The sequence below is a fragment of the Amblyomma americanum genome, chromosome 1, assembly GCF_052857255.1.
Source record: "Amblyomma americanum isolate KBUSLIRL-KWMA chromosome 1, ASM5285725v1, whole genome shotgun sequence".
Taxonomy (NCBI): domain Eukaryota; kingdom Metazoa; phylum Arthropoda; class Arachnida; order Ixodida; family Ixodidae; genus Amblyomma; species Amblyomma americanum.
In genome coordinates, this window is record NC_135497.1 from 415,963,183 (window position 1) to 416,107,361 (window position 144,179).

Sequence of the window (144,179 nt, forward strand, 5' to 3'; positions counted from 1 at the left end):
TGTTGCTGCTGCTGCTTGTTGCGGCTACTGCTGCTTGCTGCTGCTGCTGCTGCTGCTGCTGCTTGCTGCTGCTGCTGCTGCTGCTGCTGCTGCTGCTGCTGCTGCTGCTGCTGCTGCTGCTGCTGATGCTGCTGCTGCTGCTGCTGCTGCTGCTGCTGCTGCTGCTGCTGCTGCTGCTGCTGCTGCTGCTGCTGCTGCTGCTGCTGCTGCTGCTGCTGCTGCTGCTGCTGCTGCTGCTGCTGCTGCTGCTGCTGCTGCTGCTGCTGCTGCTGCTGCTGCTGCTGCTGCTGCTGCTGCTGCTGCTGCTGCTGCTTGCTGCTTCTGCTGCTGTTTGCTGCTGCTGCTGCTGCTGCTGCTGCTGCTGCTGCTGCTGCTGCTGCTGCTGCTGCTGCTGCTGCTGCTGCTGCTGCTGCTGCTGCTGCTGCTGCTGCTTGCTGCTGCTGCTGCTGCTGCTGCTGCTGCTGCTGCTGCTGCTGCTGCTGCTGCTGCTGCTGCTGCTGCTGCTGCTGCTGCTGCTGCTCCTGCTGCTGCTGCTGCTGCTGCTGCTGCTGCTTGCTGCTGCTGCTGCTGCTGCTGCTGCTTGCTGCTGCTGCTGCTGCTGCTGCTGCTGCTGCTGCTGCTGCTGCTGCTGCTGCTGCTGCTGCTGCTGCTGCTGCTGCTGCTGCTGCTGCTGCTGCTGCTGCTGCTGCTGCTGCTGCTGCTGCTGCTGCTGCTGCTGCTGCTGCTGCTGCTGCTGCTGCTGCTGCTGCTGCTGCTGCTGCTGCTGCTGCTGCTGCTGCTGCTGCTGCTGCTGCTGCTGCTGCTGCTGCTGCTGCTGCTGCTGCTTGCTGCTGCTGCTGCTGCTACTTGCTGCTGCTGCTTGTTGCTGCTGCTTGCTGCTTGCACGCGCACGTGCGTGTTTGCGTGTGAGTGTCCCTGCGTGCTTTTGTGATTTGACATCAAAGTGTCAATTTCAGAACGCAGCGGTTCGAACTCGACCGTAGCGGCTGCGTTTTTATGGAGGCAAAACGCTAAGGCGCCCGTGTGCTGTGCGATCTCAGTGCACGTTAATGATCCCCAGATGGTCGTCAATGGGCTCAGTGCCTTTAAAGGGAAAGTAAAGTGGAGCATAAACTCATTCTACATTGATAGGCTAGCATTGTGTGATTCCATGTATCGGACTTAAAAAATACAAACATCCCCCATGCACCTTGGTTTCAATGACTGTTGGCTTCCGTCATAAGTTTGTCAAACAAGCCCCTCATTACCCTTCCCTTGTTTGCTAATACCTTAACGAGGGTCTAGGCTCTGGCAGTCTTGATGCCATAGGTAGCATAAGAGGGTTCTCGCAGTGCTTCCGCCCTCGCCGTTATAGGGCGGTCCACGTCACACTCGCGGTAATACAGGGGGTACCACGTCCACCGCTATAGACGAGGGTGGCTATGGTGAACAGACTCAACGTTCGTTTACACGCGAACGATAAATACCCACGAGAGCAGCAGATTAGACAGCCGTCGCCGAAGCTTAGTTAGTATAGCACCGGACGCGAAATTAGGAGGTCGTGATGTCGTATCCCACCTTCAGCACGGTTGTTTTTTCTGCGTCTTTATAATTAATTTCTTTTAAGTAACTGATTAATTGAAATATTATTCTCCCATCGTTCAGCACTGAAAATTAAAAAAACGAGCATTCCCCTCTGCACCTTGGTTTTGGTTTCTGCTGGCTTCCTTTCAAACGAGCCCCTCATTTTCCATTCCTTGTTCGCTAATAGCTTAACGAGGATCCCAGTTTTGGCAGTCTTGATGCCATATGAAGATTAAGAGGGTTCTTGCACAGCTTCCACTTTCGCCGCGAGATGGCGTTCCAACTCATACTGGGAGTTGCACAAAAGATCCTCAGAGGATTTGTGAACACGGTGCGTCGACAGTGGTACGTCGGACAGCGGAGCGCTGCACGTGCCAGCCCAGCGTTGCGCGTGTGCTCGTGCGAAGGGTGTGTGCGAGGCGACGGCGACAAAGAGCGTGGCGAGCTAGAAGAGCGGAGAGCTGACGTGTCAGAAAACGGAGGTGTGAAGGGAGACAGCGCAGCGGAGGTCGTGTCATTCAAGCGTGGAGGTGGCCGCCGTCAAACGTTGCGACCATGCTACCGTCACCTCTCTTGGATCACCGACGCAAGCTTCCTGCGTCCTTTGCAGGCATGGAGGTGGCAACCGATGGACTGAGGGTCCGTGCTGCCGAAAGACACTCTTGGATAGCCTGATTTAAGCCTCCGGTGTTTCGTGACGCCGTCGACGAGGCCTGGTTACGGTTTTCCTGCCGGTACCAAGTTCTTCGGGCGGATTGACTTGAGACCACCGGCGTCTTCCTGCAGTTTTCTCCGCCCTAACACCACCTGGCCCTCTTTCGCCGCTTCCGTTGACGCAACGCCAGTGACGCATCGCACTACATCCAACCAGCGCTCCCTCCTGTCTACAAGGAGTCCCCGCTTCACCTGAGATGCTCAGTACCAGGTGAACTCATTCCTTTTATTCTGTAGTGTTGTGAGCGTGTTGAGTGTGTGTTTTTCTTGTTTTCGTGTCTGTTTCTTATTGGACTGTTTTCCTTTAAAGTGTAAATACGGCTTCGTTTTGTTTTGTTTGATCTCATTGTTCTCTTGTTTGATCCTGCACGCGATAGTGTTCCCCTTCGGAGAGTCGAGGACACCCTACCGATTCGCGACAATTGGCGTCCGCGTAACAGGACGAAGCCATTTTATTCTCTTTCGTGAGGATCCGTAAAAAGAAGCAATGACAACACTAAAGAATTTGGTTGACTTAGGTGAACGCATGGGGTTGATAGACGCCGAGCGGCTTACGTGGCTGGCTGCCGAGCAAGAGAGGGAACGCGCACCACGTGCTGCTGAACGCGAGCACGCCAAGGCGCCAGCAGAGGCTGAAGAGCGTAAAGCGCAAGCTGAATGCGAGCATGCAAAGCCGCTGAAGAGCGCAGATTGCAGCTCCAATTAAGGCTGACAGAAGCTGGTGGGGGTAATCAAGAACCCGCACCGGGGCCCTCTGTAGCGGTTAGCCCACACAAGTTGATCCCGCCTTTCGACGATCGCAGGGATGTTTAAGATGCATACCTCAAACGTTTTGAGCGTATCGCAGAGGGGCACAGATGGAAGAAAAAAAAATGGGCTACAGCGCTGACTATTTCTGTCACTGGGGAAGCTCTTTGTGTGTTCGGTCGTCTGTCCCCGGCAGAATAAATAGATTATGATACGGCAATACTAGCCCTGCTCCAACATTTTTGGCCTACAGCAGAAATTTGTCGCGAAAGGTTTCGAGAAAGTAAGCCGCTAGTTAAAGAAACAGGCAAGCAATACGCGCACGCTTGCTCAGTCTTTTCGATCGATGGGTCGAGATGTCGGGAACGGCCACAGCGTACCATGATTTACGTGACTTGGTGATAGCCGACCAGTTCTTGAGGAGCTGTCATAGTCGTCTGGCTATTTTTCTTCGAGAAGGAGAGTATAAGACGCTGGACAAAACGACTGAGGCAGAAGACAACTTTCTGGAGGCCCAGCGGCAAAAAAAACTTGTCTTCGTTCAAAGAATAATCCGAGGTGGGCATTCCGAGAGAGAAGAATGTACCATCAAGTAGACAGTCAGGAAGGTGCCTCATTTGTAACCGACCGGGATATAAGGCTGCCGACTGTCGCTCTAAGCCAAAACAACTTTATTGCGTTTATTGCTGGAAAACAGGGCATGATGTTAATTCCTGCTCTAGAAAGCACGAAAACCAGAACCAGTCGTCCTGTTGTGTTCAGCCAGAGAGCGTTGCGCCTGATACTGTGTCCACAACAACAGGCTGGCTTGAACCCGCTGAGGATAAAGTTGTAGTCAGACTTGTCCGGAAAAAGGCTACAGACGCGCAACGCATGCCTGTAATAGAGGGAGAGTTGCGTGTCCTGCCCGTACGTGTTCTATGGGACACAGGGAGCGATACGGTGGTTGTACGGAGAGCCCTACTTCCTGACTCAGCTCTCACCGGCTCGACATCTACGGTGTTCCTTCTTGATGGCAGTAGTCTGGAAGTTTTCGAGGCAGAAGTCTATCTCGCTTCTCCTTATTTCAATGGCGCGGCCCTGGTAAAGTGCATGGAGACACCATTGTACGATGTCATAATTGGAAATATACCAGAGGCCCGTGAGCCGTCAAATTCAGTTATTAGTTGGAAAAAAGTGGAGGGCGTTGCTAAATTATGTTTTGGCAATGACGAGGTTGCCAGTGAAAATGGTGGGGGTGAGGGTCCAATAGTGGTGTTGGCTGGAAAGAAAGTTTCCGGACGAAGGATGGAAAGTTCTGTTTTAAGTGGTGGTCCTATGTGGTTCACCAAGGAAATGCTAGAAACAGAGCAAAGAGACGATGAATCATTGAAGGCGTGTTGGGTGAAAGTAGGAAAGATGTTACATGGCAAGCACGGCACTTCGCCCTCTTATTATGTCAAAAGGGGTTGCTGTATCGCCGCTATCGTCTCCCCTCCTGCAGAGAAGTTCGACAGGTAGCAGATCCAACGTCTTGCCGATCACAGGTGTTAAGGCTTGCCAACGATAGCCCGTTGGCGGGGCATCAGGGCATTAAGAAGACTACAGATCGAGTTCTGGAAAAATTCTACTGGCCGGGAGTGCAGGAGGAGATTAAGAGGTACGTCAGGTCGTGCGACTCCTGTCAAAGGACGTGCCCGAAATGCAAAGTAGGGAAAGCTCCGTAGGGACGCATGCCTCTTATCGACACTCAGTTTGATAGGGACGCTGTCAATATTGTCTGCCCGCTGTCGCCCACATCGGTGAAAGTGAATAGATATATTCTCACTCTTGTCAATTTTGCCACGTGGTCTCCCAACGCCGTGGCTCTGCCAAAGATAGAATCAGCGACCGTGGCCGAGGCTTTGGTGGAGATGTTTTCACGAGTCGGTTTTCCGAGAGTGATCCTTTGTTACCAGGGCTCCTGTCTCACTTCCGAAATGATAAGAGAGCTCAATGACCTCTCGGCAGTGAAACATCTCAGCAGGACCCCTTACCATCCAATGTGCAGTGGGATGGTGGAGAAATTTAACGCCACGCTAAAGCTGATGCTGCGGAAGTTCTGTCAGGAGCAGCCCAAAACTTGGGGTTACTATATCTTCTGCTTCTGTTCGCATACAGAGCGGTGCCGCAGGCGAGTCCGAGGTTTTCTCTGTTTGAGTTGATATTTGGACGACATGGGCGAGGACAGTTCGCAGTCCTCAGAGAGCTCTGGACAAGGTTTGGTTTGGTTTATGGGGGTTTAACGTCCCGAAGCGACTCAAGCTATGAGAGACGCCGTAGTGAAGGGCTCCGGGAATTTAGACCACCTGGGGTTCTTTAACGTGCACTGACATCGCACAGCATACGGGCCTCTAGAATATCGCCTTCATCGAAATTCAACCACTGCGGCCTTCTGGATAAGGGAAGAGCTGGGAGAAGCCAGGAAGACGACATATGGTTACGTTCTCGATCTCAGAGAACATCTCGAGCAATATGTGAGGGCGGCACATCAAAATCTGTTGCGTGCCCAACGGTCTCAGAAGAGATACTATGACAGGAACAGCAAGAACTGGCAGTTAACGGTTGGAGATCGTGACCGCATTCTTTTGCCGAGTAGCCACAATAAACTCCTGATGCACTGGAAAGGTCCATGCGTGGTTGTTGGCAAAAAAAACGACGTGGATTATTGGATCGACTTGGCCGCATTAAGAAGCGATTCCACTTGAATATGCTCGAGCGGTACGAAGAGCGTGCGTCCGAAGAGACCGTGCAGGCGTCTTTCGCCGTAATCGAACAAGGTGACTCAGAAGAACAACTGCCTACCCTTAGCATGGACCACGGTAAAGGAATCGAAGCCGTGCAGATCTCCACCAAGCTCGATGAGGAAAAACAGCAGGAGATTCTGGGTCTACTTGACACGTATGCAGATATCTTTTTCGAGAAGACTAATCTAGTGGAGTGTCAACTCAGGCTCTGGACTTCTGAAGTTGTGAATACCCCGCAATACCCGTTGCCTTTTGCTATGAAGGACGTGGTCGGAAAGGAGATAGAAGAAATGAGGAAATTAGGGGTCATTGAATGCTCAATATCTTCATACAACTTCCCCCCCCCCTTGTTCTGATTTAAAAAAAAAGACAACACCTAACGGACTTGCATCAACTTTCGAAGCATCAATGATGTTCTCGTGTCTGATGCAAAGCCGATTCTAAGAACAGATGTAATATTTACCGAGGTTGCAACCAAGGTGTACTTTTCAAAATTTGGCCTTGCTAAAGGCTACTGGAAAGTACCCTTGGAGGAAGCCTCGAAACCGAAAATAGCGTTCTGTACCCAATCCGGGCACTATCAGTTTCTCTATATACCCTTCGGCATTAAGACAGCATCGGCTATCTTTACGCGCCTGATGCGTATTTTATTACAGGGCATAGACAATGTCGTGCATTACATCGACGATGTTCTCGTAGCGACCTCTTCCTGGGAAGAACATATTTGGACTTTAAACAGGCTATATAGCAGGGTGCGCGAGGCCGGCCTCTCGATCAAGCCGCAGAAGAGTGAAATCGGAGCCACTAACATCTATTTTCTTGGACACAAGTTTGAAAAAGGGACCATCTGACCATTGGAAACGATGGTGAAAAAGATTGTCAACGGACCGCTTCCAAAGACGAAGAAGCAAGTGCGTTCCTTTTGAGTGCTTGCCGGATACTACCGCGATTTCATCCCTGGCTACGTCGACAAAGTCCAACCGCTCGTGGATGACACGCATAAATTAATTCAACCTTGTCCCTTTCACACCACAGCGGCAAGCCGCTTTTGACGAGCTCAAGAACGCACTAAACTCCAGGCCCGTATTAGAAGCTCCAATTCTCAGTAAGCAGTTCGTGCTTCGCACAGATTCTTCCGAGGTCAGCATAGGCGCCGTTCTCCTGCAGGAGCAGGATGGAATCCTCCACCCGGTATCATATGCCAATCGAGAGTTGTTACTTCGCGAATGTCGCTACTCAGCGATTGAACGCGACTGTTTGGCTATAGTCTAGGCTGTTGAGAAATTGCACCTATTATAGTACGGGATGTTCTTCATCATTCAGACTGACAAACAACCCTTTCAATATATATATATATATATATATATATATATATATATATATATATATATATATATATATATATATATATATATATATATATATATATATATATATATATATATATATATGCAGTATAGAAAGATAAATGTATTTGGTTGCTAGAGGAAAAATTCAAAGTTGAAAACGCTTCATTTAGCAATTGATTTATTTTGACTCGACGTTTCGGACAGAGCCTGTCTTTTCTCAAGACTATATATATATATATATATATATATATATATATATATATATATATATATATATATAAAGTGGTTATGGCGTTCGGCTGCCTGTCCGAAAGATGAGGGTTCGATCCCGGCCGCAGCGGTCGAATTTCGAGATGGAGGCGAAGTTCTAGAGGCCCGTGTGCTGTGCGGTGTCATTGCACGTAAAAGAACCCCAGGTGGTCGAAATTTCCGGAGCCCTTCAATACGGCGTCCCTGATAGCCTGAGTTGCTTTGGGACGTAAAACCCCCTAAACCATAACCCATAAACAAGAGAAGGAAAATGAGGCGCTCGGTAATATATGTAAAAGAAGCCAACACCCTCACAAGCACAGGGGATTTTTTTTTAATTTGTAATGTTGATCAATGGAAATTAATAATGAATATTTTGTGGCTTAAGGATAATTTGTTAAAAAATAAAAAAACATATGCCGCCGGTGGGAACCGAACCCAGGAATACGAATTAGGTCAAATGCGATTCATGTGCACTAGCAGTTCGGTTTTCCCTTCGGTTCCGTCATTCAGATACACCGTTCACAAATGACAGCTTCTGGGAGACCGATAATGGGTTAATATCCTGACATGCGGAATTGGCCATTCTCTACATTCATAGATCCCTTGGTGACTTCCTCCCATTACTGGCGCAATCTTTACGCGATCAAATAATCAGTAATAATTTCCATTGATCAACACCACAATTTAAACAAAATTGCAGTAACACTGGATCTGAACACCGGAAACGAAGTGAAAACCGAACTTCTAGCGCACTTAATTTGCAATTGGCCTAAATACGCAAATCGACCATAAATTTTTCTTTAGGCGTGCTGAAGAGATCTGGGAGAAGCCTTTGTCCTGCATAAGACATAGTCAGGTCTATGACTATAATGATGATGCAATATGATTGATGTAAGCTGAGGCAGAAGATGCCGTGATACACATTTAGTCTGGATGGCCTTTTTAAATGTTGCTAACATTTTACTACAGAAGTGCATTAGCCTGCACCATACACCTTCAAGTGTGGCAAAAATTCTGGCGGTTTCGTCTTTACCCATTCCTTCGGCGCTTGTTGCGGTTCCCTCCCGGAGGTCGAGGCAGCTTTTGTCTGCTCCCCCGTGGCGGCGCATGAACCCGACAGAAAGCGCTAGACGTTATGCTCTCCGCGATTTTTTTTTTTGCCGTCTCCACTCGAAGTGTCCATAATCGCGTGCTTTCATGCTCAGTGAACAGAGATTTGACAGTTGAGCTGCGACTGCTTAGCAGTGTATTTAAAATACCCAAGAGCAAGCCTTTTGGGCAGCCATGAGTAAAGCAGCGCTTAAAACATTGAACTGGATAATTAATCAAAATGACCAGAATGGAATAGAGCGTAAACTGCGAGGCAATCTCATCATTCTTCCGAATTTTTTTTTCAGCTGCTCTACCCTCTTTCTCGGCGCCGTTTTCTCTGCGTCGCGGGGTCCGAGACGATATCGATTAGAACCAGGGGGACGCCTCAGGGAGCGTCCATTCTGCACTGCTCTTCAAAGTTGCCCTCATGCGCCTGCAGGAACAACTTAATGCCATAAGGGGAATCCGCCACACCCTCTACGCGGATGACAAAACCATATGGGCAACGGAGGGAAACTTGGGACAGAAGGAGGACGCCCTCCAAGAAGCTGCCACTACGGTTCAAAAGTATGCAGAAGAATGCGGACTGCGCTGTTCCCCGGAGAAGTCGGAGCTCCTCGTCCTGCGCGGAAAGCAGGATACTGCACCGCTGGAAATCTCGGTCCATGATACACCTATTCCCTAGGTGGAAACCATAAGGATTTTGGGGCTGCTTATTAACAACAAGGGTGTGAACGCAGCAGCGATCACCAGCTCCGAACGGTGTGCTCGCAAGTCATCCGTACGATATCTCGCATCACAACCAAGAAGAACGTATACAAGAACAGGATACCCTTATTCTAATACAGGCCTTTATCATCTGCAGGACAGAGTACGGAGCCCCGTACCTTCGCATGAGGAAGACTGATCTAAACCACCTGGACATTATCATTCGAAAGGCTTATAGAATGTCGCTCAGGCTACCCATGAAAGCATCTGCGGAGCGTCTTTTACAATTGGGCACACAATACGGTTGATGAATTGAATAGCGCCCATTTTACATGCCAGGTAATGCGACTGGCCACAACTAAGACAGACCGCAGGGTCTTAGAAGATTTAAACATTAGTGTTCCGCAATGAGTGTCTGGGAGACAAGATATGCCTAAAGAGTGGAACAGCAAATTCCTTACGCCTCCGCTTCACAAAAACATGCACCCGGAGCATCAACATGCTAGACGAGTGGCGAGGAGCAAGAAGATGAACGAATGCTATTCAAGTGAAGAAGGAGCCTCCTTCGTGGAAGCCGCGTCACCTGTAGAGGGGATATCAACAATCTCAGTGGTGCACCAAATGCAGGACGTGGACGTGCTTTCATTTCGTTACCCGGATACACAAGCTATGGAGGAAGTATCGATAGCCCTAGCCGCAACGCACTCTGTATCGAGATACATAGTTACAGACTCCCAGGCGGCTTATAGAAACTATATGCGTGGCAGAATCACGCCACTAGCCTACAACAATCTGAGTCAATGTAGGACTTCAGCTCCACGGAAGGAGCTAATATGGGCACCAGGTCACCAGGGAGTTAAGGGAAAGCAGCGCGCAGACGCATCGGCCCGAGCTTTTCTTCCCAGGAATAATTCTACGTACTCCGCAATACGTATAATTCTACAATTCAGGCTCCCCCTGACCTTTAACAACATATGTGATATTACAGCATTAGCGCCTTGAAAGGCAGACACTCCCTAGGCTCGCTAACGGTCTTAGTAAATCAAAAGAATGTCACCTTCGAAGGCTACAAACTATGTCGTTTAATAATCAAGCTACGCTTCACGCAATTGAGCCCGAGTCCTTTTCGGCGCAGTGCAAATTTTGTGGCCAGAAGGCAAACTTATACCGTATGATTGTAAGGAAAACAGTATTGTAAGGAAAACAGCAGTATTGACATGATAAATCAGCCGACGTGATAGGGCTGGAAGGCGGCCCTCTCTAGCTCGGACCTCGAGGAACAATGAACCCTCGTCGCCAGAGCACGGGCAGCGGCTTTTACCAAAAGCGTCCCGAACTTCGGACCCGATCAGCCTTCCCTTAATCTAAGTCATTGCGGCTTTAAATAAACGTTTTCGTCATCATCATCTGCGTCGCTCCACTTTCCCTCTCATACCACCGTGTGGCGTCCCGCTGCAACTTGCTGCAGTTCCCACATCCCAGGAGCCTGCGCGCTGCGCCTTTCCGTCTTACCGCTTTATGCGTAGGCACTCCATATGCTATCTTCCTTTCCCCCGCCACAGTGCGCCATTGATTGTGGTGTTCCGCTGCTGATCACGAAAAAGGTAGAATCAAATCCTGCAAGTGATTAAAGGGACGCAAAATAAAAAACGCGCTTGCTGTGCATTGCTAGCGCACATCAATGACCCCGAGGTGGTCAAAATTAATTCCGAGAGCACTGCTACCGTGGTTCTTTCTCTCTTCCTTCTTTCGCTTTCGCGTTCCTTGCTTCCCTCATTGCGCTGTTGGGGTTGCCAGTGTACCCGGGTTCGAACCCGGCAGAGGCGGTCGCGTTTCGATGGAGGCGAAACACAAAGCACCCATTTGCTGTGCGATGTCAGTTCACATTAAAGATGCCCACGTAGTCGAAATTATTGCGGAGCCTTCCACTACAGCACCTCTTTCTCTTTCTTTCTTACCTACCTTCACCAACCTCCAGGTGAGGTTGAGGTGTCAACTGAGAACTGAGACAATTATAGCGCCTTTTCCTTTCCTCAAAACCACTATTTTGAGGTGTCCAGCAAGAGTGAGAAAGCTATTGTTAATTTTAAATCCTCACAAGTATTTTTGCTTTCCTATGCCGTGCTTTTAGTAGTGTTTTACCATGTCCTATCATATTACGCTCCTTCCCGGTTGTATTATGAAGACAGGAGAGCGCTGCAAATCCGAGGATTTTGCCATTAACAGCCATCGTTTTAAAAAGAATGAGCACAGGCTAGTGAACGAAAAGTACGCCATTCTAATATCGGCCGCTAAACAATGGCGTTCAATCCAAGACTTGGAGAAGTAAACGTCGCGGAATCTTGCGCAATATGCCACTGACACTGCAGTGCTGCACCAGTTTGCTTCAGTGAAGCGATGACCGGCAGATTTTTTTTTTCACTGTACTACGCGTTGCCCTCCAGACACAAAGCCGGATTACCTGCGGAGCCAGAAGCGTTAGGCCACTCACAAGTTGGGCAGTGGCTTAAAATACCAATGGGCTAAGTTCTCACCCCTCTAAGCACACTAAGGGCTGTTGTTGTAGTTGTTGCCTAAGGTGAAATGGCTCGATGATCAGAGAGCCTGCCACAATACTAGAACACTTTTCCTTCTTAAGGCTCGTCGCGGTTTATTCACACCTCGAGAATGCCCAATATCAAGGCCAACCAGATAACTTTAGCAGGGCGAGCGTCGCTCGTGTGATAAAAAATCTGAACCCGCGCCTAGACACACCGTGTGGGCGCCGGTTCACCAGGGACTCCTTGGTAATGAAGCTGCAAATGCGGCGGCCCGAGCACTTATCCTCCGGGCAACAACCTCCGCGTCCACCCCAACCGATAAGCCTAGCCGACCGCTTCTGCGGTTTCGAGAAATCGTCGACCATTACAAAAACAGGAATCGCCAGTTCTCTCCACCGGGAAAAGGGCTGTCGAAGGGAGACAAACGCATTCTGCGACAGCTACAGACGAACACCTACTGGTGTCCCGCCATGGCTGCTCGATATGACCGCAAAAGGGAAACCTTTGTGCGCACACTGTGACGAGCTGTGTTCTCCATCCCACACGGTGCAGGCCTGTCAACACAGTCCCCACTTCTATCCCCCCCCCCGTTTGGCGCCGAGATCTTGCGGCATCCCGGACTAGGGACGCGTACCAAGAAGAGTCGGCATTCACTAACTGCGCCGGCTCATCCTCTCTACTTCCCTAATAAAGGTTTGCTATATATCTCTCTCTAGTGTTATCTTAAGTAGATGAGGGAATGGTTGCGTTGATTAGTTGATGGTGGTTAATGGAGGCACTACCTTATTTTTTTCGCCACTTAGTGGGAGTACAGTGCTGATATTTTTTTCCTAATTAATCGAAAATTACCAACTCGCTGAGTAATTTTTTTCACTGCCACGTAATCTTTCAGTCTCAGCATTTTTTAATCCGACAAGACCTCCAGTTTTCTAAACTTGGGGTCAGTCAGTCAGTCAGAAAAACTTTATTTCCCACCGATATATGAGACACGCCTACCTTCCCAGCTCAGGTACGCAGACCCGGGAGGGAGTAGGGGGCTCCGCGACTAGAGGCCTGTGTGGTGAACCTCTTGGTTCTTCGAGGCCTCGGTCGCCAGGCGGATGGCTTCGAGTTGGTCTTCGAGTTTTGAGCTTCGAAGGAGAGACTCCCAAGCTTCCTCATTAGGAATGTTTACGGCAGCCCCAGGTGAGTAGGGGCATTGCCAGATTATGTGGTTTAGTGTCCCTCTCTGGTCGCATTGTTTACATCTGTCGTGTTCTCTTGCGTCTATGTTAAGGAGGTATAGCCAGTGTGGGTTCGGATAGTTGCCCGCCTGGAGTCTTCTCAGACACCTGGCTTGTTCGTTGTCCAGTTGTGTGTGCGGTGTGACGTAGGATCTTCTACCCAGTTTATGGTAGTCGCAAAAGTCTCTGAAGGTGGTCAGCCGCTCCTCGTGTACTGGGTCGTCGAGCCGCTCTGCGCTCGCCCGGTAGTAGAAGTGTCGAGCGAGCGCGTGTGCGGCTTCATTCCCCGGTGCCGATTCGTGGCCACGAGTCCAAATAATTCTGACCTTACGGGAAATCTCCCTGGATTCAAGTATTTTCTTCGTTTCTGCCGCCACCCTTCCTTTGGCGAGGTTCCAGATGGCCGTCTTGCTGTCACTAATTATGGTGTTGGCTTGCGTCCCGACACACGCGAGTGCAATAGCCACTTCCTCTGCGATATCAGCATTTCTTGTTTTGATCGATGCGGTAATTAACGGGATGCCTGCCCCATCTACCACCGCGGCGACCGCGGCCCCAGATTTTCTGGTGGCTGCGTCCGTGTATGCCACTTTCCGGTGGTTTCGAGTCCATTTCTCTAGCTATGGCCTTGGCTCTGCTTTCCCTTCTTTCCTTGTGGTGAATTGGGTTCATGTTTTTTGGCATCGGCGGGATGTAGATGTTGTCTCTGTACCCGTTGTCGAGACTAATTTTCGGGGTGGTGCCCCTGTCGTGTTGAAGCCCCACCCATCTCAGTATTTGCCGCCCGGTGTCAGACAGACTGAGCCGCTCTATCTGTGTGGTTCGTGTGGCTTCCGCCAACTCGTCTACTGTGTTGTGCATTCCAATGGCCAGTAATCTTGTAGTCGAGGTTGATTGAGGGAGACTGAGTGCGTTCTTGATACTCCTGCTTATTACGGATGCTTCGATCTTTTCTTTTTCCTTCGCATTTAGGTGCAGGTAGGGGATGACATAGCAGATACTGCTGGTGATGAAAGCCTGCATTATTCTGGCTAAGTTCCCTTCCTTCAGACCTCTGTTTTTGAGAGAGATTCTTCTGATGAGCCCTGTTACTTGCGCTACGGATCCTTGCATTTTGTTTATCATGGTCGTGTTCCTCCCGTCGGCCTGGATGATGAGTCCGAGGACCCTGATCTGGCTGACTGCTGGGATCCTTAGGCCTTCCACTGTAACTTCGATGTCGGGTTTCTGTCTGCTCTTGGTGTAAATCAATAGCTCAGATTTTTGAGGAGAGCAACTGAGGTCGATTTTCGCCGCGTAATCGACCACAGCGGCCGCCGCTAGTTGGAGATTCTCTTGAATTTCTCCGTCTGATCCTCGGTTGGTCCAGATATTAATGTCGTCGGCGTAGAGGCTGACATTGATGTTTGGGATGGTGCCAAGTCTTTGCGGGAGTTTGATCATCGCAATATTGAAGAGCGGGGGGGACAAGACGGATCCTTTAGGTGTGCCCTTCCCAGCTATCTTTATACTCGATGATTTTGCTTCCAAGAATGTCAGGGTGACCCTTCTCTCCGAGAGGAAGCTGCTGACGTAGGCGAAGGTTTTAGCTCCAACGTCCATGTCTCCGAGGTTTTCAAGAATGGCCGCGTGGTGAGCGTTGTCGAAGGCTTTCCGGAGGTCAAGCCCCAGAATAGCCTTCGTGTCACCTGAGTGCCACTGATCGACGATTTCATGCCTCAGTCGCAGCATTACGTCTTGCGTGCTGAGGTGTTTCCTGAAGCCGACCATTTCGTGCGGCCAGAACCCTTTGGACTCCATGTAGTTATAAAGCCTCGATTGTATCACCTTCTTCATGAGCTTTACAACGCAGGAGGTGAGAGATATGGGGCTCAGGTTTTCGAGCTTGTACGGTTTACCAGGCTTGGGGATGAACATGAAATCCGCTGTTCTCCATGGCAACGGGAGTTTTCCTTGTTCCCAGACTAGTTGCATGTAGTCCGTGAGTTTAGTGATCGAACTGTCGTCTAGATTTCTGAGAATCCTATTGGTTATACCATCTGGTCCTGGAGCCGTGTTGCGTTTTAGGCTGAGAATTTTCGCTCTCACCTCCGCCTTCGTTATAGGCCTGTCCAGTTCCGGATTGCTAGCTCCAATTTAGGGTGGGAGGTCCTGGTCCACACTGTCGCCAATGTATGTCCTTCTGAGTTCCTCGAAAAACTCTTCTTCGGAGCCTTCGAAGATATGTTTGATCTTTCGCTGAGTTACTTTTGCCTGCGTTTTAATCTGCTCCGGGCACAGCAAGTGCCTAAGTATGTTCCACGTTTTGGGGAGGCTCATCTGTTTCTCCATGTCGTCACATCTCTGGAGCCAATTCTGTTCGCATACTTTGAAAGCCTGCTTCTCCATTTCCTTGTTGTGTCTGTGTAGTCGCCTCCTAAGGTTCCTGTTCCATCTCTGTCCTTTCAGACTCTTTTCTATGCTCTTCTTGGCTTCTCACATATGTATTAGGCGCGAGTCCATCGGGGCAGGGGCATCTTCGTCCTCGATCGTTCGCGTATTATTCTTGACTCTCGTTCGTATTTCTTTGGTCCATTTCTCGATGTCTTGGATCGCGTTTTCTGGTTGTGACTGGGTTCCTTCGTTCCTGAATTTATCCCAATCAGTGATTCGCTGTGACCATTTCCTGTTCGATCCGAGTGTTTTGGCGAGGGAGAGGATGTGACTGAGTACGTAATGATCGCTGCCCATGTTACATCCGGTATTCCCCCACATAAACTCTTTTAAGTTTCTTGTGAACGTGAGGTCCGGCGATGCGTCCTTAGTGACACTGTTGCCGTCCCTGGTTGGGGAATTGGGGTCTGTGTGGAGAGTGAGATTGAGGTCGTGTGCAACCTCCCACAGCCTTCTGCCCTTAGCGTCTAGTTTGTCGTATCCCCAGTCTTGATGCTTGGCGTTAAAATCTCCCATAATAATTAGTGGGCACGTGCCAGCGGCTTGAATCGCTCTATTAAAGAGCGGCTTGAAGCGGTCCCTGTAGTTCATTGGTGGGCTGTATACGTTAAGCATAAAGATGCTGGGGGCGTATTTGTTACCAGTGACGATTTCCACCAGTACCTATTCTATGTCTTGGAAGGATGCGTCGTGCCATATGGCCGTGATGTCCTTTCGAATTAGTGTAACTACCCTGGTGTCATCCCCTCTGTTGCTTCTATAGGCCTTGAAGTGCCTCTGTTTTGGCCATTCTATATTTGTTTCTTGAAGTGCAATGGCTAAAGGAACCTCGCCAAGTAAAGAAATGTTGTTTTCTAGCAGCGCTCTTTTTTGTCTGTAACTCCTGCAGTTCCATTGTAAAATGGTTGTGGGGGTGCGAGTGCTTATCCTGAAACGTGGTGGGAGATTGTTGTTTACGTGAGTAGCCATTATGGGCCTTCCAGACGTACTGCCGCTCCCCGCCCGAGCTTTTCTTGGAGTCCCTTCATTTCGCTTGCCGTGCACTGCATTTGTGCATACATTGCTTCCATGGCCTGTCTCATTTCAGCCACGATACTTTCTAGCATGTTGTTGTTTCCTGTCATGGCGGCTTCAAATTTTACCTTCGTAACGAAGATGTCATCCATTTTTCTGCGCATTTACGCTTGCTAGGCGGGGACTGTGCCTCGTTGCTGCTCCCTGCCCCTTCTGTTAGCGGTGTTATTGTAGGTTGGGCAGTTTGTGACAGCGGTGTCTCTTTGAGCAGTGTGGCCGCGGTGTTTTTGGGGGTGTGCACTTCCTGTTTAAGTGTTTGTACTTCCTGTTTTAGTGTCATAATGACAACAATAAGTTCTTTTACTGCTTCTCTGAGCTCGTGGTTTTCTTTCTCTATCTTTTGTATGTACTGGTTAGGCTGGGAGTCTCTCCTATCGAAGCTTACTTTTTTTTCTCCGTCCGAGTCCTTCTTGAGGCCCCAGGGGTCTCCGGGCGTTCCCTTGTTCTTGTCTGGCAGGGTGGAACTGGACTGGCCCACTATCTTCTTTTCCCTGGACGCGGACCGTGATCTGGACCTGTAAGTCGAACGAGAAGGGGAGGGGAACAGAGGTGGGAAGTGGTTTGGGGATCTGCTCCTGCTCCTGGCCTTCCTCTCCTGGGATTGTGTCTTGAGAATTGGCACTAATTTAAAATCTTCTTCTTTTACCAGCATTTACTCTGCAAGCTTCCTTTCCCAGAAATTCTTCTTTACCAGGTACGGTGTTCGAAACATGGCCTTGCACGTCTTGTCGCCAAGGGGGTGCGCCTTGCCACACAGGGCGCATCGAGTCTCCTTGCAGCTGTGATCCTTCTAAGGGTCTTTTTCACCGCAGTTTCTGCATCTCTTGATCGAGGTGGGGTTAGGGCACACGTCCATCCGGTGTCCCAGGTCCCCGCATCGATAGCAGACTTCGTAGCGTTTCCTGTACAGGAAGCATCTCTCGTAGCAGCCGAAGAGCTTTATAGTCCTTGGGACCCGCTCCTCTTGGAAGACGAGGAGGATCGTAGTCGACTGGGGGCTAAGTCTTCTGACCGCGATGACTTTCGGGTTTATTCCCAGACTTGCGTTAAACTCGAGTTCTGCTACCAGTTCGGCGTCGGAGACGCTGAGTTGGACGTTGTGAATCACTCCTTTTCCCCTGCTCTCCGGGATTGTCATATGTGCCTTGATTTCCGTCTTCCTTCCTTCTTCCGTGGTGATGGAAGTTATTTGCTGGTATTTTTCCGCCCTTTTCTTGTCTTCAGTAGCGATTAAAAGGGTCTGCTGGGCTTCGTTGGGCGAGAGGATGTCCCTCCGAGCGTCTCCGTAGGAGATCCCAGTCTCCTTGCACACGTAGTACAGCAGCCTGGCGGCTCCGAGCCTTGTAAGGGGAGCGAGGCCCCCTTGCGGTCGCAGAATTATCCGCGTTGCGCCATCGGGGATGCGCACGTGCTGTTTTCCAAGTGATTTTTCCGCCAGCTTCTTTCCCGCGGCGCGTTTGAAATGGTTCGGCCTCTCCTGCGTGGCGGCGCCACTGACTTCCGGTTGCCGCTCCTCGCGTTGCATTCGCACAGCTTTTCCTCCTTTCTTGACCTTATAACAGCCTTCTGGCTCGTAGTCTTCTTCCGCGGAGGTTCCCCCGACATCCGCGTCCATTTCCGCTGCTTCGGACCAGCCCACCAGGGGCCCTACAGCGATTATTTTGGGCCCGAAGGCTGCCGAGCCTACTAGCCCTAATACTAGGCTGAGCGGTCCGGCGTGGTCGGAGCCTCAAAGTCCAATAAAACCCGAGCAAGTGAACCCACCTCCGAGAGTATGGTATCCTCTTGGTCGCTGAACGTTCCGATTGACGAATCCGACGAGATTTTGGGTCGTGGGCGAAAGTCAACGCGGGTGGTAGAGATTTTTGACGGAGCCCATGCGGAGCTTGTAAGATCGGCTCGACCGCTCGCAGCGCCCCCCAAAAACTTGGGGTCTTGGTTTCAGCGGGGCTTTTTTTTTTCTAAGGCGGAGAAGTGAACGACGAATGAGCGCTCGTGACTTCACTGAGGCAAAGAAGAAGAAGATAGCGTGCGCAGAATGGAAGACTTCTTGATGTGATGAGCCAGGAACTGCTCTCGGACTCTGACGTTCCACGACACAGCGAGGAAACGGTTCCTATTGCGTCGCTAGAAGGACTGCAGGTGAGCAATGGGCGTCTACAAGTTGTCAGATGGCAGGGAAAATCAAGCAGCAATATATGTAAACTGCCCATGATGTGTGGCACTGGTGGGGCTTTGTAAGTTGCTAAGCCTCTCGGCTCCAGAACAGGTTTATTGTTTCCTTGCTCCGCATCATCACGCATAAACGGTCACTTGAATTCCACTTCACCGTTTGAGGTCTGAAGGTATCGCGGTGTATGAAGTGTATTGTTTTTTTTTTTGCGTGCTACAAATTCATCTTGCCTTTAAGGCACGCGGTAACTTGGCACTTCCGCATTATTTCTAATATGATACCCTCAATCGCAGTGCACGAGTGTTTTCTTCTTTTCTTCTCTGTGAAAATGAAGCGGTTGCCAAGATTGGGCTCGTGAGTAGGCACTCCAGGACAAAAATGGACTAACCACACATCTCTTGAGGCAGTTAAATGCTCCGCAATCAAAATAATGCAGCTTTCCTTTCAATTTGTTGGTGTGCAATCCGACTTTTCATGGGCAAGTCATAAACCCATAAACCGACTAGTGCAGTGCCAATGCGATTACGGCACACATTAAATACTTAAAGTTCGAGAGCATATCTCACACTGTCCACTGAAAGGAGCATGGCCCGCGATGTCGCTGTCGCACTACAAGCAACGCCCTGCATTAACGGAGGCTCAATGCGTGCAGAAATGAGCCCCAGAGATCATTGCTTGCCATCAATGAGGTCGATAAAAGAAACCTTGTTGGGAGAATTAGTTTATCTACGTAGATTTCAGTAATTTCAGCCGAAATAATTCTCGAACAAACAAGGACCCTAGAAAAATAAGCTCGTTACTCATCTCGAACGACCAGGAAAGTTATATAACGAACACCTTACGTATTTTAAATTCATCGGTAAATATCGCAGATGCATATTTGTCAGTTTATTAGCAGCCGTAGTACGTGCAAAATGAATATTTTCAAGTGGTACATGATGGAGCGAATGCACGTCATGTGGCTTCGACTTCAAGAGAACCGAATTACATCAGAATTTTTCTGGTATATCGCTACGTGCAGCTGTCTTCGATGGCTCTCTGGACTCCGAGTAGGGGGTGCTTTCAAGTGAGCGCCTGGACCCCGTCTCTCGGTAGAGGCGAAAGGCCCGTTCTCGTGCTTGTCCACGGCATACACTTCGGGTACAGTGGCGACCAGCAGCAGTTTCTAGATGGCCGGGTCGATGTCCGGGTCACCTTTTAAGGCAAAAGCCTGTAATGGCTTATTCTCGCGGGGTCCGTCCGTCCGTGACACTCTTCAACTCGATAAAAAAAAATCTTTGCGCACGATGAAATTCTAACCACCATCCTTTTGTTCCGGAGCTGAGCGTGCTAACGACTACGCTAATTCCTGCCAACGCACATGCAGTTCTCCTTGTCTAAGACTCTGGAGAGTGTTTGTAGATAAGCGTCGAATCAGATGGATGCCTCCCAAATGCCCTCCAGTGTCTCCAGCATTTAGGATTGAAAAATAATTGTGTACTTCATTAACATCTCAACCCCACATCAGTGACGCAAGCAGCAACACCGCGCTAAAAGCTGTCGCCTCACTGCACTTCAGGTGCAACAAAGTGCCCCCTGAGTTTTTCCTCCTCATTTTAACCGGCTATGGTTTAACGCAATTGCTTAACAATGAACTGTTTTATATGTTCCCGGTATGTTTTAAACAAAAAAAGTCATGTCAATCATATGTTGAGAAAGGTTATGCTATTCATGCAGAAATCCATCCCTGTCCTCACGTTCGTACTTTCCGGGGTTTTATTTCTGAGTACTTTCTGAGTACAGTCGTTGGCGACAAACGCTTCAATATTAGCTTCGAATTAACTACTGCTGAACCTGGTTACAGAGCAAAAACTGTGGTGAATCGGGCAACTAGACGCGGCTGGGTGCCTGTAACGATTACTGCGTTCGCACACTGGATAAGCAGCGCGTTCACCCTGCCACCCTGGCAGTTAAAATAATGGTTGATCTTGACAGGTTAGCCACCCAATGATTGCTGACTGACATCACAGCAACAGTTTACATTGCGCGACATCACGCGATTGTCACGTGGCTATTCTATCGCCCTCTTCCGGCGAATCGAAGTGGTGCGACACCATGGTGGCCCACATATGGTAAGGCCTATAGCCACACTTGACCTCTGGCGCACTTGGTCAACCGGCAAAGCATGGCGAAATCGGCTTTACTAAGCGTAGTGAAGCATGTCTTATGGTATTGTATTTGGCGAGTTTCTCGAATTACGCAAGATAGTGGTAAGAGTGCTCAAATATTCTTTATTTGCATTTGCCGACGATGCGGTGCAAGGTGCAGTATACACAGTGCACTTCAGCATCAGTAGGCTTCGGCAGAGCGATGATCTGCTGAACTTTTTCTCCCGCTTCGAAATAGGTGACCCGCATGGTTGCTTCTGAGGAAAATTTTTAACTCACGATGCCGACGGCACCAACTTCGATTTTCTGCAGAACGGGAGTCGTTATTTCACGTAAGGCGCGTTCATACTTCGTAGTTAAAGCGGGGCTTTATATTTATGACGTATGACCTTTCACGTAATGATTACTCCTGTGACAAAGGAATGTGTCCGTGTCTGAGTGGCAAAGGAACCGCTGTCACATCATACCCTTAAAAGGGAAGTTAAGTTTGCCCTCAATTTGTGTGTGTATTTTTGGAAGAGGTGGATGCCTGTGGTGGTTGGAGGTATTTTGCTGACACGGGTGACCTGGGGGCCGACCTAGGGCAGGTCGTAATCTTCTGGATGTGGTAATTGTGCCACGGTCCGCATTACAAAGTACACGCTACCCACTTCGCGGCCATGCAAGGGAAGCGGAGTACGGGTTTTTCTTGGTCCCTATCTCTATTAGGTTGTTTCTGTTGCCCCTAATTAAGCTTGTGATTCTGCGCGCGTGTTGGGGAAACACTACGAAAGATCATAACCATAAGGAGCAACACCAAGATAAGTAATATACATCGCAGCGACTACTTCGTAGTGTTATCTTCAGCGCCAAGTAACGCTTGATGCTTCTATTGGTGTGCAGAATCTGTATTTTGCTCCGGTTTCGCTAGAGAAAAAAACTGCATGAAGGTGCGTTTCTGGGTGAGTCGATGAATGAACATTACGAAGGAACAGCGCGAAAGAACCGGACAGAAGAGAACTGACACACGATGGCTGACTGGCAACTAGTTGCATTTATTGCGAGAGCGCATAAATACATGCGACGAATGCTTGCGCAGAAGCTGAAAAGAAATAGAGGAAAACATCACCAAAAGCTAAGGCACCACGGCTGGTCATTCTGGAATTAAGATATGCCAACTGGTAGCGAGGTAGGCAGACTTTGCTGACACATGATGCCCCCTTGCTTGCGATAGCACAGGCTGTAAAGATTTCTCTTGTCCGTTCATCACAGTAATGCCTGAGGATGGCTCACCAATCAAAAAGTGGTACACACCTTTTGCGGGTTTTCTAGTGGAGCGTCTGGTTGCTGTTGACGGAAGTGACGTGTTGGTGCGACGAGTGCTCTCGCGGCGATAATCGCCCCGTTTGTATGTATCAAGCGCCGCACGAAAATGGCAGTTCACAAACATGCGACATTGCGGCAGCCAACAAAACCCGTTTCATGCCTCTTCCGGCACACAGCAGAGCGACAACCGGAGAAGTTCGCCTGGCTGCACCACCCCTCTAGTTAAACATAAAATGAACCCCCACCCTGCGCACAACGCGTTTTAGCTTGTGAGACAGCTGGTGAACATAAGAGACAACGGCGATGTTCCATGTGCGCCTGCCACGTCAGGACCAATCAGTGCGCACATGGTGGTGCCCCGCGGAAGCGGGCCACGCTAGCGGATCCCGAAACGCGCTATGCTATAACTCTGCCGTAGCTATGCGACTTATACCCCTTGCGTGCTATATATCGGCCTTAAACATTATTCCTGGTGGGAGAGTTTTGTATAGGCCTCCGTTTAATATGTTAATTTTTTTTAGCCAATGTCGAGACCGCTGGACCGTCATGGGGGGTGAACAGTGAAACAAAGACAGGACAAAGGCAAGACAAGCGCTTGTCTTACCTTTTTCCCACCTTTGCTGCGCTGTTCACCAAGAACAAATGCTTACCAGCTCGCCCAAATCTCAGCTTTCCTCAATGCTGGACCGTCAGCACTGGCCGTAAGCACAGGTGGCTTAGCGCTAATGGCATGATTAGAACCCGCTACTTTCAGCTTTCAAATCGGATGCATACTTATTTCCGCCTCTTTGCTTTCATCTCTGCTGCGAGAACTGCATCCTTGTAAATTCTACTGACCGAAAAGACGCAGTTTGAACGTGCTATTTTCGCAGATTTTATTGCACAATAAATGATACCAAGTTCTGGAAATTAATGCACAGCCATCTAGCATATGATTTTCCACGTTGTCCACACCATTATTTTGGCTGATAATAGCTTATTAATCCATTAGCTGTTGCTTCCCGATCAAAACGCACGACAGAATTTTTTGTCGCGCATCTGTCGCGCGACACAATTTTGTGTCGCAAGACAAGCTGTCTTGTCGTGCCTTGTGTCGTGCGACAAGCTTCGTGTCGTGGGTCCTTTCGCGCGACAAAGTTGTTTGTAGTAGGTTCTGCCGCACGACAGACATCTATCCTGCATTTTGTCGTGCGAAGAAGGTCCCTGTCGCAGCATTTGTCGCGCGACAGGTTTCTGTCGCAGGTACTGTCGCGCGACAAAGGGAGTCGTGCCGCGCGACAGAGATTGGGTGCCTCAGCAAAGTTGCCTGTCGTGGGTTCAGTCCCGCGACAGATTTCTAGCGCGCCTCTTTTCACGCGACAAAAGTACCTGTCGTGCGGCCTGTCGCGCGACACAACAGCGTGTCGTGGGATATGCCCTGCGACAGATACCTGTCGTGGTTTGTGCCGCGCGATAGGTACCTATCGTGGGATGTGTCGTATGACAGATTCCTGGTGAGGGTAATTCTTTTACTGCAGAATTCTAGAAATACTGTCGTGCTGTCGTGTGACAGCGATGGGATCAAATTGACCAAATATGCTTCAAAGCGCGTTCACTGTGGCGTGTCGCGAAGAGGATGCGAGGTGCTCTGATCTGTTGGTGACGGGCACCGAGCGAAATGAAGTGCTCATTCACTTTGGCGAATCGAGTTTTCAACTCGCTTCCCACGACCTGGCTCTCTCACCGAACGAAAATTGGCTTAGAGGAGAGGCACTGCTCGAGCACCCACTGAATTCCCTTCTCTTCCCACATGGCAGTGCGACGAAAGTATTGCTTGCTCAAGAGTATAATGCGGCTTTGAAAGCCCAGAGAGCTGTAATGCACAAGCGACGAAGCCAGCGGTGACTGCGTATCCGCACGTGCTTGCGGTGGCGGCATCTATAGCCAGCCACGACAGCGCCTGCACACCAATCGGCGTGCGCAAGTAGAATGGCGCTACTGAAAGTCAGTGCTCTCTTGGCTTCTGTGGCATTTTCAAGCAATGTAACATAATGTATCGCTACTACTACATGCGCAGAAAAGGCCAAAGACACTTATACGGATGTCGCGGAAAAGAACGTCGTTAATCGTCAGTCAGGAAAAATTACTCGCCATAATCATCTGGCTACACAAAGGCAGCATGTACTATGTACATGCACCCAGTTCTCTGTATAAATGTTCAAAGCAACCTCGATATCATTTTTCCGCGTTTCAGTTTTAAGAGCGTCAGCTCACTGCTTGCGTGTGTCAAGGACACGTCTGTCTGCAGGGAAGGTCAAATTGGCCAAGACAGTTACGACACTATATCATATAGCAACAGCGGGCGCGTAGAGCCTCAGTTGTCACAGATACCTTCGATCCGTTTTACATATGCCAGTATAGCGGCTATCGAAGTGGGACCCCGCGGAACCCGATTTGCATCAAATTTGGGGGCCGCCCGTTTGAAGCATAATGATCGAAGTTGTGTCATTTGACTTGTCATGTTCCTGAGGATAAAATAAATATTTAGATGAAGCCCAAAATATGTGTGGGATTCGCACCGACGACCTTTTCGCCCCCAAACCGTGCATTCCGGGTACTTCCAGACAGCCAAATGGCCTAATCGTTTGTCGCACAGGGTTCCGGATGCGGTCAAACAATCCGTCTTGTTGTAATGCACACGTGTATACAATTCGTTAACTGATATATAAGGAGGAAACATACCGGATATAGCGAAGGTGGCTGCAGATCGCAATAGTAGGGCAAAATCTTTGAAGTAGATGACACTGCTTGTATCATAGAAGGAATGTTTTCGAAACGAAACGCCCTCAGATGTTCGTATTTTGTCTTCTCCACGTTTGCTGAGCACACCGATCTAGCACCCCGATAGAAACACTTGAAGCTCTCGTAGCTAGCGCTCTTAAGTCCAACACTGATACAGTGTTGGCGGAGAATTTTTTAGCGGCAGTGACGTGCTGCTTATCATAAAATAGCAAAAAAATGCTTTACGACGTCGTTCATTGACCTCACTGAAAATTTCATGACGGTGACACGAAAATGTCGCTAAATATAGACAACAGCGTATGACGCCGAAGGTGAAATGCGGCGGCTGGCGAGTTTGGACCGATTTGATTCTCGGTCGAAATGAGAATAAAGTCTTGGGACTGACGTCAATCGCGCACTTTCAAGAGTTTCGCCTGCTTTGACAGTCTAGCTCCTGTGCACCCGCGCTAGGTCCTCTAAACTGCTCTGGTCCCAATGTGACTGTGTGCTATGACAATCTGAGCAAAGAGGAGGATGTCTGGGGGTGTTGATGTCCACCACAGCCATACAATTAAGCGCCATAATAAAGTACGGGCGCCCTTCTCGGGGCCGGCATGCCAGGCTGGATACCGGCCGCCAGCGTCAGAAAAATGCGACAGTAATGTTTGTTCAAGTCCATACTAAGCCGTCGGATGGAGTATCGTTGTCCAATATCGTGTCGTTGGTAGAAGCGATAACAGGAATACAAGCAAATGTCTTCCCACGGCGCCTTTAATTGCTGCTCCTCAATCGCGGCTCTCGTGGCCTCAGCTGGCTCCGCTCCTGAAGGTGTCGCGGAAACCGAGCATATCTTTGTTTTACTATGAGACGAGGTTCACAGTAAAACGATGACGAGAGCAGCACCTCAGCGCTAGCCGGTTTCGAAGTGCCCTCAACTGCTGCTTCGATGTGAAACCGGCTAGGCTTAGCGACGACTAGGGCAGCCAGGGGGTAGCGCGTAGTTCATTTCCCGGCGCGCCCGCGGGCGGCGTCTTTCCCGAAAGCTCGGCTCGCTCACTCCGGCTAGCTGACCGATTGGCTCAACAGCTTGCGACCTTCACTCGGAAGGCTGGAAAATCGAGCAGCGAGCGAATGGCGCTGCGACTGAGCGATACTTTATGCCCACGTTTGCAGTACTGGTGAACAACCTTTAACGCCCATGTACTTGGGTTATCGGCTGCGTTGCGGCGAGTCTTAGTTAAGATCGTCCGCGACGCCATCGTCACCGTCCGTGACGCACAGTACCAAAACAACTCGTATTTATCGTAACAATACGAACTCGAAAACACGGCTGCTTCGATGCGCTAGTGGGCGCTTGCTTGTTAAACTACACGCGATCAGGATGCGGCAAGTGCTAGCCGCTGTTGCATATTACCGTAGCTAAAGTGAGACGAAAGTATCGACGTAGTTTCTTAACGCAGTTGATATCAAAGCAATCCGCTTGTACTGGTCACAGATTAAGCTGTTAAGTTTCATGATCTCCGGTGAGCGTGCCAGTGTCGTGGAAATTAATGCGTCGCAGCTACTCTCCATCGTGTCAATTGCGTTCAACTTATCCACGATATTCGCCAGCTCGAGATACGGCGCTTTTCTTCGCTGTTTTTGTCGCAACTTAGTGATTTTATCTGGCATCAAACGAAATTACATTCTGTCAACAGCGTCGTCTCCTCCGTCGCCTGCTCCTTCGTCTGTTAGGGCATCCGGGTCATTTCAGGGGATCACAGGATCGCAGCTTCTACAAACGATATGCCAAAAAAGTAACTAAAAGCGCTTTATTATTCATAAATAATGCAAAAAAATAGTTTAAAAAAAATGGAAAGTCTTTGTTATGGAGATAATTGAATTATTCATGGTTTAAAAACAAACTTTTGTCGGTTGCAATTTTCCAACGACGCGAAAACGCAGCCGTCGGCGCCATTGCAGCTCAAACGACGCGTCGCGTTTTGTATTATTTGCCTCTTTGAGGCATTGCTTGGGTGCTGGTACGGCGGACACGTGTGAAGAACTCATTCAATAGGAAGGTGAGCAGGAGTGTGTTTTCGAAGCCAACGACCAGAATTACAGCCTGTCAACATTGGCAAGTTTCAACGGGTAAGCCAAGAACAAAGACAGTGCTGTGACGTCTTGTCATCTGTAAAACCGAACGAAGACTCCTGCGCGGTTTTGCTAAGCCTGGATGAATCGCATGACCGGTGAGTCCCGCTCTGCGTTTCTTTGCTAATGATCTGTATTCACACGCGCTATTTGTATGCGGCTATATAGGGATGTGAGTGGAGGCAATCTGCATGCGGTTGCCGCAGCTATAATGCGGCGCCAAAAAAGCAGGGCCTATATCCTGCATCACAAGTGTGTTCTCATTTTCTTTATGTGCGTTTAGTACTCGCGTGCCGTGGTAAATAAAAATGGCACCAGATATCACAACAGTGTTACTCTTTCGCTTGCTAGCGCTTCGACACTCTGTGCAAAAGCATGGATTTGCACTGCGTAGAAGACGATGAGTGAGAAGTGCCGCGTGGCGGAGCGCTCGCGCTAGGCCAGCTGCGATCAGACACCGCACTATTTTGCTCAGGGTTGGTACTTATCGGATTAGTGCTTGTGCCTTAATATTCGTTATACTAAATTATTCTCAGAAAATGATCGCATGTGAAAGGCTGGTGCATATTCCTCGCCTTGTCATTTGTAAACTTATCTGTGCTTCCCCAATGGAACAGGATTTTAGGCATTGTTATGTCAAAGTTAATCAATCTTGCGCCTCCTCAGCTGCAAGCGTTGATGCTTCCTCTCCTTCTGAGCACTGCGAGCTGTCGGAGATGCAACTGCACACTTATTTAGGATTCCTACCTTTTTGCTATATCCCTCGCTTTTGCGGCCCGCATTCAAGTCTTTCGCCATTGTCGATGTTTTTTTTTTGTTACTTATTTTCACTTTGTTATTTATTCTTGGTTGCGTGCCATCAGCTGGGGTGCCGGCGATTCTCCGAGCTCGGAACTCTTCCCAGGCACGGGATCCTACCCACAGACCTCCCTTCGCCGCACTCACGAGTGTTCTTTGGTATTTTTTTGTTTCTCTTGCCCTTACTTCCATTGTCAGTCGACAAATTTGTGCAGCTTTTAATTGTATGCAGATTTGTTAAATGCGCTAGCAATTTTTCTATGATGCTAAGCTGTGCTGTGAGATATCAAGCTTCTTGCTATTGAAGGCATGCTTTTTTCCATTCTATCTTCTCAATTAACCAGGGCAGACTGGTTGCAACTTTCAATTTAATACCTAGACATTGGTGCAAGGCACCATGATAGGAATTAATGAAAACCTGCACATCCTATATTCATATTGGTGTGCGGTATTTCAGCGAGCTCATCTTTCAGTGTGGTTATAACAGTCATTGTGACTCTTCTCAAAGAATGTATATGGGTGCATTACATAAAATCTGTTCATTTCTTTTGTCATGGGCTAGCTCATTGGTTCTTTATTTACTTATATTACATCTAATTTTAGTTTTTAAAGCAGTAGACAATTTCCTCTCTTGTCATTCATGACATGGCTACAGCCACTGACAGCTGTTGCTCTGGATGTATTTATTTGCAGTTGCCAGCGGCCAGCATCTATTGGGCCATGCGTGCTTCCTGCCTTCGGCTGTGTCATCCTTCCTAATCCGTTCATGGTACTTATTCTTTTTCAGTGATGCATATCTTAGCTGCCTATTTAGAAACATATTTTCAACATAGGCTTGCAGCTAGGTTTAGAAATGCATGCAAACTCTACATGCACTTCACAGCAGTACCTTAGCTTATAAATACCGGACCTGTAGACTTGTACAAAGTATAGTCACTGATGTAGCTCTTTACGCAGCTGCTTTTAACATATACGTGCGTTGACATTGCACACCTGTTGCCTGGTATGCATATGTGTCCTCGAAAACGACCTATATGTTCATTTATCTCTTTAAAAACATTGTGCTCCACAATGATGGTTTACCAGTATTTCTGATACAGAGAACAATTTGTCAGTCAGTAATGTAACATTGCACGATGACACCAATCCTTGTATGGCATAGCATCCTTGCAATGCACTGGGCAAGCTGCTGTCAGCACAGATTTATTGCTGGTTTATTGCCATAGCATATGGTTATACTGCAGTTTGTACCTCTACCTTCTTAAAGCTGCATCCTTGAAAAATTTAAAATTAGTTGAAGGAAAATTCAAGGAAATGTAACAGTAACTGTCTCACATTGTGGTGGACACTTGAACCAGGATATAAGGGAGGGATATAGAAGGGAAGTAATGAAGAGCTGCCCTAGCACCCTCATGTCAGTAAAACAAAGTGCCAATGTTGCCGTATTTCAGAGCTTTGCTCTTAAAAGCGCAGCTGACTGCTGCTCAAAGTTGAGAGCAAAAATACGTCTACTTTTCGTCATGTGCAGTCTGCGGTGATGGTGCCATTTGCAATGGTGATTGACATTGAGTCGCATGATGCGCAGTCCGTTCCTGGAGTTAGTGATTTTGTCTGTCGTGTTAATGTGCTGTTAAAATTAGTGCAGAACAATGGTTCTCCAGTTCATTTTAGGTAACTGTATCCTGTGCCACATGCTACCACCCTTTTTCCTCAAATTTCCTAATCACATTTAGCCATCTGATTGCCACCCATTCATGCATTCACCTACTCTTGGAATCCTCCCAGTGTTTTAGTAGTTCTCGGCATTACACTTGCATTGCACTTCCTCTTTTTTCGATTTAGTCAAGATATCTCTGTTCCTGTTTCTTGCATAAGCATAAGAGGCAACTCAAGTGCACCATCTGGGCTTGTGATGCAAATGCGTAGGGCCCTTTGTTTTTGGGTAAAACCTGGTTTCTCCCTACTGTTGCACCAAAAAAGATTCTTAAAGATCAGGTTCAACCCAATTTCTGTGCAAATGTGCCTGTAAGAAAGTGTGGTTTGAAGGTGCACAATGCCGAAGAACTGCTGGAGTGTAATGGATGTCACATAATTCTTCTGACAGATTTTTTAAACAATTCTGGTCATTTCCCTTTTAGTGTTTATTTTTTGTCGGTTGCTTATAATTTTTGGATAAATTGAAAACTACATGTACTGACTGGTATTTCATTCCAATAATTATACCCATTATTATGAAGCTGTGTTGGAAGGCAGGTGTGCATTTAGTATGTGTGCTTTGAATTTCAGTGATTGTTTCTGCAATTCAAAATGGAGGGCCGGTCTCTGCTGTGCAAGTTTTTTGCAATGGAGTGAAAGTAACTGGAGCAGCATTTGTTACTGTGTCACCCAGCCAAAAGTTCTCCCATTGACCACTGAGCTTCTGAATACCTATGGCTTAAAGCTCGAAGCTCTGGTGGCCTTTTACGAGGTTTTCTGCATTAACGAGTGCAACCCCAAGGGCTCAGAGCTATCAAGCATTTGAAACCATAGAGCTATACACAGTAGTGCTGGGACCGTGCAGCAAGTCAGTGTGAATTAGGTCGCGATAAACGTGGTTTACTGTAGAAAGCTAGTGTGAAAAAATAGTTGCGCTCACAGAAACCGCTGTTTTCTTCTTAATCGGTCATTGAAACAAAGCAATGCATGTAAAATTTGATATCTCGCTGATTCCTCAATTTTTTTTCCAGCTAATGACCAAGAGTTGCATGGAAGTTGTGCAAGCCACCAATTTGCGTGTGATTTGTGCCAGGGACCTGGAGCAGGCTGGGAAATTAGCGGATGGCCAGTAGTATTCACTCAGTAAAGCAAGCTTTTTCTGGAAGTACAGTTTTTGGCATGGCATTGCTTAGGGATTCATGCACTAAACTGACTACTCTACACCTGCCCATGCTTCAAGAACAATGAAGTACATGAAAAAAATTGATTGCCGAAAAAAAAACTGCTGCTTCTGTTGTGTTTTTTCAGGAAAGTATTTTCCATTTAAATGGCTCAGTGTGCTGTGAAAACCTTAAAAATTATGTGCTTGTTGTGGCTTTTTTTCAAATTTCTCCTTCCACGTCGATGTTGGCCTGATCTTGTAGCTTGTCTGCATGAGATTGGCTGCTACCTACAGTTCGCTTTTTTGTTGCTCCTTTATTGCCCGTCACATTCTTTGCGTGGCAGTGTTATGCAGTTTGGGAAGCAATCTGATCTGATTTCTGCATTGGCCTGAAGTGCAAGCTTTTGCATGTGAGGCAGGTTTATGGTGTCCATTTGTTTTCTGTAACTGCAGTTTGGCCATGAGGGTTAGTCCTTTTTTTATTTTGATGCAGTGTCATATACTTCATGCATATATTAATGAAGAAAGCACTATTTTTTGTAATAAATGAACATTCATTATATCTGGGGCCATTTTAAGTGCGCTTGACTCTAAAATGGCTGTCTTCTGGCATTCAGTATTACATCTTAAAACCAGCCGGAAGACACAACACAGGAGAAGAGATGAGCACAAGACGAGGCTGGTCTAACAACTGAAATTTTATTGAAGAAAAGCGGCAAAAGAAGACCTGCAAAGAGATTCACGCGCGCAAAACCCCAAAGCAGTGAGAGGGCAAAAAACAATCGAAAGGCACTGACATACTAGTAAACCATCAGTAGAATTTCAAAAGGTCGTTCGTTTCTTCGAGGATGGTTCACAAACCCTTCCTCTAGTGTCGTTCGGCTTGGAAGATGGACAGGAGGCGAGCTTGTAGATGATGACAGCAGAGCATATATTTACAACATACATATACAGAGAGTTAAACTGGAAAAAGCAGAACTGAATTTACAAAAGAACAAACTTTGCGCTACTTTACTCATCGACCGGGCAGGTTAAAGCCTAAGTAGCATCACGTTACATGCTAAGCATGGAGCCCCAGCTCAGACTGCACTGGACTGCATCCGTTTACATGCGCTTTTAAGCACTTGATTAACAAAGGACTAAGGGCGGTCATTTTCAGTGGGCCGCCCAAAGCATCAATTCTCCAATCAAAAATAACACGCGAGATGGGGACAACTCCTTGGGTTGGGCTTAGCCTCGAACACAGAGTCTGTTAACAATACAAACTAAGTAAACAACAAAAACGCCACCACTCTCTCTCAAGAGAGAGTATCCACAGGCTCTCCCTTCGGAGCTAATCTTTGCCTCAGGCATGCATACCGCCACCCACCATCGGTCCGCGTCGCTCGTCAGCAACAGAGGAGGGGGCGAAAGGGCCCACGATGCTGCCGTGCTGCCGCGCTACCGACGGCGGGACACAGCTAATAAGCATGAAGGGGTTCGTCTGTCGCTCGGGGAAACCAGATTAAGGGTCGCCCCTGTCTTCCCACATTCTTGGCGAGTCTTGCCTGTCCGCCATGACAGGTGTCCGTCACGGCCATCCTGGGAATGCGCTTTTGTTCACTACCGCCTGTCTTCCCACATTCTTGGCGAGTACTGCCTGTCCGCCATGACAGGTGTCCGTCACGGCCCTTCTGGGAATGCGCTTTTGTTCAAAAGGCACGGCGGGAAGCTGTGGGTGCCTTCCCGGCGATAGCCCACGTCGTAAGTGGGTGGGGGGAGGGGGGGGGGTCCGTGCGTCAAGCGACAATTTTCGTTCCCGGTATGTACTCGGGGGCTCTCGCTCATACTGGGGAGCGGTTTCCGCGTGTGCCGGCGTCCTGCTTTCTGCAAAGGTATGCAGCTGGAAAAGAGGGGCGGCCTTACACGCCACCTCTAAGAGTATAAACCGAGCTTGCTATCAGCTCGTTTATGCTTCCTAACAAAGAGGCCGCAACACTTTCACATTACAAATGTCAGCCCTCCCGGGGCAGAGTTTCTCCTGGGTACTCAAATTTTCAAGAACCAAAGCAAAGAAACAATCAATAACAAATCGAACTACAAGGCACAACATTGGTGCATGCTGCTGTACAGTTCACTGAACGGGCAGCCACATCATGCACTGCGCAGCGTCCACATTTGAAGCACACACAAAACCACATTGTTCATCACTGTTCACACGTCTGCGCACAACACTCACGGGCACCGTTCTATGTAGACGCCAGGCAGAAGTCTCTTCGTAAGTGCCCGACTTCAACACACGGCACCCTGCTCATCGAGCGTCGGTTGAGTGGGAAAATTCACGCTTCGTCCAGGCTGGCATTGTTGCGCCACTCGACCTGCCACAAAAGCTGACCGTTGGGCTCTCGCTGCAACGATATTGCCCTTAAGCTTCCATGGCGGCTTAGGAGGCGGAGATGGCACGAAGCCTATTCGATCCAGTATGGCGGTGATCCTCAAGTGATAATGATTACCACCAACAAACGCGCCGCGACTGCAGGATTTTTGTGCGGCACATTTCAACATTTGCTCCGAGACACTTTGTGTTACAAACCCTGTCGCCGAATCGGCCCACTCCTCCAGGTCATTGCGTCTCACTGTGGAATTGCTATCGCCGTGATTCGGAACAAACACCCCATTGGCGGGCAATAAGTGACCCAAGCTCTTCATGAGGACCTCATCTTGAGCACACTTGGTCTCGCTCGATTGATGAACATTTTCTGTCCCCAGTACCAGCACAAAACTAGATTTGTCGTCAAACAACTGCTGCGACTGAGTTTTTGGCCGCTCTGAAAGTGCGTTGGATCTACCGTTCGCGTTTTCGCAACATTGGTCTTTCTCCATTTCAGTCCTAGTGCCCTTCAATAGGTCAATCTTGAGCGCTGCGTTCCCTGACAGTTGTTTTTCGATCTGACTTGATAGAGCCTCTGAGGCTTGTGCTATCTGGATCTCACTGACCTCATCGTTGTTCTGGCCTAGTGCCTCTGTCACATTTTCAGGGAAGTCGATGTCAACCTCTCCAGTGCTGTGAGCATCAGGGCCTAGGTCTGCATGGTCGCTGTCCTTTAATTCGGACTTGGTGCCATCCTGCCCGCCACCCATATACCTCAGCTCAAGCTTTCTTAGTTCTTTTTCATTCTGCTCAATCTGTCGCATTCGGTCCCGGAAATTCAATTCAAGGCGACGAATAGTAACCTGCCCTCCTTCCGATAGGGTAACACCTCGGGGAGTTTTCCATTCCGGGACAAATTCATTACTGAAAGCGCTATCATGACTGAAATGTCCGTTCACGGCAGTCGACATTTCCTGCACCTTTGAATGCGTTCCTTTTTCTTCTTTCTGACTCACCGCTTCCGCCAAATATTTAGGTAGGTGGTTAGTAACCTCACCAACATTCTGAGCTTCAGGGCCTAGGTCTGCATGGTCTCTGCGCTTTCCATCGGACGCATTGCCATGCTGCCCGCCGCCCGTATAAATCAGCTCATTATTAAGCGCGCACACACTCTGAGCTTCAGAGCCTAGGTCTGCATCGTTTCTGCGCTTTCTATCAGACGCATAGCCGTGCTGCCCGCCGCCCACATAAATCAGCTCGAGCATTTCTAGCTGTTCCTAATCCTGCCTTTCTATCTGTGTCATCCGTTCCTGTAATTTCAACTCAAGGCTGCGAATAGTCATTTGTCCTGCCTCTGAGAGAACACCTCGAAGCGTTTTAAATTCTAGGCCGAATTTAGAACTGAAGGAGTTCTTAAGACAGAAATTTTTCTCCATGCTGGTCACGTGCTCCACACCTGCACCCTAAGCCTTCTGAGTAGCAACCATGCCAACCTCGACAAAACGCAAGAAATCCCACTCACCCGGCGCAGATCTTCTTATGTCTGCCGCCCAGAGCCCGTATGTTGCGTCCGCTCTACCAGCTTCGGTAGCAGCCGAGGTGGAGTCCTCCCTTGACAGCTCCTTGCTGCTCCGTGTCGGATGGCCTGTGGTTGTCACTGCGATGCCTGGCCTTGAGATGAAACGTGCCGAATCCTGTCGACTGCGCCAGTAGAATTTCAAAAGGTCGTTCGTTTCTTCGAGGATGGTTCACAAACCCTTCCTCTAGTGTCGTTCAGCTTGGAAGATGAACAGGAGGCGAGCTTGTAGATGATGACAGCAGAGCATATATTTACAACATACATATACAGAGAGTTAAACTGGAAAAAGCAGAACTGAATTTACAAAAGAACAAACTTTGCGCTACTTTACTCATCGACCGGGCAGGTTAAAGCCTAAGTAGCATCACGTTACATGCTAAGCATGGAGTCCCAGCTCAGACTGGACTGGACTGCATCCGTTTACATGCGCTTTTAAGCACTTGATTAACAAAGAACTAAGGGCGGTCATTTTCAGTGGGCCGCCCAAAGCATCAATTCTCCAATCAAAAATAACATGCGAGATGGGGACAACCCCTTGGGTTGGGCTTAGCCTCAAACCCAGAGTCTGTTAACAATACAAACTAAATAAACAACAAAAACGCCACCACTCTCTCTCAAGAGAGAGTATCCACAGGCTCTCCCTTCGAAGCTAATCCTTGCCTCAGGCATGCATACCGCCACCCACCATCGGTCCGCGTCGCTCATCAGCAACAGAGGGGGGGGGGGGCGAAAGGGCCCACGATGCTGCCGCGCTACCGACGGCGGGACACAGCTAATAAGCATGAAGGGGTTCGTCTGTCGCTCGGGGAAACCAGATTAAGGGTCGTCCCCGTCTTCCCACATTCTTGGCGAGTCTTGCCTGTCCGCCACGACAGGTGTCCGTCACGGCCATCCTGGGAATGCGCTTTTGTTCACTAGCGCCTGTCTTTCCACATTCTTGGTGAGTACTGACTGTCCGCCATGACAGGTGTCCGTCACGGCCCTTCTGGGATTTCGTTTTTGTTCACAAGGCAGGGCGGGAAGCTGTGGGTGCCTTTCCGGTGATAGCCCACGTCGTAAGGGGGTGGGGGGAGGGGGTGTCCGTGCGTCAAGCGACAATTTTCGTTCCCGGTATGTACTCGGGAGCTCTCGCTTATACTGGGGAGCGGTTTCCTCGTGTGCCGGCGTCCTGCTTTCTGCAAAGGATGCAGCTGGAAAAGAGGGGCGGCCTTACACCATCTAAAAAACTAATTTCTTACAGTGAAGGTTCACCGACGGTTTAGCCAGGCACGTTTTTAGCCTCACCGATGTAGTAAGCCTCAACTATATCAGTACAGATTTATCACTTCCATAAACCACTGATGTGCCGCGGAAATCAGGCGTGCAAAGAGAAAGGTTGTCCTCCGATTGCATTCACGAGATTGAACGTGCAGTGTCAGGTGAAAATTCGCCTCCAGTCTATACAGTGAAAGTGCTCTCAGCCAGGCGCACATTCAGATATCTGCTTGTCTGCCCATAGTAGTTTCAGCTACGAGGCAGTGGAACGTAAAAAACCCGTTTACTTTTGCAAGTGGAGGACATTTTTTATCCGCCACTGTGCATAGCGGACGATTACCCGTAGTTGTATCAAGCCTAGTTTGAACGGAGAAGCAAAGGGCTCCTACCTCACTTTTAGCTGTCAAGACAACAGCAGCATCATACTTTGGTGCAACTTTCTTCGGACGGTGCGAAATGGCGTGGAGGTAAGGTATAGAGCCCGCCTTTTTGTGCTGCTCAACTACGTCAGCATCATGCGAATGGTGTTCCGTTCCCTCGAGAGAGTAAAAACATGCTCTGACAGGTGCGCGAGATGGGCAAGTGGGAACCCAGGTGCCATTGGCTTGGAAACCTGCTCCGAGAATGCATTCTAAACACAGTGATGGCATGGCTTCCATAAAGTGGTCGTGATGCATGCGATTGTTAACCTGTCCTTCACCAGCCTCGAGTGGTTCTACTCATAGCTAAGAGGCTTCCCGATCTTGGGCTGTGGCACCAACATAAGTGGTCGTCCGCAAAGCGCAGGTCTAAGTCAAGAAGCTACAAACGGTTATGCTTAGTGAAATTCAGACGTAAAAGATGGGCTTTGACCGCATGCCTAAAGATTTCTAAAATGTCTTGTTCCAACTTATCTGAGCCCTCCTTGTGCAAAAAAATTGGGTAGCAATCAACATAACGAAATGCTACTATGCCGAGGTCTTCAAAACAGCTTTGATGCGGTATCGACTCTGGACAGAAGAATGTCGCAGAGGAACGGTGCGACCTGGGACCCTCTGCATATGCCTGATTTCTGTTGTAAATACCGCCTTGCCAACTCACAAAAGTGGAGTTCTGTGGAGTTCTAGTTTCTTGTGGACAGCAACCTGCGGAGGTGCTCTGCAGTGAGCATCGACATGTAGTGCCTGTACTATTCATTGTCACATGATAGACCTCTGAGGCATGTGCAAACTGCATCAGGGTGAACAATGAACGTGCTTTTACAGATGATTGCGTGATTTCAGTTGCTGGCTTCATGGGGCCGTTGTCCTTTTACTGCAAGTCTGCATTTGTCAGTTACCAGGGCGGTATTTACACGCAGGTCGTACCTTTGCTCAGCAGCATTTTTTGTCTAAAGTCGATAAGGCATTAGAGCCCTGTTTGGAAGACCTTGGCGTAGTAGCATTTCGTTATGTTCATGACTACCTAATTTTTCTGGACATCGAAGGCTAAGATATGTTGGCACAAGATGTTTTAGGAGTCTTTAAGGCATGCAGTCAAGGCCTGTCTTTTACATCAGAATTGTCTAAGCAGAACCGTTAGCAGTTTCTTGATGCAGACCTGCGCTTTGTGGATGACCATGTTTGTCAGGGCTACAGCTAAAGATCGGGGAAGGCTTTTTAGCTACGAGTCGGACCACTTGTTGCTGGGGAAGGATGGTCAAGAGGTGTATTTATCGCTGGTTAAGGTCAGTAAAGATGGAAACACTTGATGGGTGTGCAGTCGTGTGCATAACATCAGCTTTACATAAGTCATGCCATCACTACTGAGGACGCATTCTTGTAGCAGGTTTCCAAGCAGCTGGGTTCCCACTTGCCCATCTCAACAACCTGTCATAGTATGTTTTCACTCGCTCGAGGGTAAGGAACACATACTCGGATGATGCTGATATACCTTAACTCCACAGTATTTCACAGTCTCAAGAAATTCGCGGGAAAGCGCAATGCTGATGTTGTCTTAACAGCGAAGTGCAAGACAGGAGGCATTTGCGCCGCCATTAAAAAAAAGGCTTGATAAAACTGGGTACTTGTCCACAATGGACAGTGTCACAAAAAAAGGTTCACCACTTGCAAAAGTACTGGAGTTTATTGCGTTCCACTGCCTTATGGCTGCAACTAATATGGGCAGACAGGTAGATATCTGAATTTGCACCTGTCTGAGCACTTTCACTCTATAGGGGGAAGGCAAATTCTAATCTGGCACTGCATGCTAAATCTTGTGAATGCAAATCTGAGGATGACCTGTCTCTTTGCACGCCTAATTTCCACGACAGGTTAGTGGTTTACGGAAGGGATAAATCTGTCGGTAGATAATTGAGGCTTACTACATCAGTAAGGTTAATGACACGTGTGGCTAAGCCGTCGGTAAACCTTCACCGTAAGAAATTTGCTCTTTTAGATGATTCATTAGTATGCCAGTGACCTTTGATTGCACTTCGCCCTTTCACTGCTTTGGTTTATTGTGTGCCCGTATCTCTTCGCGGGTCTTTTGTGGCTTTCCTTCAATGATGCTGCCTTGGTGGCTCAGTGGTTATGGCGCTCGGCTGCTGTCCCAAAAGACGCAGGTTCGATCCTGGCCACGCCAGTCGAATTTCAATGGAGGCGAAATTTTAGACTCGTGTACTGTGCGTTGTCAGTGCACGCTAAAGAACCCCAGGTGGTCGAAATTTCTGGAGCCCTCCACTATGGCGTCCCTCATAGCCTGAGTTGCTTTGGGACGTTAAACCCTCACAAATCAAAACAAATAATCAAAATCTTCAATGAAATTTTTGTTAGTCCAGCCTCTTGAGCTCACGTCTTGTGTGTTCTGTCTTCTGGCTGGTTTTAAGGTGAGTCAGTACCAACTCGGCCAGTCGTAAGCCTTGTTCAGTATTACAATATTTTGAATAAAGTGAGAACTTTACTAGGCTATGTTACCAGGGATCGTGTCCGCAGCAGTTGTGGGCAACTCAGAAGAGATAGCGTCATACGATTGGTTGTGTAATTAGAAGAGGATGATGTGCGGATGCTGCGCGAAAAGAAAATTTCGTAATCGGATAAATATTTACAGCCAAAAATGTCCAAAAAGTGGCTGGGCCAGAGAAAAAGTGCCGCGAAATTTGAAAACGCTGAAAGTAGGTGGAGCTACAACGTAGCGGAATCCAATCCAATCCACGGAGCTGTGCTGACGTGTCTCGCATGGGCTCCCGCCTCGAAGCCACTTTTCGGCAGAAAGAGTCAGCCTTCGGGCTCGAATATTTTGGACGACATCCGGGCCATTGTCCAGTGCCTGCTGCAGCCGGATTTTGCCAATCTACGGACACCTAGGCATATTGCCGGCTGACTGCCGGCCTAGCCATCGAGCTCGACCTAGCTCGTCACCTCTCCGCCGGGAACTGAGCGCCCAGGGACCCGCACAGATGGAGTACGCCGTGGAAGGCGAGAAAATATCACCGTCGGAGCTCGAGGCCGGAAAATGGGAAACCATTCTTCGTTACCGCGACCGACAACGAGGCCTGAAGAATAAAGGGCCCGCATCAACCGACGACGAGCCTGCGCAGGGGCACGGCCAAGGCAAGTCTAATTCCAATTTTCCATCGCGAAAGAACGGGAAGAAGCTATTTGCACTCAGCAAGAAAGCCCTTCTCCCGCGCTTACCGACCGACGACTACAAAATCGTCTGCCGACCACAAGGTTGGAATCTGAGGGACTTTGCGCCCGGACTACTACTCTTCTGCGCCTGCGAGGTGGCCAGGCTGCCGTATGATACGGTGAAGAATGAAGACATTATCAGAGTCAATACGGCCAACAACACCTTTACGCTATGCACGCCCGATCGTCAACGGGCGACTGCATACGCCAATATTGAAAAACTGAACCTCCAAGATCAAACCTACAACGTAACGTCGTACGTGGCGGCGCCCGAAGACTCGGTAAAAGGGGTCATTTACAACGCCTACGCGGGAGACTCGCCCGAAGCGGTTCGCCAAGGCTTCGGAAACCGAAACGAAGGAATAGAAGTTGTGGATGCCCGAAGGATCGGGAAATCCAGAACAATACAAATCACCTTTTTTGGAAAGAAGCTACCCAGCCAAGTAATCTATCAGTGCGGCGTCTTTCGGGTCCACCCCTTCAGGGAGCAACATGAGGTATGCTACAACTGCAGGAGAGTAGGACACCGGGCCGATGTCTGCTACAAACCTACAACGAACCTTTGCCGCCGCTGCGGAGAAAATCACTCGCCTCCACCTGAGGGAGAACAGCCAACCTGCCAACCCGTATGCATCGTCTGCAACGGGGGCCACAACACAGGCAGCCGGAACTGCAAATTCCGGCTGATCAACAAGAACAAACAAGGAACGCCCCATGGCAACCAGACACCCAAGCAAGGGGACAACGACTCATCACTACACGGACACCAGTCTAGGCCCAGGAAGAAGGAACACGGTGCTACCGGAAAAGGAGGAAGCCACAGCCGGAACAACTCCAGCTCCTTCCCGCCCCTGGGGAACCCTGCAGGGAAAGACAAGAGGAGCTCAAGCCGCGGACGCAGCGATAGCCGCTCCAATAAAAAGGTGAGCTGGCCAGCAGAGGCCTCCCAATCTATTGACGCTCGAGAGAAGGAGTTTCAGATCCAACTACAATCCCGAGACAGAGAAATTGCCAGCCTTAAAAAAGAGTTGGCTGACATTAAACGCCTGTTACAAGCGCATCAGGTACAGAATGCCACTGCGGCTAGAATGCCACCCACCGCGTCCCAGGATTCGACCAATAATGCGATGGAAACAGACGCTATTTGCCACACTCCCTCCAACGCGTCCCAGTCTTCAGCCCATAACGCGACGGACACAGACGCCAGAATAGCAACTAAAAGACCGCATCCTACAAAAGAAGGCGAGGAATCCAAAAGAAAGGCCGAGGCTTCGGAATCCGACACCCCGCAGCCGTCGAAAGCGCCTACCAAACTCAGGGCAGACATCAATACTCTGTCAGAGAGAACTAGCGCTATATCAACAGAACAAGCTACCTTCCAAGGCCTCGTTACTACCAAATTTGCAGAGATAGATATTCGCTTTGCAACACTAGAGGGACAGGTATCCCAAATAGCCACCTGCATGCAGCAAATAATGGATAGGCTTACAACTATCGAGGCCCGCCTGCCCCCCACCGTGGATTTGTCCACGACGCCACAACCATCTATAACCCAACATGGCACCACGCCAAAAATTTGAAATTTGGCAATGGAACTGCAGAGGCTTCCGCCGCAAGCGGGCCCACTTGCAGCTCCACATCCAACAAGCACCGTCTGTTCCAACCCCAGACGTGATTGCATTGCAAGAAGCTAGCGGCAGGGCTACACTGCCAGGCTATAAAGCATATCTGCCACCTCATTATGATACTAGTAACGCAGCCGGCTCCTTCACAGCCACTCTGGTGCATAGAAATATCACCGCAATTCAACATTTTATAAATGATTCGGAAGAAGATTACACCCTACTTGAAATAGTACCAAGGCAAAAAGGAGGCTCAAATCTCTTCATCCTTAATGTATACAACCCTCCCAGAAACAAAGGCAATGGACTCCCACACTTGTTGATAAACACAGTAAAGCTGGCTGCTAGGGCTCAACTATTAATTGTGGGAGACTTCAACGCTCAACACCCAGCATGGGGATATACCAAAGCAACTCCGAAAGGGAACCTGCTCTGGCAAATCATACAGTCACTAGGGCTCACAACGCTAAACAACCCGAGCGACCACACACGCATGGGTAACAGTGTATGTGTAGACACATCTCCAGACTTATCCCTCTCTAAAAACGTCAAGGACGCAAAGTGGGTCAACACCGGGCAAAACCTTGGCAGTGATCACTTCATCCTTAGCATCACGTTCCCCACGACAAAACTTAAAAACAAAGCAAAAGAAATACGAACCACGGATTGGGACAAGTTCAGGCAACTTCGCGACAAAACAGCTCCAAAGGAGATCTCTAACCTTAGCGACTGGGTTATCGCCCTGAATGAGGATGTCAGCTCCACTAGCGTTGTGGTGCCAGTTGAGAAGGAGGAGCAGATTGCAGACTCAAAACTGTTACACCTGTGGCAGGCACAAAAAGGCCTCCAAAAACGCTGGAAGCAGCAAAAACACAACAAGCGACTACGCAAAAAGATTGCTGAAATCGAGAGGCGAATCGAGGAACATACACTTACTCTCCAAACACAACAATGGAACCAAATATGTGAAAGCGTCAATGGACAGCTCGGAAATAAGAAGACATGGCATCTTCTAAGACACCTGCTCGATCCAGAACAAACACGTCCCGTGCAACAAAGTCAACTGTACAGACTCATACATAAATATGAGGGTACAACTGAAGACCTAATCAAAGAGCTAGCAGAACGTTATCTAAACACGGATGATAGTACCACACAACCAGACTACCGGGGGACTCCTAATCCAAATTTAGACGCAGACATCACAGACGCAGAGGTCTGGTACGCAATTGGAAAACTGCGGACAACATCTGCGGCAGGACCAGACAAAGTTACAAATAAGACTCTCAGGAACTTAGACGCAACGTCGATCGCGGCGGTTACAGACCTTATGAACAAATACTGGCATGCAGGCAACATACCACCAGAGTGGAAACACGCGAAAATCACTTTTATTCCTAAAGCGGGTAAGAAACTCAGCACTGAGAATCTACGGCCAATTTCATTAACTTCATGCCTAGGCAAACTCATGGAGCATGTCATCCTCAATAGGCTCCAAAACTATGCGGAGGACATGAACCTCCTACCTGAAACAATGTTAGGATTCAGGGCCCAACTATCTACCCAGGACATTCTCTTGCAGCTTAACAAGGACATAATTGAAGCTGACGAGGGAACAGGAACGAAAGCAATATTGGGTTTAGACCTTGTTAAAGCTTTCGACAACGTCACCCACAAAGCCATCTTGACAAACTTGTCAGAAATCAACCCCGGAGAAAGGACGTACAACTACATCCGATCCTTCCTCACTAACAGAACAGCAGTGATAACGGTCGGAACAATAGAGTCTGCCCCAATCAAACTAGGAAGTAAAGGAACGCCACAGGGCTCCGTCCTGTCCCCTTTCCTTTTTAACCTCTCCCTCATCAAAATTCCCCCCAAACTGGCACAAATACCAGACCTACATCACACGTTCTATGCAGATGACATCACACTTTGGGTAACCAAAGGATGCGAAGGCTACATAGAAGACACACTCCAAGCAGCAGTGGACATCATCGAGGCATGCGCATGGGATTCTGGCCTCACTTGTTCTGAGCAAAAATCTGAACTCTTCGTGATCCGTCGTAAACAAAGCGGTAGGCGTACCACGACATCCCCCCCGCAAATAAACGTCTATGTTAATGGACGATCTGTCAAAGAGGTACAGACCATGAGAATACTGGGGTTGTATTTACAAACAAATGGAAAAAATACTGACACACTCACTAAGCTAAAACGCACGGTAGAAGCGACGGCGCGATTACTCCGCCGCATAGCTAACCGCAGACAAGGGGTGAGGGAAAGAGATTTATGCCGCCTAGTGCAGGCCTTTGCGCTGAGCAGGATACTCTATGCCACCCCTTATCTGAAATTTTCGAAAGCAGAAAAGGACAAATTGGATAGCATGATACGGCAGGCCTATAAGGCTGCGTTAGGACTCCCACTAAATGCCTCAACCGAAAGGCTTATGAGGTTAGGAATACATAACACCTACAATGAACTGAAAGAAGCCCATTTAATGGCTCAAACAGCGCGATTAGCCAATTCCAGAACTGGCAGGAGTATTCTTACCAGGCTCGGAATTAACTTTCAACCTACGAATAACGATGCTAAAGTAGACTTACCCCGCGCCTATAGGACGGCCCTACTAATCAAACCACTCCCCAAAAACATGCACCCCTTACACCATGAGGGTAGAAGACAAGCACGAGCCAAAGCCTTGTATAAGAAATACAGACAGTGTGCTACAACACTTTATGTAGATGCGGCAGAATACAAAAATACCAATGCCTTTGCAGTTGTGGTTGTGAACGAGAATGGTGACCACATCGTCTCGGCGACAATCAAAACGAAATCCTCTGAAACGGCAGAAGAGGCGGCTATAGCCCTCGCCCTAGCACATACCCAAGGGAGCATCATCCTCAGCGATTCCAAAATGGGTATCAATAATTTCGCTAAAGGGCGAATTACAAACACCTCCCTTAGAATCCTTAACGCAACCAAATTCTCACCAAATTATTCCGAATTGATATGGGTCCCAGCCCATTCGGGGAATCCGGGGAACGAGGCAGCCCACAATAAAGCCCGAGGTTTCGTCGACCGGGCAGTGGATGAGTCTGGCTCCCTGAATTTCACGAAGGACTCAATGATCACATATCATGATCTCACCAATCATTTTAAACTAGAGAGGAGAATTTTCCCCCCTCCAGACAAAAGCCTTACTAAAGAACAAGAGGTTACGTGGCGTCGTCTACAGACGAGATCGATACGCACCCCATCACTCCTCGCGCACATTTATCCAGATCTTTACAACCCAAACTGCCAACACTGTGGCCAACGTGCTACCTACGATCACATCCTGTGGGACTGCAAAATAGAGCCACCTCCGGGTGATCTAGTTACAGCCCCTTCTCTCGAGCGGTGGGAGACCGTGCTGGCTAGCTCTGACCCCAGAACGCAAGTTTTGGCGGTGGAGTGGGCTGACAAAGTCGTCGAGGGCTATGTACTCTCGACCACTTAACGCGACTTCTTGCCAAGCTCTTCCCGGCGAATAAAATGTTTTACAATCAATACAACGTAGCGCCAAGTTTGAAAAACTGGAAGTATGGACAACGCCAAAGCTTGGCGCCAAGTTTGAAAACTCGAAATGAGCAATCATGTGACCAGTGATAAGTGACCTATACGTAACCAGGAGATAGCAAAAATAATGATAAATTAGAGGCATTTAGGTAATTATTGAGAATCAAAAGGCAATGAATGAGAAGGCAATTAGACTGAGCGGGTATTCAGTGAGTGGGCAGGAACGATGCATGGAGGAAAATTTGAAAACTCGAAATCGTTGCTGGGATGAAATGAGGGGAAAGGAGTTAATTGATAACCAATCAAGTCAACGAGAAAACAACCATGGCGCCAAGTTTGAAAGGCGACCAGTGTCGAGGAGGCGTCAACGCTTTCACATTTTTTTGTGCAGGTAGCAGCGGTGATCTCTATTTTTTCTTTTTTTAAGCCAACACAAAGACCACTTTTCTTGGCTCATGGGCGATGTATCTAGGAACCTGCGGCCAGGACAACGCTGGACAGCATGCATCAGCAAGCTCGAAAAAAAAAGCACGAAACAGTAAATAAAAATTGATCATTTTCATTTCAATTCTAGTGGTTTTGTGCACGAATTACTCTGGAATGCACAAAGCTTGTGTTAATTGACAGGCGACCATTAACAAGGTGTGCATTTTTGTGCATTGGCTACTCCAGAACACAAATCCTGTGTTAACAGGTGACACAGCAACGACTGTTACACAGTGTACGAGCACTACACCAGACACAATACAGAAGACAAAGCAAACTACAGAAGACAAGACAGACTACAAAAGACAGACTATAAAAGACAAGACAGACTACAGAAGACAGGACCGACTACAAAAGACAAGACAGACTACAGAAGTCAAGACAGGCTATAAAAGACAAGACAGACTACAGAAGACAGGACCGACTACAAAAGACAAGACAGACTACAGAAGACAAGACAGACTACACAAGACATGCCCGAAATACGACAAGACTACAGAAATTTTCTGTCTTAGAATCCTGTAGTGTGTTTTGACTGGGTTCGGTAATGTAGGACCAGCCGAAACGGTTGCATGCAGCACCGCGAGTGTTGCGGGGAATCCAGTAATCTTACTCCCCCCCCCCCTTTGTGCATAGATCTGTGGGTGGCTTGGTTAACGTGTTGAAGGTGAGGAGATATTGCTTCATAAGATAAAACCTGGGGAACCTAACCATGAGCCGTAGGAAGTGCGCACGCCAAATTAATTAAATCTGCTAGTTTGTTCAGCATACATTGGTCCCTTCCCGCGCAGGGCTCTTCCCGGGTTGGACTACGCCTCTTGCATGGCCGCCGTCCACCGACTAGTGAAGAATCACATTTGAAGATGGACGCCTCAGCCTGCGGCTGCTGACTGCAGAGTCTCGTGATGCCGGCTGCCTGGAGTTGCCACCACGCGATCCCAACAGCCGCTGCCTTATTTGAAACGCGGCCAAATTCAAGCTCTAAAACGAGCTTTCGCGAAGACACTCCTGCCAGCGCGCTGCGTGAAGCCGCGATTTCGGGGCGAAGTTGCCAAGTTTTCGCCTTTGATGCCTTCTGCGCGCTTTCGAACTGTGCTACCACATGAGTAGTGCTTCAGATCTCGCGTCAAATGGTGTATTGTTTGTAGCTTGTTTCACTCAACATTTATTTCGTCTTGAAAGTTTGTGCTGTGTGTCTCACTTTTACATAAAGAAAATCAGGCGTCGTAGACGTTGTTGAATATCTTACACGTAGTGGTAGGAGCACTGAGGACCAAAGAACACTGCAATAGGGAGCGGCGATCGAATCAGAAAAAGGCCACTTTCTCAGAAAACTGACCTTTTATGAGATAGAAAAGAAAGGCCAAAAACGTAGGACATGCGTCGCCGCCACCGGTCGATTTCGCAAGGGAAGTGCGAGTGCCGACACCGATTCCCTCGCGGATCTTGGAGGCTACGCTACACCGCCGTGCACATCAAGCTTTGGCAAACCGTCCTCTTGGGTAAGGGCTTTATGAGTTTGAATCGACTGGCGTAGTTTTTAAATCCAATTTTCTCGCAGAATGCTTCTCTTTCCGCCTGACAAATGCCACTATAGCCAGGAAGAGAGAGAGAAATTTACCGAGAGCAATCATTGGATGGTGATGTCCTCAGTATTTTGTTGTGTGTGTATGCGGGCCACTTTTTGGTGGCGAGGTGTAGAAGGAAGCAGTATTCATATGCGCCACTGCCCCAGCAGGTGGCTGTTTGAAACACAGCCACCGCTGGGTCTTGAGCCAACCTGGTGGGTTTTTCCCGAGCTCTTGTAAAGTTGATTTTAGCACATATAGCTTTATCTAAGCGCCCTTGACGTGCGATACTTCATTGAGCTGTAACATTTGCGTGGGACGCAGTAAATATTCGAACCCCCAGAGGCAGAATCTTATATTTGCTATCTCATCGTTATACAGTCTTCTCTAACAAAAAGTTTTTAAAAAATTCTGCACGCACACTGTCAACAATACGCAGTCAGTCCTCTGACGGTGCTTCTATATTGGATTCGAAATAGCGCTCAACGAGACAGTTATGAACCAATCGCGACAATAACTTTTGCGCAATTTTCTGGTTTATCGAATCTCTGTTTTCGGTAAAAGAGACATATTTGCTATAATATATGGCGCTTGTCTATTAATTAATGATGCTTGCCTTTGTATTCCACTTTAGTGTGCCGTTAAAGGCAATCAGCTCATAAGAGCCCTTCACATGGCTTCGGGAGTTGAGGAATGGCGATGGCGGCATTCCGACCAGGTGTCCCCTTAACGGCTATCTCTGTAGACAATGAAGAAAAATGCAACTGTAACGAAGCATTGTGCTTCTAGGGTGCATAATAAATCAAAAGCATTTGGCGGAATCTGGAAGAGCGCCTTGGTAGCGGGTATCCAGCTTGCACTACACTGATGTATGCTCAAAATATGGCACCCAATTCAACCCGGAGGTTAAGCAGTACGACACTGGAGCACTATCGTGGACTGTCGCCTGCTATTGTATGGAGGTATTAAACGCCTTAATGCTCCTTCCGCTGGTAACGATATCATTCGACTAAGAATGCAGATGTTTAGTTTATTAGTTTATTTTATATGGGTTTAACGTTCCAAAGCGACTCAGGCTATGAGAGACGCCGTAGTGAAGGGCTCCGGAAATTTCGACCAGCTGGGGTTCGTTAACGTGCAACTGACATCGCACAGTACACGGGCCTCAAGAATTTCGCCTTCATCGAAATTCGACCGCCGCGACCGGGTTTGAACCCGCGTCTTTCGGCCCAGCAGCCGAGCGCCATAACCACTCCGCCACCGCGGCGGCAAGAATACAGATGTGGAGCTGCAATTAACGTTGTTTGAAGAACTCTCGTCCCGCAAACTTTCCGCCCTCGCCGCTAGATGTCGTTCCACGTAACGCTCGCGGTATTACAGGACGTGCTACGTCCGCCGCAACGGTCGAGTGTGGCGCTGGTGAATACTCTCAAGGTTCGCGTACACCAAATAAACATACTCACGAGAGCAGCAGATTGGACTGCCGTCGCCGTTGCTCAGTTGGTAGAGCACCGGACGCGATATTCAGAGGTCGTGGGTTCGGATCCCACCGGCGGCATGGTTGTTTTTTCTGCTTTTTAAGTAATTTTCTTTAAGCGTTAGATTAATCTAAGTATTATCACACTGGTAAGTAAAACACATACAAAAAATTAAAGATTCTCTTATGCACCTTGGTTACGGTGACTGTTCGCCCCCTTCATTTTTGTCAAACGAGCCCCTCATTTCCTTTACCTTGTCTGCTAATAGCTTAACAAGGGTCACGGTTCTGGCAGTCTTGATGCCATAGGCAGCATAAGAGGGTTTTCGCAAAGTTTCCGCCCTCGCCGTGAAGTTACGTTCCACGTCACACTCGCGGTAATACAGGACGTGCTACGTCCACCGCTATGGACGAGGGTGGCGCTGGTGAACACTCTCAAGGTTGGCTTACACCCAATGAACATAAATACCCATGAGAGCAGCAGATTGGACAGCCGTTGCCGTAGATCAGTGATTCGACTTCCGGCCGCGCTAGCGAGCAGACGTGCTTATCATGTGCTGCAACGGAGCGGTGTTAGCGGCCGTTTCTGGCCGCAGTGACAGGGCTTTTGATGAAGCTGAACAGGACTACCAAGTTATACAGCCGCAACTCCCTCAGTTCAGATAGTTTTGAATACTGTCTCTTTGCACGGGGATGTGAAGGCTCGGCGGTTCCGCGTCGAGGAGGGATGCTCTATCTGATTTTGGTGCGCTCCCCGGCGTCATCGCGCTGGGGGCGTCCCAAATGAATCATGTTTGGGCGGCAACACTCAAGACAGCTGAAGCGACAAAGCGCATGCTTGCTAAAGGGGAGCCCGTCGTCAAGGAGCGTCGGTGCCTTGTCATTACTCCGGATAACTAAGACATCAGACTTCACTGGTTACTTCACGTAGTCAGCGACGACTACGTGCGGGCTGCCTTAGCAGCTTATGGCAAGGTAACAGAAGTTACCCGAGAGAAATGGTGAGTTCGCGGCATCAGCGACCGGGCGTCGACGACAAGGCTAGGTGCCCTGAAGTTGAGGCCGGGAAGCACAATTGGCGATCTGCCGGATCAGCTACGTGCCGGAGTCAGGTTTCCTTAGTGATGGTGGCGAATCGGACTTCGTTGTGTTTACGGTGCGGCAACACGGGCCACATCAGGCGAGACTGCAAGGTGCCACGGTGCTCGCGATGCCGACGCTTTGGGCACTACGATAACCAGTGCGTCAAGGCCTACGCTTCCATCACAAGCCAACCGAAGACTGATTTGGTGGCAGAGCATGTCATGGACGCTCGAGATGCGGAAGAGACTTCCAGGAGTGCGGCAGGTGAACCAGCGCGGGCCCCAGCCAGTGTCGCTCCTGACCGCGCAGAGAAAAATCACGGTGGTAAAAACGTTCATGTGAGTGAATGCCTGTCCAGCGAAAAGGCTGTTGAGAATGACTCCGTTAGTGCTACGAAAACCATTTCGGTGCTGGACGAGCAAGAAAAAGCGCAACCTATGGATGCCACGAGCGGAGGGCCAGCAAAAAGAGTTCATGAGGAGAGGGTAGGTGCTGGAGACAGCTCCAGCGTGGGACCGCCCCCCAAAGCAGCTGTGACTCGGCGGCCAGGCTTCAAGTCCAAAGAGACAGTTCCCCCTGACCGCAATGCGGTCAACCAGGAGCCCACGTAAGAGCGGGGGCTTATTGTCCCTCAGCGTAAGCAACCAACATTTGCGTACATCATGGCAGCATCTCAAGACCCAGCACCATGGCAGGGAGTAGGGGCTTCCTGCGCGGCGGGAGCGACGGGCGACTGTCTCTGTAAAAGACGTATGATTTATGGTACTACATATCGAGTTAAGCCACATGCTGCCCTTCTGCTCTGATAAAACATGCCGGCGAATTTTGAGAAAGCCCTACGTGCAGCCACATTGAACGTATGAGGCTTCGCAAGTAGGCGTAGGCAGTACCAGGTTAACCACCTATTCATTGAAAACGACATAGACATCGCTGCCGTACAAGAAACCAAGGTCAGCAGCCAAGAGCAGACGGACCGCATGGTGCAGGCTTTCACTGCCAACTACAACATGTGCATTCCTCACGCTGTAGGAGCATCTGCAGGTTGACACAAGAGTGTGGGAATTGTGGAGGAACAAGCTTTTGTTTGTGAAAATGGCTGATTTATTGTCCTAGATTTTGGCTTTACTGAGTCTTTTTGGCGTGTAGTGCGCATTTAAACACCCAGCAAAGAATGTGATCGCAAGGTGTTTTTTGAAAATCTAGAGCCGTATCTGAAATCCGAGCGGAATATTATATTTCTTGGAGATTTTAATTGTGTTTGTAGGCCAGAGGACCGAGCCAAAGGTCGGCCAGTAAGAGATCAAAGTGTTAATGTATTGAATGTGCTAGTTGACGATTATGAGTTAATAGATGTTGGCTGTTTTTTATCCGAAAGCACTCAGGTGAAATTCACGCATTTCCAAGGTGAGAGCCATGATAGGCTTGATCGCATTTATATATCGATGGATTTGGCGCCTTTGTGTGAAAACTACTACGTTGTACCAGTATCTTTTCCTGATAATTGCCTCGTTGTCTTCAGCCTGGGTTGCAAAGTAAGGAAGTCTCAATTTAACTGGGATCTCTGGCAATTAAATGCTAAACTCTTAGAAGACGATCTTTTTGTAAACGATATAAAAGAAGTGCTGCACACTGCAGCGAATGATTTTAGTATCTTTGCAGCCAACTGAGGCGGCTTTAAAGCCAACGTAAAACTGAAAGCAATCGAGCGAGCAACTGTGCTGCAACACAAGAAAAACAAAAAGAAAAGGATTTGCAGTGCCAGCTGAAGTTACTGCTGAACATCGAAAATGCGCAGCCTGGTTTCTGTATGAAGCAGATAAAGGAAGTGGAAAGCAAACTTGAGCTTGTAAATGAAGATAAGTATAAAGGGACAGAGGTTTGAGCACGCGCTGAGCGATTGTGGCTGGGTGAGACGCCCACTAAGCGATCCCTGAGTGACGAAAAGAGTTACGCCCGAAAAAATGAAGTTTACAAAATACTGTACAAAAATTAGGAAACCACCGACCCGAATAATATAGAAGCCGCATTTGTTGATCAATGTTCAGATATACTGGGAAAGGAGCCTGCAAAGAAACAGGGTTTTGAGCTTGATTTTTTGCAACGAATGCCAAAATTAGATGACAGCGTTAAAGAAAGATACGAAGCTCCAATCAGTGTAACCGAAATAGAATCTGTGATTGACCAGCTAAGTGCAGGAAAGTCGCCTGGACCTGATGGGCTAGGCGCCGTCTTCTACAAATTTTGCAAAAGAGAGCTCAGTTCTTTTTTGCACGGAGTCTTCAAGGAGGCAGATGATACGGAACAATTGCCACCCATTTTGAAGACGGCTCATGTTGTCTTGATTCCAAAGTGTGACGACGCATTTAGGCTACTGTTGGTGGGGCCCTATCGGCCGACAAGCCTCACCAACGTCGATTATAAAGTCATTATGAAAGTGCTGGCAAGAAGCCCAGAAGGCGTTATAAAATATCTGGTAGGTCCACATCAAACCTGCGGCATTCAAGGGCGCACCATTACCAAATGTACACGTGGCAAGATGCATTCTCGAGTGCTGCGACGCTCTCGGAGGTCGAGTTGCTCTGTTGCAACTCGATCTGGCGAAAGCGTTTGATCGAGTATCCCATGACATCCTTTTTCAGCTCTTCGAATATGTCAATATTGGGAATATTATCACCAAAGGTGTCAAAATGGTGTACTCTGAGTGTGCTGTGCACCTCATTGCAAATAAGACTTAGCGAAAATATCACTGTAAAATCCTCTGAGGTAAGGCTGTCCATTGTCCCCCTTGCTTTCCGCGTTATATCTTGAACCCTTTTGATTAAGCCTGCTACATAATGAAAGGATTCGCGGTTTGCGCTTGAGGGAGCAGAAGCTAAGGTGCTTGCGTACGCGGACGATGTCGTTATCTTCTGCGATAATCGAGCCAGCGTTCAAGAAGCTGTTCAGGCGGCGGGTGATTTCTGCGATAAAACATGATGTCGCGTTAACTTGGACAAGTCAGTGGGTTTCTGGCATGGCGAGTGGGACCAACAACTTGAAGTGTTTGCCAACGTAAAATGGACAGCGCTGCCCTTGAAATATCTTGGTGTGCCCCTCCAGCACTATGTGATAGCGATCAATACTGGAAGCATGAAATGGAAAGTGCTCGGGATAAAACGCTTGCATGGAACGGTCGCAATCTTTCCATGTTCGCACGTGCAACTATTGCTAATCTTTTTCTATTCGCAAAGATATGCTAAGCTCTGCAGGTATTATTTATGTCGCATGTGAACTTACAAAAAATACATAGAGTATTTGCTGTTTTTGTGTGGCGTAGCACACGGGAACGTACGAGCAGTACCAATTTGTTCCATTCGCTTCGTAATGATGGTGTGGGTCTTGTGCACCTATATTTGAGGCATATAATGTCGCGTTTTTTTCTTTCTTTGAGACCAGAATGGTGATTTTTCGCGCGCTTTCATCCAAGTACAGGGGTAGTCAAAAAATCCCAGGCCGCGGAGCGGCTGCTCTCCGCTATCGGGGCGCTGTTATCGCACGCTTGTCTCGCCGCGCTTGTGTTTCCAGGGTATGCGCAGAGAGGGGGTGATGCCCCCCCCCCTCTCTCTCTCGCTCTCCTCGATAACGAAGCAGTGAAAAAAATAGTGCGGCGTAGACCTGCAGCGTTCGCTCTTCGCTCTCCGTATTCGGCTGTGGTGCAGCGCGTCGCGGTGCAGACGACCATTCGCATAAAGTGACGCACTATGCTGGCGGCCGTATTTAGCATGACTTCATCTGCTTTGCCTGCGCGAAGACGCAAAACCTATTCATTAACACAAGACTCGAGATGACAACCTGTCAATAACGAAGCAGTAAAAACTCTTCAGAAATACAGGCAGAGAATGCGTCTTCAAACCCTGTTCGAGTGTACTAAGCTTCCAGACAGTTGAACAAAAATACTCGAAATACTGAACGTGAAAATTAAAAGTTCACTGCTCAGAGGGCCGCAACAGAACTTAGGTGAAGATAAATGCACTATATCGTACGCCAGGAAACCGAAACGTACGAAGAAGCACACGAAGTCATACTTAATATGGCCGCCAGCATAGTGCGTCACTTTATGCGAATGGTCGTTTGCGCCGCGACGCGCTGCACCACAGCCGAATACGGAGAGCGAAGAGCGAACGCTGCAGGCGTACGCCGCACTATTTTTTTCACTGCTTCGTTATCGAGGAGACCGAGAGAGGGGGGGCATCGCCCCCTCTCTGCACATACCCTGGAAACACAAGCGCGGCGAGACAAGCGTGCGATAACAGCGCCCCGGTAGCGGAGAGGAGCCACTCCACGGCCGTTCGGAGCGGCCTGGGATTTTTTGACTACCCCTGTACATCTTCCAAATGCTCTGCCCGAGTACATCATGTCATGTTCTGTTAAAATAAGTGCAAGGGTAAAATGATTTTGGCGGGAAGTTGTTTTGTCTTTTCGCTTGTTGAAAGTGCGTTTTTCATTAGATAATTAAGTTCGGCAACAAAAAAGAAATTTTATAAAGATTTATTGGATGTCATGCTACCCATACCACTGTACCGAAAGCTAAGCTGTGCAGGCTCAGGGCAGGATGTCCTCAAGAGTGTGAAAATAATGCCAGTAAAACCCTGCTTTAAAAGCTTTTTCTTTCAACTCCATAGCAGCACAATTCCAGTCAAAACATGGCTAGATAAGAAGGGAATTTTTGTGCTATGGGCAGTAAATTGTTTCTTGTGCAAAAAGCCAGAAATGATCGAACATGCATTTATCGACTGTTGGGACCCTGTATTTCATTGGGACATCCTTAAAAGGACGTTAAAGAAATACCTGCCAATCACACCTTATGGGATCCGGTTTTTGCCTGTAGGTGACGAGGGGGGTTTATCTTATGACCTCATCACGCTACTCGGCCTGCATAGTTTATTGACTTCATGGATGGCATTTAGAAATGCTGATGTAAACGTTCGGTCAGGGACAGAAAATTTTGTAGAAAGTGTTATGTACGCGCGGGAAGCTTACCGTGCCCAACTAGAGCCACCTGAATGGCTACCCGTGTTGGATGAACTTGCTGCTCTGAAAAAGTTTTAAATTGGTGCGTTGACCCGAGCGCGGTCAGCGTGTTTTAGTGGAGTGATGTGACTGTTGTGAACACTGGCAAAACAGAAAAAAAGCGGCGGCAGCATAGGGTTCTTGTGCAGAAGCCAGCGAAGCTGATCTGTTCGCGCCGCAGCGGGTTCAAAACCCAGCTCCAGCAATTTTTATTTTATTTATTGGTTGGGCATGGTCACCCTGAAGGTCAAGCTTCACACAAACTTGGTGAGCCGGTTTCACCTCGTGAAGCAGTGCTTTCGCACTAAAACAGAGCTTCAGGTCGACGCTAGGTGAGCAGAAGATGTCGCTTCGTGATGATCACGGTGGCTCGCTCGAGCATCCGGCGTTGGACAGCCAGGTCCGTGCCGAGCACCGCGGCCTCCCACTGATAAAAAGCACGGAGTTGCAGATCTGGTTTAGGAAGATGAGCGGGGCAAGCCCTTTTACCCTTTTATTAGTCCTCTCAGAAAATGTAAAAACAACATAAAAGGGAGGGGAAGAGAGAGAGGGAGCACGGACCAGCAACGCTTTGCCATGCTTGAAGCGAATTCAAGGTAATTGAAAATGAGCTAAATGCTCACAAGAAAAAAAAAATCAATTTAAGGAGAAAACAGAGCAGTAAAAACAAAACTGAAAACTAAGGGGCATGAGATGTGGGCTCCATCGGCACGTTGACCGCAGCGGGCGCTTTCGGGGATATAGCTATACCGGGAAACAGCGGCATACTGGGCCGGCTTAGGGAGTGACAGCATTTGTTTCCTCGTTTTGTAATTTTGGCGCCTCCCCTTTCATATTTTGTAAGAAGGTCATAAATCTCTTACGAAATCTGCAATGAGAGAGAAAAAATGTGAGGAAACAACAATGACAAAGATAGCAATACAAAATTCATAATACAAATGAGCGAGACCAAACAAACAAAAATTGACAGTTGAGCTCGTCGTCGAGAGTAGATGGCAACATGAAATGCGTTGCAGGAAAGGCGTACCGCGTTCCAGGGCGTCTCATAGGTCGTGGTAGCTGCACTAAAGTCTTTAAGAGCCATCAGCCACTTAGGTGCACACTTCGATCCGTCCCCTTTGCCCCTCTCTAGGACCTTCGCCTCGGCCGAGCAGTGCGTGCTGGCACCACCTTCTCTCCTACGGCTCATGTTTCACTCTTCTCTCACGGCGCGGCTGAGACGCCCACGTAGAAGTGACATAGTTATATACAGCGCTTTCCTTTTTTGAAAAGTTTTTCGCGGCGCAGTACGAAAGAATAAAAATAAACGAAAATACGACGAAAATCAACAAGTGCAACACCAATACGAAAGTACACCATAGTTCATTAAGTTTCGAGATTGATTAATTTTCTTCTCTAGAAATAATTACCCAAAACAAATGTTCGTGCATATGTATAGCGCCATTTTTTTAGGCTAACCTGAGCTATTTATGTTAATTGCAGTGACAGCCGCTAGATGGCACGACATGTAGAAAAATACGTTGTCACAAGTCGTCTGCGCATTCTACTGTGAGTGAACGTGGAGAGATGGACGTCCGCCTCGAACAGCGTATAAGCATAAAATTCTGTGTGCAGCTTGGCAAGACAGCCACACAGACGTCTGAGCTCCTTCGTGACGCTTACGGCAACAGGACATTATCGCCGGCGCGAGTTTAGGGTGGCACAAGACGTTCGTTTCGGAGAGGACGTCGGTGGAAGACGACACAAGGCAGGGGCGCTCTTCAACCTCACGGAATGAAAACAACGTGGCTCGGATCAGGGAAATCGTACAGTCAGACACAACCATTACAGTCCGCATGCTATCAGATGCTCTAGACATTAGTATGACAAAATTCCACTAAATTTTGCATGAGAACTTGGGGGAATGAAAGCTGAATGCCAGACTTTTGCCGCACTCCCTAACACAGGACCAGAGGGACACCAGGGCATCAGTTAGCACTGTTTTTCACTCCGAGGCGGAGAAGGATGCTGCATTCGTCGGCAGCATCATTGCTGAAGATGAAACATGGTGTTCTCAATACGATCCTCAAGCAAAGAGGCAGAGCGCCGAATGGCGGTCCACAAGCTCTCCTGCGTCGAGAGAGGTGCGACGATACAAGATCAAAACAAAGACGATGCCTAATGGCGGTTCACAAGCCCTCCGGCGCCGAGAAAGGTGCGGCGACAAAAGACCAAAACAAAGACGATGCTGATAGTTTTTTTCGATGCCAGAGGTGTCATACACCACGAGTTCGTTCCAAAAGGGCAGACGGTGAATCGAGGGTTTTATATCCGCGTGCTCCAACACATGCATGATGCACTGCGACGCCGTCGCCCTGACTGTTTGCATCTGGACAATGGAACCTTCTCCAGGATAACGCTAGGGCGCACACTGCTCTCATCGTGACATTTCTCGCCAAGCACAGCATTACTGTACTTCATCATCCGCCATACTCGCCTGACCTCTCCCCATATGATTTTTTCCTGTTTCCTCGCGTGAAGAGAGCTCTAAAAGGTCGCTGGATGAGGAGCGCGGAGGCCATTCAAGACGCCACGACCACGGAGCTGACAACCCTGCCAAAAAAAAGCGTTTTCCAACTGTTTCTAAGACCTGAAGAAGTTTTGGAAGCTGTGTACAGACTGCAAGGGAGACTATTTCGATGGGATGCTGCACAAATGATTTAAATGTTAAACGCATTTTTTTTAATAGACTCAGTATCGAAACCTTGCGGACAAATGTTGTACAACGAGCAATCGCTTGGGCTACCGTGGTTGCTGCGATGCGCCTCTGTTTTCAGCCCTAGGCTGTGACGAGCTGCGAGGCCGGCTCAGGCGCAGTAACCACCGTAGTACATTATAGAGAGGCTGCTGTTGACACATGCGTTGCTCCAGTGGCAGTGCAGCATGTAGGCATCAGAGGGTGAGCTGGAAGTTTCGCCAAAGTTCGTTTAGGTTCGCTTCCATGTTCTCCCTCCGTTCTAGGCGCGGCCCGCCGACAACGGGGACTAAATCATTCAAATCATGAAACGTCAAACTCCTAAACGCAAAGCAACGGGAGGTAGACACTTGATCATAAAGCTAGTTACCGCGTCTCTAAAATGTATTGGCCTGTTGTGCACGTGTAAGCTGAAGGCAGATTATATCAGTCGTCAGTTGCCTGAATTAGAGTTGATTTTATTTGTGAGGGTTTAACGTCCCAAAGCGACTCAGGCTATGAAGGATGCCGTTGTGGAGGGCTCAGGAAATTTCAACCACCTGGGGTTCTTTAACGCGCACTGACAACGCACAGTACACGGGCCTCTAGAATTTCGCCTCCATCGAAATTCGATCGCCGCGGCCGGGATCGAACCCGCGTCTTTCGGGACAGCAGGCGAGTTCTGCGATGAATGACTTGAAGGACTCAGAGGCAGGATGGATAATGGCTTCGGCGGGAAAGATGTTGCAGTACCTTCCAGTCTGGGTGAAAAAAAAAAATATTTCAGATGCGCAAAAGTGGATGCTCGAGGTGAATGGAAGGCTTTGGGATGGTTGGTGCGAAGTGAAAGACGTTGTGCAGGGGTGATAACGAAATGACTCGGAGGTGAATGACTGAACTTGTAGAAAAGGCAAAGTCTTGCTATTTGCCTACGGGATTATAGGCTGAGGAGGTTATCTTTTGTTTTTAACGCTGCGAAGCTCGTATGACATTAGTAATCATAATATACAAATCTTTCCCCGCGGTTTTATACGGAATCAAGGGCTTTGGCATGGTTAGTTGTTGAGGGTCTTATATAAGATAGAGCATTTATGAATTTTAGAGTTTAGGGCGGACAAGAATTAAATAGGTGGACAGTTTTACTGAAGGAGGAGCCAGTCACAAGTTACCTTGTAGATAACCATGAACTCGGTTAATGTCATCGGTTACGTTGATAACATGGGTGGTACAAGAGAGATCGTGAGGCTGATACTTAAATATATATATATATATATATATATATATATATATATATATATATATATATATATATATATATATATATATATATATATATATATATATATATATATATATGTATGTATATATATATATGTGTACTGCTGCGCCCCATATGCTGAAGTTTGCTGTAGGGTATGACTGATGACGATGAAATTAGATTAGAGTTGTTTCATTAATGTTGAAAGACATCAGACAGCGCATCAATTTTCTACAGGTTTCAAGTCGCACTGCAGTTGGTAAGACTCCTACCATTAGTGATTCTCCGGTTGAGGACGCAATCGTCTGCGAACAAACAGAATGCATAAGCTGGATTATTTGAGAGATCGTTAATGTATATTAAGAATAACAGAGGCTCTAAAACAGTACTTTGCGGCACGCCTGAGGTGACAGGAAACATGGAAGATGCGTGGTTATTAGCCTATGCAAACTGTTGGCGGTTAGGGAAAACATTTACTGCCATTGAAATACCAGTAGGTTAAGGCGTGATAGTTTGAGTAGAGATGACGATGGCCAACTTTGTCGAAAACTTCAAAATTCAATAAAAGTGCGTCCACGGGTGCGTTAATATTCGTACTAGAACTTATATCGTTAGTAAATACAGTGAGTTGGGTTGAGCAGGATAAGCTTTTCAGGATTCGTGTTGACAAGGATGAAAAAAAGATGGCAGATGGGCCTGAGACGGGGCAGAAATAAAAGATCATGTGTTAGGAAATTACGTGCTTCATTAATTTAGAGCGATCACTAATGATAGAAATGGGATGGTAAATATTAGTTGACAAAGGAGGGCCTTTTTTGTGCGACTTTCCAGTCGTGAGGCTCAATATCGATCTCGAGCGATTGCTGGAAGATGTGGGAAAGAAGAATGGCTAAAATATTTGTAGTATTCCTGCGTTACTTTCGCATCAATTCTATCGACAGCAGCTGATAACGTTAGTTTCAGGGAATCAATTAACGCTATTATTAAGTTAGGTTCAAAACATATGTCTCATGAGTGGATAAGGCTTTAATCTAAATGAGAAAAGTCAGGCATGTCGCCTTCACGCTCGCTAGTAAAACTATATGACGATGCGTAATTCAGTGTTTCGGTCACATCGTTGTGTGGAATGAGGGAGCCGTGTACGTCGCAGAGTGATACCGGCGGCATCGGTTTAGTGTTTACGGCCTTCCAAAATTGTCTAAGCGTATTGTGAAGCAAGCTGGTAATGAACTGAAGCAGAATTGACATCTGAGCTGGTTGGTTTTTCATTTTCAAAAATTATATAAAGCGCACTTAGGACAACAGACAAGGGAGACCTTGTGTTGTTTGGTCTCCCTTTTCTGTTGTCCTAAGTGCGCTTTATATAATTTTTTAAGCTGGTAATGTGGATGAAAAGAAAAAGTATTTCTTAGGTCCCACTGCGAAAGAAAGTTATGTTCAGCAGCCCGGTACTTTTCCCATCTGCGAACGTCGTCAGAGGGTTTGGTGGATGAGAAGAGCCTTTTTTTTGTTAAGCAGGTTTTTTATTTTTCGGGTGGCCATAGTGATGACGAGTGCGTGGTGATATTTTCAGTGCGGATGTACGTGCGGATGAGTTCGCGCGCATTTTCATTGAACAGAGGCCAGCTTGTTTCCCCAGATTGATGCTAGAAGTTAGAAAGAAAAGAGCTACACAATATCATTAGATAGCTATTCATGCTATCCTAGTCACCTTTGTCGTAGAGTGCTATTGTCTTCGTTGATTTCTGAGGACGTGATAAGTGATTGTGATGGGCCACGTGCAGTACTGAGTGATCACTGATGCCTGATAGGCACGTAAGCGATGAAGCGTGGTCAGGTTGAGTCGTAAGCGCGAGGTCGAGAATTTTAAGCGGATGATTGACTTGCTTTGTCAGGATGCTGACGAGCTGAGATAGGCCAAATGTTAGGCACGTATTAATAAAATCACTCTCGGTGGTATGCTTACTTAATGTTGTTGCATGGCCATTCCATGAAAATGTCACGAAGAAGACGAAGCTGTCAGTGGCGCGGTACGGAGCTCCAACTCCAAAGGCTCTTCTCAGGCCCTTTGTGTGCAAAATTTCAAGACGGCCAAGCTGTGATACCGAGGTGGAAATTAAAGGCAGTTGGTACATTATGCGACTAATGACCAGTGCTTTCTGAAGTCTGACCATTGAGGAAGGGTGGTTTCCCCATTTCTCACTTGCGATTCTGCAGATTGCATTCAGACGCGAAGATAGAGACGAGACAATCGAGTCCACAGCTCGAGGCCACTATATACGCGAGTCAATAATAACGCCCAAAAAGCGCATGTGACAGAACTGAGGACTGCAAGAGTAGCCAAGGTCTATTTTCAACCGCGCATAAAGTCTTCCTATAGCTGGAAGTATAACGAAGCCGGGTTTTTCCACTGATAGAGACAATCCCTCTACTTGAGGGTAATCTTGTAACGAAAGTAGGGCCTGTCGAGCTATCGAGCCTAATCGCTTGTGCTAGAAGCCGGTAACGCAAAACAAATGTCGTCTGCATATATGGACATACGCACACGCCTACAATTCTTCCGCACTGAAACTGGGAGACTAGATATTACAACGTTAAAAAGCGTGGGGGAAAGAACACTTCCTTGAGGCACACCTCATGATACAACCCCAACCGCACTCGAAATGCACGATCACAGACAAAGAAGTGAATGAATCTTAGCAGACGGCACTGTACGCCTATATCTTGCAAACTATTCAGTATTGGGGTCTGAAGGACGCTGTCATAATCCTTTGCGACGCAAATGAAAATGGCTAGTGTAGAAAGGCCTAAAACACTCTGATGTTTAATGTTGCGTAACAAGTCCAAGACGCTATCTTGCGCGCTTAAACCTCGGCAGAAACCAGTCGTACATGTCGGCGCTGCTTCAAGGCAGCATGTGCTCTGTCAAGGCAGTGATTAGCTCTAGTTGTCACGCCCAGGTGGAGCATTCCCCTTTTACGCCTGGAGCTGTCCAGGCTGCCTACGTTAAAATACGACGGTTACAATCCTCGCTCAGCCAGAGATTGCCTCAGGATCTACGCCAAGAATAAAGGCCAACCGTAGGCGGCTGCGCGGGAGGTAGTAGATTACCCTGAGACGCGGAGCACAGAAGGCATTGACCACGGACGTTTGCAGCGGGCTAACACGATCAAAGCCATTCTCTTTACAGCCACCGGACAATAACATCCTGTTGCACTCAAACCAGCAGTCTTTGTGCAAGTTTAACTATGGGCGTGGTAGAGGTAGTTCGCTAGGAAAGCTGGGTGGGTAGGCGGCGATTCATGGCGGAAAACTCGTGCAACGAAAAGAAAACCGAGAAAAAAAAAACGGACAGACACTGGGTTGTGTCTATGTTTGCCTTCGTTTTCGTCTCGGTGTAGCCTACTGGATTCCCGCCATGAAACGTGGTAGACGTGACGTCAGTATACGGGGCCATCGAACAGCAAGATGCAGGACGGTGTAGAAACTCGCGTAAGGTCTAAGTAGCACGTTTGTCCGAGAAACCGCAGGATCTTTTTTTTTCAGCCTTATTAAGAATGAAATGCTTTTAGGTACGGTCCTCAGCAGACTGATGTAAACATCGTCCAGTTCACCAGAATTTCGATCCTAAAAAGTTCTGCAGTCAGTGTATCGCCGGGAACTAAAAATAAATGAATAAATAAATGTAAATACATAAATAAACTAATTAAATTAACAGACATTCCGTCCCCGTTTAAAAACTTCGTGATTAACGCGGCCTAGAAAACTCAGTCTGAGAGTAAAGTGTAGACAGCGTCTCGAAGCCACTATCAGTGCATTATTCAGCCAGCTTGGATCTAACGCCTACTGTGGCGCCTTGCGCAGAATTCGAGGCACCATACGACCCTTCTTTTTTTTTTTTGGTAGAGCCAAGGGCTCTTACCTTTGCCGCGTAGAGTTCAAGCGAAATATCCTTTTTTTATTTCGACATAGCTGTCAGTGCAAGCTTCGCCTGCTTAGTTTGATGCTAAATGCCAGAGGCCGCTCGAGGAAGCCTCTTTTCGCAGTCCGTATACGCTCTGCTTGTTAACCGAAACTGCGTTACGAACGCAGGAAGTTGTAATGGAAGCTGCGATGCCCACGACACTTCCTTCCTTTCGCATGGCAGGTAAACAGCAGCTCAAATGCTCCCGCCTTCGTCGCTGCATGCAGGAGGCGCACTGAGCGGCGCCTCGGTATACATTAGGGCACGCGCTTGGCTCGTTCCATTATTAGCTGGGCGTCTTCGGCGCGCATACGATTAGGGACGCGCCAGCGATCTGGCTGGGCGTTGCGATTCCACCCGAATTGTTTTCTTATTACGCGCGCAGCTTGCTGCGCGCACGCGAGTTGCTTCCAACTTGCGGCTCTTTCGGGAGGCGTGGTTTGCCCAGGCTAGCCAAGGAGAGCGGAGAAGTCGCTGGATATTGCGAGCGTGTGCTTTGCATATACTTGGCAGCACTGATAGCGAAGCAAGTAGTGCTACGCTCCAGTGCTGTTCGAAAGACTCGAGAAAGAGGGGAAAAAATACAGTGCTATTTCTCGTGGCGGTGAGATTTTTTCTCCGCTTTTCTGCGCCTGTCTGGACGGGTGTCCCAGCTTTCTTCTTCGCGCCTTTCCTTTTCATGCGTTTTTAGTGCGTTTGTTCGGAAGCGGTTGCATGCTTCCGTTAATTGTTTAGTTTCAAACTCGCATCTGCTTTATTAATATCCCGTTGTGCGCTCTTAGTCGCTAGTATAACGGAAGGTGTTTTTTTTTTCAGTTTCTCCTCGTTGGAGTTATCTTACTGTATTCGTATTCACGCTTGCACATTTTTGCAGTACTTTCTGTTTCGTACAGCCAAACAGGGCACACTGCGCAAACTTAGCCGTGGTAAAAGCGGCGTTTGGTAGCTACAGCGGCTGACAAGAAGTAGAGACATTCACCCGCGAAGTTAAGTTCAATATTCTTTGCTCGTGAGCCTATATATGTTGGTTCTGCGTGATTGAGCACTATACAAGCAAACCTGAGCACGAGTTTTGATGTAAGTTGTCGATCGCTTAGCAACTTTGCTGGCCGCTGTGGATGGTACGAATGGCGGAGGTGTCACGGTTGAGGCAGACGAGAACACCACAGAGCTCCGTTAATTTGCTGGGCGTAGCTGCGCACTTCCTGCCCAGACAGCGGCGGGAATAGTAGGCACAAAGGTGACTGACGACCAGACCAGAGGTTCCACGGAGACTGATACCTCTAGTTCCGAGAAAAGAAAAATGACATTGAGGCGTACACCATACACACTGCACCGCATTTATGCAGTGACTCAAATGTTTCTCCTTTTTGTAAGGAAATAATTGAACTGGCTCGAAAAACTAGACCTGTTTTAATGAAATAGCATTCCAAGCCCGACTGGAGAAAAAAAGCGGCGTCGTTTGCCATAAAAATCTGACTGGTCGAAGTGGTATGCCGTCACAGCTACGGCATTAGGTGACGTGACGAGAAGGCGTGACGTGCAATGATGTCACTTTAGAAGAAATGATGTCACCACACCGGAAGTGAAGTTACTTTTGGTAAAAGCATCAACAGTTTCTAACGCGATCGCAACACAGAATCTAGTTATGTGTCTCTGAATTTTCAATTTCATATACATGTGCTGCAGTGTGGCCATGATCCCTTTTGACACATTGTGTCACGAAAATGCCAGTGCGAACTTCCCAGCCCAGTATAAGTAGTTTCCCTCTGCGTCGACGGGGTGCATGGTTGGACTTCAATGAGACGATTCGCAACTGACGTGCTATCGGCGCATCCAAAGTTATCCATATTTATGGCTCTCATATGGCTTACTTTGTTCGTTATTTGTTGAAGGCATACTACAGGCCCGAGCCTGAGAATGCTCATGTTCTTCTTAGGTAGCACAGTCTGAATATTACCGAGCAACACCAATTCAGCCACACTGATGAAAATTAGGAAGTATGATGGCGATATCTTCATGGTCGTCACCCAAAGCAACTGAAGCAGGGTAACCAAAACAAACTATTGTGGTCAGAAGGTCCTTCAGTATGTGCCGAGGTTAATCGGCCTTTTTCACGAAAAAAAATATTGTAGGCGTAGTCGGTGGCTTAAGTTACTGAATGACCGATAGCAGTGTGTTCCTAAATGAATTGTTCGAGGGACATCAGAACTACACAGCAGGATAAAAGTCGTCTACATGTAATCCTGGAGGAGAGGGGGGAGGGGGGTTACTTGCATCTCTCTCTGGAGGCTCCAGCGAAGGCAGTTGGCGTAGTGCGACCGGAGCCGGCGAGGTTTCATGATGTATTTCAGGGTGCTCTTCTGAGAGGCGTCTTCAGGCGTCTTATTGCAACCGCGGGCCCTGTCCGACAACGACGAAGATATAGGCCGAGGTGCTAGGCACAGATCTCGTGCACTTGGTGTTCACGCGATCACGTACTCTGCATACACTAGGAGAATATCATCAGCCGTTGCACCAGTAGGAGCAGCTGAGGCCTCCCTGGCGATTTTTTTTTTGTCTTCAGACCCAGCCTACCACCCAGTTACGCTTTTTGTCCAAGCCGAGACTTGATGCTCGAGCCCGTGGTTACCCTTTAGTTTCTTGCCACTTGCACTTTGCTTCTGATTTGTTACAAATTCTGCTTCTTAATTTCTCGAACATCATATGCAGTAGCCCTAAACTTGTCGCCAAGCGTAGACTCCTCATGGCCTGGGTTTGATTCAGCGTGATCTCCCAGCAGCCAAAGAAACCGCAGTTAAACACGAATATGTATGAGCACTTCAACAAGTGGCAGTTGGCACGGCCGCAAAGTCAAGAAAACATCATTACTACGAAAAGATTTGCAACAGTATTTCCTCATCTGACCAAGGAATAAAAAAGGGTCGGTGAACTGCATGCTATTGTAGCTGCCCTGTCCACTGTCAAGTAGTCCTTCGATGCGCTAATTTATTCAGTCAAGCGTCTATGCCGCTAGTGGTTCGTTTTCAAATTCCGTGCTGGCCACAACACCAAAGCAGCGCTTATCTAATGAAGCTAGACGTGGTATCAGTGTCAGTCTCGTTACTGCTGGGAGCATCCCAAGAGATACCTGAACGAGGAACAGAAAATGGTCGGTGACCTACATTCTGATGTGGCAGCCCTGCCCACTCCAAGTAAGCAAGCCCTAGCGTCCGTGTAACTCTTTCAAACGGCTTTCATTTAACAAAATAACTGCCCGAAGATGCCAGAAAGCACGGATCCACACAATCAGACCACGCTGCGTGTCGAGACTGGAGGGCATCCCTCAGCAGTTGACAGTTGATCCGAACAAGGACGACAGCAGTAACCACGCCCTTTCGAGACCATTTTTTCTTGGCATCGCGAGTAAAAGTGCGTACGAAGCCCCGTCTCTGGCGAGAAACGGGCTGCTGCCGGGTTCACGGCGAGAACGCCGCTCTATTCTCTTTCATACGTCGCCACCGAAACCCGCAGCCATCCGCTCCGGCTGCGCCGAAGGCGCGCCCACTCGATGCCGGCACGAGCGTCGTAGTACCGCAGCTCGGAGGCGTAATTTCGCCCCTGGGATGCGTCCTGACGAACGGGCGCTGCAGGGGCCCCACGTGAGCGCATTTGGAGAGTTCTGCGCACCGTCGGCTCCAGCAGTAGCTGCAGCACTGAGCTCGCGTTTGCTTTTCCCCGCTCGCGGTCGGTCGCTGCTGCCCCGCAGCAAAGGAGGAAACGAGGAGCGCTGCAGCTGCTCTCCCTGCTGCTTCCGCCGCCCCGCTGTGAATTGTTTACACAGTCCTGAGGCAGACGCCCTCGTGGCCGCCAGTCGGTGGGAGATTACGTGAAACAATAATGAAACAAACAGTGGCCTTCAAAAGTGGGTGAATATCTCCCTTGAGTGCAGTGTGCTGGTAATGGCATGCGCGAGACAAACCACTATTCTTCATAAAGTTCGCACACTTAGGCCCCCTTCATAAATAAAGTTCTTCGTTTAATGGTAAGTACTTTTATTGATTTCCGCTCTTCTCATTCAATATTAAATTAAAGCGAGTGTATGACGCGTTCTTAATATTCTGTGAGCGCACATTCGAACGGCACCAACTTTTCATCGGATACATGTGAAGGTTCGTCCGCCGTTTTGTTGCTTCCTTTTTCACCCCTTCTTGCAGTAACGGTGGACAGTTTTCCTGGAAGTAGTGCGGAACGAGAAGTTTTGCTTTGGCGACGCAAAGGTGAAAAGTTCCGGGGAGGTATAAGTGGCAAGCTGTACTGCATGATTACTCAGCGGGCAACCGGATGTGCTGAAGGCCTGCATTTATGCCACTGACTGCTCCTGAGCTAACAGCTGATTTACATCTTCGAGGGAGTCACATCTACTCACTTGGTCACTTAACCGACTTCAGCACCAAAGTTTTTATTTATTTCACAATACTGCAGGCCAGAATTGGCTCAAGCAAGAGAGGCATCAAAAACACAAATCAGAACACCACACAAAAAAAACATTGTATGTGGCTCAAAAAACAAAATTTAAAAGATGTACCAAAGACGAATATCAATACAAACTAAAGATCAGTATAGGAAAGTCACTTCTTTTCTAGTGAAGCAACAACGTTTGTAGCGCCTGTTCCACGTTAGGAGAGTGAAAAATCGATTCAGGAAGCGCATGCCAATCTGCTATTGCTTGAGGGAAGAAACTGTGCTTAAACGCGTTTGTTTTTGTAAAAAGAGGCTGTAAAGAGTGCTCCTTACTATGACGGGTCCCTCGAGAAGGGGTGTGCTTGAGGAATTATTGGGGAGAAATGCTAAGTTTACCTGCGAAAAGTTTATGAAGGAAAGAAGTACGGTTTAGTTTTTGCGTGTATGAAGTAACCAGATGTTATTGCCTTGTATTGTGGAGTGAGACCTTTTGTATTTATGAAAAATGAAACGTACTGCCTTTCTTTGAGTGAGCTATAGTTGATATACGTCTTTCTTAGTGTGCGGGTCCCAAATTTTGGACGAATATTCAAGTTTGGACCTGACGAAAATTTTGTAAGCCAAGAGCTTAATATTGCTAGGACTATGTTTCAATTTTCGTCTAAAGAAACAAGGCTTCGAGAAAGCAGCTGAACAGATTTCAGAGATATGACTGACCCAGGTTAATCGGTTGTTAAGAGTGATTCCTTGATAATTATATTTTGAGACCTCTCTGATGTGACTGTTTTCAAGACAATATTGGTAATTAACATTTTTTCGTCGTAACTCGGAGAAGCACACTGTTGTCTATGTTTAAATCCATATTCCATTCTTCCCACCAGACACATATTTTGAGCAGTTTCTTGGAGCAGTTGATGGCCTTCAGTTGACAAGATTTCCTTATATACAACACAGTCATCTGCGAACAATTTTACTGACACAGACCGTGGAATGGTATCTATTAAATCATTTATATATATTAAAAAACCAACAGTCCTAACACACTACCCTTGAGAACACCGGAAGTAACAGCAAGCGACTGAGCTTTACCACTTAAATATGCTCTGACTCATTCAACAAGATACAACAGAAGACCAATTAAATGCAATTTATAAAGCAGCTCTGAATGTGGCACCTTATCGAAAGCTTTTGTTATGTCCAAAAAAAGAACATCGATCTGTCCTGAGTTATGCAGCACTCTAAACAAATCGTCAATAGTCGTATCTGAATGAGTAATGGTTGACATGCCGTTCATGAATCCGTGCTCAAAAGGTGATAGGATATTCTTTTCATTTAAAAGTCATTTATAAAGCCGGTCACAATGGGCTCTAGAAGCTTACAGTATGTAGAAATCATTGATACCGGTCGGTAATTAGTCACGAGAAACTTATCGCCCTTTATATGGATCGGTACAACACGAGCCTTCTTCCAATCCTCTGGCAACTCACTAGTTTGAAGGCCCAATGTGAAAATTTTAGCCTGATGCTCCGAGATCTGGAGCACATATCGCTTTGGAAAGTCATGTACAATATCGTCCAGACCATGACCATTGCAAATATTTATTTTACGCAGCCAAGAGCGAACTTCCTTTGTCGAAATGACAGGAACTTCTTTAGGATCGATGGATTGTTTCGGTGCACCAAAGACCATATCTGAAGGGCCCTTGGAAACACTTAGAAAGTATCCATTAAAGAATTTAGCCATTTCCTTATTACCGGTAACAAGGCTCCGATGAAACTTCGAATTTCTCTTAAGACTTTCTTTTGTTGACCAAGGCAGCGGCAAAATTTGGTCGAATATGTTCTTGTGAATGAAGGAAGAGTAACCGTAAAGTAATGACATTCTGAAGCTTAAAGTTTCTGTGTTAATTCTTGTTTTAATTTATGCAAATACTGAGAGGATGAGGAATGATGGCACCTAAGGCGTTTAAGCATCCGCTTCATATGAATATGACGACTCACCCAGGGGTTTCGACGCTTATATCTGATTTTTGCCCAGGTACAAAATTTGCTACAGAAGATAAGATGCCTTTATTGAGAGATTCCCACAAACTGTGTTCATCGTCTTCGCTAGTGCACAGCAACACAACACCCAAATAATCAATAATAGAAATGTGGACAGAACAATCAAAATCATGGACATAGGCAACAGACAAGTTTCGCGTACTCTCAACGTGATCAGCAGGCCAAGAAAAGAAACAACACATGGTGATCCGAAATACAGGTTCAACTCTCAATTCACCATTAGAAAACAATTCACTGACAAAAAACTAATCTAAGAGGGCATCTGTACGGGTGCAGTCACACACAGTTCGGTTAAGGTTAAATGCTAACATAATGTTCATAATTACATCACAAGAAACGCAGCTCCCGTAAGCTAAACTCTCACAGTCCAAACCTGGTAAATTGAAATTCCCTGTCATAATCATACCTTTTTCACTCCTGACTAGCAAGTGATCGTAAGTGATCGTATTAGCTTTCAAGAAACGCGAGTTCAGATTCTGGAGCACGGTAAACCACGCATAATAAAAAGGTCAAGCCTCAGCACGACACATTTAAAAACAGGCTTTCGTGATCAGGAATTCTGTCAAGGACAGTGACCCGCAAGAACGACTTATAAATAACTGCGACACCCTCGCCCCCTGAACCACGATTCCATCTGAAAAACTGATAGCTGGGGAACTAATCTCGTAGTTACTTATTTTATCAAGCAACCTTGTTTCTGAAAAAACAATAACGTATGGCTCATAAGAAAAGAGCAGTAGTTCAAGGGCGTCGGTTTTATTAATATTTCCAGCGTTAAGAGAGAATGCGCGTAGTTCCTGGGCTGGAGCCTGCATCCGCTATCTTTGGGAACTCTCGCCTCCCCTGATAGGCTCTGAAGTACGTATATTCGATGTGTCGTCCCACACCGAGTAGTTGTTATGAATTCGCAGTTTATGATGCATAAGGGAAACCTTCTTGTCATTGTCACATTCATTTTCTGCACTCTGTCAAAGTAACTTATGCCTTGTAACTGTTTAAGCAGAATAGTCGTTCTGGATAGACATGTCGGTCCCTTTCAGCTTTCCAACACTGTTCCAAACCTCTTGTTTCTCAAAGTAGCCTTGGAAGTATAAGTCGTGAATTCGCACCTCGGCGACCTAACCTGTGAATGCGTGCCACTGAAGAACAGGTAAGTCCAAGCTTATAGCGGAAAGTTTCGTCGAAAACCTTACGGCGCAGTATTTATTGGCTCGTTTTCTTGTTTTTAAATGCCAAAGACAATCAAACTGCTCCTGCGACCTTTATCCTTTTGATAAACTTACCTTGACTTCTGCGATTTCAATGATTCTCGGACTTCTGCTGAGCTTTCATATAGGTGGTCTATTTCCTTCGTTTTTCCGGATATTTCTGAAGTTTTTCTCACGTTCCTTGTTTGCGCGCAGGCCAAACATCGCGAGAGTTTTTTTCTTTCTGTTCAAGTCTACTGATCACATTTACCAACTAAATGACTGTAGCTTGCTGACCTTCCACAAGTTGCTGAAGAAATTCCGTGACAGAGAGATCGGAACCAGGGTTTTGCTCAACGTCTCCGCAGAGCAATAGCATCGACGCACAGCGCTGATAAGCAAATGTCAAAACCGTATGTGGGCTCGGCATATCGACAAGACACGTTTCGTCACTTCTGTACGAACAAACGCTACCAACCTGGAGAGTAAGCAGGAATCTTTGCGTTAGCGACATGACCCCCGCCGCCTCGCCGAGCGCACTGGTGAATGATCGCTGAGGACGCTTTTTTATAGCCCATGCTGATGACGTCGCTGATAAGAGAAATTCTTGATGCGGAACACAGCGCATGTCCGACAGAAAGTCTGCGTTGCGTCCAGTAAAGGGCAGTTTTCGCCAACGGAGCAACCTTTGCTGTCATCCGATCCCAAGTGTTGACATGTGCTTGAGAACGTTGACGCACCGCCTGCGGCGAACAGGGCAACCTGGACAGTAAGCAGCAATTTTTGCGTTAGCGACATCATCCCCGCTGCCTCGCCGAGCTGTTGAACTAATGTAAACTGATAATAACATAGCTTTTTCATATTTTGTTTTTCTCAGCAACGCTACGTTTCGACTATAATTTGATCATCATCACTAGACCATCTATGTTTACTGCAGGATAAAGCCCTCTCCTACTGATTTACATTTCACCCTGTTCTGCGCCAGGCGTGGCCAACCTATCCATGGAAAAATTTCTAATCTTATCTCTCTCACCGCCAGACTGTCGACCCCTCCTGTGTCTCCTTCCTGTATGTCACGCCAACTTTGCCCTTCGTGCGCCTGATATGCTGCATCCATGTTTGCCTGTAGTGCATGGCACGCATGAGCCATCTCTGTGGATAAGAATGGATCAACCATGTCTTTTATCGCTTAAAAATCTGCTTCCTCGAAAAAAGAAAAAAAACATTACAGAAGAACCGATCCAAACCTGTTCTAGCGCCGTTCATCAACCCTCCTTAAATTACGAATTGCTAACCGCCATTCAATAGTGTTTTGGGCTCACCTACACAGACTGAAATACCACTCCCTGGGAGCGGCAATGCAAGCACGAAATCAAAGCCATTTCGGAGCCGCCGCGGTGGCTCAGTGGTTATGGTGCTCGGCTGCTAACCCGAAAGACGCGGGTTCGATTTCGGCCGCGGCGGTCGAATTTCCTTGGAGGCGAAATTCTAGAGGCCCATGTGCTGTGCGATGTGAGTGCACGTTAAAGAAACCCAGGTGGTAGAAATTGTCCGGAGCCCTCCACTACGGCGTCCCTAATGACCTGAGTCGCGTTGGAACGCTAAGCCCCGTAAAACCAAAAAACCAAGCCGTTTCCAACGATGCAGCATCACTAAAGTCAGAAACTGAAAAAAATTACTGAAATTTCAAGACGACAGACAGCCGCCTTGAAATTTCAGCTAAGGTGGGTTTTAACCTTTAGGATCTGTCCTTACCATTGCTCAGTCATGAATGGTAGCTGCTTGGGACTATACGTTGCCAATGACTCCAGCTTTAGGGATTGACCGCTTTTGCCATGCTGCTGTCTCTAAAATTAGAAAAAAAGCAAACCTGAGCTCCTTTTGTTCCATATGCTCAGAAAATTCGCAGTTGAAGACATAATGGTAACGCGGATGATCAGCGCTATATGAATCGTATTGTGCTTTTGCAATTGTTACATTTTCTTTGAACGCTGCTCCAAAGCGAACACCGGGGCCAGTTGGTTGATCATTATACGAACGTATGTGCTATAAGCGACACAAGAAGACAAAGACAAGACAAAAAATACAAGAGTTATTAGTTTGCGCTTGTGTTGCATGTGTGATGTCTTCTTGTGTCGCTTATAGCGCATACGTTCGCATAGTGAGTTGCGGGACTGGATAATTTGTTTTGAATTCTTTTTACTCACTAAACAGAGTTTTTGGTCGATGCGTTAGCATTACAGCGGGTGTTTTATGGTGCGAGAAATGTGTTGTCACGGACTTGAGCATCTTGTCACGCCGGATCAAAAGATTAGCTTGCGCTAGTTGGTTCATAGCAATGCACAGATGACACTAGCGCAAATGAACGGTGAGATCTAAGACGCGGACAGTGCAAGACAGGCGCTGACTACCAACTCGTCATTGTTTTGCGAACCAGCACAAAAATTAGGGAGGCACTTAAGCTCCGCCTTTAACGGCATGACGAGATAGCGTTAATGGCTCGCTTCAGCGGTTTCTTTTCACACAGTCACTGTTCTTTGTTCCCATTCACATATTTATCACAATTTCCACAACATAGATTCTATATTGTTGTCTTTGAACTCTCCCTCGCTAGTTTACGCTCAAATTGTTACTCTAATTAGTATCTCACTAATAAGCACGTCTCTAGTTCACTCCACTAATTAATTACCACATTAACATCCTTCAAATAAAGCCAATCTCACGCACATATCCCCCTCCCCTCGTACCTGAATTAAGATAACGTGCCTGCGTGGCAGGTCGTTCGAAACGGACACGTTTCACTACGCTCTTTGCAGGAAACCGCGCAGGCACTTGGCGGAGGACTTGCAACCTCCGAAAGCGTCATGGACACCTACAAAATTGTGCTGCCTAGTCTGCCGTCCGGTAATGTAGTGCTCAACACCGTATGTTTGCATGGTGACTTAAATGGCCGTCCGTACCGAGCTGCTAACTTCTGGGATGCCCTCGCCCGTGTTATGGACCTTCGTGATATTGTTTGCATTGGACAACATCAAATGAGTCATGTTTGGATGGTGACTTGTGAGTCTAGCGTTTCAAAACAGAAGCTCGTGGACTTGTTGGATCTGCGCGTGAAAGGGATGAAGTGCATGATATTTGATCCGGAAACAAGAAACATTAGGTAGAAGCAGCTCTGGCTTCCACGCCACATAGAGCATTGCCGGATCGTGGAAGCTTTGCAATCGTATGACACTGTTCAATCTGTGCAGCGCTAAAGGTGACGCTGCCCTGAGATGGAGCACATGGAGACAGCAAACCGTGGAGTGCCTCACACGCTAAAAGATGAGGTTTCATCGTTGAGCATTACCCAAACCCTTAGTAGTTGGGATTCAGGCCTTGGTAATCATGCCGGGCAGTCCTCCACTGTGTCATCGATGCAGCAGAGTTGGGCACGTCCGGCGGCAGTGCCGCACGGCGCGATGCACCCAGTGTCATCGTTTTGGTCACGCGGTGGAACCTGCGTCATGACGTATGCCGATAGGTTACGCCAGTGCTTCTTGTTCAAAGAAAATGATGTTGTGTCAGAGCACATCGTGGACATTGCGTATCTTAAGGACGCTTCTGGAGAGCTCAACACTGAGGTTCCACGTCAAGCAATGTCCATTAATAATTCAAAAGACATCAAGCCGCCCCTTACTGAGCCTCCCCCGGAGCCTCCTCCGGAGCAAACCTCCGGACTCTGGGGGCCAGCTTCAGCATGGCACACTTGGTCTTGAGCTGGCTAAACAGCCGTCTTCTACCGCAGAAGTATTTCAAGATCTGCCAGCGGAGGCTACCGAGAACCCGCGCATGCGCGTCCAGGATGCCCCCTCGGTGATGCGTCGCTGAAGTGTATACAGTGCCGTGTCTGGGATCAACCACCGGCGTCTGGAAAGTGCTGCCGGCCAACCTTCGAGCTGCGAGTTATGTAGTGCTCTAGACCTCATGGCCGGAAGCCTCAGACACCTCAGGGGTCTTCATGGACAGCAGCGCACCTCTGAAGCGTCCCGCAGATGAGCAGCTCGGTGTCAGCGGAGAACCGAACAAGGTATCAGTGGCGAAGGGAAAAAGAAGGTTGGCTTTTAAAAAGAGCGCAATGACAGCCCAAAAGGACACCAATTCGCAGGCGGCTGTCCCCACTTTCGCAGACGGGGTTGAATAATACATACAAAAAATGTCCGGGGGCCACAGCTTTTGAGGTCACAACCCTTAACGTTAGAAGCTTGCGGAATCGACGGCGGCAACACCAGTTAAAGCACCTATTTGAAAGCTGTACTGTGAATGTACCTGAAATTCAGGAAACTAAGCTGGCTACCGATGATGATGCAGAAACTTCTCTTGAGATGTTTGTACCCCGATATAATATTATCGTCAGCCATTCGAAAGGCTTGTTTGCAGTTTGCATGCTTATTTTTAGATATAAACGGGATAGACTGACTTGTTATATTGCATTGATGATGAGGGGCGGCTCATATGTTGTGACCTTGCCATTTCGTTCAGCAGTGGCGAATTATTTCTGCGTATACGCCAGTAAAGCAGCAAGATAGAAAAGTGTTTTTCTTGTCGTTGGCAAACCTTCTGCGGAGGGATCGGGAAATTTTGTGGGAGTTTTCAATTGTGTATGTAACCATGAGGGTCGATCAGTGTATCACGGACGTTATGACCCTAGTTCTGCTGTTCTCACTGACTTAGTTTGTGAGCACAACCTTGCTGACATTGGCCGACTAAAAAGCGATAGTATGCATTTCACGCACTTCCAATCCTCCTCGAATGCTCGACTTGACAGGATTTACGTTTCTGCTGGAACATTACCTACTGTGCATAGATAGTGGGTGAGGCCGATATTTTTCAGTGGCCACTGCATGGTGTCTGTTCAGATAGGAAGGCGCACTTGGCGCCTTCTCCAACCGCGGTGGGATCTCTCCTCCTCTCACATGAATTTGTTCCTCTCAGTTGAAATTTTTCAGCGTGATGTAGCTGCTTGCTGCAGAGATACGTGGACACGTGCAGATCTACGCCCTTCTATACTGAAAACTTTTTAAACAGGAGATCAAAGGGAAGCTGAAGCACTTTTCGAAAAAAAAATGAGTTCTCTACGTCAGTTTATAGCTTTTAGTCCTCTGAAAAAGATTATCTCAATCAAAAAGAGCGTGAATAAACGCAAAAAGTTGTTTTTTTAGAAGAAAACGCGCCCCACCACCTCAGGGCACCGAGCGAACGCCGCTCTTGCCCGCGATTGGCCGGGACCGTCGTGACGTCATCCACGTGGTTCTCCGGCCGGCACCGACGGCGTTCCTGCGCAGCGCGTTGCTTCAGCTAGCTTTTAAGGACTACGTTTTGGAAATTATGGATAATTCAAGCAGTATTGAGCAGTTTTACTTTCGCCATACATTTTCGAGCCATCAGCAGCTTCAGAAAACGGCGGAACCAACGACGCCGCGGATTGCGCCGGCAGCGAAAGTCAAGTCGCGATATTTTCACGTGTTCGATATCTCGACTGCATGGATGGATGGATGACAGCTTTTATTTCCACAGGAAATAGAGACCCCTTACTATTCACCGCCCCGGCACGCAGGCCTGGAGGGCGGGGGCCGGAGCCTCCGTGACTAAAGGCTAACAAAGAGATTTTTTTCTCTTCGCGGCATCAGCCGCCAGGTTGATTGCCTCGTTTCTGCCGAGCGGGTTCTTCGCTGCGCAGCAGGGCTTCCCAGCTTTCTCTGCTATCGATATCCACGTCGAATCCGGGGTAGTCGGCGCATTCCCATATGCTCTGCTTCCAGGTAACTGTGGAACCGCCGGACTGTCGGAACCTGGACGAGCGCGCGCAAACGTATTCCGAAATCGTTGAGAACTACACACTAAACAAGAAACTGGTGCCACCGCCTGATAAGAAGATAAGTAATAGAGAAGCGACCGCATAACAGCGCCTGCGAGCCGGAAATTTCGTTAACCCAGTATGTGCCTTTCATGTTCTACCAGGGTAACACGAAAGCCGAATCTCGACTGATACGTATGTTTTGCGTAGGTGCATGCGCGTGCCAAGCTTTTGTGTAGGTGCAAGTGGCAATAAAAAAGTAAATTGCGTAGAAACGTTTTTGTGTACCGCTGCTGCATAAAAGCCTGGCCACCAACTTCTTGTAACGCCTGTAGGCATGATCTAATTCAGATCATCAGCAAGCGTCACAAGTCGCGCGAGGTAAAGCATATGTTTGTTCATTTATTTATAGTTACTTGCCTAATTACTCCCGAAGGCGTTTTAGAACTACAAAAGAATGCCAAACTAGATGAGTTGGAGTGGGTGCACGGCGGTACTGCAGCGCGAAGAGACGTGCCGACCGGGAGGAAGCTCCCGTGTGCGCTTTCCTTCTGTCGCATGTTCGGGCTACTGTTCAACCATGAAGCTTCTGCACTTACCCCCGTGCGTTGTTTTTTTTTTTGCATGCTGAATACGCTTTTGGACAATAATTATGGCTGCGTTTCGGAGCTCGCAGTGCTGCTCGTTAAAACTGGTGTGCAGCGAGATATAGTTGCTGCTGTTGCGTATCGAGATAACCGACAGGATTGCTTGTGACAGGTGTATGCGTACCGCGGCTCGACAACTTTGCCGTCCTGACTCAAGGAGAAATTAGCATGAATTATGGCGCCATTGACGATCGTCAGCCATGACCAAGTGCTCATGAATGCAAATGTTTGCTTTGCTCAAGTATGCTAGGCTTATATAATCGTTTTTTTTTGTTCAGTTAGGCGCAGCTGCATGTGCTGCGCGCTGATGAAGGATTAAGAGAATTGCTTGTGCTGCCATGAGGTGCAAGCAATCAGGTAAAAGCCAAAAGAAACACAGTGCGTAACGAGCTCAAAAGAGTTCAAGACTGTGTGTCTGAAATACAATGCTGCAAATGGCCTTAGCTCAGCATGGATGTGAACCAGCTGGAAAAGGCAAAGAGTTAACATACAGGTAAGAAAGTAATATAGCGAAAAGAGAAATATTGATGCACATATTTTATGCAGGCAGTTTCGGCATGCTGCGTACCACCAGATTGTCTGGTTAACGTGGAAGAGGCTGGGGGAGAACCACCGATGGATTCTACCACGCTGTGTGCTGAGCGCTGTTCGAAAGAAGTACCATGCCAAAAGTGGTTAATATACAGGCTTCAAGCATTACACGGAGCGCCCGAACGAGAGAAAGTAAACGGAACTGTTAGAAGATTACGTTGGTCTGGTTCGCCAAACCGCGGGCCGCTGCGAAGGAAGCGCAGCCGGACGGCCGGCCGACTCTCCGTGAATGGCGTCCCTTCCGCCAGTTCTCCCTCTCTGCCGTCCACCCACCAGGCGCTTCCGGAAGCGGCGAGGGCGCGCCGGCGGCGTGTTTTGAAGAAGCGATTGCAGCTCTGTTTGCTGATATAATCGGGAAAAAATTTGCACACATGATTTTAAAGGTCCTTCCCAACCACAGCGTTTCATGGGATTCGAAAACCGTTTCAGCTTCCCTTTAAGAATCTTGTCATTGAAGAATCATCACGGATCACATTCTTGAAGCGCCTTCACCTTCGTGAACTGAAACGCACCCTGAACGAATTGGATGAGTTGGAATGAATTGCTAAGGGATCGTACAGTGATGAGATCAACAATACTAAAGTGCATTTACAACAGTTTAGCGTAGAAAAACATCAGGGTGCCTTGATTAGGCCGCGAACACGGAGGTTCGTTAGTTAACAACCGTCTCGCCGCGCGTTTATTGATGAAACGCAGGCTGCTCTTTCTAAGATGGTTTTAGAAACTCGAAGAAGACGAAGACCTAGTGGGTGGATACGTGTCTGCTTCTAGGTCTGTGTTTTCGCTTTTCGCTGTCTTCTCGTGTGTGGCGTGGGTCGGACAGTTCCCTCCGTGCGACCGAATGCTGACGACGCCCCTACGGAGAAATTACCGGCACGGCGGGCGCATTCTCAAGTGAGAAAACCCAACCGGAACCCTCAGGGGCAAGCTAGGCTTAGCTCGGCGCTGCCGAGCGAGGCCGCGCTACGCGTCTGCATGGATTCTGCGTTGTCGACGGCGGCTACGCGGATGCCCGCTGTGTTGCCACCTGACGCAGCCTCCACGTCCACGCAATCGTCAGCGCCTCTAGGCCTCCAGCCTGCGCCGTCTTCCGATGCTACGACTTTGGCCTGTGACATGGACTGCTCTACCGCCTCCGTGCCCGTGGCACTCCCTCAAGAAACTGTGCCCGTCGCGCCAGTTCAGTATTCCCACCAAGGGTCGTCACCAGCGTCTGAGCCTCCTCCACATATGCCTCCCGTGAGTCAAGGCTCTCTTCCGCCTGCTGCGAACTCGTTCCGCGTTACCATCAAGCCTACATTGCGCTTTGATATGACTGCCATCCCTGCCCGGAATGTTCAAGCCACAATTGACCATGCCCTTGGCTCTTCGAACTACTGCGGGTTTGTCGTCCATCGCCCATCGAACACCATCACGGTAAACTTGTCATCCTTGATGGACGCCCAGAAACTTTGCGCAGTTACGCGGATCCCCCTGGATGACAGCAAGCATGTCCCGGTGCAAATATATTTTGCATCTGGTCCTGACACACTCCGCTGCATGGTTTATCATGTCGACAGCACGAGCCCTCCCGAGGAGGTGCGCGCAAATATTCGCTGCTCAACTCATGTTGTACTGCAAGCACGGCCTATGGGTCGCCGGGGCTCATACCTGCTCATCCTGCAAGGCCCGTTGACTCTCCCGAAGTACCTTAGCTACTATGGTGCGATCGTCAAACCACAGCCCTTCCGACCTCGTCGTATTTTTTGCTATCACTGCCACAAAGAAGGACATATGCAAAATACCTGCCCTAATCCAGCAGCTGTGGCCGACATGAATGAACCAACAGCTCATTGTGCCCTGTGCAAATCGCCGGACCATGACATTCGTTCCCCCGCTTGTCCAAAGAAGAAGCAAGCGAAGAAGTTTCACAAGTCGCCTGCAAAAATGGATGTCCCTACAAGTAATCGCTTTGCAGCTCTCGCATGTGACGACAACGACTTCCCTGAACTTCCTTTATCTGAGCCTGCTGCTCACCATACGTCTCCTCGCCAGCGTACATATGCACAAGCGGCTCACCTTCCCGGATCAAATGGTACGCCCAAACGTCCAGTGCATCCATCACATGTGGATACTACAGATGAAGACACAGCTTTAGACAATGCAATCGCGGAGGCTCGCCGCCGACTAGACGAACTCACCCAGCGCCGGGAACAGCGTCGTTCTCAATCCTCTCGAAGAATTCTCATAACTCGGGAGCAATCATCAGAGGAATCACCTAGGGTAAGCACTGGCCCACAATCAGGTGCCGACCACCTGTTAGCCGTGACTACCCCGACAGTGGACAAGATATTAGCGCTGATGAAGCAGGTGACATCCCTCATCGTGGAAGCTCTTCGGCCTCGTCATGGATAGCGCATCATCATCGGTGGTGGTGCAGTGGAACTGTCGAGGTTTCGCTAATAAGGCCTCTGAAGTGAACATCCGCCTTCGCGACGGAAAGCTGAGGGCATGGGCGTTCCTACTGCAAGAGCATAATGCACTCCCACGCCTTTCAGGTTTCTGCGCATACCATTCACCATCTATCCCTGATCGCCGTTGCACCGCCTCCTCCCTCAGCCCAGGTAAATCTGCAATTTATATTCACAGTTCAGTTCCGCACACACCGCTCGACCTTTCACGGTGGTGCAACACACGTCAAGAGGTTGTCGCCCTTCTCGTAAAACCTGCACGCACACCCCTTATTCTAGTTTCTTTTTATAGTCGTCCTGGCTCCGCATCTCCCAATCTGGGATGGGTTCGTTTTCTACGTTCTACCAACTCGGGTATCCCTATTCTAGTTGGCGGTGACTTCAACGGCGCACACACTGCGTGGGGTTACCCATCGGATTCCTCAAGGGGTTCACACATCCAAGGGAGCTTTTCAGATCATTCCTTTCAACTTTTAAACCACCCGAATACTTCTACCCGCCCACGAGGTGGCCCGTATTCACCTGATTTGACTTGGTGGTTAGGCCCCGGTAACCCTCGTTGGGCTGTTGATTCTGATACTTGGGGTAGCGATCACAGCCCTATTTTTATCTCCCTCACGCCTACGCGTCTACGGAAAATACGCCGCACTGTACGAATAACATCATGGGATTCTGTACGCGCAGACAATCATTTATCTACATTCAACCCCTCTTCAGCATTGTCTACTCTATCTGATGTTCTCGCTACTCACACTATTACCACTACTGTAAATGAAGATGACCCAAACCCGGACATACATCTCTTGAATCTGTGGGCTCTTCGTCGCCAGGCGGATCTTTACGCTACTCGTCACCCCGATGACCCTTCGGCTCTTCCTACTCTTCACCGCGCTACCGCACGGGCGCGGCGCTATGCAAAGCGGCTAGGCAGGCAACGCTGGGCTGCATGGTGTGCCCGCCTGTCCTCTACGCAGGGCAATCGACATATTTGGAGAGTGTTTCACGCCATGGAGCGCCCTTCTCAGGTTGCAGATTACACAGAGAGCATTCGCCTCGCGCTAAATGTGGATGAGGATACATTTGCACAACAAGCGGCCCGTCAATTTTTTCCAAACCATGACTGCACCGCTACGTCTCCACATGACTTATCGGTAACAGAGCCCCCCGATGGGATTACTTCTGACCTCACCATGGCAGAGCTTCTGGCCTCCATTGACCGTTTAAAAACTACTACTACTCCCGGGCACGACGGCATACCTAACTCCTTATTCCGTAACTTGGAAGGGAGGGCTTTGGAAACCCTACTTGATACTTTTAACGAAGTGTGGCTTTCTGGCATCATGCCGGGAGTCTGGAAGCATTCTATTGTGGTTCCAATCCCCAAGTCAGGTCAGCCTCCAGTATCTCTCTCGGCCCTTCGTCCAATTTCCCTTACCCCTACCATCTGCAAGCTTTATGAAAACATTCTAGCCGCACGCTTATCATGGTGGCTGGAATCCCATGATTGTTACCCAGATTCCCAAATTGGTTTCCGCCCACATATTGGAACGGAGGACGGCCTTGCTACTTTGGCTGCTGACGTGCTTGACCACTCTCCACAGAGTCACCTTGTACGAACCGTAATCGCTACAGACATAACAAAGGCATATGATAACATCCTTCACTCTGCCATTCTTGCCTCCCTTCAAACTCTTGGTCTCCCTCAGCGGTTCCTCCTCTCCATTCACGCCTTTTTAGCAAATCGAACCTTCAGCGTGCGTGTCCACGGAAAGCCCTTTGGTAATTTCACTTCCAATAGAGGAGTGCCGCAGGGCTCCGTTCTCGCCCCCACATTATTTAATGTGGCTTTAATTCCTCTGGTTCGAGCCCTAGAGACCATCCCTTCTATCCGCGTGCTTGCATATGCCGATGATATCACCTTGTGGTGCTGTCATCCAGATGCGTCTATTCATCAGTCGGTCCTTCAACACGCCCTGGATGTATTGACATCTCGCCTCCCACCTTTGGGTCTAACACTCTCTCCTACTAAATCATGTTTCATTCGAATTGGAAATAAAGCCGCCTTACGGAAAGCTCCCCCTTTAAATTTTACGGTACATAATTCTCTGATTCCTCAGGTAGAAACTGTTCGTATTCTTGGTCTTCTCCTCCATACATCTGGGACTGGCACCCCGTGGCTGACAGCCACCCGTAAATCGGCTCACGCTACTCTAGGTCTGATTCGTCGCATAGCTATGCGCTCTGGTCGCGCACGTGCTCATACGGCCCGCCAGCTTGTGCGCTCTATCCTTCAGCCACGGATAGTATATCAGGCTCAATTTCAACGTCTCACCCGCAGACAGTGGGACTCCCTTGAAGCTATCAATCGTGAGGCTATGCGCGTCATAACATATCTGCCTCGTTTAACACCCATACCTGTGCTACAGGAGTTCGCCCAACTTAATACACTCAGTGAGATCATCGACCAACGGGTGGCAAATAGAGCTCGAAAACAGTCTATCAAACTTCATCGTTTAAAGACACTTCCACCGTGGTCCTATTGCCAGCTCACTGACAATCGCCCCACTGTTTCCCCGTCGGTATCAGCAGCGTATCTGCCTGAAGGGTGCATATTATACACGGATGCTTCTCATTCTGCAGAGAGGGGAGTTACTGCTGTGTATAGTCCATCTCATCCGCATCTCAACTCTCGCGCGACGTATACTGCGGATACGTGCACTCCCCTGGCATTGGAACTTCAAGCCATTTGCAATGCCATTGCTTCCCTTCCGCTCGTTCCAACATTCAATACAGTTCACATTTACACCGACTCCCGCGCCGCCCTTAAACAGCTGAAGGCTGTTCGACGAACGTTCCAGATTTCACAATCTATTCATGTGCTCTGCGCAAAGTATCCATGTCCTATGCGCATACACTGGATTCGCGGCCATGCCCAGGATCCACATAACATTCAAGCGGATGCTATGACTCATCTTCATACATTAGACGATCCGCCACCTTCCCCTCTTCCCCCAGATCCGTTCCTGTCCCACGTTTCCGATTCCGAAGTTCTGCGCCAGCGAACACGCGCTCTAATTCCTCCGTGTTCGCACACTCTCCCCCGTAGTCTTACTCGGCAGGAGGAGGTATCCGTGCGCCGGATTCGGGCAGGGGCGGCTCTGACACCATCTGTCCGTCATCGGTGGCGTGCCAAAGATCTGCCACTACCTGACAGGTGCCCTCACTGTGGCGCAGCACCGGACATATGTGATGTGCGGCACTTGTTGTGGACGTGCCCAGCGACGGCTGCTATCAGAAAACGGCTCCTCAGGGAGGTTGGCCTGCGGTGGAACCGCGAAAGTGACTTCGTGAAGTGGACAATGGACAACCGTTTCATTAACAACCTCTGCGACTACCTCAGCGCAACGGTTCTTCACTCCTTCTTTTAACTTTCAATCCCGTGCATTCCTTCCCCCCTTTCCTTTTTCAACTTATGCCTCATGGCACACTTCTCGAATAAAAAAAAAAAAGAAACTCGCTGCGGAGGTGATACGTAAACTTACACGCCAGGTATTCTTGGGGCTTTCTTCAACTAATATATGCGGCTCTTTGGCAGTCGCAGTAATCCGATCAGTGGGTGTGATTTCAGTGTTCAATTTCAATTCAATACAATTCTTTATTTTACCAGAAATAATGGATCCTGGAAAATGTCTAGAGCTAAAAGCTTCTTAGACAGCTTGAGTAGGCCCATGACCCCTTCTGGAAGGCAGTAGTGGTTTAAAGCAACGGCTAGTGTCCATATTTTGACATCAAGAAATGCGAAGAACAATGAGTTAATATTTGCCGAAGTGCAATTGAATAATAAATAAATAGCATATAATTTCAAAATGTGTCTACATGGGCGGCAACCTTCTCTCGCATGTCTCGGAAGCAGCATGTCTCGGAAGGCTGCCGCCCATGTAATAAGCCAAGATGCAGAATCTGCGCACATATGACTACCTCAGCAACAGTTACCAGCACCGCGCCCAACTATCAGACGGGAATTAATGGCACTTTTGCTGCGACACTTCAAACGTAATCTATCTGTTGGAGTGCTCTGTGTGCAACAAGCAGTACATGGGGTTAACCGAAACTGCATTCCGTTTACGCTTCAATAACCACAAGGCTCACTGCAGCTCTCTCCCCAACCTTCCGCTATCTAAACACGCCAGAATTCCCGGTCACTCATTCGACAAAATATGAGTTACCATTTTACAATCGTGTTTTAGGACACATCATGATAGAGAAACCCATGAGTCATATCTCATTTACAAGTTTGATACTGTTTCAGGTTGTTTAAACGAAAGTCCTGGTGTACTATCTTGTCCTCCCCGCTAACAATTTTGCTGACCACATGTGTGTGCCATGTTTTAAATTACCGCTTTTTCTGTATCTTTCAATGTCATTCCTGATTGTATCCACGCATTTACATGCTTTCTGTACTTTGTTCCTAGTCGTGATAAGGGTTGGATATTCTGAGAGTTGCTGGCTTAAAAGCTTCCTGCCAACAACGATATTGTTCATTCTGACGAAGGCCGGAAACCGGCCGAAACGTTAGTAATAAAGTGCTTTTCGCCTGTGCCCTCTTCTTATAGGCTACATACCCCGGAAACTAACGTCTTTTCATCTCCGATATATATATATATATATATTCAAAGTTGAAAACGCTTCATTTAGCCATAGATTTATTTTGAGTCGACGTTTCGGACAGAGCCTGTCCTTTCTCAAGACTGAGGTTACAGGGGTCTTCTTCCTCTCCTTAAGGAGTTGGCACTGGCACACATGTACGACACATGAACAAAAGAAACAAACGGAGGCAAAGAATACTAGAAAAGACACAGATAGAAAGGGAAAAAAGGGGGAACAAATAAAAAAGAAAAACGTGTTGTACCCCGCCGCCCACCCCGAAGCCGCGGGGAGCCGACCCCGGACGAGGGAAACAAAGAAAAGGAAAACACGGAGCGGGAGGGGATAATGGCTACCCATCAAGGCGACAGAGCGGCGGCGTGTAAGGTGGACAGGAGCAGACGGTGGCGGGATCGCCCTACACACAAAAGTTAAAGACGCGTGCACTCGCGTGCCCCGACCATAAAGAGTAAACAAATAAACAGAATAAAATGCAGACAGGGCCGGAGCTTCCGTTATCTGGAACCACTTCGGCAGGCAGAGCCAAGGCCGAATCAGCGGCGCCGTGAGCTTAACTAAACACACGTGCACTGTACACACGTGCACTGTGCACAGTGACCGCTGACATCTAAAGTAATAGTACTACCAGCTTGGTTGACGATAGTTTCAATATTGATAATGAGGAGATCAATACAGGACAAAGTAGTCTGTGTAACACGTGTAGGTGTGTTGATTAAATTCTTGAAACCAGTCACCTGAAGGGTAATCAGAAAACGTTGGGTTAAGGTGCTACCCCCTGTGACATCTACTTTGAAATCTCCTCCTCAGATGAGGCGAAATTGTTGGCGATAACGTACTCTAAAAATGTTTCAAAGACGTCTTTGAAGCTTGAATTAATGTCATTCAGAGGCCGGTATACTGCCGTTATTATTTCCAAGTTGCAATTCAATGTTTACATCTCATAATCACTCGTTGAAATGCAGAACTTTGGAACAAGAGCGCAACGAAAAGAAGCATTTCTTCGTCTTGAATATGAGCAGCGTGCAATCATTGAGCGATCTGTTCCTTTAGATGAAATCAAATCGGACATTTCTTTACACGGTCAGATGTCTCCTGGCCCGGACGGTCTAAGTAGTAAGTTCTATAAAGCTTTTATGCCTAGCTTAGCACCTGCCTTGTTGGAGGTTTTCAGTGCAGCTTATGACATAGGCTTTTTGCCTCCCACATTCTACATCGGTCACACCATACTAATTCCGAAAAGCACAGACGCAGATCTGTTGAAAATTGTTGAAGGGTATCGTCCGATATCATTATTCAACGTGGATAATAAGATATTCGCGAAGGTTCTTTCTACTCGTCTGTAGCTTGTGGCGTCAGATTTATTAGGGAAATCAAATGCCGCAGATTCCAAAACCATATACATACCACACGTTCCGTGTTAGGAGCAGTGTCAGATGAGGTCAGTCAAGTGGCTCTTATTCAGATTGATGTGCAAAAGCTTTTGGTAAGGTGCGTAATGATTTTTTGTTTGCTGTATTAGAGAGTGCAAAAATTGGTGATGCGTTTCTTAAAGGCATAGAACTATGTTATAAAGCGGCCACTACAAGACCGATTGTAAATCAAAAGTTTACCAAACCTATTCCACTTAAAACAACTGTTCGACAGGGCTGCCCGCTATCGCCTTTGTTATTCGCTTTATATTATGAGCCCCTATGTCGTAGTATCATCAATACCTTAGCAATTCATGGCTTCTCACTATCGCAGTGTGAAATTAAGATTTTGGCTTATGCTGAGACGTTGCCCTTTTCTGTTCTGATAAAAACAGTGTGCTCGAAGTTTTGGATGTAACTGAGCAGTTTTCTGATAGTTCGGATGCGTCTCTTAATCTTGATAAATCAAACGGGTTCTGGGTAGGTCAATGGGGCACAAGACCAAGCTTTTTTGGCAGTATCAGATTTTACTCCGAAGACTAGCAGTATTTGGGGGTTTTCTTGCATCAGTATCGTAATAGTGGTCCTCACTGAGATTCTCAGATCTCATTAGTTAGGCGACAAACCCAGGCTCGGATAGGCAGGGAACTGTTTCTATTTCAAAGACACAAGTTTGAAATGCCTTCTTGGTTTCGAATTTTATCTATGTCATGCAGGTGTTGCATTGTGGAAAGAAAAAGTACAGGCAATGCATAGCATTTTTGCGACTTTTGTGTGACGCTCTCAATGGGAGCCTGTGCGTCGAGACAATTTGTTTCTCCCTATGGAAACTAGTGGAGCTGGTCTTTAGCACTTGTTTGCACATTAGATTGTTTCAAGATTTTTCTTTTTTAAAACAGCAAAACACCCCTTCCTCCTAGCTGTGTTTAAGAGATGATTAAGTGCTCATTTATCTATCATGTTTGCGCCCACTGGTCATAGGAGTGAGCAGCCTTTGTGGGGTTTTCTTAAGGAAGTTGCAGAAACATTAAATTTCCTGACTTAACGGTTATCCTTAGAACTGCTATAGAGTCTGTCCAGAAGACATATGACAAAAGTTCTTATTGAGACTTTGTTTCCTGTACTGATGTAATGGCAGCCTTACCTCTCCTTTCTAGACAACAGTTTATTAAAGCGGGTGCAATGATGTGTGTTCAATCGGCCGCAAAGACTTTCTTTTTTAAACTTCACACGTCAACCTTACCAGTCAAAACGTAGCTTCGTGAAAAAGGGACTTTTCGGCATGGTCTGTGACCTGTAACTTGTGTCAGCAGCCAGAAATTATTGACGATTGCTTTGAGTTTTGTCTTGATGCCATCTTGTTTTTGGACATTCTTTAAAGGGAAGCTGAAACGGTTTCCAAATCGCATGAAACGCTGTGGTTGGGGAGAAATGACCTTGAAAATCATGTGTGTAATTTTTTTCCCGATTCTATCCGCACACTAGAGCTGTAATCGCTTCTTCAAAACCCGCCGCCGGCACGCTCGTCGCTTCCGGAAGCGCCGGGGGGGGGGGGGGGGGGGGGGACGGCAGAGAGGGAGAACTGGCGGAAGTGACGCCATTCACGGAGAGTCGGCCGGCCGTCCGGCTGCGCGTCCTTCACTGTAGCCCGCGCTTTGGCGAACCACAGATCAACGTAATCTTCTGCCAGTGTCGTTTAATTTCTCTCGTTCGGGCGTTCCATGTAATGCCTGAAGCCTGTATATTAACCAGTTTTGGTATGGTACTGCTTTCGAACAGCGCTCAGCACACAGCTTGGTAGAAACCGTCGGTTGTTCTCCCCCAGCCTCTTCCACGTTAACCAGACAATCTGGGGGTACGCAGCATTTCGAAACTGCCTGCACAAATTATGCAGCAATATTTCTCCTTTCGTTATATTACTTTCTTACCTTTTTGTAAACTCTTTGCCTTTTCCAGCTGGTTCACATCCACGTTGATCTAAGGCCACTTCCAGCACTGTCTTCAAGGCACGCAGTCTTGAACTTTTTTGAGCTTGTTACGCACTGTGTGCCTTTTGGATTTTTCCTGATTGCTTGCACCTCATGGCAGCACAAGCAATTCTCTTAATCTTCCGTCAGCGCGCAGCACAAGCAGCTGTACCTAACTGAACAAAAAACCAATCATATAAGCCTAGTATACTTGAGCAAAGCAAACATTTGCATTCATGAGCGCTTGGTCATGGCTGCCGATCGACAATAGCGCCAGAATTCATGGAAATTTGTCCTTGAGTCAGAATTTCAAAGTCGTCGAGCAGCGGTACGCATATATCTGCCACAAGTAATTCTGCTCGTTATCTCGGTACGCAAAAGCAGCAACTCTATCTCGCAGCACACTAGTTTTGATGAGCAGCACTGCGAGCTCCGAAACGCAGCCATAATTATTGTCCAAAAGCGTGTTCAGCACGCAAAAAAAAAACAGCGTACGGGGGTAAGTGCAGAAGTTTCATGGTTGAACAGTAGCCCGAACATGCGACAGAAGGAAAGCGCACACGGCAGCTTCTTCCCGGTCGCCTCGTCTCTTCGCGCAGCAATACAGCAGTGCACCCACTCCTACTCATCCAGTTTGGCATTCTTTTGTAGTTCTAAAAAGCCTTCGGGAGTAATTAGGCAAGTAACTATAAATAAATGAACAAACAAATGCGTTACCTGGCGTGACTCGTTTAAGCGTGCCGGTGATCTGAAGTAGATCATGTTTATAGGCGTTACAAGAAGTTGGTGGCCATGCTTTTATGCAGCAGTGGTACACAAAAACGTTTCGGCGCCATTTACTTTTCTATTGCCACTTGCATCTACATAAAAGATATGCAAGCGCATGCACCTACGCAAAACATACGTATCAGTCGAGATTTGGTTTTCGTGTTACCCTGGTTGGACGTGAAAGGCCCATACTGGGTTAACGAAATTTCCGGCCTGCAGGCGCCGCTACGTGGTCGCTTTTCTATTACTTATCAGGCGATGGCACCAGTTTTCTGTTTGGTCTGTAGTTCTCAACGATTTCGGAATAGGCTTGCGCACGCTCGTCCAGGTTCCGACAGTCCGGCGGTTCCACGGTTACCCGGAAGCAAAGAATATGGGAATGCGCTGACTACTCCGGAGTCGACGAAGATATTGTTAGTAGAGAAAGCTGGGAAGCCCTGCGGCGCAGCGAAGAACCCACTCGGCAGGAACAAGCCAGTCCGCCTGGCGGCTAATGCCGCGAAGAGATAAAATCTCTTTGTTAGCCTGTAGTCGCAGAGGCTCCGCCCCCCCCCCCCCCCCTCCATGCCTGCGTGCAGGGGCGGTGAGTAGTAAGGGGTCTCCATTTCCAGTGGAAACAAAAGTTGTCATCCACCCATCCATCCAGTCGAGATTTCCAACACGTGAAAATGTCGCGACTTGAGTTTCGCTGCCGGCGTACTGCGCGGCGTCGTTGGCACCGCCGTTTTCTGAAGCTGCTGATGGCTCGAACATGTATGGTGAGAGTCCGAACTGTTCAACACTGCTTGAATTATCCATAATTTCCTAAACGTAGTCCTTAAAAGCCCGCTGAAGCAACGAGCTACGCAGCAACGCCGTCGGTGCCGGTCGGAGATCCCCGTGGATGACGTCACGACGGTCCCGGCCAATCTCGGGCAAGAGCGGCGTTCGCTCGGCGCCTGAGGCGATGGGGAGCGTTCTCTTCTAACAAACAGCTTCTTGCGTTTATTTCCGCTGTTTTTGAATCAGATATTTTTTTTCAGCGGGCTAAAAGCTATAAAATGACGTAGAGAACTCATTTTTTTCGAAAAGTGCTTCAGCTTCCCTTTAACGAATTCTCAAAAATGACATTGAGATTTCGCCCTATGAAATAAGATTTTTGCCCACAATGGAAGGTTCTGAGGTTTCGTGTGATCTTTTAGTGCTCATGGGGCTGTTCAGCCTGTGGAAGAGCCACATGATAGATCTCCAAGCAGAGCCGCCACGCTTATCGATGTCTCTGTTTACAGAGCAGTGTGCTACGGTGCGGGGTGTATACGCTGTAGCAGGATCGGCCTCCTGCCTTGATCCCTTTCCTCGATGCATGCGTGCGTCTCCCGGAATTTTGTCGTGCAGGCAAAGTGAGATCAGGATGCTGGTGTGATTTTGTATAACCGGTTGTGGAATGCGACATGGTTAAGTCGGGCTTGAAGCCTGTCAGGGTAGGTGTGCTTCGATGCAATAAAGAAAAAGTGCCTGCATGGCCTAGTCGGTAGCGCGCCCGCCTGGCGACCCAAGACTTGTCGGCTGGAACCCCGTCTGAAATGTTTTGAAACTTTTTCTTTGCTCAAAATTAATTACTCTATTAAGGTAAGTCGTTTGAGACATGGGCCATAACAATTCTTCTTAATTATTTTCATTCCAGACATCCACGCGAGACGTCACGCCTGAAATGGGTATCTGAATAAATAAATAAATTAATTAATTAATAAACAACGACGCCGCTGGTACGACGCCGGGTTTTCCGCTAGACGGGAGCCTTAACAGCAACACTCGATCACATGATTATGAGGCTGCTAGTTGACACTGTAAAGCGACACTTCAAATGCTCTTGGCTGCCTGATAAACACGTAGTCCAGTGTTGCTATTGTATCCTGTGTTGGTCTGCAGAACAGTAACCATTTGGTAGTCAGCGCCTGTCCTGCGTTGAGCTTGTCTTTGGTGTCCCCGTTCAATTGTGCTGGTTTCATCAGTATAATGTCATGCATCGCGTTTGCGGGCAGCGTCCCGATGGGCTCGCCGTATGTTTTTAGACCTGACCTCCTGCATACTGACGCGTAGCGAGCTTCGCTGGTTTCGTGCGCCAGGTTTTAGAACAAGCTGAATGTGTTCTTCTCCCCGCGGTGCGACTGTTGCTGTCCATGTGATCGATGCTGTGCGGGGAGCCATTAGAAGGGCTCACACCCCGACATTTGGCACAGCCGTTTTCTATCTTTGTAGGCAGGCGTTGTGCGGCCCCATTCACGGCCTTGCTTGAATGCATAGTTAAAGTAAAACGAAGCAAACTGTGAGACGCACGGTTAACTGGCTGCAGGGGGACAAGGTCTTCCAAGGCCGCGTCTTCCAAGCTTTGCCTTGCGGCGCAGCACCGGGCTTGTCCGAAGGCCGTTCTCAGGATAAGTTCTCAGGATAAGTTCAGCATCTTGTAGATACCCCGCCGCGGTGGCTCAGTGGTTAGGGCGCTCGACTACTGATCCGGAGTTCCCGGGTTCGAACCCGACCGCGGCGGCTGCGTTTTTATGGAGGAAAAACGCTAAGGCGCCCGTGTGCTGTGCGATGTCAGTGCACGTTAAAGATCCCCAGGTGGTCGAAATTATTCCGGAGCCCTCCACTACGGCACCTCCTTCTTCCTTTCTTCTTTCACTTCCTTTCTTCTTTCACTCCCTTCCTTATCCCTTCCCTTACGGTGCGGTTCAGGTGTCCAACGATATATGAGACAGATACTGCGCCATTTCCTTTCCCCAAAAAACCAATTATTATTATTATTATCTTGTAGATTCGAAATACGGGCTGGTTGTCCGCGCACAACAACGTGCAGCCTTCTGAGCATGACGCTCCGCCTCGACTCTATCCATGGCACTGCCGCAACGCGTCTGATGTGCTGCGTCACCGCTGACGGCGTTATCGGACCTGCGAGGATGGGAAGGATGGCGTGGGGATCGAAAGGGAGATTAAGAGTTCGCAGCTTTTGTGTGCATATAGGGTATCTTTTTTCCTTTGATCAACGTTCTGATGAGAACCGGGAGATTCTCCTGAACATTATAGACTAATACGTCTCATTTCGCGCCCTCACATGCGTCCAAGCCATTATACAGCATATATGCCGCTCCTACGCTTCGCCAGTCTCGTTCGCACAGCTACCGCACGAATTTGATCATAGCCGTGGCAGCCGCGTTTTGGCGGGGGTAAAGTGCAAACAAGCTCGTTTGCTGTGAGATGTAAGCGCCCGTTTAAGAGCCACAGGTGGACTAAATTAATCCGGAGCCCTCCACAACAGCGGCGCTCATAGACCACAGTGAAGGTTCTACACGGAAAATTTTAGCAAGTCCAAGCAAGGAGCAACCCATGCCCTCCAACGTGCATCCGCTTCCTCGTTATACGGTCCCCCTTCGCATCTTCCGGCAGTCCCGCAAATCTCGGTGTTACGATCTGCGAGCCTACCGATTAGCTCATAGCAAAACTACTCGTAGCTCGGAAAAAGGGTGTGTCGCCGCCGGTTATCGGCGTTTATTCTCGCCCTTAAAATATTTGTGCTCTATAGGCCTGTAGATATAGACTCGTTTCAGAAGACGTTGTAAACCAGCGTCTACACGACTGAGTATATTAACGCTACAGCGTTAGAGGCCCCGTTGCCAAGAAAATCCGGTATCGACATTGTCAGCGTCGGCCTTATGAGCGAAAAATCACGAGCATGACTGCGGTAGGCTGTGGCCAGAGAGAAACCTAGCAGAGAGGTACGCAACCTTGGCAACGAAACCTTGCGGTGTCATCATACCTGCCCACCGGATAGTGAGCAAACTGCCCAACGAGGCAGATGGCAGTTAAATTAATTATTGGGCGCTCGGGAAGAGCAAACCAGGGTCGCACATTTTCCGCCGCTGGGAGCACCTGCCATCGCAGGGCAGTGGCGCATCGCTTAACCGCTGCACCACTGCGCCAGGAGCGGTATGAGCACTACCAGGGATCTACGAATGCAAGTGGAGCATAACCTTCTGCATACATGGGCATTAACCAATTAAGCTATCGCGTTGCACCCTAACGGTGCAGCTGAAATATCCCCTCCATTTTTTTCTGCGGCACATACCTTTGCTATCAGCCCTCGGGCAGCCTCACCTGTTTCCGACCACAAGCTCAGCGTAATGCCCCTCTTAGTGCAAAGTCCAGAGTCCGCATAAACCACTAGTGTTGCGCATTATAGCGGGCTATGCTGCAGCGTCGTTTCTCGCGGTAATTACCTTATAGATATGTAATTTGCTTAATTAGCCTTATAGATATACAGAGCACTGGCTTGCCCCACTAGCGAAAACGCGTTCGAACCAGAGAGTCAATGTTCAGGTAGCCCCTAATAGCACGCATATCTGCCGCGGTCAAGAACACGCTCCACAGGGACGTGTTGACAGCGCCGGACCTTCGCAAAGGAGCCAAAGTAGACCTCTTCGGCTCGTGTCTGCGCACTGTATGCGCTTCATTACTTAGCCCTGCCTGAATTCTTGAACACGCACTCGCTCCGGTTGCGGGTGGCAGATGCTCTTCGCCCAAACGCGCTTGTACGGTTCGACCAAACGGTGCTTGGCCGTACGGTGCGGTGCTTGGCCGTAGATGAACGACACACCCTCGCCTGCACTAGGATTTTGCTATTCACACCTCGCTCCCTGCAGCTTCCACCGATTCTTTCGTGGTCACGTATTCCCGCACCGAGTCGTTCGTGCAGCCACAGCTAGTCCTCGCCGCCGGCGCGCCCTCATCACCGACGCACCTTGGCGCCCTCGCCTGAACGCGGCGACCACAGAGTCGTGCTTCCGCGCCGCCCAACAAAGGGCTGCTCGCTCACACTTCGCCATCGCGCGCGCAAAGTGCCAGAGGCAGATCGGCAATGGCGCCGGGACTTGGCTGAAGTGAAGCAGCGACGAATAATAATACGGGAGGTGGAAAAAACGATGGCAACGAAATGAGGAGCGAGAGAAGAAAAAGCTGCCGAACAGCGCTCCCCTTTGGGCGCCGCCGACCAACCAAGACCTAAAGGATCACCGGAAAAGCTCTTGGACTGGGCCGTGCAGTTGAGCGCAGCACGTCCGGCACCTATCGGCCGTAGTCCGCGCTCGCTTGACAGACTGCGGGAATACCCGTCGGCCATGGTTTGCGGCTCTTGCGTTGCCTTAAAGCGCTCCAGCACCTGGAAGCGGGGCTTAGCATTAACCTCGGGGAAATACGAAGCAGAGTTACTGTAATGAGAATTTGCGCGCCGGAGCGCTGAAGGCAAGCTACGCTATTCCGATTTTTGTCTTTCTTGCCCGCCTCACCTTTGACAGTGCTGCACGCAACTAAGCGTCGGAATAAATCTCAAGGTGTTTTCTTGGACATTTCTCTTTGTCACGCTTTCTTTTCACCACCGCGGCTGCTGCTTCGGCAATAAGACCGCCTCCTTGTGTGTGCTTCCTGTTCGCGCGTTCGTAATGGGAATTTGCTTTGCGGTCTTTCGTTCTTGTTCACCTTTTGCGTCTCAGTTCGGCCTCAGCGCATTGGCAGGAGAAAAGGGCGGCTAAGGAATAAGCTTCCCTTTTAATCCTCCGCCGCAATCAATCTAATTAACGCTTCGCGCGCCGTCGTCGCTGCGAGTGCCTAGCCTTTGGAGCCGCACCGCACAATCGCCAAAGTTGTTTCCACCAAAGTCGAACTTATTTTGCGGTTCCACTTTTCCTTTTTTCCCCTCTCTTCTCTTATTGATATCGCAATCCCCTTTCTCACTCACATTTTCTGCCCTCACTGGCATAAAACTTCTTAAAATTTGGGATCGCTGGCTGGCTGCGCATTGCCGAGGCGGCTGCGTGCTTGACGTTCTTTCAGTGTCCCTCTTTGTCTTTCGAAATGCCGCTTTTTTCGCCCTCCTTTCTACTGTTAAACCGGGCACGCTTCGCTGAAGCGCAGCGGACCGTGCTTTCTGCGAACGCGTAGTTTGTTTACATTTTCGCGTTGAAAATGCGGTGTCGCGAGTGAAACTACTTTCCGGATGCCGACGTATCTTGAGATCAGCACTCTTCTGATTCGTATCGTTGCGCAACCTGTACGGACTGGCCGTGAAAAAATTCATCCCCTTCCTATAAAAAACAAGAGATGAGACACAGAAAGTAAGAAGGAAAGAGAGCAAAGATCGACAGGAAGAAGGAAAGCACTGAAATGTTTGACGCTTTTCTGGTTAGGGTAAACTTTAAAAGAAAACAAAACCTTTGCTGTGTCTTTAATTGGAAAGAGGGATAAACAAGTACATGTGTTCGCAAGTAAATAAATGATGATACTTCACAAAGGCCACCAGTCGCTCTTTGCATTAAGTGAAAGAAAGAATATGAAAAAAGAAGCAAAAAGGGTACAGCCTGCTGGGTAACGCTTGACTTGCCTGCTTTCAAAGAAAAAAAAAACCTTCCTTACCATGTGCTTTCTTTGAGCAACTCTCATGAGTTGATGCAGCTGAAACATACCTGTAAGTTTCAATTGCGACCTATGATAGTATGTGTAACACGGAGCAGCGGGCCGCAGCTACTCTCAACTGCCTTAACAGCCCGAAATAGTACAGCCTATCGACTGAAACAAAAATAATCCATAGCCTGGAAAAAGCACCAGCAGCCACGCTATGCCGAAACGTTGTCCGGCCTACTAAAGAAAGTATTGTGCCTCACAACTGGCCGGCGCTGAAGTAGGCGCTACAGCTGCCGCCAGCTTGCCAGAGGCGTCATTACGAAAGCTTGTCGCAGCTAAGCAGGGTTTGCGATCGTCTCGCGCTCGTCACTTAAGGCGTTCCGGAGCAGCTCCACAAACCCATTAAAGAGCAAGGCATCCGTCCGCGGTGCGACCACAACTCAAGATCTGAATCCAAAATTCCCACTGAAACGCCATCTACGGTTCCGCTGAGTAAGAAAACTTGCTCCGGATCGCCGATTGGGATACCCAATTAGACAACCGTGATAAGTCGACGTACGATCACGCGCCATTCTAGCGAGCTAGCAGCTAGGAGAATTCGGCTCAGCATTATCAGGCGCCAAGAAAAAAAGAAAGGAAAAAGAAAGCAAAAGGAAGAAAGTTCAGAGCTTTCTGCATCTATGTGCGAGCCAAAGTGCGCGAAGTGTTTCTTGCATGGCTTCTCTGCAATGGCGAGCGGCGGATCAAGCAGCATTCGCTCGCGCAAGCCTCCTTGACCGTCCCCTTCTACACGCGTCGAGGGGGAGAGTGGGAAAGGAGGGCTCACAACATGATCGAAGAGCTTTCCTTTATCTTTATTCTCGTTATTTTGCTTTGAAGGAGAACCCAGCTTAGGGAGCAGGAGCCAGGAGTCACCGGGATTTCAGCTTTGCCCATGACTTTGTCCCCGGAAGAAATGACTGCTGTGTACGCCGACTGTCTTATTGAACGCAGTTGTGCTAGTGGCAGGCAAACTTGCTTTAAACAAGAGCGTGCGGTGCTTCGGGAGGAAAAACGCAGTGGGTTCCAGTGCCTTATTTCCAACAGTTGTCAGTTGCTCAGCAGTACCCATGATTACCTCTTCGATTTTAACGTATGCAGTGGCTTCGTTGCAAAATTCCCTATCTCACTTATTGGGTGCGCCGAACTCCGCGGTGCACCCAACTGCGAAATGACTGTTCCGGTATAGTTGTCGTGCTCAAGCAGTTGGTTCAATGACACACGACAGTAAGCCGCGTTTTCCGGTAGTGTCGGCTGGCCTAGCGTTGCGCCCGCTTTTTTTTTTGTGGGTCAGTACTGTGGCATGAGGATAAAAAGGGAAAAGTCAAAATGTCAGAAGCAAACTGAGTTGGTGGCGAATCGAGCGGTCATTAACAGATAACTTTCTCGCTTAGTAATGAGGCGCTGTTTTCCGTCGACCTTAGAGTTCTTATTGACTGCCGAGAGCGAGTTTCTAGCGTGTGCAGCTGATAGAATGCCAACAAAAATGTGCACTTTGGTGAGCGCGCGTCGAGCTTCTCGGCTTTCTTCGGCCGCTCCTCGGCAACGCTCCACACACGCGGGACGAGACGGGACAAAAGCGGGAGTGCGCCTCCGCAGCCCGTCGAGAACACTTGTCTCGGCAGGGACTAATTAAGGGGGCCGGTGGCCGCCTAGTCAGGATTTCAGCCGGCGTCGTCGCCGCAACGGCGACCGTGACTGCCGCTCGCGCCCGCTGCCGTATGTCGAGGCGCCGGTTGAGGGGCTGGCGACCGCGCGCGCCGCCTAGCGGGTGGCCGAGCTACGGGAGCCGAACGAGGGGGCAGGAGAGGGGGTAGGAAGAATGGGGAAGAGGTGCCCTTTCCGCAGGCTTCTCAGGAGGGGCCTAATTAGGCTTCGACGACACGCACACCCGCTGCCTGCCCCGAATAACGGGACGACGACTGTACCAAGGGATGGAAGGAAGACGAGCAGGTGGAAAATGCCCTCAGTCGCACCGCCGTAAACTTGTTAAATGCACACTCCGCCATCTTTCACCTCAAAATGTGCGGCGCACGTTCCCTTTCTCCGCAGACTTGTCTCCCGTACTGTTGCGATTGGCTGGTTGAGCAGAACGCACAGCGGCGTCCGTGGAGTTAATTGGCTAGAGGGGGAGTGAAGCTAAATTGAAATACAGAGACCGTGTTAAAGCGAGTTGCGAGGGACAGGAGTCGAAATGTGGGTTAGGATTCAAATGTTTACTAGCTAAGTAGCCAAGAGCGTTCACGGCGACAGGTATTCTAATGAAACGCAGTCGTGCCATAATAACAAATTTCGAAGAAAAAATATTTAGAAAAAAAACACCCTATGATTAGGGTCTGCTTCTGTGCACAGTGGTGGTCAGTGATATTGAATTTAGACACCATTTTGGGAGCCCCAGGGCTATTATTCTGGCCGCCATTATGCTTGAAATAATGTGGTGCAGATTCATACGCCTAGTGATCTATGCGTGATACCCTTCATGACATATAATGGCTAGATAACCTAACTCCTAATACAACTGTCCACTTCCCACGACCCCACGACTCACTCTGGCAGCTGGTGAACCGGCTTTCTATGTAGCAGAACTTCCGGGAGTTTTCTTCGCACCCATTCATGCGATATGGAAAATGGTAAGGGGCATTGACTCAGCAATGTAGCACTTTAAAGCCTAATACCTGGGAAGGAAAGGACCTCAAGTAGTGAATTTGAAATTTTTTTCCGCGTTACTCTGGTGTTCTGCGCTCAACACGTAGAAATTGAGACATCCGTTTCGGGAAGCATAGATTTTTTTCTCATCACGGTCCGTATTAACGCGGCAAAAATACATGGGCCCCAATCGGGTCTGTGCATACTCCTTTTGTCCAATGTCCGGTCAGCGAGTGTCCATACTGACGAGACGTAAATGCATTGGAAATCTTTGGTCCCCATAAAAATGGTCCATAATTCAAGTCGTCCATATTAACGGGATTGTATTAACGAGGCACGACTCTATTACATATTACATAAAAATGCGCGGCACCTTGCCAGCATCCTTCAAAGGTCAATACTAAATAGCTTGCAAAACATCGGTGAGCAGGGCCACCTACGGTTTATTCGGTCGTTCATCTGTGATTGTTCGATTCAAGTCTGGGTAGGGAGAACTTCAAGCTCGGAAAGGGCTGCGTTACGAGGTGTGCCTCAGAGACGTGTTCTTTTCGCTACGCTCTTTAACGTTGCAAAGCCTGGTCTTTCCGGGGCCTTGCACAAAAATCGCTGGAAGCGCCATATGATATATGCAGATGACATTTGTTTTTTTTTTTGTTTTCAAAACGAACGCAGGCGATTGTTTTGGATAACTCGAGAGGCCTTACTTTCGGTACAAGATTATACCTTCAAGGTGTGGGATTGTCTATATCTGTGGGAAAGTCCGGCCTTGTCCTGGCTCCATGTGCAGAAAGACGTTATGCGTGGAGTCCTTGGCAGCTCGTGCGTTCGCCAATTTAGTCACATGCGCGTCCTTGGCGTCATTCTTGACTCCAATCTCCAGTGGCGACAAGGTGTGAACATAATTTTCTCATCTTAATCTTTGCTGGTGAACGATGGGGAAATCAGACTTCCTCAATGATCAGACTCTATGAAGCGGTGGTGATGAGCTGCATACTGTACCAAATGCCCATAATATCACCATCTGTTTCTATACATTTTAAAACGTCTACAAATTTTACGCCGAAAGAGCCCAAGGAGAGCCTTAGAGTTTAGCAGGCGGCCACTAACAATCAAGTTCTTCATGACTCGCTATCGATACCTCTTATTCTTGTGGCTTCCCGAAGGTTATTACTGCTACTTCGCCACCTTGGAAAGACAGCAGCCGGTCGGGCTCTTCTACACCACGTCCTAAAAAGATCCGAGTCCCGGGCTTACTTGGCACTTAACATTCTTAGTGCCCTACGTATTAACTTTCGGAGGCGAAACTCACCTTAGTAATTTGAGAATATTGGCTGTACGTTGACCATTTGTCGCGTTCGCGCTAAGCGCAGTACTTCTTTGGGGGAAACGCGTTCGCTCGTACTTGTGCATTTTGAAGCGGAATATGCTCGCCGTCTCCGAGCTTCTACCCATTGTTCCTGGACAAGGTGAGTGAAGCTGGCACAGCGGCGTTTCATATTCCAACTTCTTAATTCCGCCTGGTCAGTCTGTGTTACTCGAGTCGTGTCGTACACAACGGCAGAAAGCATTGCCTCTGAGGTGGCCGTAAGGAAGATATAAGCTCTTGTCCGGCTCAAGCTGTTGTCATCCTGACCGATTCGAAATCTGCCCTTCGAAGGATAGAGCGTGGCTTCCCCACTGAAGGGTTATCTCTTGGTGCTCAGCGCTTGATGCATAATAGGCACAGCAGAGGCTTCTCTGTACTTTTCCAATGGGTACCATCGCACATAGGTGCCTAGGGCAATGAGCAGGCGGACAACCTCGCCCATGCAGCGCTGCCTAGGAATGCATCTAGAAAGGTTCCTCAAGATGTCAAGAAATTCTCCAAAGAATCGGCGTCCCGCTGTTGTGGTTCCCTGTCGTGTCCGCCCAACTAGCCAAGTGTGACCAAGGCACCAAAGAGAACCTCAAGCCTTTTTACTGCACCACCCTCGCACTAGTTCTTCTCGTACCCCAGCAAGGGTGCCTAATACACGGGCAAGTTTACTGAACTTTCCTTGAACGAATGACACTTTCAGTGAGCGCTGTCACATGCCAAAAAGAAGTGTCATTTAGAAATGATGACAGTGGCGATGGGTGTTGTAGCAATCTGTGGAAATTAATTTCGTTTCACGCAAGCACTTCAAGAATACAAATTTTATCTCGAATATAATTACTTGAAGATAATTTTCAGTTTTATTTCCACATTTGAATATATGTTAACAACAAAAAGCATCATGATCCGAGACAACCCCTGCTACACCGGCATTTGGAATGCCTTCCAACCGGATGTCATTCGACTCGACTGCCGCCATGTGCTGCTGCATGATTTTCTGAACGGCATTCGGCTGAGATACGTTCTAGGCAACAGAGCTCCGCGAAGACATTCGAGACTCTGGAATGCCTCAGAAACGCGAACGCAGCCCGCACTGACCAGCAGCCGTCGCCATCGCTGCGCCCCGCCAACCGCAACGCTCGACGACTGCTTTGGTTCTTTGGATGTTGATTTTCATGTTGTAAAGAAACAAGGAAACGAAGAAGCAGAAACAGCAGTTCCCCGGAAAGAAGCGCCTAGCTTGAGTAAAGTGCTACAAAGCAGAAACAGACGGAAACAGAAACCTGGGCGCCCTTGGAGACACCTGAACGGCGGCGTCCCGAAGAGAGCGGACAAAAGACCACCAACAGCCGGCGCCTTTAACTGGCAGCGACATTGGGGAGAGCCGCGCGGTCGGCTACAGACGGCGTTTCAGCTACACGCCCGCAAGCGGTCTCCTTCCCGAATGAACTCCAGATGTCAAACACGGCGCAAGTGTGGGGGTGTGGACGCGACCACCAAACCATGTGCACGTGCGGGTAAGAAAGAGTGCCCCGTGGACATTGAGGGTGAAAAGGTGTAGCATTATCGCTAGATTTAAAAGAAGCTACTATATATACATTACACATGTGTTTCTCTGCCACCACATATTTTCTGCCATTTTGCTGCGAAAGACGTTGAAAACAAGTCGGACACCAAAATGATTGATCATATTCGAACATGCAGCAATTGCACTGCCGCCCTTGGCGACACACCAGCACTGCTTAGGTGCAAGACGCAACTAGGAAGGGCGATGATAGAAGCTGATGAGATTGAAAAAGCTGGTGGCACGCGTGTCAGCAATCCCTAAGTTATGCTTTAAAAAACTCAAATATCTTGCGTAACAATAGCTCTGAAACTTTTCAATCCTCCTCGTGGGATGATAGGATATGAGTTGAATTGATATGTTCGCGTGTGAATTATTTCACTTTGTTGATAAGACCAGCTGCTGTATATAAGCAAGTGGTCCCGGATTTCAGATATTCGCCATAATGTTTATGAAAGCCCCTTCCCTATTCTTGTTATCTGTGAACAGAATGTACCCAGCATTTTACTATTATCCGGTTATGAAGCATCTGCTTCCGCCACGCGCAGCAGGACCAGCAAAGTCACCGTCTGCATTCGACGTGAAATTACATATGTGCTCCATTCGGTTCCCCCACACAACGACAACCAGTACGTTTGCCTCACAGTGAAGAGCCATGACCTCACGTTTTCGCTTGTGGCTGTCTACGTGGCGCCGTCAAGCCGCTTTGACGACAAAAAGATTGAGTGATTTGATGCGAGCCATCTCCGGTCCATGGGTGATTATAGGTGACTTAAATGCTCAACACACCATGTGGGGAGGCGTTAGGATAGATCTTAATGGGAGGAAACTAGTGTCGTTCGCCTCTGACCATGGCCTGCAATGCCTTAATAACTTAACCCCGACGTATATTCGAGGGGTGACCTATAGCAGCTGCCTCGACTTGACTTTCGTTTCGCGATGCCTTACCTACAGCGTCTGATGGTTTTCGGATGTAGAAACCCATGGCAGCGATGATATCCGAACCTACCTGATTATTACCGGCCATTACACGTCCTGTTCAGCCACACATATGCTGCCCATTGATTGGGCAGATTTTAAAGCACGTATAGAGGATGCTTGTATGGAAGGATTCTCGACAGGTCTTGAACAAAAAATAATGGAGGCCACGGAGAACGCAACGTGCTGCTATAACCATGTCGCAAATACACCGACTTTGATATCGAATTACAACGACTTCGAGCACTACTGAGCAGGGCAGAGCGCACATACAGACACACAAAGTCGCGCTTAGACCTCACATATGCAAGACGTCTCTAGAAGAAAATTCAGCGAATTCAAGCCCTGCAGACAACGTTGGAGGTCGTTTTACGACACACTTGGTCCACGGAAGCCTTTGTCACGCGTTTGAATGTAATCGGTGGCCTTCGCACGCCCCTCAATGGACCATTTCGGAAAGTTGCGCGAATCCCCTACGCGACCGCCGCAAAGCAGGCTGGGAATTGTGAGCGAGGTTGCCGGGCAGGATCCGCCGGAGCAGTGGTACGCTATGGACGCCGCGCAACAGCAGGTAAAAAAAAACGTTTTTTTGGAGTGCTAGTAATACTTTTGTTGCATATTTGCGCCGCACAAGTTATCTTTACATTGCCGTACAACTTTTCTGTGGTTATGCAGCCGACGCTACGAGCGCGAAGCGAGTATTTTCGCAAGTGAGCGCACGAGAAGCGCGCACATGTGCCAGTGTCGCGCGCTCGCTGCTTGCGTTGCATAGCAACACCGTTGTCAGCGTTTTATATATCTATGCTGCAGAAGGCACGAGCGCGATCTTACGGCTAGCAGGCGTGTTTTGCTGGTGAGCACGCGCTAACAGTGCATTTATTTACTGGTCGCCCGTCGCGAACATTCCAAGTCTGTGCGGCTGTCCCGGCGGCAGGCGTAGTACGTAGCGTACAGTACATTCATGTTTGTTGCAACAGTGCGACACCCTCTTGCGAGAATGTATGCGCTGTATTTTAGCAAAATACGTCGTTATCGAGCACTGCCCATTCAGTCTTTTGGTTACAGCGTGCTATTTAATCTATGTTTATTCTACGGACGACTCTGAAACGAGTATATGGTCGAAAGAAACGGACAGAGCATACGTTAATAACGTACACCTTGCAAGAAGTAAGTAGTTGAGTTGGCGCTTAGCTTGTGCCAGCGCATTTTCTTGTCTGTAGTGTTGTTTGAATAGCGCGCAGCAAGTACGAAGCAGAACCAAGCTCTTGTATTAGCACTGTTACATTCTGTGTAGCTGAGCATAGCATCTCGATACAGATAGCAGTTGCTGTTTGTGCCATATTCAACGAGTTTGACAGCTCATACCATCTCGGTCGCGGTCTCCATGTCTTACTACCATGGAGTGCAGATAGACGCAGCCAAAATATGAACGTGCCTCGGTGGCTACAAGTAACGCGAACGCGGTCGAAAAAAACAATCTGGGGCGGATGTTTTGACTAGCCTGAAAAACATGGACGCGCCAGTACTTTGCACTAGGGCGCCTCAGAGTTTAGCTAGATGTTTACCGAGCCCGTCCATGTGCAACATTCTTCACGGCCACGCGTAGTAAACGAAACGGGTTCAGCGTTGCTTTTCAAGCATGCTTCCCTTAATTAAACAAAACACAATGTATAAATACTCTTTTATTTCAAGATCGCATTGGTGGTCCCATGATCAGCTGTGTATGCTTGCATGCTCTGTTTATATGTGGAGTGCCAAGGAAAACATTTTGACACTTGCTTATACCCATGGTGCAGGTACCACTACGAACCATTCGTAATGCAATCCCTCTTCAAGAAAGGTTACCGAAAGGACCATGGACAAAGCAGTTAAAAGACGTGCCGGATGGGTTCTCGGAGCAAGAAATCTTGGCACATCAGAATGCACATGGTGCTCAGAAACATACTGTAAGCTGATACAGGATGTTTAAATCAGAGAAGGTTCAAAATGTTCTTATTTGCAAGGCTGACAGGTCCACTTTTGTTAAAGCAACCATGGAGGCATCGTTCTCTTTGGCAAAATCATATAACACCGCTGCTGTGCTCTCTTCAAATGGAACTGTGGTTGAAGGAACCTGCAACTGCCGGGCTGGAGCTGCAGGTGTTTGTAAACATGTAGTTGCATTATTATGGTTTGTACTAGACCTGAAGCGCTCTGGGGCAGCCTACGTGCGAGACACGCAGTCGTGTACAGACAAACCCAGAGCATGGGGTACTGGGGCTGAGAAGGCCAACGTGCACACACGCGAGTTCTCACAACTACGTTTTGTGAAACATATGCCAATGAAAGCTGGTAGGCATCTGACTCAAGAAACCACAGTTTCTCTGAGAGTGACAGAAGACCATATTAAGAGAATGCATCAGACACAGAAAAATATTCCAAACGCCATGCTATGCAAGACGCTGGAGGACAACCACTTTCTGCCCGTACCAGTGAAAAGAACACTTCACGAGGAGGCTCTTAGCCAGATGCCAATCAGGTTACCAGTGCAATCCCTGTGGGCTGAGCATGTGCCAGCTGGGTACAAGTTCGGCTTCTGTGAGCTTACTTTAGAAGACTCATGGGCCCTTGAGCAAGCGACTAGGATGCAAAGCGGCTCTACAACATGGAACTTCGAGAGATCCAAGCGCCTGACTGCTTCACACTTCGGAGATGTGGTGTCACGGCAGAAGCCAGCTGACGAGAAGTATTTCAAGAGGCTGTTCGGGTCTAGACAGATGCAGACCAAACACATGGCTGATGGTTTAAGGAATGAAGATGCAGCCGTGCAAAGTTACATAGGGAAGAGAACAGTGCCAGTTAGGAGTTACTATTGAGGGTTGTGTGTCAATCCTGGTGTCCCTGTTCTTGGTGCAACGCCTGACCGTGTTGTAGAGGAGGGAGGAGATTTTGGTCTCCTTGAAGTTAAGACCCTCTCAGCTGCCAAGGAACGGGGTGATGAATTAGAAAATGCTGTGAATACGGCATCCTACCTGAAGAATGGAGTTCTTAAACCAACGCACAAGTACTTTTACCAGGTCCAGGGGCAAATGGCTTTGACTGGACTCTCCTGGTGTGATTTTGTGGTTGATAATGGCACAGACTGCACTTTTCAGAGGATCACTTTTGACAGCTCGCTTTGGATTTCCAAAATGCTGCCATGTCTTCTGGAATGTTACAAGAACTACCAAGAGCACTGTGCTTGTGTGTGAATTTCAATATATTGTGCTCCTGCCCGCAGTACAGTCCACAGAGGGCATGCCTTAGCCATGAACTTGACCAACTGGACGACCAACCGCTATCCGAAAAAAGAATTCTACAACATCGAAAGGACCTACCGTCGCAGAAGAAGGCCGTGCAAGCGCTTTTGCGCTTCTTGCAATCTACCGGCCTGTGTGAAAGACTAACTGGAACGCCTTGTGTGTGTGTTTCCATGTGTGCACGTTCCTTTTTTTCTTTTTTTCGTTTTTCTCTCTGTCATCTTTCTAATCCCTATCCCCCATCCCCAGTGTAGGGTAGCAAACCGGAGACTCACATCTGGTTAACCTCCCTACCTTTCCTTTTCATTCTCTCTCTCAATGACTTATTTCAGTTACATTGCTCTGCAGGACAAAGATGCTTGGACTCATGTACTTGCTTGGATGCTTTGGCATGTGTTCATACTTACATATATTTGGTTTTTAAATATCTTGTATGGCATTAGTCTCGATGAAGAAATGAAGAAAGTGTTTTTCTGTGTAATATCATTATGACCATGTGCATGGGTTGCCACTACCTATTTAAATGTGTGTGCAACTAGCAACTAATCGGTGTGTGAAAAGTAAATGGCAATCACCACACGTCTTGCTGCCCTGTCATTGAACACATACATAATGCACTCTTAGTCCCAGGAACCTGGGCAGCTACATACTTCAACATTTACTATACTTGATGATGATAGTGACCTCACATTGGTCTCTGTAAGGAAACCACATTGAAAGTTGCAAGCAAAATCTTTGCAAATTGACAAGTGTGTTCTCCGTAGTGAAGGTACTCTTTCACTCAATACTTGTAACATACGTGGAGTGAACCAACGAAGGCTTATGCTTTACAGTAAATCAATGTTTAGTCATAGAGAGCGCCCAAAGTGCACATTTAGCATACTTTGAACTCTGCTCTGAGGGGTTAATGCACAAGTTCCGAGCAGCACTGGGCTCGCACTGCTTTTGACGACCAAGCTCAAACCTGCCGCATCTAGAGTACTGCAGCTGATATTGAGTGCGATAGCATTGATTCATATAAGTTCGTTCTCAAGGGTTCCATGCAGGACATTACATAAGAGTTGGTAATAAAGCTCTCAAATTTCAATGGCATGAAATACTCGCATACATATGCAAATTTTTTACATATACAGTACATACAGATACAAATATACAATACATATCAATATCACAATTTTTTTAAAAATAGGAGCACGTCACTAACACATGTAAAAATAACAAAGTGAAATTCACTTTACAGATTTCATTCCAAAAAGTTAGGAAAGACAATCTGTGGTAGAAAAGACAATGGCTACAAACATCAACTTTCCATATTGTCTGTGTAGTTCAGCAATGAGACTGGTGATTTGGTTTCAAGTCATGACTCGGATATAGTACTGCCACATTCTATGCTCAAATCATTTGTACAACACTGTCACAGAAATAAGACATTGCAGCCCTATATAGCCTGTACAGTAACTTCAGACTTCAGCAGAGCAAGAAATGCTGCTCTAGTCTGCTGTGCATGAAGTAGTGTACATTAACGCAAGTTCAATGCCTTGCACTGCAGCAGGAATTCTCAAACTGCGTTTTGTGGAACTCTCCGGTTTCTTGGAGCACTTCCTAGATTCCCCAAGCACCTATGTTTATGCATGTCTTCATCCGCCTTGGCCAAGTATTTTGGGACTAATGCTGTAGCTGCTTACTGCTATCTTACTATACAGCCAGTCATAACTGAATTTAAGTATTTGTTCAGGTACTGTGCAGTTTGCGTACCCCTTTTAAATATGTCGGCCAGCACCTTTGGAAGTCTCAGCCGCAGCGGTCGAATTTCGATGGAGGCAAAATTCTAGAGGCCCATGTACTGTGCAATGTCAGTGCATGTTAAAGAACCCAGGTGGTCGAAATCTCCTGAGCCCTTCTCTACGGGGTCCCTCATAGCCTCAGTCGCTTTGGGACGTTAAACCCCCATAAAGAAAATCTTTCCAAGACAGGCTCCGTGACCGAAGCTGGCCAAAACATAAATGAAACTGGTTAGAAGCCGACTGCATTTTAGCCAAATAAAGTTGGTCTTTCTAAAACTGAGAAAGAAAAAGTTTGAGCACCCCTGCGTTACAGTAGACCATGCACAACATACAAAACATTAAAAATGCCACCATCGCTCATCGGTTTAGAATGGGCTCATGCATGAAATTATTGAGATAACAACACATTTTCCATATCTTGGCGAAAATAACGAATCGCCGACCAAAAGGTGTTGTCAAGATGGAAGGACGTTTCGACTTCCACACGGAAGTCTTGTTCACAGATGGAAAAATTTCGCCCACAAAGCTTAAGTACGTTGTGCTAATCGTCGCAGGCATCTAGCGTACGAGGGCGGTAGATTGCCGATGTTACGGTTGAGCGCCTGATCTGTTGTCTGGATAAACAAAGACTCCATATATTGGCGTGACATCCAGTTTTTCTCACGGCCGATAATTGCCGCTTCTTCGCAACCGATATCATGATACGAAGCATGATATCGCTTGGGAAGAAGCGGCAATTATCGGCCGTGAGAAAAACTGGATGTCACGAAAATATCTGGAGTCTTTGTTTATCCAGACAACAGATCAGACGCTCAACCGTAACATCGGCAATCTACCGCCCTCGTACGCTAGATGCCTGCGACGATTAGTACAACGTACATAAGCTTTGTGTGCGAAATTTTTCCATCAGTGAACAAGACTTCCGTGTGGAAGTCGAAACGTCCTTCCATCTTGACAACACATTTTGGTCGGCGCTTCGTTATTTTCGCCAATGTATTCACCCGACCAGACGAGATTTCGTCGAACCTTAGATTTTTTCCATATCTTGTTCAGCTTCTCTGCCATAACATTAGGAAAGACGGCACGGAGTATCCTGAAGTTTTTAACTTCCCTGATGACACGCTCAACATGGATTCGCAAACTGGCTATCTGCCGTGTTGCTAACTCATCTGCCAGTGACAACTGCGTGCGGCCATTCAACATGGGTGGCATGTTTAATTTGACTCCAAGCTGACGGAGGTCATCTTCAATGAGGAATCCTCTATCCGCCATTACACTGTCCCCTTCCTCGAGCAACTCATACAGGCCACTGTGTCTTGTGATTTCTCGATCAGAAAGTCTTCCAGGAGCAAGATTAGACACGAAAGAAACGAAGCCGTTTGGAGTGATGCCAATGAGCCCTTTTGCGGTGTTATGTCCCTTATACGAGCTGAAAGTGTCGCTTTGTGTTTTGTAGTCAGACGGGTTCTCGATAAAAATTTCTGTGCAGTCCAGTACAATGCGTGTAGATGGGTACAGTTCTTTAAAATTGTCTGGCATGAACAGGTCCACTGTGTTACGTTATGGCCACATTGGTACCTGGATTAGCTTTTCATACAAAAAATTAACCCAAAATGAGTACATAGCACTCACGGTCGCCACAGACACTTTCAGGCGATATGCCAAATCCTGCTCTAGCAGGCCAACTCTAAGCCTGCAAAGCACTGCAATAAGCTGTTCTTTCATTGTCAGTGCTGGTGGCCTGCCAGCACCCGTTTTCAGTGCCTGGTACATGCATTCAACATGTTCAACGAACGCATCAAATTTTTTGAAGGAGTTGAAGCCCGTATAAAACACGAGTCGTTTCTCATCTGAAACGAAATCGTGAACTTTGGAGACACAATCTTTTAGTTTTAGTTTCTCTTTGAGAGCCTCAACTTTCACATCGTGCAACTGAGACTTCAGATCCTCGACCTCTTTCTGGAGCTCAGATTTGTCTTTGCGGAGCAAGCTATTTTCATGCTCGAGTTTTTCGCAGTGTTCGAGAAGGTGGGCGACTTTTCTTAGTGCGGCCAGCAGATGCTGCGTCTGTATGCCCCATGGTGTATGAGTGGTCGGCACCTAAAAAAGAAATGAACTGTTTAATGATTTGCGAACAGTTAGGCCCTGCTTTAATGCAGATTTCAGGTTTTGAAATAGTCACTTCAGCCGACAGTGGGTGTTCTGAACCTTTGCTCTCGGCTTACATTGATATACAGACAACAAAGAACCAGGATAACGAAGCCATACAGCCCAACTCTCTTTCACTCCACTGATCCACCTGTGCAAGCAGCTTACCAACCAGGAAGTCCAGATCAATACTATCCAGTTATACTTCTAAGCCTCATGAGCTGTTTGTTTCCCCTCCTGAGCATGCAGTTCGACGACGTTGCAGCTTGTGCTACCAGCGTTCTGGTGTGGAATCGCCAATCATGCTGCATGACCGTATCCGTAGTGAACCAAAATACATAAATACTAGGTTTCATGCACCCAGCAAGTCCGCCAAATTTGGCTAGCCTGACTTTTGGGACATTTCTCCAAGCTGGGGTGAAGGGAATTATGTCGAGGAAAAAGAAAGGAAATGGGTAAGTTTCACAATGCCGTGCACTGGTGGAAGAGGTACCGCGTTTATCATAAAACTCGCTGTAGTAACATATGCACGGTAGAGATCACTGATGACATTTATGTCACAGAACACATGAGGTTCTGCCACTCCTAACATGCCACCTATCATGCAGACGTCCAATGGCTAGCTGCAAAAGCTCGCGGAAAACTGGCTTCGCGGGAAAAAGTTTTTTCAGTTTTCAGTGGATGAAGAAGCCGCTCGCTATAAATATGCCGGTTGCCACAACACCCGTGGACCTCGGTATCAGTGGGCGCGATAGGGGTCCGTTAAAAGCGAAAAATGAGTATGCATAGTGGAATGAAGAAAGCGACAATTTTTAACCACCACTAACCTTCCGTTTCTGTGCGAGGCGAAGCCGGTGCACCGAAGGTCAGCTGGGTGGGCTCCTTGGAAACTGCGTCGCTCTCTGCGTACAAAAAAAAACGCTTTCATGAAAATGCGTACACACAAAGCCGAAGCATCAGAAAAAAGATGGCACAGTTAAAGCGTCGCTTACTTCGATCGCATTGGGGCACGTCAACTACGCAGCCGATCTCCAACTCGTTCAGAAGGAGCACCGGGCTGGCAGAGGCAGTTTTGGAGCTCGTCTTCTTGCGTTTCGCGACTGGAAAGGATTTGGAAGTTATGATAATATGCAATAACAGTCTGAATATATATACTTACCGGTATTAAAGGAAAGAGATAGTGGATTGATGACTTTATGGGGGAAAATTGTTGGCAGCCGGTCCATATAACCACGGCGTCCACTTGCGTTGAAGTGGGCTCCGCATATCCGGTGGTGCTTAGAAGGTTGCCACAAAGAGAAGCGACCAGCACTTCCCTGGCGGTTAATTCTTCTCACCCACTCCTTTTTTTCTTTTTCATTTGCAGGGAACGGATGAAATGAAACGTTCTTGTCTCTCAGCGTGTTGTTGTCGCAACCAGGCACACAACAAGTCTGACCGCCGCCTCGGCACTTCGACGACATCGCGTGCAGTAGTGGCTGCGGTCACTAAGTGACCAACAGGCACGTAACACTTAATATAGCGCACCTGCAACCGCCCACCACCAAAAAATACACGAAATCTCAAACCAAACAAAGTACGCACACACACACACCACAGCTATGCAAACGCAGGAGACAGGAAAGATGACCGGCCGGTCGGCGCTCGCTCATTTTTCCCGTAATGCGTCGCGTGCCCGCTAGGTTTTTTCGCGGCGCTGCGATTTCCGAAATGGTGCATACCGCCATCCGTTCAAATCCCTCACGATCCATTAGAAACGCAACGAGGTCGCGGTAGCCGAAGAATTTTGCGCAAGGATAACAAGCCGACCAAACCCACCCACAACGTTGCACTGCAGCGATGTTCTACCTTCGCGGGATTCACGAACAGAACACCTGTTCACCATGGAGGACCGTGACGCTGCGTTGGCTTGTTGTAGAAGGTCATCATCGCCGTGGCTGAATGGGGTGACATACTCCGCACTCGCCAGCCTTGGCCAAGAGGCTCGACGAGTTCTTTTGAATACACAGAACAAGTCATGGTGTGATGGCATAGTTCCTAATGAACGGGAGAGCAGTCGTCTGGTTCCACTTCTTAAACCGGAAAAATCACCACTCGACATGCCAGCATACCGCCCAGTTGCACTCTCCAGCTGTGTTGGGAAAGTCATTGAAAGAATGTTGTTAACACACGCGTGGAATGGTACATTGAGCGATACCAAATCTACCCAGGATTTATATATGGGTTTCGAAATGGCCGCTCTTCGGTCGACAATGTGGTTGACCTTGTAACATCCGTCCATCACCAAACAAATTTGAAAAGATTGACCGCAGCGCTGTTCTTGGATATCAAGGGCGCCATGACAACGTAACACATCAGGCCATTTTTGGACGCATTAGAAGCTGCTGAGATTGGAGGCCGCATGTTCAGCTGGATACGCAGCTATTTGGCAGAGAGGTCGTGTTTTGTCCAGACTGAGGACGGACCGACCTCTTTACATCTAAATTCTCGCAGAGTCCCACAGGGTGGAGTGCTGAGCCGAACTCTCTTCAACCTTGCTCTCATCGGCCTGGTTGACTCATTGCCACAGTCTGTTCAGATCTCATTGTATGCCGATAATATCTGTATTTCGGAATCAAGCGTGACCCGTCCGCAATTTAGTGCAAGCCTTCAAAAATCGTCAACGATACTGACGTTATACATTCGTCAGCAGGGCCTAAATATTTCGACCGATAAATGTTCCCTCGCAAAAAAAATTACAAGTTACCCCATATATATTAACGGCAACGCCATTTCCTATGAGGGAAGCCACCGCTTCCTTGGAATTGTTATCGATAGGAACCTCTCGTGGAGCCCCATCTCTACGACATGAGAAAGAGACCGACAGCGATTGTTCATATACTCTCCTTCCTCGGTGGAAAGTCCTGAGGCGCATCTGTGCACTCGATGCTTCAACTGTACCGTTTGCTGTTCCTGGGCTATATGCGTACAGCTTTCCCATTTTAAGCAATATTAGAAAGACAAACATCCAGACACTTCAATGTGTTCGCGCGCAAGCTCTACGAATCTGCCTTGGACTACCTAAATGTGCCCCAATTGCAGCCACTGTTCTTGTCACTGGGGAGCATCCTGATACTACATACATTGCTGTTGAAACCATGAGAACACACATTCGGCACCTCACACGAGTTCCGAGTCATCTTGAAGCTCCTCCAGTATTCAGACAACATACGGATTTGAAAAAGTAATTGAAGCTCATCGTGGCTATCTTCCTTCGCAGTTCGCCGCTGCTTCAAGACCGTGCTCAACCATATAGAGTCGACATGAACCTCGGGTACACATTTCTATTCCGGTAATTACTGAGAAATCTGGTTTATCATTGCCTGCTCTCAAAAAATTACATTGGATCATCTGCATTTTAAGCATAATCACCGCATACTGTCTACATAGATGGCTCAGTGACTTCAACAATTTCTGCTAGGTCTGCGGTGACACCGGCCAGGTCTATCTTAATGAAAGTGAGGACTACGTATCGCACCTCTTCAACTGGTGCGGAACTAGCTGCCTATGGGCTGCAGTTCAATTCATATGTCAGGAATCTCCACATGATTGGACAGTTTTCACCGACTCTAAAGCAGCCCTTCATGACCTGCAAGGTGCACTACGCCACGGGTAACACGAATAACTCATAGCCGAAATCCGCAATCTGTACCACGACGCCACATTGAAAGGACATGATATAATTTTCCAGTGGCTGCGAGGGCACTGCGGTATTAATGGAAATCACCACGCAGACGAAGCTGCCCGTTCTGCCACAACGACGGGATCCCTGTCAGTATCCCTGAAACGAGAGCTGACGCAGCGCGTGGGCGTCGTTCTTTGAGGCTGGCGCTCACACTTTCAGCGTGGCACACGGGAGAGCTCTGCAACCGTCGCCTCAGGGCATTGGACCCTGGGCTGCGCCTCCGTCTTCCATGGGACATAGCGCGTCGCGAACCAACATTGCTGTGCCGTCTATGACTCGGCGTCGCCTTCACAAATCAATACGCTTTCCTGATCAGGATGGCCAAAAGCCCTTCTTTTGTAAACTGTGTCTGCGAAGAGACCATCAGTCATCTTCTGTGCGAGTGCCCTCTCTTTGTGAACGAAAGACGTATGCGGCGTTGTGCTCTCGACCGCCATGATCCTCGCCCTTTCACAGAGGACCAGATGCTCGGTCTGTGGCCACAACAGTCGACTGTCATCAAGGCTTACAAGACGCTGTTTTGTTTTTTTTACGAATGACTGCCTTGATTGTTGATTGACAGGTTGTTACTGTGTTTACCTTTCCTTCTCTCTTCCCTTTTTAACCCCTAATTCCCTTCCCCACTGTAGGGTAGCCAACCGGAAACCTTTATGGTTAACATCCCTGCCTTTCCCCCTATCTTTATCTCTCTATATGTCAACAAATACCTGAGTTGTTAAAATAAAAACCTAGGAAGTGCTGCTTAAGCACTGCTCTACACCAATAAAGTCGATTTGTTGAGTAGCTCGGCTGCAGTAGTGTTGTGAAAGCAGCAACAAATGTGGGATCAGATATCGATTCAACGAATACAGTTCTGCAGTTAAGCAATAAATCAGCGCAAAGCTCCTCTCACGCCTGTCATGGCGCACAAAGCACTTCAAGATCGCAGCATTTTACCGATGACCATGGCAACCAAGATAATGTACTTAATATTGCCAAGCATTTGTCTAAAATTCAACTTCACTTCACGCTGCTAGGCAAAAAATAAATTTTAATCTCAACAGTTTAATGAAAATTTTTTTTCTTGTTTTAACCATGATTCTCTACTACGGAAAACTCGGGTCTATAGACACTTTTCATCATGATCCAGTGTCCATATTAATAAGGCACAGCTGCATATGCGCTGCTTGGCTTGAGAAGCGTAAGAGTCTGCTGTGGTATTTTTGCCATCACATCACGTGAAATGCTCATGAAAAAGAGATGCACTAGTCGTCACATATATTGGAGGTTTGTGGATTGTGAAACACCCATGAATGAGTTGCAACAATGGTTGTTGCTCGTACATAGAGTTCCTAATTTGGTGATAAAATCTCACAACCAAAACAAAACATAGCTGCTTTGCCTCAGCCCATGATCACATGCGAGGAAGTTCGATTCAATCAATTCGTCACACAAATATTAGTTGCAGGTATAGGACCACATGGCCTGCAGGAAATAAAAGAAAGAAGATGCTTCCGAAGTGACCGCTGCCGTACAAAATGTTGTTCTCGGACAGGTTACACAGTGGCGCCGGCGCACCATCGTAATCCGTCCGGACACCCACAGTCGTAGAATGCACTTCATGGAGCACTAAGCAGCAAAATGGTCGCGACGCTATATACTCTTGTCTCGGCAGTAAACATACGCAAAACACAGCTTTCAGAAAGGTCCCGTCGCACTCACGGCAGTTCTCAGAGTACACACACGAGCCACGATCAAGATCGGTGACGGCTGCCTCGCAGGAACAACGTCTTGTGCTCGCTATCACTCCAACCATCGCCACGAATGCGACTATAGTCGGGTACAACTCAAGAACGAAGCGGCTTTTCCCTGTCATAGGACGGACTCGTTTCCGGCCAATGGCGTCGGCTGATTCTTATGAGCCCGCTAGCGTGACTGTGCAGGAAGTGGCCGGCGCTGTTGGCTGGAAGGGGGTCCTTTGACCGGGAAGAGCCGCTTCGCTCTTGACTTGTACCCGACTATAGTTGCTCAGCTCGAAGCTTATTTCAGCATTCGGGAAACAAGGCTTGTATTGTGAGCCTTTCAAACGTAATTTACCGGGTGTTTCACCTAACACTTAACACAATATTTAAATACAGGCTTTTGGAGTTAGAACAGGGCTTTTTACGGCATTGAATTGTCAGCGGTGTATTACATCAGTATAAAGCCAAGACGTGCTAACTAGCCGGCTGGTTAGCTAATATTGAATAGTTAACCTTGTAACTATTAGTGTTAGCCTCATTAATAACTGAGTGGCGCGTAGCCGCGCTATGTATTATCCATATCAGTTTTTAGAATTTCGAAAATGCGGTTACCCTCGGCGCTGTGGCCGAACAAATTTTGGCTACACAGTGCCATAAAGCGGTAACCGCATGAGGCGAAAATTCTCGGCGACACGCCGCGCGATGGCATCGCGGGGTGGGCTGAGGGCCGCCGAAGGCCTGTCGCTCATCGCGTCGTCAAGGTTCTGGGTTTACAGAAAATTTCGCCCATCGCCCGGAAGTACCGTGCGAGACTAGCCAATGACGGTAGGCCTTGCGGGTGCGTAACTTCCGACAAGCCCAGCTTTCAGGGACATGGCCGTTTAGTTCGGCAAACTACCACCACGGGCCGCTTCACCCTGAACTCCTTCTTTCTCTTTTCTTTTCCCCTTTCCTGCCTCGCATAGCCGCACGCAGGCAGACGGGAGGGCGCACAGCTGCGGGGTTGGGTTGGGCGGTTAACCATTGTTCGGATTCCACACTGTAGGAGGAGGAAGGAGCAAGTAGGGCTTTGTGGGCGAAAAAAAACTATCGATGCGGCGTGATGCCTTCACTGCGCCTGAGGAACGCATGTTCAGTAGCAGGATATTGAGAAAGGCGCCCAGTTAGAAGAGAAAGAGGGGACGGAAAAGGCAAGATGGCTGAAGGTCTTGTTGAGGCCGTTCGATAGGGACGCTGTGTGGAGTGAAAACGAGTGGTTCTTTTTGACGAGTTGTAAGGTAGAGAAGAGATACATCCCAGCAGAAGCAGGACGCAGTGATACAGTGTGTCATGTCTCACCGGCGCCGTATCTTTTCGCTGCATTACAACTAGCCCAAAGTGCCACCTTAGTGAACTCCTGGATTTAGGCTCGTGATTAGAAGCCAAATTAATATGTATAAAAATAAAAAATCAAGGACGCCGAATGCAGGGATGTCAGATGCTTGTAGAAGAATTTTTTGGACGAACGGAATAAAAGCGTCCAAAAGGCCAATCTCAACAATCATTTGGGGAGTTAGTTGCAAGATGCCGTCTTGGTTGTGTAATTGCTGTCGCCTATCTTTGTGGCGGATCAGTGAACCAGCTCTTTTATCGGTGTAATGCCATGTACAGTTTTCAGAAACACGTCGAACTCATCATCAGCACGACTATAGTTCAGCGCTACATTTCGCAAAAAGTAACAGTTATAAATTTTCTTTCTTTTTTTTTCCGAGGACGGTTACTGACTGCAATGCTCTCCCTGAGAGAGTGATATCCGCTGTTGACTTTCTGAAGGCCTTTGATGATGTATTTTAGTTAGCGTATAGAGATATTCTTCAGTTTTATTTGTCGTGCATGATTTTATTACTGACTTATTTCCCTTGTATGTTATATCTTTGTGCCCTTCCTGCTTGCACCCAAGCAAAAGGTCTGCAGTATTGGGTAAATAAGTACATAAATAAATAAATACAGGACTTCGTGTCCAGAACTTAGCGTATCTAACATCAACTGGTGAAACCACGTATAGCGGCGCAGCCCAGGTTTTTTTTGTGACCGTAGTGAGACACTCCTGTGCAATCTGAGGAGACTGAACGTTCTCTTGGACACCGTCTCTCTCATCGTGTACCTTCAGCGTTCATGAACTGAGCGGCCAACAATGGCTTTGTGGGACAGTGGTAGAAACACATTGTTTAAATTAAGGGGCTCAGATGGAGCAATTGCCGACAGACCACAGTAAGGGTAATCCCGCATGCACATTGAAACCACCACCACTGCTCTCCCAACAAGCTGCACAGAGCATGAGTAGGATTGTTTCTTGGTTCTGTTATGTAGTTATCAAACAAATCCATGTACCATTGTTTGCGTTTCTTTGTTAAATTATCCTAGCCCGAAGAGTCGCCGCGGTGGCTAAGTGGTTATGGCGCTCGGCTGCTGGCCCGAAAGGCGCGGGTTCGATCCCGGCCGCGGCGGTCGAATTTCGATGGAGGCGAAATTCTAGAGGCCCGTGTACTGTGCGATGTCAGTGCACGTTTAAGAACCCCAGGTGGTCGAAATTTCCGGAGTCCTTCACTACGGCGTCCCTCATAGCCTGAGTCGCTTTGGGACGTTAAAACCCAATAAACCAAACCAGACTAGCCCGAAGCAAAAGAAAAAAACTAACCGTCCTCACCATGTTTTCTGTACTACAGCTCTTGTACATCGTAATCGGGCCGGACAGTTATTCAGAACACTGACTTCAGTGTTGCGACAATATTAGAAGCGCTGCAACGCCATACGTCGGGCTCCGACTTTATATCCCTCTATGGTTGCCTGTCTCGGTCTCCCACTGCATGCAGTTTGTACATTTGCAGCATAGTTTCAGAAGGGAATCTGTGGATAAAATTGGGACATGCAGCAACGTAACCTCTCGAAAATGGACACAACGTTGCTATACAGAATACGCGGACGGTAATACGCTTCTTACCTGCGCAAATTCAACATTTGCATCGCAGTCTCAGGCTGCAAACAATTATTACGTTAGAACCAGAAAAAAAATTCAGGGGGCACTTTGTTGAACTAAAGTGCGGTGAGGCGAAAGCCTTTAGCGCGGTGTTGCTGCTTGTGTCACTGATGTGGGGTTAAGATGTTAATTGAGTACACAATTGCTTGTGAATCTTAAAGGCTGGAGACACTGCAGGGCATTTGGGAGGCATCCATCTGATTCGACGCCCTTCTGCAAACACTCTCCAGCGTCCTAGACAAGCAGAACTACATATGCGTTGACAGGAAGTAGCGTAGTCGTTAGCACGCTTGGTTGCGGAACGAAAGGATGGTAGAACTACTCTCTGAGTATTTGCATGCTTGCATTCATACTATTATGCTCCTGCAAAAGTGATGAAACCATTTGCTGTATTAGTTGCCGGCGGCGACATCATAACAATAAAGTAAAGACTTCGAACGGTGATTCCTTGTCAATGCACTGCTATCAGTGAGTGTTTGCGACCCGATTTTAGGATAGTGTCTCGCTTGTGAGAAGAATTCGTTCTTAACTCACTCTTGAAATCTTTTAACAAAAAAATAACTAAACAGATAGCCTCACTAGAGAGAATACATGGGTAAGCATTTACCCTTTATCTCGTTATGAGAAGTTGAATTCGCGTTCTTGCTTGTATCATACTCTTTTCAAAATTTTTTGCGTGTATATTGAATTTTTCTTTGTTTTGTGCCTTTTTATGAACGCTGCCAAGCTTCAAACGTGACGGACGTTCATTAATATCGTGTTGGCTGCAGCAAATAGCGCGTGCTTTTTTTTCTAATGTATACAGATTTTTCTTTTAAAAGCCGTAAAAGATGCATCATCGTGGTCCCTGCAGGTGGATTGTGCGCCAAGGCGGACATTATGTCCGTGATAAAGTTCATTTAAAAGACTAATAATGAACTATAGGCTGTAAACATCGAAAGTTAACCAAGTCTTCAAAATTATTTAATAGATACAAAGTCTTTAAAAGGATCCAATTCCCAAAGTCACTCGCGAAATGCGCCGGTAGTAGCACATCTCCACTTTATGCCATGGGGATGAGTTTATCGCCGCAATAACTAAACAGCGATACTTAATCGTCGGGCCGACCAGCTGCCTTCTTCTGTGCGCCGCAAGAGGTTTGGGGAGGCAAAGCCGTTTGGATAGTGAGAATTACTCGCCAACATTCGACAGTACTAGTATAGGACTGACGCGCCTGACAGAGTTCCTGACAGAGACGCATCAAAATAAAAAAGAGGAAAGCAGGGAGCACGGCAATAAAGTGGAAAAAAATGGCGAATAATAAATGGCGTCGGCCACCAGCTGAAGGAACATGGGCTGGGAATGAGGGGCACACATAGGTATTTGGGTTTTCCCGTAGCCGCCTTTGTCGCTTCGACTCAGGCGGCTGGAATGCGCGTTTTGACATGGATGGGTAGCAGGTGCTCGTCACGTGCAAAGCCAGTTTAGAAGAAAAACTTGACGATCTGCTCATCGGGCATTTCCCCTTCGACGTCACGCTGTTTACCCCAGGGATAGGTCTCTCCTCGCTGAAAAGAAAGTGACAATGCTCTGGTTTACGCAACCGGTTTCGTCGGAAGGTAAAGCAAAATTCCAAAACAAAGGAATTCTTTCGCGATGCTTAGTTTCCCGGAGGCGTCTTGGGACAAAAGAAAAAGCACGTGATCCCTGCACGTGATCCCGAATCCTTGACGTTGTTTTTATGCTAGGTTGTTCGCTGGCGTACTATAAATACAGTACCATCGAGATGCTGAACACCATTCGTCCACACCCAGAAACTGCAGCCTCACCTTTCTGCCAGAAGCAACTGATGTACCACTCCGTCGAGAGAGTCATCGCGAAAACGGTAAGTTTTTAACTTTTTGTTTGAATATTGTAACATTAAAACCTTTTTTTATATTTGTAACGCACTGCTGGGTACATTTAGTCATTACCTGTGGTTTGATTTTGTTATGTGCAGCCATATAATTCATCAGAAAAATAAAGTGCATTTATTCCATCTGCAGCACTAAGTTTGAAACCTAAGTAATGGTCTTTCAGAGGTACCCTGGAAAACTCGCTCCATTTAAAATAACGGCAACGCAAGAAAAAAAATAATTACGCATTGTATTAGATTATCTGCTTTAAGTGTGGATGATTCATCTATCACCGAACACACAGACTTGTTAAGGACAGTATGCATATGATAGGGAATAAAACAACATTGAGGGTCACTTATATTTACTCCGCTCACGCATCATTTTGTATAATAGTTGTGACTGTTTTCACCCGGTTTAGGAACGAGGTGCAAACTGCATTCCCATATTCAAATGCACTTGCTCCACTTTGCACCGGACTAGTCCCGAGCAAGACAACATCGTATCATTCACAAAAATGTACAAGTTCATGTACATATCGTTTTCTGTAATGTTGTTATAAAAATGTTTGTTGCGCTTCTGCTATGGGTCACAACATTTTCGCGTAGTATTGCGTGCCGGCAAATAGTTGTTGAATTTAGTATTTGATATTAGTAAGTCGCACCGACCCTAGTATACCGAATTTAGTATTATACCCCTGCTACACGGGCGCTTCGAATGCCTTCCAACCTAATGTCATTCGACTCGACTGCCGAATTTACGCTGCTACATGAAGTTTCTCAACGGCATTCGGTTCGGATGACATTCGAGTCAATGGAGGTCGGCGGAGACATTCCAGATCTTGGAATGCCGTCTAAACGCGAACGCAGCCCGAACCGACCAATAGGCGTCGCCGCCGCCATCGCTTCGCCCCGCCCACAGCCGCGCGAGTGCTTTCGGCTCTGTGGCTGCTTATTTTGATACCTGCTGCTCGCTTTTTCCTGCTCTTTGCTTAGCAAATAGCTCGTGTTCTGTCTACGTAAGTGCTTGAAGATAACAGTGCACCAAAGAACATTTACCGCGTGAGCATGAAATTTCTTCAGCAGTGTGCCGATGAGGACGCCTGCGCGCATATACTATTGTTTACATCGCTGCGTACGAACAGCTAGCGCTCGTTTGCATGACTTACAACACATTCTGCGCTTTAGTTCTATTAAATAATCTCTACTTTTTGTACTGGTTGTACCCGTGGCTTGTTAAGGCCGTGTGACAATCTGTGGAAGAAGGCGCCGATACGATTGCTCGCCTGAGAAACAATTGACAGCTGGGCTACTGACATCGTGTACGATCGGCGCTTGTCGCTAATTGTCCCGACTTCGTCCGACGCGATCGGTAGTTTATTTTAAACTGCTTTATTCAGAAGTATTATTGGGGACCGTTCGCGGTAATTGAAAAGGCATAACTTGTTATCCACAAAATAGCAACGGCGACGACTGCTGCTGGTCGTAAAGCAGTGCTCGGCGGTTTGGGTCACACCGGCGCTTCCCGTTCATCGTATGCGCGCCCTGCGATGTGAGCAATAGTTGATTTGAGGTCACTGTTGTCAAAACTACACTCGTCGATTATTTGCGTTCGCTCAAACTTGTGAATTCGCTCTTCACAACCGCCGAATTCGAAGGCGCAACCCTGCGGACTCGCTAGGCCTAGTCGTCGCGGAAGGGAAGGGAGTCGCCGTCGATTAAAATTAATTTGGCAAACGCTTATACCTGGTGAGTGTTCGAGTGTGCACATGTGAAATATACCCGTTCCTTTCGCTTATTAACAATATGGATAAGGTAGAAGGGCGAATATATTCACACCGTCGCCTCATCAGCGTGTTTTCGCTCAGCCGCCGGCCTGCCGAGGACATGAAGGCTGACAGTCCGCCGGTCGGATTCGTCGGTCTCGTTGGCCTCAAAAACTTCTCCCACTACAGTCATATATGCTGCTGTTGACCGTGATAGTGTCGTTGTCGCACTAGTGTGACCACCGCCGCCGTCGTCATCGTACACTGAAAACGAGCTGAGGAAATTTGAATTGCGTTTGGAAAGTGTCGTGTAGCGCCGCGGAAGTCCGTCGACTCCGAATGCCATTCCAAGTTGCGAATGTCATTCGACTCAGGTGTCATTCGAACGTGCCCGTGTAGCACAGGTATTAGCCTTTCTCGCGATTGCCAAGGACGATTTCTATTAGTGTTTGTCGTGATGACGCTCTGCCGCCTTCATATTAGCAGCAGCATTTTTTTTTTGTTTTCATAGAGATAACATGCCAATTTTCCTCGTAATAAGGTGCACGTGCGCTTGCGGATCTTGTAAACCTAATAAGTGCCACAACAAATAAAATCCTGAGACTCAGTTTCAGTTTCCCTACTTTTGGTTTCACCCACCCCCCCCCCCTTCCCGCTATCTTCAGATAAATGAAATCGTTTCCTAAAGTATTGACAAAATGTCTCCATTTGTCTTTCATTTAGCGCAAAGGATACCTGATCCATTGGAAAGGGTACTCCAAATGGCATTGTACCCTGGAGCCTAAGAGGAATCTCAACGAGGCCTGTCTGCACGAGTTCACATCCCCAAGGAAACCATCGAATCGACGCCTCCAGTCTGCCTCTGAAGAGATCGTGTACGAAATTCAAAAAAAGCTGTCCAACTGCCGTCAATCAGGCGGTGTCCTGAAGATGAAACTTGACCAGGACATTTATCGATAGGCTTTTCACGGGAAAGGCCAACCATTAGAAAAAAAAATGGCTACTCTGTGAGGAACAAGGCTTCTCCAGGCTCCAACTTCCGTCTGCATGGTCGATAAGGGAAACGAAACTTGGGAATACGGTGGCGATTGAGTTTCCAATCAGAATTAAGGGTGGGGTAACACTTGAGAAGTCCTGCAAGAGGTTTCCTTGCGGATTTCCTCGTGAGACCTTGCAGGTTTTTATCGTGACAAAGATCATTGCTGGCGCATCGTAATACAGTGATAAGTGTTTATTCCCATGGAGTTCTACTTTTGTTCTATTTGTTTTGTTTTCGCGTTATTTTGGCTCGTTTTGTACAACGTGTCGCCTGTTCAGCTCACTGAGTGTTACTGTCTCTATTCCACTGCTATAACTTCTTGTTCGTCAAATTTTCTAGTTTTTATTTAGTTTGTTGTTTATAGTTCTACGATATGGCCACGCCAGATAACCATATAATCTTGTCTGCTACCTTTGACAGTTGCAGTGTCACATTCGCGCTGACCAATGAGCCAGCTATAAAGACAAGACACGAGAAGGACCTTCTTCGAAAGACATACTTTGAAACTGTGCAATCATTTTTGCCCCCGAATGTAAGGCTTCCCATTATGGGTAAATATTTTGAAGACCGGTTTACGTCATTGTGCAATATTGCGGATAGGTGCTACAGGAATTTGATAGGCCGTGCGAAAGCGTCCTCCTTAAAAAATAAAAGGTTCATAAAGATTCACTTCGAGTCTCAGTCTAGCCCACCTGAAACGAATACCGGAAAATCCATAGAGAACATCATAAATTCTGCTCTGCAAAAAGAACTCGAAAGAGTAGGAACAGTTTCAGAAAAGGCCATAAATGAGCTCAGAGACACCGTCTCTGCCTATAAGGCTAAGCTTCTTAACCTAGAGCAGGAGAATGAAAAGCTGAAATCCGAAAAAAACTACAATGCTACTGAACAAAAGAATAATGGTCGGCGAGGGGTGCAAAAAAACAGACCGAAGGAAGCTTAATGCCGCTGGATATTCCATCGCGCAAGCACTTGACGCTGTACTGGAGAGCTACGGCTTAAATGTATGCCAGCTTCTCGTAACTGACTTAAAAGGCTTGCTGCATAAAGTAACATTCAAGGAAAATGAAGAAATTATTTGTAATTGCGGTGTAAAAAGAGGTTTCTGCAGCAATGATCAAGTTAACTATAATGCCCTTTCTTCTCCAAAAAAAAAGCTTTCGAGAAGTTGCAGCCCTCTTGGACGTAAAGTTTGTCAGTAACGTTTTCTGGGAGCACCTCTCCGCGAGCGTCCCTAATCTGCCTACCATAAGGCTAATAAATTCTGACAGAGAGCACCTAGATTGCAGGATAACTGTCTTCAACACACACCAGGTACCTCACCTGGCGCTCAGGTTTCATTTGAGGAAGACTTGGCGTTAGCTGCGCAAGAGCTAGCTAAAGATGTAGGCATAAGTGTGACAGAGATCTCCACCGAGACACTCCTTGTAAAAATAGAGGGTCATGGCTGCGTTGTGAGTAGACGCACGACCTGGACAACATTATCATTCGTCATCATTTGCAAAACGCGGCAGCTACAAAGCCATAACCTTCATCGCTTTCTCGGTGTGGCGGAGATCTCGGAGGGTTATTTTGAAATAAGAGAGGCTTTTCGTGATTTGATAAAAGAAATTAATGTTGTCGCACGAAGGGGTAGCATATCTGTAGGGTACCACGAGATTCCTATTCGCATCAGTCTAGGGTCAGATTTGAAATTTTTGCTTGTTGTTCAGGGTCTGCAGTCTGCTGCATCACACTATCCTTGTCCATTTTGTCGAGCAAACCCACAGACAAGGTGCTCAGTTCTGACTAGTAACAGGAGCTTTAATGAGCCTCCTTTGATCCGCACTCTTGAGAACATGAAAGCTGATTGCTGCGCAGAGGCGAACGGGATGAAAAACGTGCCATTGTTTAACTTCGACTCTGATTTAATAATTCCTGATGTATTGCACATGAAGCTAAGAATAGTTAACCGCCTTGCAGATGGATTGCTTTCAGAAGCAGAAGACAGAGATTACCGTGAAAAAGTCCGCAACCCACGTTGTATGACCATACACGTTCAGGACATCGTTGACGCCATAAATAACTGTGGGATTAAATTTCACGTCTGGGAAGCCAATGAAGGAAACAAGGAAAAAAACATTCACGTCGGTATCGGGGGGCGATTGTGAGCGCCTGCTGAAGGCTTTCCAGAAAAACTGGCCGGGAAATTGCACCCTCAAACAGAGGAAAAAACTTTGCTCCTTTGGAAGCTTATGCGGAAAATTTTGTACCACCTGGAAAATGGTGTTGAAGTTCGCAGCATAGAAAGAGAAACCTTAAAATTCTTTCACACGTTCTTACAATTAGGAGCCCAAGGTTGCAAAGGCTATGGTGGCGATAGAGTTTCGCCGTACATTCATATTCTCGCGCACCACGCTTCCGCAAAGCATGAAAGGTTCAAGTGCCTTGGTTGGTTTTCAAGACAAGGGTTAGAGAAAAAAAACGACGTGCTAAAGCATCTACACCATGGGAAGTCTAACAAGTGGAATGCAGCCGCTGACGCCCTCAAACTGCCGAAAAGGCTTGAAGTGAGTGAGAATATCAGACTAAGCCGTGCATATAAAAACGGGACCAAGAGTATTGGTTTGAGGGACTTATTCAAGAGACACGGGCGAAGAGGCTATGCTGTGCAGAAGAAAAAGTGAGCGAAGGAAACTGTCTACAAAATGTGGACGACATGGATGCAGGAGAATTGCGCACGGAGCTTCGGGCTATGGGAATGTCGACGAAAGTCAAATCAATAGAAAAACTTCGCAACCTTGTAAGGAAAGAAAGGGAAAAGCAATGAATGTAGCCATAGGAGGAGATAACAGTTATGTGGTGATGTGCCTTTAGTTTTGCGTGTTTCCTCCTATATTTATAGTGCTGTGTTGTACCTCTAGTTTAGAAAGTGCATCACTGCTTCAAAATGAAGAGTACTGTTCCTGATTCCTTTTGTAATCTGCCCCTAAAAGAGTGTTCGGTGTGTACTAAAAATAGTGTATTTGTATTATGTGACTGTTTACCTGCCATATATGCCCTGAGCAATTTTTTGTGTAATATAAATGTGATATGTGTGTTTTGTAAGTATTGCCGTTGTCACTTTTAAAATGATCTTTTGGCTTGTCTTTTGCGTAAGAAAATTCTTTTATGTAAACAAACCATGGATAACCTATTTATAACGCAATCAGTACAGCTAGAAAAAGTACTTGGGGGGGGGGGGGGGGGCTTTGAAAATGAACATGCACACACGCCTTTAAGTTCTGCGGGGCAGCAGGAAAAAATTTTGCAGCGAATTTAAGAAAACTGATTGGGCGTATCGGGCGTAGATCATATGATACTGGCATCGAGTGCACAATGCGCACAAACAGGCTCGAGAAAAGTGACGACAGCAGTACTACGCACATTCAATGCCATCATTTATGTTCATTCGTATGTCCTTCTTTGCTGACTCATTTTGTTTGGCAACCGATTAAAAGTTTGCCTTGTTCTTTATTCTTTTCGCAAATAATTGCTTCTTTTGTATGCCATGTTGCTGTGAAGTGTGTTTAGTTATATTCATATTAGTTACGTTTGGAGTGCATCGTTCTGGTTGTACATGTAACATGAACACAAGGTAATGACGCTATGTGATTCTGACTGTACACATTTTGTTTCCAAATGTTGTATAAAAAGTGTATAATAAAATATTTTATGTCGGCACTATAGCCCTTGTCCTTGCCTTTTTGCGGGGAAGTTATAAACCGTTCCGCACCAGCTATCAGATAGTGTGACAAGTGCAAGTTTATTGACAGCGACGTCATGAAAATAGACCTATTACATTTGCTCAATTTCCTCCCCAAAGGTGCAAAGGAGAAAAGAAATATAACCTCCAGTGCTTCGAATATTACTGTAAACGTAACAGATCACTTCCCATGAGTGTTATCGTTACGAAGGCTTCCCCTTCATTCATGGTAATTTGCCGACATTGTGCTTTCCGATACGTGCTATAATGACATCCCCGCCTGCTATAATGACATCCCCGCCTATTTGATATTCTCATTAACTTTGTAACATAGAATGCAATTCGTGACTTATTTTATTGGTATACATTCCTTTTTAGCGTCTGGTTATTTTTGTTGCGCTCTACCTCTCTATTACAATTGTATTTGGTTTGATTTAGTAAGCGCTGCTGCTTCCAAAGTAAGCGATAGTATTGTTCAGTGCAGTATAATTAGTTTTTCACATGACCACAGAAATCAAAGCTGCTGCAGGCAGAGTAACCTGGGAACTGGGAAAAGCTACAATGAAATAATACAAATTCTTTCCATTACGGGCTATGAGGGACAGCGCACTGGAACGCTTCGAACTAATTCGACCCCCCGGGGGTAAACAGCCGGAGCGTTGTTGCATTTCGCGTACGCTGAAATGTGGCCATAGCGGCTGGGTCCTGAGCCGGCCTTACATCACCCGGCACCCTGTGCAAGACTTTGCCACCCCCCCCCCCCCCCCCCACACACACGCCTCTCTCTCTCTTTTTGAATGTATTTGTGGGGGTGTTTCTCTTGATTTTTATTGGCAGTCCTAACGAGGGGCACTTCTAGTTTTCATTCTTTTAACAGTCTCAATGTAGTATTAGTACTGGCGTGGGCAGGACACTTAGTTTTTTTATTTTTTCCCCCCTAATTTATACCCCTTGACATCCTTTGATCTTGCTATTGGCGGTCAATTTTTTATACGTTTTCATAGCATTTTGAAGAAGATGAATCTTAAAAGCAAGCTGCTTGCGATAACGCAACTCATCTATTATACTGGTGAAATAGAAAAACTTATTGCTTAAAATGATTACAGCCCAGCCTCAGAGGACAGATGCAAACGTTCTTCAAAGGAGGCTCTCAAGACAGTCGCTTCAGACGATTGATATGACATCGCGACTAACCCTGTTAATCCGTGGCTAACCCTCTTGCACCTGGCGGCCCCTTGCGATGTCACTCTGGGAGGTGCGGGAGAATTTACGATACGATACGATATATTTTATTAACTCTCACAAGGTTACATCAGCAACAAGTAGAGAGGACGCAAGGCAAAAAGCTGCGTTGTTGCAGCTTGAGAGACACCCTGCGCCCTCTGCCGGGGTGTATAGCCCAGCAGCTGATCACATGACAACAGTGGAAGGGCGCACTCACAAACACACACAAAAACTGCGATATCATGACAATCGGCCGACGAAGCAGCGTAGCAGCGACTGGCAGCGTAGCGGCTGGTAGCGTCGCAAATTGCGACAGCCACCATATTTACCATTTATATATACCGTTATGAACTGCTTCCTTGATGACGTCTATGTAAAAGCGCTTTTTCGTAGCACAGAAGTGGTAACAATTAAATTCACCAATTTGTTTGCAAAAATGGAAAAAAGTTGGCGGTATCTTGCGGTATCTTTAAAAGCGAAGTTTCGTACCTCAAAAGCGAAGCCTCATTTTTTCAGTTGTGTTACACAGGATGGATCCCGGCAATACATCATGCATGCATATTACAGAAGTCAGAATGAAAGAACAGCAAAAAAAAAGACGCCAATAGCTGCAGCAATAAAAGTATGAATAGTGATCATGCGTGAAATGTTTCATTCATACATTCATACTAATATATTTTCTATAGAAACGAGCACATTTATTAAAATTAGTTGACCGAAACAAAAGGTTCTGAACCCAGGTTAGAACTCTAAGTGCAAACTCGTGTCACCATATTCGGACAACGCAAGAGTCACTAATTTGAAAGCATTACAGGTCAACGTGACAGTAACAACCTGAACGTCTATCTAGACGCTATTTGCTTCTAGACTCCAAATTCTGCGTTCTGCCCGACAACAGCTGAACAGCTTCAGAAGGTTTCTGGGTAAAGCTATATCAAATTTTCTTAAATAAGTATTAAAAGAATAAACTTACACATTTATATACGCGAATACTTTTTGATGTCGGCCGTTTGAATGCCGCTACACTGTTTAAAAGTAACAAGAATAGCTAAAATTCAGGCGAGCTAGCTCTCATACCCTAATATATCATGATCACACGCCCCAATAAACTTTTTAGATAATAGGAAAAGGCTGACAATTTGCAAAGTTCCTCCACGACAAGCATATATGAGCAGCCGCGAATACTTTATGTAGCTGCGTTAATGCATGGTCATCGTAACAACCTCCTTTATTTAAAGCTCCGGTCGAGTCACTGGGTTCGAGCTCTGACATGTGTTCTTGTCTGCAAGGCAAAAGTCACCCGATAAAAAGGCAAGCGTCGAAATGGACGCAACTTCAGCAGTCCGAACCATTTCTGCAGCGTAGCTCGCTACCGGGCGCCATCTTTCACATTTTAGGCAATATCAGGTTTCAATTAAAAGGCCTCAGGAAGCTTCTTGATCAAAGCTATGCCAGATCGTTGCACGCCACTTTAAACACCATATAATTAGGTACCTAAAACCGGGAAGCATTTTCGATATCTATCCGTGTTACGGTGCTATACAGTTTCAAAGTCTGGAAAAATGCCAAAACTTTGGCCTCCTCCCGTAGGCAGCATCGTATAATATTCAAACGCGCTGGGAAGCTCGCGTATTAATAGCACAGGACTGAAACTTCGGCACATACCTCAGCTAAGTGTATATTACACAAATACCCGAAGCATTTTTTTAGGTGCTTTTGTTCACGTTTTACGATTTTTTTTGTACCCCTTCCCATTCAGTTACGCTCCCTGTCGCCGACACTGCCGGTAGATGGCGCAAGTAGTAGTTGTCCCAGAAAGCTGGGCATGTCCGTTTTGCGCGCGAAAGTCGAATTTTTTTTTTTTTTCAGCGGAGCAACAGCTAACGCATCCCTCACCAATGGCAGCTATGCAAGAATTTAATGAAAGGCTTATTAATGAAGTTCAAAAGTAAAGGGTGTTGTGGGTATGTCCTACACGCACTATAAGTCGCAAGAGCGCAGGAATGTCGCCTGGCGCCTCATCGCAGCGTCCCTCGGGCGCGCTTTTCTGCGTCATGTGACTTCTTGTAGTCGACTAAAAATAAAATTATTACCTAAATATATTTTTTCAATGTTTTTATTGTGTTTTATCTTGTATGAAGCCTTAAGAGCGTTGTTCTACGCGTTAATTAACGCAAAATGGCTGAACGCTGAAGCTGACGCAATCGAGCAACACTGAAAACGCGCCGCTCCGACGCCGAGTCCCGTCGCTTCGTGCGGTTTGCGCCAGCGGCAGCGATGGGCGACGGAGGCGTCACCGCGCGACGTATCGCGAAGGAATATCGCCTCATGCGGTTACCGCTTAATACATGCGGTTGCGAGAAGCTTGCAGGCAAAGCAACCTTTCCAGTGCATGTAACTTGTCGAAATAGAAGCAATTTGTTGAGCTACAGCTCCGAGCGTAAGCGCGTTTTCTAAATTCAAGACTAATATATGTATTAATTACGGTGTCCTGCATGCCTCGCAATAATAGCAATAAAGAACACTTGTAAGAGCCACAAATGGCTCCAAATAAACACTTCGCGACACCGCAACTGCGTAGTACGTCCTGCGTAGGTTTTAAGGTCACTCAGTCGACTCAGTGTAGACGACGACAAGACAACTTGTTGGAATGTGTTACTCGCCGCTGTTGCACACGATGAAGTTCGATCTCGCTGTCAACGCTCGTAAGTACAGCATGCGGCCAACATATATGTTTTTCGGCGTACCTACTGCCATCTAGGTCTGGTTTATCACTCCGCTTCGCGAGCGGCCATCCTGCACATGTAAAAATGAGGAGGCAGGACCTGGCCCTTCAGAGGACAGAAGCCAATAGCTGGGTTGCATCCGCTGATACGCCCGGAAGTTAAGTTGATAACTTAGTCCGCCCGGACGGATGCGACCAATCCGCCCCATTGTTCGGCCCGTGCGCGGATTCACAAGGACGCGTGCGCATGCGCCTCAAAAACGATCGTACAGCGGCCTTAAAACATTGTGGGGCACTCTAAATTCCACTGGCGTTTCCAGTTCATTTCATGCGCGTCCTGTAATGTGAGCAACAGACGATTTCAGATCACTGTTGTTGAAAGTGCACTCGTTGGCCATCTGCATTCGCTAGAACTCGTGAATTTTCTCTCCACAATCACCAGAATTGCACACACGAACCCTGCGGACTTGTTTAGGCCTATCGCGGAAGGGGTCGTCATCATTTGGCAGAGCACGAGTAGCTGTTTAAGTTTGCGCATTATTTTGAGTTGCTTATGACTTGAAAACAATTTCTCATTAATAAGCACAATCAAGGAAATAAAATGGCGATTTTAAGACGTCAAACCTTTTTTTTTCTCAGAGCGCTCCTGTTGAGACTGCCCACTCGCCTTTCCCGAAGGTGTCGAGTGAGTGCACCAAAACTCCCTACAGGGAAAGTGCTTTTTGCAGTGAGTGTCACTATGGCTGATCGTGTGACACTGCGCGAATGACACATTAGGCGAATGTCACTCAATGAAAGTGGCACTATATGCGGCCGTTTGACAAGAGTATAAAACGGGCCTGACATCGTCTCCTCCGTGTTCTTCATGAGTGTATGCAATAATGTAGAACGTTATCTTATGTGCTCTCCAGATTTCAACGCACGAAGTTGTGTCCTACTCGCTTCTCTCAAGAGGGCAGGAGTGCCACGCCGTTCACTTCGAGGTTGCTTACACGCGCGGAAACCACTCATATATATAGCAGACAAGGCAAATGAAATGAGGGGCTCGTTTGACAAGATTGGCACTACAAATTAAAAAAATTACAAACAGTCCCCTATGCACCTTCGTTTCGGTGACTATTGGCTTCCTTAATAAGTTTGTCAAACGAGCCCGTCATTTCATTTGCCTTGTCTGCTAATAGCTTAACGGTGTCTCGGTTCTGGCAGTCTTGATGCCATAGGTAGCATAAGAGCGCTCTCGCACAGTTTCCGCCCTCGCCGTTAGATGAAGTTCTACGCCACACTCGGGGTATTACAGGACGTGCTACGTCCACCGCTATGGACCAGAGTGGCGCTGGTGAACACTCTCAAAGTTCGCTTACACGCAAAACATAAATACCCACGAAAGCAGCAGACTGAACAGCCGTCGCCGTAGCTCAGTTGGTAGAGCACCGGACGCGATATTCGGAGGTCGTGGGTTCGGATCCCACCGGCGGCACGGTTGTTTTTCTGCTGCTTTATAAGCAATTTTCTTTAAACCAATTGATTGGCACTACAAATTAAAAAAAATTACAAACATTCCTCTATGCACCTTGGTTTCGGTGACTGTTGGCTTCCTTAATAAGTATATATATATATATATATATATATATATATATATATATATATATATATATATATATATATATATATATATATATATATATTGCCACCGACAAACGTAGCAGGACGCGGGAGGCACAACCATTTACTGGGGCGAGGCTTGCCGAACAGCCGCGCACATTAGAGAGAAACCCGTTCGGCCACGCGCTGGGAGACAGGTTCCGCCACCAGGTGGCGCCGGCAGAATGTCAGCAACGTGGCATTGCCCCCTGCCTTCCAAGAGGCATCGACTCGATGCCGCACGCGAGGAGGAAGAACATACGTAAGGCTTCCAGGTAGCGGCGCAAGTGTCTTCGTGGAAAGGGGCTAACGGGAGTAATACGGCTTCATTCGCGCCACGTGGACTACTTCGGACGTCGGTTGTCGAAACTACCGGACAGTTCCTTGAGGCAGCACCTCGTAGGTCACCGCGCTGAGGCGGCGTAACACCTGGTATGAACCAAAGTAACAGCGAAGAAGCTTCTCAGACCGCCCTCGCAAACAGATAGGACTCCATACCCTGACTTGGTCACCGGGTGTGTAAATCACCTCCCTGCGGCTGAGGTTGTAGCGCTCGGCGTCGCGTTGTTGTTGGCAGTGGATTCGCTGTCGAGAAACTTGGCGAGCGGCTTCGGCCTCACGAACAATTTGTTCAGCATCGACGACAGAAGAGGGAGTAGGATCAGGAAGAAGCATGGCATCCAGCATGGTCAAGGCTTCGCAACCGTGCACGAAATGGAACGGAGTGAAGCGCGTCGTTTCATTGAGCGCAGTTTTGTACGCGAACGTTATGTAAGTCAGTATCCGGTCCCAGTTCGCATGGTCATCGTCGACATACATAGCAAGCATATCGGCAGTTGTCTTGTTAAGCCGCTCAGTCAGTCCGTTTGTTTGCGGATGGTAAGCTGTAGTCTTGTGATGGCTGGTGCTACTGAGTCGGAGTACCTCGCTCGTAAGCGCCGACGTAAACGCGGCGCCCTTGTCAGTTAATACGACTGTTGGGGCTCTGTGACGAAGCACAATGTTGTGAATGAAAAAAAATGTGCAACTTCGGCGGCGGTGCACGGAGAAGAGCCTTGGTCTCACATTATAGGCTAAGATAGTCAGTGGCAACAGCAATATACCGGTTACCCATGGAAGGCGCCCGAAATGGGCCTAGTAAGTCCTTGCCGACCTGCTGAAATGGGAAACGCGAGGGATCGATAGGCTGCAGGAACACGGCTGGTTTAGTCGGCGGCGTCTTCCGGCGCTGACACTCATGACAGGTTCGTACGTAGCGGTGGACAACCACAGCAAGCCTGGGCCAGTAGTACCTGTGGCGTATGCGCGCTAACGTTCGGGAAAGCCCGAGGTGGCCCGAGGGAAGGTCGTCATGACACGCACGCAGCACTTCGTCACGAAGTGTTGTACGCACTACAAGCAGATAGACAGTGTCCGTTGGGCCGTAGTTCTTTTTGTAGAGGACACCATCGCGCAAGCAAAACGATGACAGTCCGCGCTTGAAGAGTTGAGGTGGCGACGAAGCGGTTCTTTCGAGGTACTCGATGACGGGCAGCAGTTCGATGTCGTCGCTCTGTTGGCGGGCAAGGGTCGATGTGGTGACAGCACCTAGAAAAGCTGAATCATTGTCGGACTCGTCCGTGGGGCAGGGAATAGGAACGCGGGAGAGATAGTCAGCATCACTGTGTTTCTGACCGGACTTGTGCACGATTGTGACATAAAATTCTTGTAACTGAAGGCTCCATCGAGCAAGCCGCCCCGAGGGATCTTTCAGGTTCGCCAGCCAACACAGTGGATGATGGTCGCTCACGACCCGAAACGGGCGGCCAACAAGTACGGTCGAAATTTCGTAACTGCCCACAGCACAGCCAGACATTCCTTTTCCGTGGTGGAATAATTGAATTCGGAACGGGATAAAGTGCGACTGGCGTAGGCAATCACGCGTTCTAGACCATCCTGCTACTGAACAAGGACCGCACCGAGGCCAACGTTGCTGGCATCAGTGTGCAGTTCCATGTCGGCCTCTTCGTCGAAGTGGCCAAGCACAGGCGCACATTGGAGACGGGACTTGAGTGGAGTGAAGGCTCTTTTCTGGTCCTCGCCCCAGAAGAAGGCTTCAGTGTCTTTCGTCAGGTGGGTCAGGGACGCTGCTAGCTTGGAGAAATTGCGAACAAACCGGCGATAGTACGCGCAGAGGCCCAAGAAACGACGCAGGCTCCGTTTGTCTGTTGGCTTGGGGAAGGCAGCTGCGGCGGCCGTCTTTTCTGGGTCTGGACTAACACCTCGAGCGCTGACAATGTGAGCAAGAAACTTTTATTCATGAAACGCAAAGTGACACTTTTCTGGCTTGAGAGAGAGACTACCGGAACGTATGGCCTCGAAAACAGCACGCAAACGTTTCAGGTGCTCATCGAACGTGCGAGAGAAGATCACGACACCGTCGAGATTTACGAGGCACGACTGCCACTACAGGCAGACAGCACGGTGTCCATCATTCCTTGGAATGTGGCAGGGGCCGAGCACAAGCCAAAAGGGAGCACCTTAAACTCGTACAAATCGTCAGGAGTAATAAAGGCGGTCTTCTCTAGGTCGCGTTTGTTGACCTCTATTTGCCAATACCCACTGCGGAGGTCAAGGGACGAAGAGTCGGTGGCATGGCGCAGGGGGTCCAGGGAGTCATCAATGCGTGCCAGAGGATACACATCCTTTTTTGTGACGTTATTGACGCGTCTGTAATCCACGCAGAACCTGAGGGTGCCATCTTTCTTCGTGACGAGGACAACAGGCGATGCCCAGGGGCTCGTGGACGGTTGTATGACGTCGTCTTGAAGCCTTTGTGTCACTTGATGGCGGATGGCGTCACCTTCTTTTGAAGGCATGCGATAAGGGCGCTGACATAGTGGTCATTGGTCGTCAGAAACGTTAATTCGATGCTTGGTAAGCGGCGTCTGTCGTACCTTGGAAGTTGATGCAAAACAGTCGTGGAAGGAAGAGACGAGGTTATCCACGCAGCGTTTCTGAGTGGCCAAGAGGTGCGGGTTTATGTCGGTCGGAATGGCTGTAGCCGTTGCATTGTCGATGTCTGACGTAGTGGACAAAGAGCACTGCCTCGAACACTCTCCAAGCTCGTCAAAATAAGCGATGACCACTGTCTTCATTAAATGCTGTGGTTCACGGGTGAAGTTGGTGACTAACCGCCGAATGCAGAGATCTAACTTGGCTCGGACTTGACTTCCGGCAGTCGCAATTCAGCTGCACCGCATGCCATAAACCATACTTGACTTGAAAGACGATTTGAGCCCGACTTCGCGCGATTTAAGTCGTGCCAAGCCGGGTCAAAAGTAAAGACACAGCGTGGGCTCTCTTGGCCGCCACCCGAAATGGCCGCCACCCGAAGGGACGTTGCTCGGCGTATCGCTGCTTTCGAGTTCGCGTGCCATGCCGTCGAAGTTGCATTTTCGGAGGCCTACAGTATGCCTCCGATACCAAGACCGGCCATTCGTGACCGGGGAAACCCGATGGAACTGTTCGATGAGGAACAGTTCCTATCGAAGTACCACTTCACGAAGAGCACGGTGCACCGACTGCTCGCTATGCTGCCGTGCGTGAAAGCAGCGATAACAGAGGACAGCCAGTGCCTCCCAGGCTCCAGCTGCTGATGGCTCTGAGATTTTACGGCGCAGGAGCCTTTCAAACGGTAGCTGGGGATGTGGTCCTGATCCCGCAGTCGACTGTGTGCCGTGCCATCGGGAAGATGACCTTCCTTATAGCCAAACATTTGCGACCTCTGCTCGTGAACTTTCCGGATGTGTCGCAGTAGGCGAATTCCCCGGCGTCACCGGTGCATCGACTGCACTCTTGTGCGCATAAAGACCCCGGCGGTCCAAATGCGGAGGTATTCCGGAACCGTAAGGGCTACTTCTCCATCAACGTGCAGGTAAGCAATAGTGCCCTCCGTAGAGCTGCCGCTTTTTTAGCGTATGCTTTACGATGCACGTCCTCTCTTTCGGTGCACTATTTACGTGTTCGAGCAAACGTTCACTTGTCTCGAGCGCTAAAGCGGCGGATTAGATGTAAAGTTGTATTAGCGGAGACTTGGTGGGCTCCGTAGTCACGCTGAAAACTAAGCATTTTCTCTAGAAACCTTTGACCGCTTTAAAACATACGTTCCTTTGCTCGGCAGAGCGCCACTTTTGCACTCTTCACCAAGGCACTTGTGCCTTTATGGTCTTGCTATCCAACACGTGTTTTCCCCAGTGGTGCACGAGAGAGCAGATTTTTCGGGGGTTGTAGAACTGCGCTTCTTTACACGAATTGTCTTAGCGTGGTTGACTAACACAGCAAAAAGGTACGCCACTACACAGGGCAGTTTATCATGAGCCAAGGAAATAAGTACTAAGGTGCGCCGTGTAAGTTGTGCTGATTAGCGTATTATTCATTTGATGCTGGCTGTCACCGGGCCACAGCTGCAGTTTTATAACTTTGTTGCCATCTGGCCCGGGTCCGTGCACGACAGCTGAATCTTTGACAACTCACGTGTGCGGGTGCTTTATGAGGAGCGGCGGGTGCCAGGAGTGCTGCTGGGCGATGCTGGATACGCCTACCAGCCATTTCTGATGACACCTCTGGCAGAGCCTGGCCCAGCTAACACACCCCGAGGAAGGTAAGTCGACAAGAATGCATTGTTACCGCCCAACACGAACTTTGCAAACGTCACTGCTGGCTTGCCTACTAAGCAACTAATGCACTGTTGAACACAAATCGATATGCAACTGCATTTTCGCGATTATGCTGTCATGTGATATGACAATATTTTTATTAGTGGCAGTCGCAACATGTCCAAGACTCCCCCATTCAGCAAGGTTAATTTACATGCATGAAATAGATTCATGGCTCAAATTAGGACGGTGCTAGTCAGTGTACAGTGGTGTGCACAGCCCGAGCATTCATCCATCAGTGCAATGCTGCAACCTTGCTGGCCTCCATCTCCACGGTCGGCAACCTCTCAAGGTTGCACATGTGCAAAAGAAAATGCCGCAATTCACTCAGCACCTACACAATGTATACATTGGTGTCTCTTATGGCAGAAGAGTATCCCGAATTTTTACTGGGCACTGTAAAAATTATTTTCCTAACATAGTGACACCCTACATGTACTGTAAAAGACCCCATAAAAACTTGCATGCGTCACCACTCATTAAGGTGAAGTTGTAATATTCCCTTATATATGCAGTTATAACAAGGCACATATAAAAACAAGGAACAGTGTGGAGCCGGCTTTTGGCGTGTGGAAGCGGCGCTTCTCTTGCCTAGACATGGGGTTACAACGCAAGCCTGAGAAAGCAGCCATGATCATCACAGCGTGCGCAGCATTGCACAACTTGGCGCGCCTGCTGCGAGGTCCCCAGCCTCCACAAAGCCCTTCTGACGTTCGTTTGTGCAGCTCCACCACTACAAGCAGTGTCGCTTGCCAACCGTACCTACCGACTGTCGATGGTCAAAGTTACAGCTTGACAGGGATGCAGGCACGCGACCTTCTGATACAGAGGAGCTTTTCATAGGGCAAAACTGCATGTTTGTTCACACTCAGGCATGCAAATAAGATAAAAAATCAGAAGAGCAGCCTCAAAGTGTATGAAAAACTCCAAACAGCATCTGAAGCTTGAAATAATTGTGAACATTCATTTTTCGAGGGAAATATATGGTAGGCATGTAGTGTTTGAGGTCCCAAAGCAGCAAGGGCTATGAGGGAGACCGTCGTGAGGAATGCCAGATTAATTTAGACCACGCAGGGTTCTTTAACGTGCACTGACATCGCGCAGTGCAGTGGAAGTTCCAGGTTTCGAATACTGTTTGCAGTGTTGTGTACTTGAAATTAATGTGAACATTCATTTTTCGAAGGAAGTATGTGGTAGGTGTGTAGGGCGATGAAAATAAAGTTTTTGATTTTGAATCTTTGCTGGCAGTGGAGTTCATTATGTCGACATGCGTGGTAAAGTGATGCAGGTCACGCTGGTGCAAATTGGCACACTCGTGCGATTGACAGAGGCTGTAGCTTTTAACGAAATGCTTCAGTTGCACATGTATTATGTACTGTTAGAATTATTCTTATTATTTGCTTCCTTGTTTACCTGTGTGTTGTATTTGAATGTATTCCCTTCGTGGTTTGATTGCCTTGTTATGTTTGGCCACCAGTTTTTATCCCTAATTAAGGATTTCTTGACTTCTGTGCTTTCACATTTATTATGTTTTGTGTTCACTTCATTGCTTGTTTTGCAGTCACAATTGGCTGTAATGAGTTGTAACATGCTGTTGTCGCGTGAGATTTCTTTGACTTAGTCAGCTGAGCTGGGAGGTTTTTTCAGAAAACCATGCAGAAAAGTCGCATTGCATAAGCCGTTTTTGCAGATTCCATGCAAGGTTACAGCATTCTTGTTCGAGCCAGCATCTATGTTGAAACTGATGCTGTGACCATTTCATGCAGTCCTAGGCGTGATTGATGTAGGAACTGTTGCTTGAAAGGAAATATCTTTTTGCTCGTCAGGCTGCAAAGGACTTTCAAGGGGCACAATTCACTTGTTTTAGGAGCTGCTGCTTCGTTGGCTTCGCTTACACATGCGTAAAAATTGCCTCGATTTGCTGCAGGTGTAGCGGCATGATCGCAGGGCAGGGCAGGTGTGCTGTTTGTACATTGTTCAACAGTAAAAATTGGTACTGACCTTGCTGCTTACGTGAATTTTCTGATTGCTTCAGCAGGTGTGCTGCGAATTCATCAAACTGCTCACTGACAACATGAGACACCTGTACTAAGCTCTTGTGCGGTTTGTTTTGACAAGCTCTGCTAGGAGGAGTCGGTATTTCCTCTAAAGAGCAGTACAGCTTATTTAGCATACCGCGAGCTAATTGTGAACACAAAGTACTGTTTGAATGCACGTCCGAAGGCTCCACACAGTTATACCAGCAGGCGTAACAATGTCACACGGCAATGCTGCTTGCCACCTGATATGCCATAGCTCGTCTTGCATGCAAGGGAGCAGCAGGGCTGTATGTATGTCACACTGCGCTATGTGCTTAAAAGCAGACATGCATGCAAACAAGGTGCAGTTATATGGACTTGCCGCCTGCAATCTTTGCGCAAACATTCAGAGTACATTCCATTTTCACCCAACCTGGGGCACCGTTTAATTAACGACCCTCTCGCACTGTTCGCAGCTGTTCCAGCTTCATTAGTTTCTCAGCTTGCAAAATTTCAACCTCAAGCTGTTTTTTTTGTCCAGCTCCAGTGCCCGGACTTGCTCTTCAAACTTGCTTTTTTTTCTTGCTGCTGGAGTTGTAGCCTGTACATTGCTTTATGGAATGCCTCCTTGCGTCCCAGTTCACCAAGAATACGCTGGTGCTCTTCCTGCATCATCTGCAAGCGGACTGCATGCTGTTCGCCAAGGAGAGCCGCTTTGACTTCGTTCTCGTCACTTAACGATTTCTCTAAAAGAGCCATCCGCCCTCTCGGAGCCCTGCTGTCGCCAGCGGCAACTGCTGCAGCAGCGGTGCAGCTGGCATCTGCTCCAGAGGCGACTGAATTACAAGCAGCATCGGGCTGCACGATGGGCAACGACATGCTGTGGTCGTCTTCAGTTGCATCTGGGGCTGCCGCAACTGTCCCACTTGTTCCAGCAGTGGTCACTGATGGCACTGAGTGCCCCCCAACAGGACTTTTTGGCTCCCACTGGTCGTCTGCAATAAACAAAAGAAGAAATATCTGGGAAAAAGTGCATCCAAAGTTATGAAACACCATTCATCTCGTTTGTTAGCTCCACGTAAAGCTACAATGTAATATTGCTTTTTCTCATTGCTTCAGATGCCATTCCTACATTAAAAAGAAATTGAAAACTGCTGCGTTATTGTGTTACAGTGTCATTGTTGCAAACACTATCGCAGCTGCCTGCAAAAGAATCGCACTTTCCTTTCTGAAAAGTGCTGTGCTGTAAAGAATGCCTTAACAAATGGCAACTGCAACTAAATAAAAGAGACAATAAAAGCTGTAACAAACATCTTGGCTTCACCTCTCTCCATTCTTCTATTTTTTGTTATGATGCTGCCTGCATAATTATTGCTCCACAGTTAGCCTGTGTGCAAAAGCATTGCCGTCAGTGGTGCTATATTCAAAAGCCCAGAAGCTGCCCCAGTTCATGCTACATATACAAGCTAAACAGCAGCGTACTCTAATATAACAGGAAGGAGCACAGCCTGGACAGCAAATTTCGAAGACAAAACAGATCAATTACTGTGCAGTAAGATCCATGCATACGAATCTAAAAAATGCACGAAAGAACAACAGGTTTAGGCTTTGAGCATTGCGAACAGACAAGCTGCAGTAATTATTTAAGACAAGAGATCCGCTACTTTACCTGATGATCATTGCGTCATGCAAGCATTATCAAGGCATGGTACACATTTCAAGGAACTGCACACAAACTATAATTGATTTAAAGCTGACTGTTGAGAAACTGATGCAAGAATGCCTAAACCAGACGCAAACACAGGAACCAGCCATATGTGAAAATGCTGCTACAAGTTCAGTTAAAGCTGCAGCGTTGTCAACACATGCCAAGTTACCACACCAGTCAAGCTTACTCCCCACCGCCTTGCACAGAAAAGTAACACACCATTAACATGCACATATAGTGACAAGGCAAGCATGTTCTCGATGTACAGGCGTTGCTTGGAGCAGCCTTCCCTTGCAATGCCCTCTGAGGATCCTTGCTATATTTGAAGAGGCACTTGCAGCCCCACGCACAACGCCTTTATACAGTGTTGTTTTAAATTGGGCTCTATTATTTAATACCCGCGAGAGATTCAACCCTTTCTGTCCTGCACAGCATCCTAGGGTTATTACAGTACATTACTGATGCAAAACACCCTACCTGTGAAGTCTAACCCCGTGTCACTTTTACCGTCGATCATAGGCTGAAGCAGCCTCACGACGGGCAGTGTGTTGACGGGGGGGGGGGGGGGGGGGAGGCAGGCGGGTCAGTTGCCCTATCACTGTCGAATTCATTGTTTATCCTGGCGGCCATGTGCCCTGCCACTGCTCCCACCTGCTGCTCGGTGAGAGGATCCATAGCAGCCAGTTCTGGCCCTCCCCCTGGAATGAATAGTGATTTAGAACACAGTGAAGCCAGCTTTTAAAAACAAAGTATTTCAGTCACAAAATATCCTCCACCTCTTTTTCTTCCTGATGTTGATTGGAAACCAGAATTCATAAACGGCTCCCATACAAAAAATTGTAGGACACACCGGTTTGTGTTTTCGTGCGTACTAAAAAAGGCTGGTTGCTCCCTGCGCATGACTCTGCTAGAGAAATGTTCACACAAACAATGCAGAATGCTTGTAATGTCCTCGCCAAGAGCAACCAGGCTATCCTTGCCACTTCTCATGCCATCAGGATACCCAGAGGGGCATAACTAAGGAGCAAGCTCACGTCATGCAGGTTATCCTGGTAACTGGCGACCTTGGCGTCACCACTTCTCGCCAGCCCGCTTCTTCCGCTGTCACGGTAGCTGGTTACTTCTGGCATTGATGGTTCATGCAATCAAGACGGAAGGAGCAAAAAGCAAGCAGCAAATTTCGCGGAAAGCACGATTTCGATTTTATCTGCGTTCCCTAGTGCTCCATACAGCGCATTCCAGCACTTGATGTTTACGACCGGATTCACGCTCAGCACGCTGAACTGTCACGCGTTAATTAACGAATACAGATGAAGCAGGCGAACAAAATGTAAACACGGCCCAAATGCGCCAATGGCGTGCGATATAGGCCGCTTACCTCTTTTGCTTGGTGTTCACCTCCATCCACTTTTGCTTCATATTCGCCCAGCACTTCTAGAGGTGGAGGTGGTGCGAGTTGAACATCTTCGCCACCTCTTTCCAGACTTCATTTTTATTGCTAAAGAAGCGACGTGAGTTTTCTTGCATTCAAGAAGTCTTGAATGTTCTTTCACCAGCGACGTCAGCAGTAATTTTTTGTCCACTGTGAATCTCGGTGCCACCCTGCGTTGCGGTGACGCATTGTCCAGCGACGACAACGGCAGTTGGGACGGCTGGGACATCTTCCGCGACATTGTACGATAACACCAGCAACACGACGAAAACGGTGTGGATATAGTGGACGGCCTGTTCGGCTACAGTTTTGCTTGGCTGATCACATGTGATCCAAGTTGCCAACCGATGGCATCATTTGCACCATGAATGCTGAGAACACTGATTTGCAGCGTCCGTCGGAAGCATTTTTCTACAAAACGGGGTCATATTACTTATGTGTCAGCGAATATTCGTCGAATTATATACTTTTTTTACCGCGTAGCACGCATTCTAAAAATCAGTCACTTGTTAATCTCGATCACAGACGCTCAATGTGCTCTTGCGTCGAAGCACGCCCTCAACTTGCCGAAGCAAGCCGGCGTGAACGTCTATGAAACCTGCAGGCCGACTTGGGCGGTTTGAAGTGAGTCGGCTACTACGCGCGGACTTCGCCAAAATAAAGTGAAGTCGGAGCCAACTTAGATATCTGAATTCGGCGGTAAGATGTCGGTGCGACCGTTGGCAAGTTCTACTAGGCCTCGACGAGTGACACACACTTGCCGAGCGAGTAGCAGCGACACGTTCGCTTCAGCGATGCCAAGAGGGCCGGTGCTGTCATTACACTCTACTGTGACGAACTTGCGGGCTCGCGGAGGGATTGTTATGTGATCATCACATACGCGCAACATTACTCTGCTGGGCTCGGTGTTGGTGTCAACGGCTCGCTGGGCGGAAAAAGATACCATGAGCTCCCGATGGTCGATTACCGCACCATGCTCTTGAAGGTATTCCATGCCCAGAATGAGATCTTTCGAATAGTCAGGCATAGCCTCCTCTATTTTTTTCGTGCCCGCTCAAACGCGGGGAATGCCGTTGTTAGGCGCCGTTCGCGCTAGTACGCGAAGCTGCCGACGAGTGGCGCACGCAGCCCTGGATGAAGCAGACTACGCGGCAGAAGAAGCAAGCCGCGTAAAACGCGGCGCGCTTTTGTGTATACTCCTCTCCTATTAGTAAGAGTGATATGCGGGTACGACCGTTAAAGTGCTAAGTTGTTTTTGTTAAGCTATGTGCACATGTACTTTAATAAAAGCAGCTCATCGAGAAAATTATGAAAGCGGCGGCCGGGCATACATATCGAACGTTGCTGCGCAGTACCGAGAATTCCTCACTTTTCACCTTTTTCGACGGTAATTATTAGTGTGCTTCTTTTCACAAGACACGCATTCTCAGCACAAGTCGTATCTGATTCAATATATAAGCATAAACATTAAGGAAGCATGTTTGTGAGCGATGAGTGAATGGACAAATTTTTACGGTCGTAGTTAGAATAAAACATTCATTGAACACTAAAAATTTTGACAGATTTGCCTGTCTGGTTGGGTTCAAAGACTTATAATAAACTGCACATCTCCAACCAAAAATGTTAACTTTAACCCAATGTTTCGAAGCCGACTCGGCTCCTTCATCAGGGGTGACACGTGCCCGTACCCCTGTCACACGGGCACTTGTAAGGCCTTAGAAATTAAGGTCCTTTGCCCCAAAGGCGCGTGACGTGCATCTGCACGGCAAAGCGTCGAGACCTTTGCGATAAAGGTCCGTAGCAATAAAGGCGGCCGTCAGCGGCCTTAAAGTTGCTTAAAGGAGCAACCCAGACGGCAGCGCCAGCTAGCGAGCTCAAAGAATAAAAAATTGACGCAATTTTTTAGTTTTGAAACCGTAAAAAAGTATCTAGTTTATCTTATTTAATGGTTAATTTTGCGTTACAGTGCACTTAACCGTAGAGGACGCTATGACTAAACACATCCACACTGCTAAGAAAGGACTTGAACGCTTTTCAGCAGCCGCATCGACACACACGTGCTTGCGCATCTCGCTTTGCTGTTTTTTCTTCGTTTGCTCTTTGTTGTGTGCGTGTTTTGAGTTTGCTTGTGTGCACAAAGACACAAGCAACAAAGCACGCTTCTCGAACACGACGAGGAGCCGAATGGAAAAGTGCGCCTACCGTGGTCGGACCGAGAACGATGAAAAAAAAAAAGAAACTTTGTTTCAAAATATCCGTTTCTCACCGTCAGAACGCTCGTTTATTATCGTGATAGCTACTTTTTCCAACATAAACGAAAGCACTCTTAGCTGAAGTGCTACCGTCTGCTTTAATTTCATAATGTTACTAGCGCCGCTTGACACACAGCGGTGACTTTTGGCATTCACGGAGGCCGCATTCTAGCTCCTTTGGATTTGCCGTGTAGCAGCGTCGCTGCTCCTTTTTTGGTTTTCCTCCTTTAGTGCAATAAGACAACTTTAGGGCAAAGGCCGAGAAGTCCCGTGTGACAGGGGTATTAGTCACCCCTGATGAAGGTGCCTCGTCGGCTTCGAAACGTTGGGTTAAAGTTAACATTTTTGGCTGGAGAAGTGAATAATAATAATAATAATTGGTTTTGGGGGGAAAGGAAATGGCGCAGTATCTGTCTAATATATCGTTGGGCACCTGAACCGCGCCGTAAGGGAAGGGTAAAGGAGGGAGAGAAAGAAGAAAGGAAGAGAGCGGTGCGTAGTGGAGGGCTCCGGAATAATTTCGACCGCCTGGGGATCTTTAACGTGCACTGACATCGCACAGCACACGGGCGCCTTAGCGTTTTTCCTCCATAAAAACGCAGCCGCCGCGGTCGGGTTCGAACCCGGGAACTCCGTATCAGTGGTCGAGCGCCCTAACCACTGAGCCACCGCGGCGGGGCTGGAGATGTGCAGTTTATTATCATAAAACATACGTGCACAAAAAAGTGTTCACAACTTTAACATCTTTCTAGATAGAGGCTTTGATGTGAGCGGCTTCACTACGTCGTTCCTGTCAGTCACCGATAACGCATAGTTCGTAAAAACAGGCCGGAAAAACTTTGTGCAGATGAGTTTCAGAAGCTGGCTGTGGTGGTCATTGCAAGCAAGCTCACATTTCAGTGCTCCATGTTCTGCAAGAGCATCAACTGTATTGTTCACTGCAGCTTGCAGGGGTATTGATAAGAACCTTCTCTTGTTGAGCAACACCTCGACGTAGTTCTTGAGGGCGTACAGAACATACACAAACTGCGTTGAAGGATAAAAGAGACCTCCTCTGTCCTGATAACTAATCAAACTTTCACTGGGCGCAGATGAGGCTGGTTGCGTAAGAACAGCATTGCAGTTGCTGCAA

General features: G+C 47.8%; 1 long non-coding RNA gene and 2 pseudogenes across 1 annotated transcript; 1 reads left to right on the forward strand and 2 right to left on the reverse strand.

Annotated features, from left to right (window-relative positions):
* The first annotated feature begins 18,480 nt into the window (after positions 1 to 18,480).
* Positions 18,481 to 46,273, forward strand: LOC144103218 (uncharacterized). Its single transcript, XR_013308268.1, has 2 exons — positions 18,481 to 18,602; positions 45,924 to 46,273. It is a non-coding gene; the product is annotated as an uncharacterized LOC144103218 (long non-coding RNA).
* A 4,005-nt stretch (positions 46,274 to 50,278) lies between these two features.
* On the reverse strand, positions 50,279 to 108,798 carry LOC144124501 (uncharacterized; annotated as a pseudogene).
* A 34,978-nt stretch (positions 108,799 to 143,776) lies between these two features.
* Positions 143,777 to 144,179, reverse strand: part of LOC144103227 (uncharacterized) — a 1,733-nt pseudogene continuing 1,330 nt past the window's right edge.